Source organism: Trachurus trachurus (genome assembly GCF_905171665.1).
Source record: "Trachurus trachurus genome assembly, chromosome: 13".
Taxonomy (NCBI): domain Eukaryota; kingdom Metazoa; phylum Chordata; class Actinopteri; order Carangiformes; family Carangidae; genus Trachurus; species Trachurus trachurus.
Genome location: NC_139892.1, coordinates 14306299 through 14450477, shown reverse-complemented (window position 1 = coordinate 14450477; position 144179 = coordinate 14306299). Strand labels below are relative to the sequence as shown.

Below are 144179 nucleotides of genomic sequence, written 5' to 3'. Positions count from 1 at the left end.
AACTCATCTGTACATTATGACATATACAGTTTGTGTTGTGATCAGGTAATGATCAGTTAGTATTATTATCATTAACTTCTGTCTTAAATAAATAAAATAAAATAATAATACAATTAAAACAGGTGACTTGTTTTAAGGTCATGACTGTTTTTTTTGACTGAGTATAAACTCTTAAAACAGGACATACACCAATCAGCCACAACAATAAATATCTCAAATTTTGTTCACCTATCAAATAAGTAAACATCATATGCCTGTTGTTTAGTCTTTTGCCAATATGAGATTGTGTGTGTTTGTGTGTTTCAATGTGTTCACTGAGGCATCAGCAGACCATATGTGTTCACCCATTTGGTTTGAGAGCGGGGCATGGTAATAAGGAGGTTTCTCATTGCCCTGCTCCTTTGTGATCATGGGATGTGTGTGTTATTGTCTGTGCAATCGAAATGATTGAAAAAAGAACAGTAATGGATGATTGAATGAATGGCAGCAAGTTAACTTTGCACAAAGACTGAAAGTGAGTGGAAACCTCAGCCTGGCTCCTCAGTACAAAAAGAGAAGTGTAAATGATAACTGCTGGACCACAGTAACTTATTGAAGCCTCCGCCAACAATAGCAACAACAACAATCAGATTTTGTTACCTTTAGACAAAGTGTGGTTCCCTGCTTTCCACTGTTTCCAGTCTTTATGCTAAGCTAAGATAATCGTCTTCTGGCTATTTGACTGAGAGTGATATTGATCTACCTCTCAGCAAGGAAAGTAGATATTCATTTAATTTTAAGCCTCTACAACTTTCAGGCAGAATATATTAGCTTCACCCTCCTGCACATCAGTTCTCTCATCACTACTTCTACTTGAAAAAAATCTGCCTTCAAACAGCTTCAGTCCACAACTCAAGTCTGCAGCAAGTGTGAAGTGCAGCATTGTTCATTACAAAGAGAATCCCAGATGTTCATTTGAGTGTTTTTAATGGGCTTTGTCTGCTGCTGAAGAGACACAGACGGGATCTCTTCTTAAACTTCATACCTTCTGTTGCTGTGACTTCTGGCAGTTTCACAGCTGACAGCAAAGTCCGGCCCTCATCCAAAGTATAAAGAAGGGATGACTTTAAAAAATCTCAAATGTACTGTAACTGATCCGCTCTTTCATAGGAATAGCAGATTTTGTCATGTATACAAAGACAGTATAAGACTTGCAAGGTAGAGCTGTCAGCAAATGTGGAATTTAGAAAAAGAAAACAGTATGCATAGAGCTGCTCATTATCAGTGCACATCTCAAAGCTCTATCCTAAGATGCATTTTAAAGTGTTCTCACAGCTTGATCATTTTTTCATATACATTTGCCTTCAGGCCAACACAGCCAGCTAGATCCAGACAAGTGGCGCAGAAGCGCTGACACAGCTAACCTGGCTCCCTCATATCTCACTTTCCTCAATCTTCAAAGAGGTCAGTCTGTCCGGCCTTCTCCTCTCCTCTCTCCTCTCTCCTCTCCCAGAGCATCGTTCACTGCCCTGCTCCACATTCATTAGTCTAATGAGTTCAGATACCGTCCGCACAGCCAATGTCAGCCGGCAGTCACACTTATCAGCCCCCGCAGCCCTTATCCAAACAGCCACTCCCTCAAAATGTGATCTGCATCTCTGAACCAGATCGATACGGGCAAGAACAAATCCTCATCATCACTTTCAAGGTGAAAACTACAGCTAAAAAGCTGGAGCTCGCCGCTCCGCACCAGACACGCTGACACTCAAATCATTCACTCCGTCTGCGATGTTTTAAAAAACACAGGCTGCCGGTTGGTGTAACCTCCCTCTTAACACAACTTTCTCCATCTTTAATTTACCACTGAATTAAATGATGCGATTAGTGGGGAAACTAATTTTAGGCGTTAATTCCTTTTCCTGGTTCTCGCTGTGCTTTTCAAGGACTTTGGTGGTTGGATTTCAGCAGACAGCACAGTTTGGTTATGATCCGTCTGGGGAGGAGAGAGAGCTGATTGTGGGTCGCCTCTGTTGGGATTCTGCTTTCACAGATAAGATAGCCCTCAGAGACATGCTGCCTGCAAGCATATCATCTCCTATTTCCAAATCCAGTTGATCATATCTGGGTCAGAATATTTGGCTAATTAGAGGGTAAAGTAGTTTTTTCTTTTTTCTTTTTCTTTTTCATAATTCCACAACAGGGGGTTGTGCCGCAATGAGTACATTTTTCAAAGACAATAAGACTGTGACTGCAGATCCCTGATGGGCTTTTATACCTCCATTTATAACAACGTATCTCCTGCTCATCAGCAATATAATTTCCTGCAGAAATTGCGTTTAGACACTTGGTATTCAATAGAGGATGTTTATCAGATTTTATGAGTCTGTGCAGTCTAATTTGCATCCTTCGGAGGGGCTAGCGCCATGACTTCAGTGATTGCATTTGAAAGCAGGATAGAGCAGGACAATTTTGATTTTGTCTTGAGCTCTCAAAGCATCCCATTCAAAAAAAAAAAAAGAAGAAGAAGAAAGAAAGAAAGCCCAAGTTCAAGATGTTTAATTTCTGCACCCAGATATGCCCTCCAGTGCCAATGAGATTTACACACATCCCACAAAAAAGACATCTAGATAGCACTAATAGAGCTCGGCACTGCTACCCCCCCATCTCTTCCCCAACAGCTCATCTGTATTCTGTGAAAGAAAACATGAGAAACAAGCTTGAGGGCATTTTGTCTACTTTAGCAGAGCAGGTTGTTATATAATAAAATAATGAAATAGTTATAAAAAAGATATAATTTCAATTGCTCAAACATGCAGAATGTGAGGATACCGTATGAAAACAGGTCATGGGCGAAAGTGTCTTCTTGTGGAAAGACGTTGCCCACAGCCATCGTGTCCATCAATACACCAAGATGAGCTGCTCTTCAATCCCTTCTTTACACTATCACTATTACTGTTATCACCTTTCTTTTGTCTCTCTTCTTCACTGCAGCAGAGGTCATGAGTCAGAGCTTTAGCACATCATCCACCTGACAGAGCTGAAGGAAGGTGTGTTGTTGTCTAACCCCTCCTCTTTGTTTTTATTTCTGTTATTCGTTGCCTCTTTTTCCCCTCAGGTACATGAAGTGATGAGATAAAAAGAAAACTATTCCGGGGATTCATTGCTTCAAGGAGCTTTGCTTTTTGTGCTGATTGAACGATGGAGGGTATTACTTCTGTATGAGCATCCTGAGGATCCCCAGTGACCGGATACCTTCAGTTACAATAGAAAGCTCCCAACTGTGGAGGGCCGATTAAAGTAAGGACGACACAAACAAAAGCCTGATGGTAAGAGTGGCTTCCAGTCATTCTGCCATAGATTTAATTGAATGTATAGGGTCATTGTCATCAAGAAACTTTGACCTTACCTTACATTTTCCCACCATCCACACTGACACACGTTCCTCTCTTTTCCCAGTAGCACAGGATGCAAACTTCAGGTATTTATGTTTTTTATGTTTTGTTTTTCGGGGCTTCCTTTGTGGTATCCTGCCATGCCATGCATTAGCTGGAAGCCCACTATAGGGAGTTGCTGCCAAATAATTGTCTTTTTATAGACAGTGTTTTTAACTAGATGAATATCTAAAGTCTTTGAAATGACTTTGTTGCCCTCAGCTCTGTGTAAATCAACACTTGGTTTTAAGTCCACTGGATCTTTTATTTTTGAGGCACAGGCATTTCTTGTGAACAGCAAACTCAAAGTCACAAGTTCAACCTTTTTCATTTCTTGGACTCGGTTCAGACATGTTTCCTGGCCTACAGTGTGAATATTTTAATCATGTTTTCAATATGGAGGAGATCAACTGGACACTATTTTTTTTTATTGGTTAAGATATATTGGCTGTGTTCGAAACCACATACTCCATACTACATACTTCCATACTGCATACTTCCATACTCCATACTACATACTAATCGATCATACAGTATGCAGAGCGTTCACACTGCTGCGTACTATGATAACCCACAATGCATTTCGCTCCTGCCCGAGCCGAAATCAGCCGCCCTGAAGCTGATTTCACTTAAGCTCTAAACTCTGTAAATATATAACTTCATCAACATTTGAAACATTTTCAGGCGAGAAAGTACTACTTCGTATCCCCATGGTGTTGGAAAAAATGACAAAATAACACCTATTTACAATTTTAGTCGGACGAAGTCGGACTTCTCTGGCGTTAGTAAAACCAGCCGTAGTGAGCACTGTACTTCCGGTTTCTGTGTCAAAATAAAGCACCCGTTGCAATTGACCATAAAGAAAGCCGTTACAATGAAGCCAGTGCTCTTACTTTATAAACAGGAAGTGAACCTGTCCCCACTGTGGCTAGCTTGAAAACGCCGTTTGGACCGACCTCGTGCCTTTAACGGAATTTGCCCGTTCAAAATGCCTTACCGGAGAGTTTTGCCTGCTCTGAGACGAAGATCCGCCCGCCGTCTTCGCTACATCATACTTGCTCTGGACTGGGGATTATTTCAAAATTTATAGATTTGGACAGCTCCTGTGTTTTCTGTGGCCATACTGAAGAAACTTTAAATCATCTGTTTTTTGAATGTAATGTAACAATGAAATTTTGGTCAGACTTGTGTTCTTATATTTTCTCCCATGTAAACATGTCATACTGCTTCTCCCTTAAAGATGTTATATGTTATTATGAAAATAAGAAGAACAGGAGTCTTCAGTATTTAGTTAATTTTTTCATTTTATTTGGTAAATACTTTATTCATAAGCAAAAGTTTGCAACCTCCAAACCAACCTTTTCTCATTTTTTAATTGAATTAAATTATCTCTATAAATCCCTAGCCTTAGTTAAAAATAAGAAGAACACAACTTTTTTAGAAAACTATGAAAAGGTATTTATTGTACTTCCTGACATTTAATGGAATTTGTTAACAGTGATTATTACACACCTATGTATTGACATGACAATATTTATTTATTTTTGTTTTGTTTCTGTTTGTCTAATTTTCTTCATTTTCGACTTATTTGAATGAGATCCTTGCTGTATTTATTTATTTTATCCATTGTCTTTCTGAATATGAAACAGCTCTCGTGTTGTGTTATGTGTCAGTGTTTGACACTTTTTGTACACTTTGAACACTTAAATAAAGAAAAAAAAAAAAAAAAAAAAGCAAGGAAGAGGCGGTCCTTGACGTCACGTTGCATTGCATCTTGGGTAGTTTGAGTATGAGTAGTGACCTCATGATGTATACTCAACATTTCGGCCGAATCTAGTATGCATCCGGGAACTTCTCGCCTACTGCAAATCGCATACTGCGCAGTGTGAACATACTGCATACTCAAATCGTTAGTATGAGTAGTACGAGTAGTAGGAGAAGTATGCGGTTTCGAACACAGCCATTGTGTCTGTTCGTTGTAACTAATCATTTGTGAAGAGAAATTTATCCATGAATGAAATCCATTCCAAACAGTTCACAGTTTATCTTGCCAGTGTGAAGTCTTCCCACATATTCAACAATTCGACCTTGAGCAGCACATCATGAGAATGAAGCGCTGTATTTATTGCTTGGGGAGTGCAGGTTATTCCAACTCAAAGACGGATGACACAAATATCTTTGGTACTTCACTCTGCCCTTTCCATGACTTCGCTGCGCTCCTTGCGCTCGCCAGGTAATGGCCGGTGATGACTGACATTCCTTTGTGCGTGATGTTGAAGAAAAATCTGGCTCATTTGCTGCTCATACACCTCCTCACCCTGCGTCCGTGGGGAATGACCGTTCTCCAAGTTAATGCGGTCTTTTGGGATGGGAGTGCTGGAGGAGCTGAACTCTTCCATCAGAGGTTCAACACATGAGAAAGAGACAAGCAGACCCACCGTTGAGCAGCTCAAATGGTGAGATAGGATTTGCCAGTGTGACTGCTGTTTACAGTCACATCACTGGTGCTTGTTGAATGGAAAACCTTTGATGAATAGAGGCAGCCTGTCTCTGAGACTGGCAGCTGAGGTCTGCTCAAATTGTATTTATTATTATTTTTTTGTGTAGATTTTAATGAAAGCCAAGACCATGACACAGGCTCCTAACATACAAACCAGTGATTCACCTTTAAGCAATAAATGTGAACACGAATAGAATGACATAATAATGTAAAATAAATGTTGTGAATGACATTCTAAACAAAATCAGGAAAAGGGGAATGACAAAAAAATAAAGATGAATGAGACCAAAGATCTGGCAGGAAGAGAGTGGACAGACCTCTAGAACCTAATACTATCTGGCAGGGAATAAGTGTAGATGTGCTACTAGAAGCTGATAAGGGGTTTGGGAACAGGTGAGTAGGTGGATGAGGGGAAGTCAGGTGGCTGCACGACAGTCAAGGGGGAAGTAGAGAGGCCTGAGATGACAGGAGAGTTTGTGATATTGCAAGGGCAGGAAGATAATGAATGACAGAACGAATAAACCGTGACAGTCTCTGTTGGAAAAAAACACTAGACAGGGGATCTAGGAGAACTGGATGAATATTTAATCAGCTCTACCTCGTTGGCATCCGCGATATACCATCTTCTTGCAAAGTTGCAGGTTGGGATTTAATTTTTACAAGCGCAGCAGAAAGGTGAAAGCTGAGCGGTTTGTGTGGATTATAATGAACGTTGCTCGTCACTTTCAGAGTGTTGTGCAGAACAGGCTTCGACAAAAACAACATAAATCAGATGCATCAATATCAAGGCTGTAAAGGTAGAAAGATAATTCTTATATCATCTGTGCCAGGCCAATTGTCATCCAAAAAAACAAAAGAAAACACAAAAAATAAATAACAAAACATAAAAGAGCTTTAACATAATTTCATATGAAGGCATATTTTTATTTTTTTCTGCCTGTTTGATGAATGAAACTAAAACAATACGCATCATAATCACTCATAAAAGTGTTCACACTACCCGGAGACTCACCTGTTATTACTCTGAAGACCAGTTGTGCTTCAGACAAACATAATGGTTCTTTCACAGCTTTAATGTGTTCATATTGCTTCAGCACATAAAGGCCTAAAGCTATAATATAAATAAAGCTAATAGCTTTATATCTGAACACACTGTACCTCCTGACCCATGACGCTCTGCTACACACATCTCTTCATCCATAAAGAGGTAGGGAAATGTCCTCTATTTTCTGGCCCAGCAGACAGATGGTGAATGTCTTCTGGTGCATAATCTCTCAGCAAAGCTGAGATAAAACAAGTTTAATACTGTAAAATCCTGAGGTTTTATCCCTGCTCTGGTGATACCACACATATGGCTCAACATCTGGGGGGAGGGGTGTCCAGCGGCTGGCCAGAAATCCAGATGATGTGACAGTTTAAGCAGCTTCAATACAAATGCCTCGACAATAAACACTAACAAAAGGCAGACAAAGACAAGAGGAGTATACAGTATTTTATTTTATTTTTTTTAGAAAATCTAGACTAGCAGCATCATTGTGACAAATCAGCAGTGTATGATGCTCACACTTCATCAACACTCTGATACTCATCTGAATAAAATTGTGATAATAAAAATAAGTTAAATTTCTCAATCAGCATGATGCTATAATTTCCTATTAGGGATGCAAAATGGCTCTAAATTACATCTTGTGACAATGGAAGAATCGCAAACGTTCTCTATGTTTAATAAGACTTAATTTAATGGACAGGGTTGGACACTGAATATAATTTATGAATTATTCAGAGTTTTTAAAGTGGCTGAAAAAGAAATCATCTTTTAATTTGTAACTCTGATGATGTGAATGCTGGAATTAATCAAACAATTAAAGGTCCAGTGTGTAAAATCTGTGATATCTAGCGTTCAGATTCTAGATTGCAGCGTTCACTCGCTTGCTTGCACTCACCCCTCCTGTCGGCAAAGTGACGGTGGCCTCCGAGGACAAAAAAACTTGTTTACCACGACTGAGACTGGGAGTATTTCAGGAGCATGGAAGCATGAGGTGAATATCTAAACCATTTTATGATATGTCTGCTTTTTCCTATTCCTTCTTATTTTCTTTCGCCTTCTTCTTCATTGGTTTATTTATGAACGCGAAACATGCTCTCTGGCTAGCTGGATTTTCCGTTCGGGCTGCTATACTAACATGGCAGCACAAGATGGTGGCACTCTTTAAAGCAAGACCCTTGCTATACGTATAAAAGAATACATTTTATTTTTTTATTTTATTTTACAGCAATTATACAAATATATTCAGATTTTGCCAATAAACCTTGCCAATTATTACACACTGAACCTTTAAATCCACTAGTTGCTCTTTTATTAGTAACAGATGGTTATCAGTATTAGATAAACTGTTTATCAATTAATCACAATCAAATTAAAACGTGTCAGTCTGCAGCTTCTGAACTGTAGGAGTTCAGGTTTTCTCAGATTTATATCATTGCAAAATGAATTGACATTCATTGATTTCTAATGTTAAAGTAAAACAAGTTCATCAACATATCAAGAACATCTGACAAAAGTAATCAATAGATGAAATAATCATTATTTTCAATCAGCATTGTCATTCATGTTTGTAACATTATCCTACTGCAATTGGAGTAATAAAGTCTTATGGTGTGTTGGTGTATGAATTAATATATACATGTACATTGTTGCCAAACATCTCAATTAAGGCAGCTGAGATGCGTTTTAATTATAATACAACATCTCAATTTGGCTCAAATCAAGTATGTTAGTGTTGTAAATTCGGGTTACTTTCATAACATGAGCTCTGCGTCCTTGCAGGAAATCTTGAGGGATAATGGGCCCTTAAAAGTGTATGAAGTGCCTTCAGAGCATACAAATATTTTTCTCTCTCAGTGCTGTTGTGCAGCTGTGTATCTGTTTACCTTTTCACTCAAGTCTTATACCTTTTATGTATTTTCTTTTCTTATAGAGACGATGAATAAATATGGGATTACAAGACTATTATAACCCCAAGGGCTTCATAGGGCTGTGGTTGCCAACCTTGGGCCAGGGCCTAGTGGTGGGCTGCCAAGGTACTGCAACAAATTTAAAAAATATAATGATATATGTTCTTTTAAAATGAAAAAAAAAAAAAAAAACCTCTCACTGATTCAGATTTTTAAGACTTTTAAGTCGACCCTGAGTTGGGAAATCTTGGGAATCCCTGCAGTACTTTGTGTGACATTGTTTTCATTAAAAGTGTCATACAAATAAAGTTTGATGGATTGATTGACTAATTCATTGATTGATTAGTAATTCTTTTATCAGACCATTATTTTGATGCCAGGATTTGTTTGAGAATATGTCTTTGTGGATTTCAAAGGAGGTTAAATCGAAAGCAACTGGACTTAGTTATTTGTCTAGGAAGACGTTTCACCTCTCATCCAAGAGGCTTCATCAGTTCATGTACGCAACTGACCAGGCTGGGACTGGTCCAACTATCTGGTGTGGAGACTCACTATTTAACCTCTTCTTCTACCTCGTCTTTGTGGATGTTTATGTGACTATTTTATTTATTTATTTCAGCTTTTTTAATCAGAATATATCAGAGTACTTAGTAACAGTTTGTCTACATATACTGTTTGTATACAGCACAGCAGTATATGGTTTATGGTTCAGTTTCTCTGGGGGAAGTATCTCTACACTGCACTGTCCACATGGTGGCGTGGTGTGGTGGGGTTGCACATGAACATTTCCTGCTATAAAAGCACGTGCAGAGGGAGAATAAGAGTCAATATTCAGAGTCACAAAGCAGTGTGTTGCTGATGATTTTCATCCAAACTGACCCTGACATAGTTCATGTACAGTATGTACATATCGGAGGTGACAATTATGGGGAAGCATGTTTCTCACCAGCATACATCCCCTGATGAGAGATGAATTATAGGAAGGAGGCTCCAGAGCTGGAGTGGAGAAGACATTTATAGCTCTATCATGGAAATGGATTTCACTATTCATTACCCCGAGGACTGATGACATGACTTTTAATGCTGAATCATTGTACCATGACTTGTCCTATCCATCTTTCCTCTCAATACTGTACGGCAATGAGATGTTTTGCATTACAGCATCTTTGTCATACTTAGGGTGCACGTTAACACCATGATAACGCATTTGTACTGGCGGTTATTTGACAGCTTCACTTGCTTGAGTGAAATAAGAACCAGCAAATTAATTCTCTTCATGATCCCCCCCAGTTTTAGTCAGTGAGTTACATTTGTCATTTGCAAGCAAGTTTGTTCCAGCAATCAACCTGCCCCCTCTTTAACCTCCACAGCAACTCAGACCGTTGCTGAAAAGTGTTGAAATACCCAGAAAAGGACAAAAAAAAGAAAGAAAAAAAAAGCAGATACGGACCTGACAGTGACTCAGACTTGGTGGCGGGACTGATGTTGGCGGTGGTGGTGGTGATGGAGGGGAGGAGGGTGGATGCCAAATAACACAGGGGGGGTGGGGGCGGGGGGGGGGGCACAGAGAGGATGGGAAGGGGAAGAAAAGGGAGACATGAGAAACGGGAAAGGATAAGAAGGAGATACGAGGGCGTCAAGCTCTGTGACATGAGACAGACTGATTCACGCGGGAAAGGGCATGTTAAATGAAAGTCGGGTCTGTGACAGCACCAGGGGCATGGATTGCACTCTTATCAAACCCAGCTGCACCCATTTCTCCTCAAAGGCAACCCACAAACAAACGCGGACACACACACACACACACACATCCTTGTATAACGGTACAGTCCCCTCTCTGCTCTTTTTAAAACTTCATAGCTTGTTGACAAAGACTTTCTTCCTGTTTGTGGCTGTAAACTTTGTCTTCAGCCGAGGAGCTGAAATGTTTTGCCACTGTATTGTGAGTTGACTCTGCACTCAGTGCCTCCAAATAGCTCCTCAGGTAAACTTGCAGTGGCACAGCACAGTCATGCAGTTGTTTTTGTGTGTTTGTTTTATTTTTTTTTAATGTCATATACAGATGAATCACTGCATTTCTAGACTGATTTATTACTTTGCTGTTATCGCTGCCCTGTGTGAACTCCTTACAAGCACAGAGTCCCTGTTCAAACAAAAGGTGTAATGTTTCTGGAATGAATGCGGTATTAAACTCAAAGGTGTGCATTCAGAGTTCATGTTGTTCCAATAGGATAAGGCTGCTGTAATGTCAAACATCAAATCCACTTGACTCTCTCTCTGTCCATGGGTGGGATCTATACAGTATGAAGCTGCAGGGGAACAGTCAGTTTTTGAAGTTGATACGTTGGAAGCAAGAAAACTTAAGTGAATTTGACAAAAGCAAATCTGTGATGAGCAGCAGAAGAACGTGAAATGATGTGATGAACTCTGATTTCTCAATATTGTGTGGATGGACGGTTGCCCTGACTCTGGGGGAGGGATGACAGCAGGATGCACTATGGGAAAAAGCCAAACTGGTGTAGCCTATGCTCTACGACGCAATGCTTTGCTGAGGAATGTTGGCTCTTGTCATTTTTGTGGATGCTCCACCTACACATTGCAAATAAGTGCACCCTATGTTCTCCCTGACAGTGGCCTAGTATTTCTTTGGGGGGCTTTTACACCTTTATTGACAGGACAGGGAAGGACAGGAAATGTGGAGACAGATAGGGGGGAACGACATGCAGCAAAGGGCCGCCGGGGGAATCGAACCGGAGCCACTGCAGCAAGGTCTGTAGCCTCTGTATATGGGGCGCCTGCTCAACCCATTGAGCTATACGACGCCCCGACAGTGGCCTCTCAGTGCAGGACAATGTTCCTCGCCACACAGCACAGCAATTGTTCAGGATGACCATGCCCATCAAGGTCTGCCCACACAATACAATACACAACATTGCAAAAGTGCATTTAAGGTATATGTAGAGCTTTGCGGTTGCATATCGGAACGTATTCTTGATGTTGCATTCACGTGAAATCGGGCAGACATCAGACAGACAACAGACACTGCATGTAACAGGATAAACAAGCGTCTATGTAAACAAGTGATCCGCCAGCACGAGGCAAAACAATACAGGCGTGACAATATGTTGTCATGGTGATGTCGTATTGTTTACCTGACCCACGTTTTACCGTCTTTCTCTCGTCGAGTAAAATGACATCCGGTTGGTTTGCCGACGGACGTCTGCCTGACTGCACCTGAATGCAACATCAGTGCCTCCGTCCTTCCTCACATTACACAGTGGTGACAGTTTTAACAGGCGCTACCTGGAAAACTTTCTCCCCGAGCCGACAGCTCCGCTGAGTTTCCGTGGTTACCTTCGGTCACGCTGCCACTCAACGTAAAAAATGGCGATGCACCATGGCCGCCTCGGTTCGGTGCGTCGCCCACTTATATATTGATTGTATTTACTTGTAACAACTCATTCTAAGGTACAAGAAAGCTTTCATTTGTATGCGGGTGTGATTCGACTTATTTATGAAAGCAATATTTGATTTTTGCTAATAAAAAGCCAAATAAGTTACATACTGGGGCTTTAATGGTGCAGGTGCACATTTCATCATGACATACAGGATTACAGAGAGATGCAACTATATTGATGACAAAGGGACATATTATTCCGTTTTCATTTCTTGCGTGAGAAACATAATTCATCAAACTAAACATGCACCAGCTGGCAAATTATGCACCTATTACACTGTAAATCACAGATGACTCTGCAGCATGACAGTGACTACACACTGCTGTTAAACTCTTCCCCAATCGGTGCACCCAGGGGTGAGCGAGTCTCCTTTCTCACAAAGGCAGACTCCATTTAAACTTGAAACACACACGCCTCCATCTGCAAAGCCCCACTGCATGCAATAGTACCCCAGAGCCCAGGCGTCCCTATTCCCACATCTACGTTTTTCTCTGCTTGGCTGGGTTTTATTAATACAACTCTTCCACATTATCCATCATTTCTCTCTGGCAAAGTCCTGACAGTTAATTAGATGCCACATTTGCTAGAACTATATTAGGCATTAAACAATGAAAAAAAGGAAGAAAAAAACCCCAAAAACTTAAGGCCTTAAAATGATAAGCTGTGAAAGCAGCTAAACAGACACAAATAGAAGGAGAAAGTGAGATACTGCACAGCTAAATGTTTTAAACACTTTCATCTGAAAGGGGAGGAACAACAGACAGGCTCCATACATCACTGTGTCTGACTGTGTCCAGTCTGGCCGAGGTCAGACACTGATGAATGATTCACTGCTTCAAAATCCACAGTTTCAAGACAGTATATCGGTGCGTGAACCACACCGTACCGTACACAACACTACCACACTATTGCAGCCAAGAATAAAGGGTCGTTTCACCCAAATTACTCAGAAAAAAAGAAACATTCATCCAAAGTTGTGGATGTTTTTGTGTCCTTTCTCTGGTGCCCCCCCTCCCCCCTCCCCAGATGTGATAAGGGGGGCATTTTCTTGTAGCACTCAGTGTTCTCTGCCGCCAACATGTTTTCTTGCTGGGAGCGGGCGGTGGTGGCTGCTTGACAAGAGCTTCGGCCATGGTCGTGTTTACAAGACAAGAGGTTATAACACCCCCTCTGAGCAGTGCTGCGTTGTCAGGCTACTGTGAGTCACTACGGGAACTTAACATGGCATGATGGGCGGAGGCTAGCTGGTTAGCATGCTAATTTAGGCAGCAGACACAATGTAGTAGAGAGAAGAGTCAACATTGGCACCGCAGAGGTTTAAATTCAAAGTGTTTCTTCTAAATGGGTCAACTACTGTTAATATTAACACCGGCCTTGTAGCAATAACAAAACATTACAGCTAGCTATGTCTGCAGACGGTGTCACAGATTTTAAGTTATGTAACATGTTCCCAAAATTGAATTTATTAACAGTAGGTTATTAGGACCAGTGTGGTGCTGGGAAATATATAAATAATCTCAGATTTGGAGAATTAATATGTGGAAAAAAATGTCTATAAGTAAGAAATATAAAATATTTGTACTCGCACACCAATATTTTTCAGACCTCATTGTCCCTATAGTGTTCTGTAGAGAGGAAAGTCATGGAGGAGAGAAGGAAGCTGTGTAAATGGATCCAGTGGTAGAGAAGCCCCTGTGTGCTCACCAGACGTTCAGTCTGTAACATCCTTTGGGGAAAGAAGCCGTAGAGGAGACTGGCTTCTTGCGTGTGATAGATGAAGTGCTGAATGTGTCATCCATCCTACTTTTAACGTCTCACTTTGATATGAAAATATAAAAGCTATTGTACAGATATATGCTCGAGTTATACCACTGTTTGGTTATGTAAATGTATACCATAAGATACCAAATAGTCATTTTTCTTGGCGGCTGCCTGCCGAGGTAAGCACTAAAGCACTTCCCAGCAGTGATGCCCCCTTGAGAACATGACTGATGGCAGATTTTCTCAGAAAATGTATAAATAGCCTAGTAGCCCACATAGCATAGGATTATCATCTTGATTCACAGTATCAACAAAACAATCCACATGTTAAACCAAGGCGAAGACTCAACAGAAATCTTCTGGAGAGCTGTTTTCTTGGGCTTTTTCATCATGTATAATTTTAGTTCAATTTGCCAGTAAGTGATTCTGCATTAGTCTAAATGTTGAAAAATAGTGGTAAATATTATTCACCATAGTTTCCCAGAAGCAGTGACATCATCATGCAATTTGTTTTTTTTCCAACCAGTCATCAAAGCAGCATGTCACTTCTGAGATGTTGTACATTCTCATGGCATTTCTTTTTGAATTATAAGTGAATTTCCTTAAAGCTTGCACCTAATTATTAATCAGCATTAAAGCCCTCACAAAATCTAAAAGTTGCCAAGGTTTGTTTTTCCTCCCGTAGGAACCCTTCTGCTCCCACTCTTGTCAGCCATCATAAAACCACTCGCCCAACAGCACATTTACTGTATTATCAGTGCTGTTATACTTTTATGGTCTGCATAATATTTTACACCACATATTTTTCCTCTTATATACAATATGTGGAGGTAAATACATGCCCTTGAGAGGCTTTGCACAATTCCAAACAAAGAAATGTGGTATAATTACTTTCAGGGGTACAGTTGCATAAAAATGTACATTTTCATAAAAGCTGGATGATGGAAGGCCCCGGCTGCTCTGTGTGCTCTGTGCAGAGGTCTCCCAGCAAAGTGAAATAATTATAGCTGGAGAACGACCTCCTTTTAGTTAAGTTTGACACGGGGTGTAGCTGTTTGTCTCTCAAGACCACTCATTTCAACACATTGGATTTGATTTGTGTGCAACTTTATTCAACACTGCTTTTATAATGCCTCGAATTAACCTTGATACAGAATGAAGGCCGTCTCAGGCTCCCACTGCTGTCTGCGTTTCTGCAGCGCTCTTGTCAGAATGTGAATCTACAAGCTCAGCCAGCCCTGCATACGTGAATACGGACATGCACACACACACACACACACACACACACACACACACACACACACACACACACACACACACACACACACACACACACTGTTTATGTCATATAGCGTGTGATTTAGCTGCTCCTCGTGATGTGAGATGCAGCTTTATGAGCTGACATGAATAATTGGAAAATAGGCTGTGGCCTAAGCTGAGGTTTTAAAACCCAGTTGAACCTTGGCTTCCTCCAAAGTACAGACAGCAGTTTCATGGATCTCAAATTAACATCCCAAATTTACATATCTGCTTGCATATTCATGCTCACATTCGGAGTGATTTAAATTCCCATGCCAGCCATGCAGCCCACCTGAGATGACAATAAGCCTGAGCTTCCTGGCTCCTTCCTTTCGGCCTATTATAATTTCAAATGGTGTCCTGTAGGTGCTGACTTTTTATATTCCAGGAGATTTTTTTTTTCATCCACCTTTTTTTAAGTGAGAAATAAGACATACACTGAAGGGCTGAAGCCGCCTTTTTTAATCCACCTTCAGTGAAGTCTTCTCCTTAATCACCACAGGAAATGACGGTGGTTGTTACATTGTCTCCATGACTGATTTTTCAAATTTGTTTAAATTCTTAATGACGGAAATACATTTGATGATCTAAAAGCAGACGCAAGTTAAATATGCAGGCGGGTCTTCTCTCAGCAAGGAAACAGGAATAGTATATGTAAAGCTGGTGACGTTTCCAAGACTTAAGTTATGGCCATCTTTTTCTGCTATTTTCGGTATTTATTCTTTCATTGTTATGAAAATGTAATCACTTCAGTTTGGTGAGCCACACAGACGCACTCTGAAATGCAAATGCATATCGACTTAGCCTTAATCACAGTGAATAATTATCCACGGCCGTCATTGATCTGATTTCACCGTGCCCATATTTGCCCATATTTTTTGGCTGTGAAGTGATGCACATTGGAAATACGTTTTTTCTTCTTTATGGCAGCTACTCATTACACACACTGCACACTGTGAAGGGATGGTGTCTTGTGTTATATCCTGAAATATCTTTACTGGTGTGGGTCGTTTTAACTTGAAATATCAAGGCTGCTTTAAATAAATGTGTCAAATCAGCTTTCCTTCTTACAAAAAAATGAATTGGTTATCATACAAAAATATACAAAGTAAAACAAAAAAGATAGAAAATGGTACCATGCATTGCATTCAAAACATAAACACACTTACACTCACACATGCGCACACACACACAAATCTGTCTCTGGGGTGAAACTTCTATGTGTGTATCTGCCCCTACAGAAACATTCAATCTCTTAACATGCCTTTCATGTCTGTCATCAAATTGGAGAATGAGTTGCCATGGTAACGGTGTCTCAGAAACAGCCTCTGGTGACAGCCTCTAGACAGTCCTTGCACACACACACACACACACACACACACACACGCATGCACACAAACGCACGGCGAGCCGGAGCATGAGCAGGTGAAATATCTGCACATCAAAGGGAGCCACAGTGACCTGCCGGCTGCTATTTTAAAGCACCAATAAATTTCCCACTGATCTCTGTCTACAGGTGGGAGAGAGGGGAGTGACTTCAAATGCCTCCTCAAAGCAACAAAAGGTGAAAACATCCGAGGTCCAGCAATATAGCCATTTTACAGCAACAACAACACACAATGAATGATTGCAATGGCATTCTTGAAAGGTGCCATCTAAAGGTGGCAGCTTCCTGAGATGACTCACTTGGCATTTACACCACATTGTTATGCTTTACCTTAAGAGGGTGCAAAACAATACAGCACTCTGCCTTTGTGCTGCCTTTCTTTCCTATTTTATTTTTACCAAAGTAACTCCATCTCCTTGAAATTATGATCATACACAAACAACACATGTCCACCCGAGACTACTTTTTCCCCCTTTTTAAAAAAAATAAAAATAAAATCACAGTCTTGGTTAAATATTTAAAAAGGCTTTTGATGGCAGATTTTCATTCAGATGCAGATTTAAGACTTCCAAACATTTGCTATGACTAAAATAAGTTCAGAGGCTTGTGCAGCCCAGATGGAGGTACAGTATGTGCTCTCTTTGATTCCTCGTTTTTTTAAATTTCAAGGCACTCTGCTTTCTAGAGTAACTTCAACGACTGCAAATTGGCAACTTGCCATAAATAGAGAGGTCAACAGCGGGAACTACAGCAACAGTGTCTTAAACCTCTGCATTTACAGACTTCAGAAGGTCCCTGTTTTAATTATCTAACAGCATACTATCTTGAGCTGTACCGAGAAAAGCCATTTTTTTCCACTGGCGCATGCTGTGTAGCATAGGCTGTCGGGCAGTTAGAATAAACTCTTTAGTTGTTGGTGATTTAATCTTTTTTCCATTTATATGCTAAGTCTGCCACAAACAGGTTGGTGCCAACATCATCTTCATTGATCTTAATCTCTCTGACACAAAATGGAAATGCGGCGTGCATGGTCCTGAACTGCCCTCGCCACTAAGATACTGACCACGGCAAATCTGCGAGGGGTCACAACCTGTCAGCCTGGCACCCGGACCCTGACGCTCCATATGACTTGCTGGAAGGAAGTGCAGAATTTCAGTGGCCGGAGTGTAAAGCAGAGTCCATAACAGGATTGTTTCCGACAGGGACCACGAGGGCCTGAATATTTTTTACAGTCCAGAGGGTTGCAGAGAGAAATATAACTCACAACCAAGATGATGTGAATGCTCCAGAGCCTTGGGACAAAACGGAAGACAAGACCAAGTGTCTGAAGACAAACTCCGGCCCCATCACTTCCTGCAGAAAACAAAAGGGCCCAAGGCTGCAGAACTTGACAGATGGTGGCTGTTGTGTGAGGATTGTTCCCCTTTATTTCTTTTGCCCTTGTTTTAGGACAGAGAGAATATGTAGAGTATGAAACTTACCATTGCTTTTCGCCAGAAATGAATGAATTTCATGACTGATATTCTTGTGCAATTCAGAATTTTGAGCTATTCGCAATTTGCTCCATCAATCTGTCCAACAGTCTATCTGTAGTCACAAAGTAGTACGCTTTTTGTGATGGCTTATGCAACTTATTTTGTTTCAAAATCAATGTAATAGTGTGTCTGTGCAAATTCTCATGCAGGTCAAAGGCATCTCTAGGTAATTGAATCAAGTCTTTGCTTTTGTCTTTGAAGACATTTTGCCCCTTATCCAAGTGGCTTCCTCAGTACGTATAGACTAGACTGGCTAGAAAAAGTCTGGTCAAAACCAGACTCATGTGGCGCCCTATAACAACCATCGTCAGCATGAGATTCGGAGGTGTCACCCCTTCAAGGGTTGGGCCATCACACCAAACCTGGTTGTCACCCTCACAGGGCTTAAATAAAAATAATAATAAAGTTGTCTGCCATTTTTCTGACTAGCCAGTCTAGTCTTTATACGAACTGAGGAATCCACTTGGATAAGGGGCAAAACATCTTCCAAGACAAAAGCAAAGTCCAGTTGAGACCTGATTCAATTACCTAGAAATACAATATAATAATAGTAAAATCAACTCCACCTCTAATGATGCAACATCCAAGCATCCTGTTCTCTCAAGCCAGCAGCAATGGTTGATGGACCGGTACCACGAAACACTCTAGTGCTGCAGTTTGTTGATTTGTAATGAAGTTCCCTTATTATTCCCTGGACACCAAGAGAAACTAAAGTGAAAGTATATTTTTTTGGGGGGGATAGAGGAGTCTTGGCTCATCATTAGCTGATGCATGGTAACAGTGGAAACCCTAATAAAATATTCAGTGTTGTACTTAGATGTCTGAAGCTTTCTCCTGCTTCAACAAGATTACCTTCATTTATTAAGACACAACAATGGGTGAGGCAGAAGAAGTAAAAGCCCGTGCAAGCTCCCTAGGTATTTATGAGGACTCAAATCTATCAAAGTAGACATTTTTCTTAAGACAAAACACATGTACATGTGTCCTTTCTCGATTCATATTTCATGTGCTGCACTTGTGCACTGGCTATACAAGCTGTATATTCAGTCCAGTGAACTTCTTGTTCCATGTGGTGAAGATGGTTTTCATTATGCACCGATGAACATCACTAAAAGGAAAGTTTTCAGTTCATTTGGAGCAGGATTGAGGGGGTGCACGGGTGTGGAGAATTTTTTTTCTCCCACTCGAACACACTTGGCCTCTTTCATGATTGAATAATGTCTAAACAGCTCATTCAATATTCCTTATTTTGTGAGCTGATGGCCCATCTATTCATTGGAAATGGTCATGAAAGCGCTCACATCACTTAGCTCTTGATTGAGCATCTTGCCATGATGCTGTTGACCTCGCATCTCCGCGTTAGCAGACCATCAATGTGCACTTCACTGCATTTCATACCATAATAAAACATCAGTTTGTTGTTGCTTCAGCAGGCATTCACGGTACAAGACGATCATGTGCTTGATTTCTTCTGTTTCCAGAAACATCTTTGTTGTGTTGGAAAGCAGGGCAAGGGACGAAAACCAATGTTAAGATAATTTATTGTAGACTGCTTTACGGCTTCAGTGAACCCCCGAATGAAACAATTGTCCTGAAATACTCAATGAATATGTTTTTGACGATCTTCAAAAGGAAGTGAATGCAGGCACACTGCTGATATTATCCTCCTGGCACAGTGTCTCATATTCTTGATGGTATGGGTGAAAATGAGTCAGATTATATTAGCAGAGTCATTTGGTGTTTTTATTTATTTATTTATTTAAGGCTGCATACTCCAGTGTGGCCTGTACTGCAATGGGAGCCACGGCACTTTATAGTACACAACATCATGTTCTTATGAGGCCTCATAATGAAAGCAGATAGAGATGTGCAGGGGTGATTGGGAGTAATCATAACAGCAGTACACTCACAATGATGAAACTACAGGCTAAGACTAAGGCAGACACACAGACACATAGACTGACAGACACAGCCAGACACAAAGACAGTTCTTTTAATCAATTTTAGGTTTGTAGCAGTCGGTTTGAAAGTGACAAAAATATTCTTTGCCCTGCCCAAGGACTTCAGCTTCTCAGTCAGACCTTGTGAGTGTGATTAAGTGGCTGTGACTGAAAGGGCGATGAGGAATGATAAGAGCATAAATTAGGAAAAAAAGAAGAAAAAAAACTTGATTGCCAGAGAGAGAAAACGATGTGTGTTCCTTTGAGCGCCACTATATGCTGAGCCATTAAACCATTCTGACTCTGCCTCCAATAACCTTGACTGCAAAAAACTGCCTTTATCTTTGTATGTGCTGTAGGTGAAAGGCTGTTATAGGCGGTTAAATTATATACTGTGACTCAACACCTCCACTGACAAACTAACCAGTTTTATGTGGCTTTTACAAACCACCAGTCACAGTTTGAATCTGCATTATATATACATTAGAAAGATTATTGGCTAATAAGTTGTTCTGTGAATGATTTCCTTTAAAGTGAAAACATTATATTGATCAAAAAAGAACTCCTGATTCCTCTGTGAAGTCGGGCAACATGTTAACTTGAAAAGAAAGAAAATTAGAAATTAGTAGTGTTGTGGTACTTGAGACTGGTCTTCAGACCATATATATATATATATAAAAAACTTGTCTACCACAACTGGGACGACTGGAAGTATTTCAGCAGCATGGAGCGATGAGGTGAAGATCTAAACCATTTCACGATATGTCTGCTGTTTCCTACTCCTTCTTCTTTCCTTCAGCCTTCTTCTTCGTGGCTGGATTTTCCGTTCGGGCTGCAATTATACACTTATACAAATATATTCATGGGTAGTATATTCAGATTTTGCCAATAAACCTTGACAGTTATTGCACACTGGACCTTTAAATTATTGAAATTGTTCTACAAAAGCGTGCTTGTGTAACCATCTGAAAAACTTGGTTGCACCAGTGTCAAAAGTGTGAGACTTTAGCAGGTTCTGTGCTGTGCTATTCTGTATAAATCTTTGTAGCTGAGGAATAATGTAAATATCAAGCCACATGATATATGAGTACTGGTACTGAATACAGTAATGGTTTTGAAAATGGTCTTGCGTTGGTTTGGTCTCGGTCTTGGACTTGGTCTCGCCTCCTGAAAGTCTTGGTCTTGGTACTGTGCACTGGTCTTGGTCTTGATTGGTCTTGGGTTAGGTGATCTTGACCACAGCGCTAGAAATTAGTTCATGACAGCTGCTTGTTCAAGAAGTGTTGCCAGACATCTTGGGATTTCTCAGACAGTGCCCCAAAACTTTTTTAAACTTTTTTTTTTTCAATATTTGTTTTTCTTAACAGTTCCCAGTGAGAGACAAATTCACAGATAAAGAACAAAGGTTACAGTCTTGCCTCGAATCCAGCAGAGTCAGCAGGACATCTAAGAAAGTGCTTTTTGATAGAGCAGTGCCCCTGCTCCTCTCAGAGTCTGCAGTGGCGATCAATGTATCGAAAGGTTCAGGAAAAGATCATCTTCACAGCACTGTTCATTCAAACTCTGCTTGACTCATTTCTTTTAACATTGTACAAGTATTTAAAAAAAGACAACTACAACACCAGTGAATAAAACATTTTCCTCATTAAAGACTAATACGAAATATAAGCTGTCAGCCTGCATGTCCCCAAAACACCACCAGGCGCCTGCGGTGGCGCACGCAGAGGTTTTCTCTTGATTAGGACTACAGAAGGAAGAGTCTGGCAAAGCATCACACTAAGATAGCTCTGAAAGTGTGTATTCACCCTGCGCCAGTTGGCATCAGATATAGCTTTTCTATTTGACTAAACCTATTAATCTGCAGAATCACTACGTTCCTTTTATATTTCCCATCCAAACTTAATGTCAGATGTAGCAAACAGATTTTTATTGCTGTCTCAAAATTAAGAAATAACATACGCAGTCTGTTGATCCATATTGGGACTTGATTCGGGGGAAAATTGCACTCATATTGCAACTTGTGAAAAAACAAATGGAGCATGGACATCTGGTATGGAGCAACAAAAATCCTCAGTGACATATATGAAAGTAGAAACTGTACAATGTCTCTGTTGGCATCATTAAAAATAATCTATTATACAAAAAAAGTAATTTGTGTAAAGTAATAATACCCTTTTTTTGGAATCATTATCACTTTAATCTGATTAAGTATTGAGGTAATTTCATACATATAATTCACAATCAGTTCACTAAGAATCCATGTAATCTTTTGCTGTGATTGGTAAACATCAAACATCCCTCAGGTCAGGAGCCTGAAACTCCTTCCACAGCGTGTTTATGAAGCCAGCTGTGTTACTTTTCTCACTTGACTGCTTTGTCTTATTGGAATCAATGGGAGACCAAGGTGGTTCACTCACTCCATTAATTTGGCATCATGGAACCACCATTTTGTGCAAACCCTGAAGTAATATATATCAGACAGACCCCACACTTGTTTGGCTTTGGCCATAGGAGACTAAAATCTGGAGGTACTACTGTGCCGTCCCTTTAGTAGGGGGAAGGTATTGTATGTTCTGGTACTGATGAGACTAAAACTTTGTGGATCAATGGCCTTAACTCCTTCTCTCCTCTACCACAGCACCGTGGCCTCAAATGCATCATGGTTTAAATTCATGGTATGTGAGTCAATAAGGAATTTGAGATTAGATCTCTATCGTCATCCTCACAGGGTGAAAAGATGTGATGAGATGCAGTGTCAGTTCACTTGTGTTGCCGATTTTGTTTTGTTTTGAGCAAAAATGGTTTTAAAAAATCTATCTCCATCCACCAGCAGACCTTGTTTTTGACTATTACCGGAGGTAAATTGAAGACATTCAAACTCCCAGAATGATGTGAAGGAGAGTGCATGCAACAAATCACTGCACTCCTGTATTTGTTTATTTCTTATACAGGGCAGGTATAAATCTAAAAGCAGACTTGTTTATCTTACAATAAGCACAGTCTGACCTACTAACAAATGAAATATCATCCCAGTGTGATATCATGGTGATATAAGAGACTAATGAATGTATTTTTGCTAGAATATAATGAACTTTTCAGCAATGAGTCACTTAAACTGGCACCATTAAAGCTTGTGCACTTACCAGAAGGTAGGGTGCTTTAAAACATCAAAATTAAATAATGTGACTGATTTTTAAAATTTTGTTTATTCTGTAATTTAGCAAACGTGAAGGTTATATCTTTTTAAAATTCAAACTATGGTGACATTGCCAGAGGCTGTACAAGTGTTAGGATGATACCACCAGCCGCTTGTGTAGCCAAAAGGAGACGATTGTGACCGGAGTGACAAATAGCTTTAAGAGCAAACACAATTGTGTTTACAGGCCACAATTTGTCTTCCCTTGAGGTATCAATAACCAATAATTCTCGATCAAGGTCATCCATCTGCATTTCTGTCCCACTGGCCATCATTTTATTGACAAACACAGATGAATTGAATTTGCTTGTATTGCCACTGCAAAATGGATGAATATTATCCTGTCTTATTGTCAGTGAAACATGCGAGGAGCACAGGAGTGATCTAAGTAAAACAACAATTTTATCTCATTCACCAACTGAGGGTTGGGCTGAGAAAAGCTGTTGGTGTTGATTTGCTGTACTGTTGCATTAAACGCTGAACAAATCCAATACAAGTAAAAAAAGAGAGAGAGAGAAGAGAAATACAACTCAAAATACAATAAATATTTCCACCACTTTTGTACATTTTTTCTTGCTTTGTGAGATAGCACACATAATTTATCATATACTTTTTTTTTAAGTATTGCAAATGGTGGGCCACTGCTTGCAGAGGATTACTCTGACTTCAAAGCAGTTAAAGTCTGATTTTGGATTAAAACAAACCAACAGGATAAGAGTCTGGATTAAGTTAATATTTGCTTATTGGTACAAAACACAGACTACCACTAGTGCTAGTGGCTATTACAATGTATCCTGAGTGTATAATATGAGCGTGTGTAATGGGGGGAATGGGATTAGTTGCTGAGATATTTGTCACAAAACCACATATGAGCATCATGGTGGTGGAAGTAGGGGTGAGTGGATCACCAAAGCTGGTGGGAAACATCTTCTATAGGGACTATGAACACAAAATAATTGTTGTAAATGTTGTAAATGTTTGTTGTCCTTCCAGATGCACATGAAATCTCAGCCTTGTGATACAGAAGTATGCCATTATGGAAAAGCTCAGGGACAGGGTCTTTTTTTGGTTTGTTTTGTTAGAATTTTCTCTCTCTAACTGTCTCTTGTGTGTCAGTTAAGTGAACAAGGTTGAGCAAAGACCTTGGCTATGGCAATGAGTTGTATTTTAAGAAGTGTTGGAGGAAGACAATTAAAACATTTGGAAAAGATCTTCTGAGGACGGTCTCTCATAGTAGCACAGAAATAAAAATTTACGGTTGAAGGACTTGTTGGTCCACAGTAGCAGTACAGAGGCATGAGATGTGACAAAGCAAATTTCAGGTTAGGATGTATCACTGAAAAACAGGAAGGACTGACTGTGTGACTCAGACTTATCCCCATGCCCTTCACACACCGACAACCCCAATGTGTGTGTGGTTGTGTTTTATTCCAACACTCCTCATGCAGCATGTTGGCTGTAATCTCACAACACGTACAAATGTGCAAATCTACAGGACCAATTTGGCCAGTAAGTAGAGGCTGTAGTCCATTTGCTGGTTCCATCCCATTAGTTCTATCACCCACACTGAAAAAGCCTTTCTCGTGTCAGCCCTCCACATATAATTGAATCATTGTTGTTGTCATTTCATGCGTTTGTGTACTTTAATGTGAAATATAATTAGAGAATCATTGTTATCAGCTTTGCACGTGAAGGTAGGCCACCCGACAGCTGGCTCTTCGATGGCCTTTTCCTTCAGCTGCTGGTATAGTCAATTATATTTCAACAGTTTCTTTTCAAACAGGATCAATGTGGTCATGGTTAATAATCAAGATAAAGTCTAATGTTGCTCACTATGGCCACAGCCTTTGTATCATTTATTCATTGTGCTGGAGAGGCTGTTTGGTACTCTGGGCTCTGTCAGATGCCTTCTCACTTCATTCATTCTCAGCATACCCTCATGCTCCTTTGTGTATTTGGATAATTAGCTCTTGCATCCAATGTCACAGAATTAGGATTTTGAATAATAGCTCTTTGGTGAACCACAAACCCCTGTAAACAAAGGAAACTCATCTGGCAGGTTAAACAATAAATGAAACTGGAAGCACTGCTACATGTAGAGAGTGATCTCTGTCAACAAGGCAATCAAACCCCACGACCTTAACTATGCAAGATTGTTACCTTATATCCTACATTTTTACCTTAATAAAACAGCTTCGGAGTAATTGTGATGCTTAAAGAAATGACTTTTAACTTTTTACAGTGAGAAAGGAGGCTCTCTGCCTTCCACGTAGCGTCTCTTGGCTGAAAACCGTGACACATACTGTCACCCGTAATCTCTTGTTTATGACCAATAAGACTACACATCGTAATGTGTATGATACAGTATATACTGCTATCCACCGCTCCATGGATTGCTTTCTCGTCGGCTTTGTTGAACTTAAATGCACATGGTCAGGAGGAGGGTTAGCAAAACAGTGGAAAAGCGACCGGACTTGCATACAGTATCCATTTAACACAGGATTCACACACTGCACAGAAAGAGCTAATCACAGAGACAAATGATCGTCTCGCTCTCTGAGCACTGACATGAAGGAGCTTTCAACCTATGTGTGTGCATTTGTGTTAGTATGTATGTGTATGTGTTGGACTTTGACAGTAAAGTAGGTGATAAGCACCACAAACGTCCCAGATGTTACTAATAATCTCATTTAAAACGCCGGTTCCCTCAGAGGTTGCTGTGGTGATTTTACCTACTTAGTTTTTACAGAGTGAGATTCAGTTGAAGTGTACCTCTCAAACTCAGGGTTTACAACTTAAATATCCTAACTTTTATCACATTAAATTATGTGTGTGTGCATCTGTGTTGGTGTCCTTATGTGTGTGTCAGTGTGTGCGTGCCTAGTTGTGTTTCCACGAGACTTGATATAAATGTATGGGAAAAGGGGTCAGAAGTTGATTAACTGCAGAGATATCAGAGTAGTCCCTAATTAATGAATTGGCCTCAGCTGTGGCTCTGGACTGAGGCTCAGAGGTTGCCGCGGCAATTTGAGGGGGTTTCCACGACGAATGACAGATTACAGGCAGGTGCAGGCAAAAAAGCCAATGAAGAGGTTGATTTTCTGCCCCAGCGCTGGTCTCACATTTGGACTTATTGCGACAAAACGGTAGCTCCTTTCAGAGCAAGAGACAGACTGTGAGCAGACCTTTCTGAGCACGTTGATATTAGGGATGCACATTTTGATTTTTTTTTTCTGAACGATAACCGTCGCTCATTAACGGATTATTAACCGATAAGATTAAAATGTTAAAAAGTCTAATGGGTTTTTTGTGTTTTTGCACCATTATAAAAAAAACACACATGCACTGCAACAGCTGAGCAGTGCCACATGCAGCTAGATCATCCATTGTTGAACTGTTTTTATACAAAGTACAGCCAAACACCAGGCTAAAGAGAGAGGAACAGCAGAGCTCCTCTTGACAGCTTGGCTGCAGGTGAACAGCACGGCACCGTCCTTTTATGCACATGTATATCCGTGTAGGCTACATTTATTGTTTGACCTTCATTCACGGGGGCTGCGCTGCATAACAGGCACATACTGTAAATCCTCTTGTGTGACTTTTTGCTGCAAAATATGACTGAAAGCACGTGGAAGTCTGCACGTGTCGGCACACCCCCATGAGTTGATGACATGAGGAGCTAATGAAAAAAAAAAGATAGTATTAATCGGTTAAAGTTCTTGTTATCGGTTAAACAGTTAATCATGTGCATCCCTAGTTGATATGTTGGTGTTTCTAGAGTAAATACTGTATGTGGGAACCCTCATGAGCGAAAACAAAGAGTCACTTCTGCTTTTCTGGAGTTGAGTGAGAGGTTAGCTGGACAGAACTGGCCTCACTCAGAGGCTCATAATTCATATTCTGTAACTCTCTGCTTTGAGCACTTTGTGAGAAAGACAATAAGTTCATCTACAACTGTGGGAAAAAAAATCAAGTGTGTATAGAGTGTAATTTGTGGCCTGGGAGCAGCATGTGAAGTGAAAAGTTTCAGACAATTCACTGTCCATTTAAATGTCCTATGCAGACGTGCGCCTGTAAAGCATAACACCTCTTTCCCATTCACGTTATAAATATAATATTTTATTGGTTGAAGGGAAAAGTGCAGTTTTAAGTGGATACCATCGTGTGAGTGAATCATGTAGAAAAATAAAAACAAGCAAAACACATAAATAAAGCATTTTGGCATTTGCCTTGATATGTTAACCATGCATAGCAGTATACAAACAAATTACTAGGAGACATGGCTTAAACCACTTTATATACAGTGATTTATTGTTTCACACAGTAAAACAAAAAAAACAAAACAATTGTCTTGGTGGACTGAAACGCAAATGAAGATAAATATGACACAAATGCTCCCAGATGAAATCAAATGGATACATCCACACTAGGTGCACAATGGTAAAGAGGCACTGAAAACAAAACAATAACACATATTCATGGGGGAAATGAGAAGCTTAGATAGTTGGGGCCTTCGGAGCTTGATAGCCTGGCAGGGAAACTGTTGCTCATCCTGGCTGCGAATCCTCCGACCAGATGGCAGAGGAACAAAGAGGCAGAGGAAAGAGTGAGAGAGGTCTTTGATAATGCAAGGGACATCACAGATGCAGCATTGGTGAAAAATTGTCCTGAATGGAGGGCAGAGAGGTCTTGAATGATGCTTTTTGCTCTCCACATTTTATGCTGGAGGGACTTATGATCTGAGTCGTCGCAAGTCCTGTTCCAGTGACTCCATTTGTCTTGTATATGAGGAAACACAAGCCTTTCCTATAAACGACCTCAGGGAATTTTAGAGAAAAATAATATGCATACTTATAAATGATGGTTTTTAAATACAGGAAAAAAAAAGGTCTGTCATGCAGGGTACATTGTGCCCGTCTGGTCCTTATTCAGTTAAGTTTTACATTAGAATAGAACAGTTTAAATTAGACTCAAACTTTAAATTACTTCATTTGCGTCGTCATTTTGCATAATCCAATGCACCTAGGAAGAGAATTTAATACAATAGGACGTGAACTTTCATTCAGTGTGAACACAAATTGTACTCAGTGACACCTTGGTCTTTGTCAGGAGGTATGCGACAGTCGATTACTTTTTTAAACTTTATTTTAGAATGAACATTTCTTATTGAAACACATTATTATTATTATATAAACTAAGGGGGTTCACTGATATGTATTTAGTACTGTAGATGACAGGACTGCAGATCCAGTACAAATCAGAGCTGTTAACAGAGAAATCACATGAATTTCATATGGAACCACATTTTAATAAAAAACAAACAAATCTTTTTTACATTTTTGTGGAAATTTCTTATAAATGAAATCTTTGGGATCACATGTGAAACTCGTGTACATAGCTATATGAAACCATACCCCTACCCTACTCAATTTTTGTGCCACCATCAAGTTTATATTCACATGTTTAATGGAAAACATGTTGTCTTGCACATGTGAAGTGAATCAAACCTGTGCTATCTTTGTACAGTCCCTCAGAAGCTGTTATTCAGTACTTCCCCCTCAGAATTCCCCGGTAGGATGCAGGTGACTTGCATGACTGGATTCCCAGCATGGGAACAAACTGAAAAGGATCAATGAGCCTGGTAAACTAAACCTCCCTCTACCTGACGACTAGATTTCCATTCTGGAAACTACACAGTGGGCTTGAAAATTGGATGAGCAAAAAAATAAGCCCCCTAATGAAATTCAAGGGTTCACTGCAACACTTGACTCGCTTCCCTTGATGAAGAAACACACTCTGATGGGAAGGTGAAATAATGAGAACTCGGATGCCTGAGAGGTACGACGTAATTGGGATGGGCATATTCAATCAAAACACACTTCTATTCAATTTTCGCTCTTGCAGGCGCACCATGCCTGTAATTTCTTTTGATTGGCACCGGTCCAAACAGGCAGAGGGTGCAGACTATTTTCCCCCTCATCAGGGAGTGATGGTCAGTCGGTATCATGAATATGATTGGTGAGATCACTTCAGTGACCTTTGAAAGCATTTCATGTGTGGACAAAGAGGAAGTGACTGGCTGGAAATTACATGCACTATTATCCTGCACAGTGTGATGGGACATATTAGACCTCCTCGACTGATCGTCTTCTATCTTTCATAGCTGCTGGAAGTGGAAGAGATGAAGTGGTATTTTGCAAAGAAAAACACAATATGTGTGCGCTACTATGTGAAACACAAGATAAATCAGGAGAACTATGTCTTGACACTTGAAATAGTAAGTGTATGAACAGTTGAACACTTTGCTGCATTTCATTGCTGTCTCCATCCACTACAGCAAAGCTAAAAGAAGCCGTAAGTTGCTCTCTGCCCCATTGCTATACAATTCTCATAACAATGATTTTTCTTTCTCTCTGTCTAGACTGTTTCATCTGCCTTTGCCTTTTATACAGTGATGGCCAAAGTGTCTCAAGGTCATGCAATAGCCACATCTGCCATAAAAAATAGAAATGAATTCATGAATCCATTTTTTTTTATCAAACCAAAAACCTGTGGCTTTAATACAGATGAATCCTGTTATGGTTGAATGCAGGGCAGTGACTAAGGGAAGGATTTAGGGCTGGATAAAAGCACAAAGGGCCACTGCACCATTTTAGGGGATTTCAAGGGTATGGAAAGGTTGTGAATTGTGTGACTGTGCAGTAGCCACAGGGGTTGAACACAATAATATGCTATGTAAAAGGCGTGGAAACTCGAACCTGAAAACTGACCAAACTTCTCTCCAGTGTAATAAGCCGCTGTATCGATCATAAATTAATTACGACTATTGATTTCGGTGTGTCCATTTACTCTGAACCACAAGATAATGCTGGAGTAAAATCTTTATGCAACTTGAAAAGTATCACTTCAGAACCAGCATCACATTCAAAGTAGAGCAATCTGTGCTGGTATCAGAAGGATTTCACAGCGAATTGTAAAGGCAGCAAAATCTCCTCCTGATGTGGTGATAAAGATGGTGGAGAATACAACAGACTGAATACTGGGAGATACAGCAGCTTGAAAATCCCTTTCAACGTTTGTTTCTCATCCTGATTTCAATCTCTGTGTGAAATGATTAACATATCTATTAATGCTCAGATTCATGGCTGCGAGGCACAGACAGAGAAGCAGCTTAGCACAAGAACTGCAAACAGTGTGAAGGGGGGAAAAAGTGTTCATAGGAGACAAGGAAGGGGCAGATAGCATAGAAAACCCAATTACCTGGCTTTATGGATTAATTGATTATAAAATCTGATATGATCAAAGTCACAAGTGTAGACAAACACAGTGTGCTTAACCTACTTAAACAATAATTTCTATTTTTTTTTGTTTCTTGTTGAATACACCCATTTAACATTCACAGTGCTGGTGGGAAAAGTAAGTGAACCCCTGGATTAAGTTGGAATCAACAGAAATCTTAAGATCTTCCCTCATGGCCGTCTACACAGGCTTCGCCTGCAGCAGTAAGCTGTCAGAAATGGCAGTTAGATATTTACAGGACAATGAAGTAGGAACATCACCCTAGTACAGACCAAATAAAGAAGCTTTCTACTTTGAAAGGGATTGGTCTCCAGTTTGATCTCAGACCACTTGAAATACAATAGGCCTTTGCCAAGAGGCGATTATGAAATCTTTGAACATTGATCCCAGCTTGAGCCAGGGACAGTGTGGCCTTGGGCTTGGCTACATGCATTTGTTATTACAAAGACATAACATGGTAATTAAATAGGAATTGCCTAAAACATGATTTGCATTAGAGAGAATAAACCCAATGAATCCAAACAGTATCCAGTCAGTACAGGGCTTAGTGTGATGCTGAAAGAAAGGCTGCATATTTACAGAAGGACAGAGAGAATGAGAGAACAGCTCTATATGCATACTATATATACATAATGCACTGTATATGTGTGTTTGTGTGTTTTTAAACATGAGCGGAAGAATGCACAACAGAAAAGACTGCACAGAAAAGGATAAGCAGTCTCTCCTCTAGCTAAAGGACAGAAGACATTGGGGTTTGACAGCAGAGTAAAAGGTGGTCATCGATGTCAAACTGGAGCAACCGTCACTAAACTGAGGAGAGTGTAGAGCAGTGCATGGCCACTTACAATGTCATCCCTTCACAGCTTGAATCAATCATAGCATAGCAATCATAACTGGGCACCGAAGGCCTGTCAAGCTTTCGATGTAGCATGTAGAAGCAATGTCCATTGGACTGTAATAAGACCATTTTCCTGGCATGTTAAGAGTTTAGACTGTTTTTTCTTTTTTCCCTCTGCTTTCAGTCGTTACAGACCTATAAACACCTGAACAGATTTGAGTGTGAGTGTGAGTAATTGAAAACACAGTGCAGTGTGTCTTCTCTAATAGAGGCTGTGAATGTAAACAGCTACAGTAGAAACCATCTTACGACTATAACTATGATCCATGTTTACATCATGTATCATCAACTGCGGTATGTGAATTTCTACCTGTTACATTATCTTCGTAGCTCTTCAGAGTGATTATAGATATTATTATGTATCTATTTGAGACTCCTGTTATGGGGTTGTTATTTCAAAAATACTCAAGATGATTTCAGACAAGGGAACATTAAGGCTCTTAGGGTAATGTCGATGTTTATAAATGACAAATAAGAATTTCAAGGAACTGTGCAACAGGAAGCTTGACAGGCTTGTAGCAACAGCAGTCAAAGGAAAAACTAGCTCAGTTCCCTTTGACTTGGTATTTCTACATATCTGATGACATAAATTAATAAGAAGCCTTATTTCCATTTTAACCCTAACAAGCATTGGATAGCAACGCTACAGTAAGTACAGCTTTTTCAACACAAGTAGGTCTTCTTATTGTGAAGACTAAGTGAGATAAAGCTCCTCTGTTTCAGGAGGAGTGATTTAAGGGAAAGTGGGTAATTGTGTGCATGTACAATGCTATTTTCACACACTGATATATTCTTTTTCAGGACCAAATATTACTGAAGGTCTCTTGGGTATTAGTGTGCTGCACTGGTTACCATGGTAAAGACACTTAATCTTTTATTGTGTGTCTTACTGAAGTATTTAATTGAGCTTTTAAAAGCAATATTGGGTCACAGGAAATGGATTCTAGCAACGAGCAGCCATCTGTTAGCTTGCATAGTATGCACTGCATAGTAGTGCAATGTGCTTTCAGTGGGTAGTTGAGTACAAAGGTCACTGCTTGCACAAATGCAGACTCTGAAAAGGTTTTGGAAACCTTTATAAACGTATAAAAAAGAGCTGAAATTATAATCATTTTTATTAATAATAATATTTCTGAATAGTTCTGTAAGCATTGCTTAGAACATGTGTGGGAACTACATAAAGTGAAATAAACTGAGCACACAAGATCAATCCTCTTTTTTTTTTTTTTTAAAGAAGCATGTAGTATTTCAGTTTAGGTTTGAAACTCTAATTCTCTGGAGACTGAATACACACAAGTTTTCCACAGCACTGTTAATATTTGTGATGTCAAATGAAGACACATACTTTAACAGCCTGCAGGAAGTGAAATGTGATGATGACTGTAGCTGTTTGCTGTGGTTTCGGACAGCTTGAAAATTTACCGTATGGTTCAGGAAATTAAACCAACACTAAGAAACTTTTCAACCTTCATAAAATATTTTCATAACTTTTGTGATGATACATCGACTTACAACAAGTTGAATGACACCTCTGTCGTGGTCTGAGGGGGTCTGTATCTCTTTCTCTGGCACTAAGCAGCTTTGAGGAGCATGGTAGGAACCCGGCTCTCACTTTACTTTCACTTTCACTTTTGCGAGTCACAACAAGGAGGGAACAGGCAAAACGGCACTTTAGCAATGGATTATGTTTGTGTTTTCACTTTGAAATGATCCACTGGAAACAGAAACTTAGTTTTGATGTCTTCTGTTAATTTTAATGCAGGATATTTACAGGGCTTCACGCTAGTGTTCATGGGAAATGGAGTCTTCCTTCAGGCAAAAAAACTACCGCTTTGGTCCACAGGCGCCGCCAAACTCAACCAAAACTGAAAGTTCTTTAGTACTGCTTTAAATAATATATATAACAACGACAACAACAAAAATGCATGCTTCTGCTTTATGTTTACACCCTTTTATGAAATATATTGTACAACTGGAATGTAAAGGTGAATGAGTGAATGGAAAGCAGTCTGTTTTTACAGACCATGTCATTCTCTGGTTGAATTAATTATAGATCAGTGGTAAACACATTGTCCCTGAGGAGACTGATGATGCATTATTTCATTAGGGTTTGTGAATAGCCAATCAGGATGTTGTCTGTGAACCGCAATTAAACCAACTTTTGAAGTGACCCTTTTAGTCCAGTTGGTGTAATTCTTACAGGATCACAGGATCAAAGCAACAGCGAGGCAAACCTCTATTCATCCTGATACTGTATGTGATGGATGGATATTGACTCTGGCTGATCCAGAGTCTGTCCGACCGATTTAATCTTGGAAAGCCGAAGGAAAACACCAAGACGATGAATATTTTTGTCACGATTGCTGACAGCAGCATGGGGAGGGAGGACCCACATTCAGATACAAGCTGATACAGCAAAGTTGCTTCATGGTGAAACAAAAACATTTACACGTAGATGGGTATGGGAAACAGGATATAAACCGCAGGTAGCTGGCATATGCGAGAATACAACCAGATGACCCAACAAAGCAGCTGGTGACAACTGGCAGATTTAGATACAGGCAGGGGTAATGAGAAACTGGGAACAGGTGTGAGAGGGAGAAGGGAGGCTGAGGTGATTGAAGATAGAAAAGATGTGAGCAGATGGGTGTGTGGGTTCAGGAAGAAAGTTGATGGCAGCACTGGAGAGATGCAAGGGAAAACATGACCTGGGAAAAGTGGGGAGGGGCTGCAAGAAGGACTGAGGAGCAGTCTTGTTAGTGTGTTACCAGGGTGCAAAACATGTCATCCAACCTTGTTTACAGGCAAAAGGACTGAATGGCCACACGCAAAGGTTTTCCCCCTGGTTCCATCTCACTGCTTTCCTCCGTCTTTCTTCAATAATTCTGCTCGCTGCACAGCTCTGTGTATTTTCCATCGTACAAATGGAGAAAGCGGCGCACAGTGGGTGGCTCACATGAAAAGTGAACAGTTGTGTGAAGAATGCAAAAAAAAGCTCCTGAGCGAAGTTCAAACCCTACTTACTTTAACACCTCCGTGACACTTGGCCAGTTGCTGTGTAAAGTGGGTGTGAGTGTTGGCCGGCGTTTTTTGGAAAGTTACAGAAACGGTCCGGTTCATCTGGGTTTTTTTTTTTTTTTTTCACGCAGTCAAATGATCTGACAAGCAGCACTTCATGTTCTGTGTACTGTGGAGGTGGCACGTACTGTCGAGGCTTCATGTTCCCAATCTGAAGTATGAAAACAAGACAAGACAACGAAGAGAAACAAGAGGCAAGGCAAGGCAATTTTATTTGTATAACAAATTACAAACAGTTTGTCTCAAAGGGCTTTACATGGCATCACAACAACATCCTCTGCCCTTAGACCCTCACATCGACTGAGGAAAAACTCCATGGAAAACCCTTTTAACAGTGAAAAATTGGAGAAACCTCAGGGTGAGCAACAGAGGAGGGATCCCTCACCCAGGACAGGCAGACGTGCAATAGATGTTGTTACAGACAAGAAAACAGTTTATAGTTTATGACACAGAATGTGGGAAACATGGAAATGACAAGATAACAAGATTTTTTTTCATCTTATAGTAGCAGCAGTGCCATATGTGTGTGCATGCATTATTCTGTATTCTAAAAGAACAGATAAATGTTCACACCTGTTTGGGAAAATGAAGCGCTGGTAATCACTTAATTATCTATTGCACATTAATATGTTCTCACTGAACTGAAACTGCATCTGTTGGCGTTGCAGGTGTCCAGTCTGTGGCTGTTACATGTACATAATGAAGCGCTGGGATCCTTGGAAAACAGTGTATGGTAAATTAATGAGTTTTGCTGACCAGTCAGCACTTTGTGAATGTGCTATCACTGCACATTAGATTGATCCAAACAAGCACTTAATACATTGCTTTCTGGTCTGAGGCGCACAGAGGGGTCCAGAGGATGCGGACACAAAGAAATCAATTGGCCTGATAGAGAGCAGAGAGGGAGAAGGACCCGATCCAATCAGCCTAGATGATGACTGCCTGTGTAGTAGGCCCTAATCAAGTTTTTATATGAAGGACCACAGGAAATTGGTGAGCCAAGTCAATATCCAATCTAATCAATATCAACAAGCCCCACTCCACAGTTACAATTTCTTAAAAAGCTGCCAGCTGTTTGTGCCAGGCTTTATCAATAACATCAGCAAAGGAATACACCAAAACAGAAGATCCGAGAAGACAGGGAGCAATTCTGATAATATGCGCCGCTCACCTTTCTGTTGACGCACACACACATAGTACGCATAAACAACAGTGCAATGCTTCAGTTCAGTCTGTATAATGAGTTTTGAATTAGACACTGTTGTCAGTCTGTGAGTTTGTTTGTATGAGTGTTCTGCTCATAGTTTTCTCGCTCCGCGGTCGTACAAGTGAAACAAATGGATTCGACTCAGATAGGAAACAGTTTATCTAATTAAGTGATTACATATTAAACATTCATTTAAGTAACTGTTTATGGCATTGTTGGTGCAGTGTTGTTAATTCAAGTGCGGCTAATAAGTGTGCAAGTCTTTCAGAAGATACTGAAGCTGGAGTCAAATATTCTCTCCCACACACAATATTACCACTCAGCTGCTGTTTGTTTTTGTTTTTTTGTTTTTGTGGGTGTCAAGAAACAGCATCAGCAACACAATGAATGTTGAAAAATATAAGATAAAGCCAGATGTAGCTCCTATACTGTGGTGTGTAGTGTGGACTGACAAAGATGGACCTTTTCATTGTTTTCTTTTTTTTCAAATGTTACAGAACACAAAAGCTCTTCTGGATAATGTAAATATCCTATGGGCTTATGTTATGATTACCAGTATGAATTATATTAATTTTCTCTCTGGAAAGTCATGTTGTGTCCCTCATTTTGGCACGGCAGACGGGTCTAATTACTGAAATACCCATGAGCCTCAGATGCCATTGTTGTTGCTATGGAAAAGAAGACAGTCGTGCGTGGATCGGATGGCAGGGAATTCAAAACACTTCATCATACCGGTTGTTAAAAAAGAAATGCAGGGCCATCGCTGCAGACCTGTAGGAAAACTGACCCAGAACTTATAAATGTGAACTAGTTATAAGTGGTTTACTGGTTCATAGCTTAAAGTTTACTGTATAAGTAAATACAGCAGATGGCATGCAGTGGAGATTTAATTTTAAAGCATAAATCATACCTCTGTTGTGCTTACCCAAGTATGTCAACCAAAAGAAAACAAACAAAGGCTGTGTTGAAATGAAATATAAATCTGATCTGAGAGTATATTCAACCTGTGCACTACAATACAAAACTAATGCTGCTGCTCTTTCCATCCTTTTACATACTGAGGATACTATTTTTTTTTTCCTGGAACATCTTTTAGCACAGTTGCATGTAATCATGTGTGTACTCAGAAACAATGACACAGCATATCGGATGTAAAACAATTCAAATTAGTTTTTATGATGTAACTGATATTTCAAATGAACAGCCAAAAGGTGTCATCAATTTTATGTAAGACCAGAGAAGGGGTCAAAAGTATAAGCAAGCTCATGTAAGAGTGTTTAGCCTCATGGAGCGCTGCATGATCACAGGGTACAGTGGTGCGATGATGCCGGCAGATGTTTCACACACTTCAGACTCTAATGTTGTCCACTGGGAGAACACATGGTGAACACATGGGGGTCTGTGTACACGTGCCTACACATACATGCATGTTTTCTGTCCGCACAGTCACGCAAACCCACTGTTTCTATAAGTTCACTATTTTTTAACATGTATTTCAATGGGGACAACAGTGAAGAGTAGTAGGGCATATTGTGTGTGCATGTGCGTGTGTGTTGTAACATGCACGCTGCATGTCATTGAAAGTTTGTTGTCCTGACATCAGAAGCCTGCAAAGTGGAGCGTGCATAATCACATTTTCCTCCTGACTTTGTTCATAATTACTTATCAAAGGTTGATTAGAATGAGATGCTGTCACTGGAGCCATTGAAGGCAGCACAAAAGACAGCACATATTTTAATTAGTTTCGGGGTGTGGGAATTTTATGAATGTTTTGTCAGTTACCCTGTCAGAGAGGGTGCTGTACAAATTTTATGATGTTTTACAAATGAAAGACATGTTACACTTACAAAAGCTCTGGCCTCACGTAGGATCTTTTTGAAATGATGAGCGTTGTCGCACACTGTACACTACTTAACACTGACTGTGTGGGCTTCACTCAGCCTATCACTGGGGAGTTTTATAAAATGCTCACATTTTACAATAAATCCCTTTTTATCTTTACATCTTTCAGCTGCGCCAATTTTTATTTTTTTAAAGGGATAGTTCACCCAAAATTTAAATGTCACTCATTATCTACTCACCCTCATGTCGACTAAGGGTTGGGAGAAGTTTCAGAGTCCTCCGTGCCTTCTCTGAGTTACAGCGGGGCTCCGTGCAGCACTGCATGTCTATATGACGTTAGCAAACGGAGCTCACTTTTCTTTGTCCAAAAAGACACACCAAAAAACATCCAAATACCTCCACAGTGCTCGTCTGTAATGTCCCTCTTGTATTGAAGCCCCGACATGTGAAATTGTTCCGAAAAAAATTAAATAAGTATATGTTTTAAGCTTGTTTGTAGTGGAAGCTCCCAGTGTTGCTCTGCCAGAATCTCGTGCGATTTGCGGAGCAAGAGGGACATTACAGACGAGCACTGTGGAGGTATTTGGATGTTTTTTGGTGTGTCTTTTTGGACAAAGAAAAGTGAGCTCCGTTCTCAACCGTCATATGGACATGCAGTGCTGCACGGAGCCCCGCTGTAACTCAGAGAAGGCAGGGAGGACTCTGAAACTTCTCCCAGCCCTTAGTCGACATGAGGGTGAGTAGATAATGAAATAATGAAATTTGAATTTTGGGTGAACTGTCCCTTTAAGTTGTACAAATATAACAATTTATGACTCATGAAAGTATTTATATCTGGGTCATAAAACTAAACTCATGTAAATGTTCATCTCTCCCTGAGACATTCTCGAGCTTCGTTCGGTGTTGGCACTGACATGAAAATTAATTACTGACAATCTGTTTGAATATCCAAATTCAAATTAATGGTTTCAGTGGAATAATGAACCAGACAGCCTGAGCCACAGTGTGATGAGACATAAGCTTGAAATGTTAAATAGTGTATTTTACCACTCAAATCAAATTCAAATCTGCATGTCATTGATATACATATATGGATTATGGTGTTATAATACGTATGCGCACTCCTACTATTGCACATATGATGATACTGCATTGTTGGGCTACAGCCAAATTCATCTGACTAGAGACTTAATTTGTTAATTATAATTGCAATAACAACTTTATGATTTATTATTATCTTAAAATCATTCTCCCCTACGAGGCTCACCCTTGTTCAACCCAGTCACGTGACTCATCCCTCATCACTGTTGGTCATCCATGTGTAGAAGAAGGTCTATTATAGCAGGTCATCCACCTTTGGATTACTGTACACTGTGTGCCATTAGAGCAATTGTATTACATTACAGGAAAATATAAGGAAGGTTATGTAAAGGCTATACACACAGGATGGTTCAGAGTGGTGTACCCCCACCATGCAACACTTCAGCGCTTCACCCCCATAAAGCTTCCTGCCTCCATTTGTGTGTTTTGTGAAAACGAAGCAGCGAGCTAGAAAATAAAATCCTTTTCCCTATTAACCAGATGGGTGCACAGCCGGTCGTCAGAGCTCCGAATTAAACACTAAATTTTCAATTGTGTTTCAGAGCACACCCACTCAGGCTTCCATAGCTACAGTGGAAGTTGTGTGTGTTTTTTTTCCTTCCTTTTTTGTGTGTGTTTAATTTATAATAGTAGTGAAACCTCGTCACACAGTACACTAATACTCCCATTGGAGTTACTCACTTGTTCACTCCACGCTGCATTATGTTCTGATCACTGCAATATGTTCTCAGTGAAGGAAACAATTACGCTACAGTGTTGTTTTAGTAAAAAGCTAACTTTATTCCCTCAGGTAGAGTGCCTACAGACATTTTTCAACATTTAGTTGTATAATCTTTTTCCCGACTTGTGTTTAAATCACTCGCAATTTCTCCCTTCATCTTCTTTCTATTGCTGCTTTCTCATCTCAAGTGTAGTTGCACATCTGCTGAAATGCACCAGCACCACCAGCACCACCAGCAGCAGCAGCAGCAGCAGCAGTGTGCTATGAAGATATCAGTTTGTGTATTACAGAGAGTGCTAATCCAAAAATGGGTTTAATCTCTGTTGAAATTATCTGTGGCCAAATCCAGCTACTGAAGCGAGAGCAGGTGACCACTTCAACCCCTTTAGGCTCAGCGGCCTGTATTATGTTGCCACTGGGGATACGTAATCAGCTCTCACAGCATCTGTCTCCTCACATGGATTAGCAGAGTCAGTGTGGAAACCAGCAGCACTCTAATCAGGACCAGCCAACCTGGCAGGAGGCTCTAATATGAGACGTAATGGTGCTCTGCAACCGCTGCAAAGAGTCTGATATTTTTAGGAGGAGTGCAATTGTCCAATTTGGCTTACATTATGGCAACATAAGTTATATAAGGTATTAATTAAAGGTGACAAGCTACAAAAGGTTTGGTGAAGAGCGTGGATTGTAAACTGCTGTGGCTCTTGGATCCAGAGCTCAATTAGAAAAATGATCACAGTTTCATGGCATCATCTGATACTTATTGTTCTGCAAAGTGTGTGTGTGTGTGTGTGTGTGCGTGTTTGTCTAAAACTGTTCATATTATTGAATAGAATATTAAAACGCTGAAGCAAATTGAAATTTACTTTCATGAGAGCATCTTGAGTGCGCCTGATTAAAATGACGTGCAAAATTATAAACACTTTTGTAATCTACAGAAAATTAAAAAGATCAACAAATCATTTGCAGTTATTAATGTAGCTCAGTGGGAACGTTTCTGTTCCATTAAAGGAGAAAATCTACATAATTTCATTTTCAGTCTTCTCCTCTCAAATACACCCACAGCAGCTTTTCACCATTTGATTGTTTGATAACATACTTTATGTTGTATGAATGGCTATGCCCACATATAATCAGTATACCACACACACTACATGCAGCATCCAGGGAGACACTGCTGCAGAAGTCAGCATATGAATGAGACTGTGATCGGGGACCACTTTAAATGGTTTCCTGTTCTGTGCCTCTGTTTTCTTCAGACCCAAGGCAACAATTACAGTAAATTCATTACTCCATAAAAGCTATTATACTACCATTAAAAGTCCATTATGAGATGGTGTTGTTGGGAGATAGGAGGTGTTTGCTGGCCCTCTGGGTATCAGTCACAGATGCTTGCGAAGCAGACAATTAGAGGACTTTAACATGTTAAATAGCTTTTATCCCGTATAAATCAAATTAACACATGATTTATTAATTTATTGCTCAAGATAGCTGATCTGTCCCTCGTCTGGGCCCTTTGAGATGAAGAGGACGTGCTGACCAGCAGCATGACTGAAGCCCCGACCTTGTATGGATTTAAACAACCACACCTGCGGCTGCACACTGTATTTCTTCAAATCCTGCAAAGAGGCGAAAGAGAGAAAGAAAGGACAGGAAGCTACACGAGAGCTTGCAAAAAAAAAAAAATGTTCACAAATGTCCTGTGTCCAACCTCATTAAAGTGACAAATAAGCCCATCAACACATTACATTCAATGTCTCTGTCTGTACTAATTTTATCACGGTCAAGCCAAGGGACTGGTTAATGATGTGATTAGGTTTATGTCTGTGTCTGCACCACCTGGAAGCATGCTCTCTTTGTCAAAACCCTGTTTAGGGCCCAAAGCAAATGCAGTTTGTTTGGAGTCAATCACCTGATTGTGGCCTTCCCTCGAGTGCTGCACTGACAGAACAGGATGTGATTTATCTCTGGATCGCAGAGGAATTGTGGTTACACATCCTAAAAGATAGGACAGGAGTGATGCAAATTATGCAGCTTATGGTAAAAGTCCTCCCTCTGACTGGTGGTTTTGGACTATTTTTAATTTAGATTTAAGAGGAGGAGGCAGCGAGGATGGCGTCCAACGTGCTGGAGGATCCTCAAGGGACTCAGGCAACAAATTCAGTTTTGAGAAGCTATTATGTGTAACAGTGAAGACACTTTGTTTTTTTGCACAGGTGAAACGTTGTCAAGGCTGAAAACAGGTACAGGTGACACTGGGAGGTGATTGATTTTTCTGCCCCACTGTGTCGCCTGTAAATCTTGCATCTAAAAACAAACAGCAAAAAGACACTTCTCTTCTCCTGTCTGAGGTTACATTTAGCTGTGAGCATCCCATGCTCTCGCCCATGCGATAACACATTTATCTTTTGTTCTCTGGTTTTGTCTCCGCTCATTCCGAGGAATGTCACTTACCTCCAAAATTGCGACGCCCGAGGCAGAAGGTGGAGTATTTGTTTTCACTGTTTCACAAAGCTGGGCTCATTTGTCAAAAAGAGCGTGATCGGGGGGCCCTGCCCCGACGCCATTTGTCTTGTATTGATCGCCTCTTGTCACGGCCGCCTTTCTTGGAGGTGATGGGTGCTTTCTCTCTACTTTCATGCTTAATGGATTTGCTTTTTAAGAGCTCTTTGATGACACAGGAGTTAATAAGGCCGTGTTTCTGTATTTGGAGATGGTTTCTTAAGCTTACCAATTATAACCATGATCCAGTGACTATTAATCAACCCACATATATGGTTCACTAATTTTTTTTTTTTTTTATTAATTATGAATCTATTACATGCACTGAGGATTATAGGTGACTTGGAGAATCCAGTTATGCAGGCAATCAGAGAACCTGCACTGCAGTAACCTGCTTACTGTAAATCCATGTCCACACGGAGCAGGTAGGTAAACAGGTTTTCCCATACTCTCAACCGTATTATTTTTATTTACAAAGGCACTGTTAGTGATACAAGAAGCTGCCTTTTGTATTCTTTGTGTGTGTGTGTGTGTGTGTGTGTGTGTGTGTGTGTGTGTGTGTGTGTGTGTGTGTGTGTGTGTGTGTGTGTGTGTGTGTGTGTGTGTGTGTGTGTGTGTGTGTGTGTGTGTGTGTGTGTGTGTGTGTGTGTGTGTGTGTGTGTGTCACTGAGAGCAGACTCACAGTTCAAATGTGTCTGAATTTTAGTCGCTGAAAGAGGCTACGATTTGTTAGCTTTTGTTGGCCTTTGGGTGGGATTGAAGGATACAAAGACGCATGCTATGATCTCTCTCTTTTATCCTGCTCAACTGCAGTCACAGCTCTAATTTCCCTGTGTGAATTCTTGGCTGTGCTCACATGTGAAAAGGCAATTAGAAACCTGATTATGTCGACACAGCCAAAAAAAAAATTGTCTCCTTCCTGGAGAGATCTATCCAGGGAACCAGGTTTCTCTGACCCCCCACCCTGATTAAGGAAACCAAGTGATTGCACACTTGTTTTACAGCAGTAAACCGTGGAGCTGTTTGTCACAAAATAAAGATTTCAAAACACATTGTCGAATTCCAAAAGATGCACCAAATTAAAGTTTGTCATGTCTGTGAAATGGATATATTTGAAATACTGGTGGAAAACAAAACGCTCCTGTTCTGGTGGGTAAACAACACACAAATTGGCATTTTAGCCTGTGGGCTTTGGTAAGTAGAAAAATCTTTTACTATCTACATTAATAACAAAATAGAGTGAAAGCTGTGCTTAATAGCAGATCATTTATAATGGTTTATAATTGCCTGGTGCTCATATTTGCACAGATTGTTCAGGCTGTTGAAATCTACACCTGCTGGGCACTTTTGATTGATTGGTTGATTTATTTGTCCATTTGCCAAAACATAAAACATATACACAAACAAATCAGTAGTTCATTCACTTTGCATCTGAACGTTACGTTTCATGTAGTTTATTTATTGATATATTACTTTTGAATTGTATTTCATCCCTACTATGAGGTTATTTTAATAATAATAATAATAATACATTTTATTTGTAACGCACTTTATATTTAATCTGCCCACTATGACGTGCTATCTGTTGTTGTCCATCGTACAGTGTGTTTGAATGTCTCTGTGCGTCCATCTTCCTGGCTGCAAACCCATTTACCCTGTTTGGGACAATAAAGATACTTTGACAACACAATGTAAGCCCTCACATGATAAAAAAAAACAAACAAAAAAACATACAGGTACATCAAACATGTGGCCAAAAACATTGCAGCTGGTAGTTATGGGCTCAGATCAGGTTTTTTCACTGGTTGTGCTGTAACATGGACAGAAATGGAAAATGAGATAAGATAAGCTGTGAAGTAAATGTTAATGTAAGAATCACAGTTCAACAGACAAATTCAGACTAAGGTAACAATGAAAATTGTAGCACTGATATAGCAAAAGTGACAGCAATGTAATATCATTACACATATCATTAACATAGACTTTTTTTCATTTTGCATAATTAATGAATGAGTATGATTAATTTATCAGACACGTAGCTCTGCCTGCCTTTGAAAAGGGTTCATGCGTGGCTGTCAGATGTCCTCACTTCACTGCCTGTTATCCTTGGTTGTCTCCTGACCTTGAATCTCGATCTCTTTCCCCTGTCATTATGATTTGGCGTTAACAGCCTTGAAATGTTAACCACAATCAGGAGCACAGCAAACAGAGGAGTGACAGGAAAACCAGCAGAAAGGGAACGTTTTTGTTGTTGTTGTTGTAATTTTTCTAAGACCAGCTGAAAGGCATCAACTATCCCAGCATCATGAGGGTTATCAGCAAAAGTAAACACTTTTGTAAAATGCTCTTTAACGCAGGTGAATGTGTAGGTGCTCCCCAGCGATTGCAGACACAACAACACAAAGGCCATTAAAGGTTTATCGGAGGTTTGCAGTGGCTTGACCAGAGCCGCTCACAAACGGACACAGTTGTTTTCTCTCTCTTTGTGGCATTAACAGCATCTGCTTAAATGGCCGACCGGGCGCCTGCATGCCTTTCTCTCAGGATAATGGGAGGTGAGATTAAAGACAAATGCCCTCTTTACTGCAGTCCAGAGAAAAGCAGCTGAATGAATCCTGAACGGCAGCCTTCCCACTGGTGTTAGCGTCAAGATGACATCACCACAGTGACCTCTACATCACCCCCCTCCTCCCCATTAAAGGAGACATATCATGCCCCCTTTCCATAAATTAAAATAGGTCCCAGGTGTTTTAAGGCCATATCTGTGACATGCTTCGGTCAAAACACCCCAAGGATCAAACATCACAGCTCTTTTCATCCTCTCAAAACAGCCCTGTTCAGAACGGCTGGTTCCAGTGCCTGTCCCTTTAAATGCAAATCAGCCACTGCTTGCCCCGCCCCTTCTACCGGTCCCAGGTAGGGGTGGTATTACGCAAATTCAAAACCTAATTACATCACTGGAAGACAACTGAGGGAACAGCTTGCACAACCACATGGATTTCAAACTAAGGAGGCTGCACATTACAGATTTTTTGGCAATTATCACATTTTGGGTGCTGGTACGCAAGACAAACACCCAAATATATGTTAAAAAGCCTTCAAAAAGTGATATTTCCATAATACGTCCCCTTTAATTTCTTGCACCACATACGTGTAAGCAGCCAGCCTCCATTCACTCCCTCCCTCCCTCCCGACCGACATTCCCAGCCGCCAGCGTTCGTGCAGATGCTCCCCTCGCAGCAGCTTAACTCTCTCGCTGAAGAGGGCTTGGTTTGCAAATGACAGCACCAGCAGAGTTAAATCCCACTAAATGTCCTGAAATGACTCACACAGAGGGGTTTAATAGAAGTTATATCTGAAAAGGTCGACAGCCGCCAGACCCGACAGCTGTAATGACTGTCAACAAGACCTGGGTCAAGCTGGACCTGCAAGTAATCCCTTGTGTTTGTGTTATCCTGCCGGACTGAGGGGATCAAACGGGCGGCATTCAAACATGAGGAATAATCCACATATGCGTGCTCTTAGTTAAGGGAAAATTAAACCTCAGGCTGATGGGTTTCAAGTCTGTTGCACCAATGACCACAATAAAGTGTCATTACAAGCATGACTGTGGTTGTGTCTGGTCAGTAATGTGTGGTGGGTGGGTGCGCTGCAGGTGACACAGTGGCACTTGAACAATATACCACATGCATCATCACGACCACAAGTACTGCCACTGAATATAGTGAAAAACTGAAACGATAAACCAACAACAAGATTTTCAACTCAAGCACAAATTTGACAGATTCTTACTTTCAGCAAATTAAAATATTAGTTTAATTTGAAATACACAAAAGTTGATAACCCATGAAAGCAATTTAGATGGAGGAGGATTGTCTAATATGAAATGATGCTGGAAACTGATAGACTACAATTTGAATCAACACAGGTCCCTGAGTGTCAGGTTAATGCTGTGTGGACACAGCATGGCCATTCAGCCCTGATGTATAGCAGACTGTTAGACAAATACACATGTTTTGTTTTTAAGTCTCTGTACTGTACATTTATGCATTTATTTATTCAAATGAAAATAACATACAATACTCAGTCTCAGTCTGTGTGTGAGATATTGCTTCATCTTTTCCACTTTTCATTATTTTGACAGAGGTCCTGACTGACTAGCGGTTTGCATCTTTCTTGTGAATCCTCTGAGGTCTTCTCTTAATCGCTGTTAAAGGAACATGTAGGAGTACCAATCCTGGAGGTCTACCAGATCATTTGCCATTTTTGATTTTGATGTTTTACTTTTGATGTTTTACTTCTTATATTGACACAAAACTCTCCTTGAATCTGAGCTGTATGTTTGAGCTCTTTTCTGCATGAAACAACACACAGCTGCCTAAAAAAACAAACATTTAGCAGCCAAAATATCTGCGAGAAAGCACACTGGTGTCAAATTGACTGCATCAAAAAGAATCCAGTAGTGAAATCAGGTATGCTAATTGAGAAAGTGGGGTAGAAAAAGTCCTTAAGGCATCGTATTGATACTTATCATCAGTTTATGTGATGCAGTAATTTACAGTATGAACCACAATTATGAGTTATTAGGTTAAAGGGGCACTGCATCTGGCACTCCACACTCTGTTTCACACTCATTAGCAGCTCATTAGGAGAGTGATGATGGTTCGACTGAGCTAGCAGAAATATTATGAAAATATCCTTGTAACTGCTGCACAGAGATGATGTGCGTCTGATCAAAGCTCAAGTCTCTTCACAGTTTCACTACTTTTGTCATCTAGATTTTTTGAGTGTTTGCCAACTATTTGTACTCTGACAGATGAAATCTCAAAACTCCAATCACAGCCTTTTTTTGCTCTACAGAAACTAGGCTTTTACAGCAAATGCAATGATTTGTAACTGAAAATAAATGTTCAACAGTGATCTCTAGTGTTTTTAAGAAGCATTTGTGTTACAGAGGAACAGAAAATGTTTTTATTTTTATTTCAGATGACTTAAGTGTTTGAGCTTCTTTCTGTTTCTGAGGCTAAGTAGCAGCTGAACTGACCATTTGCTAAGCCCCTCCCATTAAAAGATTATCGTCCAATCATAAATAAGCAACTGATGGATCATTTTTAAGGGTTTTCAATTTTCCACACTTCCAAAACACAACACAATAGCATATGAATTCAATTTAATAATGCACTCACATGCACTTACAAACATTAACAGTTCAAGCTTAGCTTAAAGGAGAATTCCGTCCATTTTTGACCCCTAAATCATTTTCCTGATCGTCACCCGATGTTGGGGGGAGCAAAAAATGCGACGGAAAACAATCAAATATCTATGGTACATGACTGGAATCCTTACGAGACAACACTGAACCCATATAGTGTACAGTATAAACAGTATAAACTTTGTGTTTTTGCATGTAGTCACTCACCTCAGACAGCCTAACTCTGAAACATCCTAAAGACATTACTGATCGCAGAGCGCCTGCTCTCCCCACCACAGAAACAAACACTTTTTCCTTGTTGTGATGATTTCTTTACAAAAATAAACGGTCGAGCAGTGCAGTGGTAATGTCCATAATATCTCCGACCATAGATTTTTGTCTAAGTAGCCTGCAGTTACGCACTAAGTAGGGCCCAACAGCGTTCACTTCATAATCCAGCCCGGTTCCCCACTGTTACGCTGTACTTCCAGGGGAAGTAAACTGTAGTTACCCACTAAATACTACATACTACTAATAGCACTGCAAACTTCATAATCCAGCCCGGCTCAAATTACAGACTAATTACCTTACGGTTCTTAAGTATGAATGAGAGAATAGCACTTGCTGTGTGATTTCTGTGTAATTCAATAATAAAAACATTTTATAACTCTCTGAATGACTCATTATTGTGCATTTAAAGATGTATATTATCACATTACTGTAATGTTTGTGTTTCGCCTGGGATGACTTCCATAGATGTGCATCTACAGAAGTAAGTTTGGCTTGTAAAGCCTACCAGCCAGCCTGTCATCAGCCAATTTCCATAATATGTACCCATTTCTCATATTATTATTCCAAATCATACAATTATGTACAAGTCAAAAGTTACACCTTAAATTCCATGAATTACACAGTAAGTGGCCGCAAGTTATGTAAGTTGGTGGGAAATGACCAGGAGTTACACTGGAAGTCCGGGCAAAGTAGGACGTAAGTGAACGAGAGGTACGTACACTCTAAGACGCAGCCTAGTTATATTGTAAGACACGGGGAAAATACGTGAAGTGAGTGGGAGTTATACTGTATGTATGTGGAAGTTGGTGCTAAGTAGGTGGTAAGTGAGCGGTAATTATGCTCTAAGACGCAGGCCGTATTATGTAGTGTTACCCTTTTTTTCTCTTTACAATCACTTAACTCAACAATTTGTAGAGTTCATTTAATTGAAAGTCATTGATTAACTGTTTTCAGCTTTCGTAAGTAGAGACCTGCATTTTTCTACCTGCAGTATTTCTGAAATCAAGGGTTACTCACTTTGAACTTCAGGTTAATCAGGCATAATTTTTTGACATCATCATCACCCTTGTGAACGCCCACACAAGAGGTTAAATAGTGAGTCTCCACACCAGATAGTTGGACCAGTCCCAGCCTGGTCAGATGCGTACATGAACTGATGAAGCCTCTTGGATGAGAGGTGAAACGTCTTCCTAGACAAATAACTAAGTCCAGTTGCTTTCGATTTAACCTCCTTTGAAATACTATGACCTGGGCAAATGAGAATATGCACCGGCTTCATCGGGCATCATTGTTAATGCAAACTGTATATCTGCCAGGAGGGACTGACAGGCATAGCAACGGTAACTAAGAGTCGCAGGGCTTTTGCGAATGATCCAGTCTTACTGAAAGTTGAATGCGCTACAAAATCAACACCAGCATTTTAACACGTGGCTGTGGACAGGATCACTTTCTGGACTCTACCAAGGCGGCGGGGCCTGAAGCTGATCCAGAGACAAATGAAGTGTAGACTTTATTTTCTAACCTTGGACTGATAATCCTCTCCCTGGGGTGCGTTATGACATTCCATGTTTCACTGAAAGTGCATTTGGGTGAGTCAGTGTGCGGTTCGGCCGCTCTCCGCTGCTCTATTACCATAATGATGACTCAGTCCTGTTCTCTCCCACCCTGTCCTGTCCAATCCTGTCTCTGTCCTCCACTCTCGTAACCTCTCCTCTCCTCCCCTCTCCTCTGCTGCCTCTCCTTCCACCGTCCTGTCCTTTATCACCTTGCCCTGTCGCCTCCTATTCTTAGACTGCTCTGTCATCCCTTGACCACTCCTCTCCTCTTTCCAGAGCTCTGCTGTCCCCGCACTAACTCACTTTCTTGGTTTGCTGACACAACCTCCCATTGCTGTCTCGTATAGTTTTTCCATTACCGTCAGGTAAAAGGATTTGAATTGCTATGTTGTGTTAAGGGACCGCAGTGTCATCTCTCCTCATTAACTGGCACACTGATTAGTTAAACTGAGCTGATGGATTGTGGCCAAGTGTGTAACCAAGCTGTTCCACCTTTAGTCGGCTTTGTGTTTCCTCACCCCTCCCAGCAATCACAGCTCATGTGCCGAGGCTGAAAATAGAATCTGCTGCATCATATTCCCAGTGTTCCTGCTAAAGTACCTATGGGTTTTGCATACTGCTGTGGCTGCTGCTCTAGGTGAACCCGTCCTAGGCTTTGACTGAGGTTTCACCACAGAGACAGCACTTCAGATACACAGAGATAGATGGATTGATGAAATCTGCCATCGTAATTTCCTGAAAATGCTTCGTTCTTGTAAATTCTCCCCAAATGCAGAGGCATCCTCAAGGTAAAAGCAATTACATCTGTTTTCTGACTGAAACGGATGGTGTTAACGTGCCGCTGTGCTCCGTCTCTGATACTGAATTTGATAGTGCTTGTAATTTCCTCCACCTTCATCACAGTCTTGTGAGATATGATATACAATTCAAACACATTTCCTGGAAATGTGATGTCATGTAGTCACAAGAATGCAAATGATTTTTTTTTTTACATTGTTTACATACATAAGGCCTAAATAACTTTGGCCAGCTACACATGTTTCAGCCATAAACAGCCTTTGATGAACATCATTTTTTCAGACATTATTCTTAACACTAACATCGGGTGATTTTCACCCACACAACTATTGTTACATGATTTTCATTGTGTTGCTGCTGTCTGAGTGTTGGGTCCTTGGGTGGCTTCATCCTTCTCACTGACGTCATTGAAGGTAGGCAGGTCCTATGGCTGTTTTTTTTTTCAAAAGGCATGTGTTCGGGTGGATTTCACCCAACGTTAGTGTGTTAGTGTTTATGTTGTTATTGTTCTTGTGTTAGTATTGCAGAGAGGCTGTGCCTTCACCAAACAAAGCTCAAATGTCCCATGAATGGGTGGACTGAAGAACAAGTTCCCAGTTCCATTTTATTCATTCATTTATTTATTTGTCTTTAGGAATTTTGTCTAATTTTTCACAAATTTTGCAGCGTTTTATAGGGTCCCCCCCATGATACCTTTTTTCATTTTGTGAGACATTATATAGTGGAAAATAAAAGAGGAGTACTACAAATTGCCATGTATTGTTGTATTTTGATATAATTTGATGAGATGTATTTTTTATCGGTTATATTATATTGGGTAAAAAAATACCCAAACATTAGTGATGGTGTTACTAATTGTGACATTCTAGGATTAATATAATGAACTGAGAGAGAGAGAAAGAGATGATGTGTTACTGTCCATCCAGGCGATGTGAAAATGATTGCCAGGAGGTTCGCTGTGAGTGATTAAACAAATCAAATGGAGAATTTAATTTTGAGGTGTTTACTGGCAGGACTTGAAACTGTTAGATGGCAGCATCTGATACTCTGAACCTGCCATAATTAATAGAAAGACACAAAGACAGACTCAGAGGGCAATCTAGGTCACATCCAGTAGGCTACGGTGACTGGCAAGTGCAGCAGGCCTATAATATGTTTGACCTGTAGAATTTGATAGATGAATCAATTACATTTAACAATTCATGGCAAAAAAAAAAAGATTTTTGAAGCAATGACAAAGTAGCAGCTAACAGTGAAAAAGTGAAGCTCGTTGCCTAAAGTCATTGAAACTTTGGTTAATGAGCTGCAAAATGCTTGTACAATGACTACAAAAACCATGAATACTTTAAGAGCCCATCCAGGAAGGTCATGATGTTTTCAAAAGTTCAGCTTTACACAGGAGGAAAAGTTAATGTTTCATATATAAGGATAGTTTTCTGTGGTGTAACTAAAAGCTGCAAAATCCAAAGCAACAATTAAACAGGCGTTTGGCAAACGTACTGACAAATAATTTATCATAGATTAGTAAAACAAGAGTGTGTTACTCTGCAACAATTAAAAGTTCATAAATATCTCTGCAACAATTAGGCTACTTGTTAAAGATGAGGTCATAATTTAATAATTGTTGATGATACTGCAGTAAATGTCAATGATGCTCTCATGATAAAAAAAGAAGAAGAAAGAAATGATTTATTTGTCATGGATGTATTTTATAATGTTCCTATATGTAACATGTATTTGTGATAAAATAGTAATTATCAAATCTTCATTCATAATCGACTTACAGTTGTACACTTTCAGTATTTGTAGGACTTTACACTGAACAACTTCAATCGAATTGTCTGTTGTTCTGTCAGTGGTTCAGCTAATGTATGTGAGGTTTATACTGTAAACATACTCTCCTGTCATCATCAAAGACTCAGAGATTACATATGAATTATTCCACTTCATTAATGAATATAAATGTCATTAGAATTTCATATGATGAGTGGATTGATTATTTGAAGTCTCTACTAAAGTGCTTGATGTACATTACAATGGAGGTTAAATTTACATGAGCTCGTGTGCATCACTGTTAGCCAGAACATTCATAGTTAAATCGGTTTGACCATCGTCTTTATTTACATCATCTTTTCCGTAACATTAATCACTTGCTCACTTGCTCTTCTGTTGATGTTTTTGCATTGTAAACTGTTACGTGACTGCCGGGGCAGTTCATTTCCAAAAAGCTTATTTTTCATCCATCACAAAGGAAATTAATAGCAGAGAAAATATGTAATTTATCATACAGCGAGAAACCTAGGAGATGAAAAGTTCCATATTGAATGTGACTCAGTTGGTTATATAAATATTTATCAGACTAAGGTTTCATATTGGGGAGATTTTTAATGAATGCGAAGTTTGTGGCTTCAATTCAACTGTCAATCATAAACGCTGTTATTTCAGTAATGCTTTTAACAAAAATGCTGTCTGCTTTGTTCCTGACAGTGCCACCTCATGCTTTAACCTGTCTCTTAAATTATACTTTCAAAGTTAACTCCACATCACTGATGGACTCCCTTCAAGAAAAGGTTGTTATGATGCCAATCCCACTGAGAATCAACACCCAACTCTGCAGCTTAGTGTTTACAGCTGATGCCATTTATTACAAGTCCATGTTACCAAAACCAGCATCAACAAGTGGATTTTTCACACTGTTTGAGTGTGTTGGAAATTGCCTGATGCAGCTCTATGGAGACTGGTCCAGTGGTAGTTAACTGCTGCACAAGTGCCTTAAAAACGCAACACTATTACATCATTGTTGCACGGTGGTCAAACTTTCTCATCACTGGACTAACTTACTGATTTAATTAATTTAAGTGTGTGGTAGTAACTACAATGATATCTCTGCATACCGATCTTTGATCTCGTAGTCCAAAAGGATTACGAGTGTATCAAAGGGAATTTTTACTGAGTCGTTCATTAGCCAGAAATCCCAAATTCTAACCCAGCAACTGATGGTCTCATTCAAAATCAAACACCCTTGATATTTCCCATGCAGCCCAGCTCATAACCCCATGACTTTGAGGCTCTGGGTTACATACGATGTCGTATATAATTCACCTACAATCAAAGCTGCATGAGTGCTCACCTTCATCCTTACTAGGGTTATACGAGGGTCACCTTGCCAGACTTTCCACTTTTCTTTGACTCTAATTAAATTATCTTCATCTTGGACGTATGATTTGAAAGTGAAATTTTGAGGTGAAGCAAGACTCGACATTATTACAGAGATAATTTTATGTAAGGTTTTACAGTCAGGTATTCCAAAATGCAGATATTCCACTCAACACATTAAGCAAATGATGATCAGAATCAAATAAACCTCTCCACATCATTCATTACAACAGCCAGGTCCTTGTACTCCACAGTGGAAGACTAGAGGTGCTCTTGATGTGCCTCTGTAGTAATTGTCCACATTCATTTGATCTGGTGGGCAATTACTGTCCCAGCTGAGAGCAGTGTGCGTGTGTGTGAAAATGTGTGTCAGCGCATACATTTGCGGTGATACAGATGCTGGCAGACAGTGTTCATCATTCTCTGTGTCACCAGAGCATCTGCCTGCACACTCCTCCAGGCTCTGTGGTTCAATCAACAACAGCTGGTTATTACAGCAGAAGGAGAAGAGCTTCGTGGTTCACCTCTGTAGGCTCCAACAGGCTCCGGCTGCAGTGGTCCAAAGCCCACGGCATCACCGCTAAAGATCATATAATTTCTTTTGTTCATTTAAATTTTGCCTTTGAACAAAACTTTGGTGTTTGATGGTGTTGTGCCTAGCATGGAAGCACCTTTTATGTTGTGAATTCTGACACAGGGCACCATTTATGTTATGCTCTAGCTAGCACAACTATAAGCAAAAATATTACGATGCCTCACACGGAAGCACCATTTATGTATATGGGGGCTCCAATAATGTTGTGATTGTACGCTCCCTCCTACAGGCAGCGCCAACCAATGTTATGCCTGGTCGATATAAAGGGCGCTATTTACAGTGCACTTATGAGGGTTATTTGCTATTAAATTAGTAAGATATTAATATCAAAATATGAATAATTACTATTACAGTTTTTCTCAGTTGCTAAAACACTAAACCCTGTTGTCTGAACCAAATTCTCAGTTGCCTGAACCCACTGACTGAATCAGTCACTCTTTTGGCAAAACCATCAGCATTTTTCACCTGTTTAGACACATCTTACCAACACATTTTCATTGCGATGCACCTGTGTTGCATAATGCTGAGCACAGGTGGCAAAAGTCAAACACAAGTAAAGCACAAGTTTCACCGGTTGAACACAACAACTCAAAATTGATCACACTTGTGTCCAATGATGTGAGGGCACATATACTGTAAGCTAGTTCAGGATGAAGTCCTGTGGCCTGATTCAGTACAGAGAAATGATGCTGTGGCTGAGTTGCACTTCTCATTTCTATATTTTTGTACTTTATTTTTACACAGGCCTACTGCATACAAGTGCTAAATGCACAAGATTTCTGTTTGTCTTTGTACTGTACAAGTGCTACGTGTAAATGCACAGGATTTCTGGTTTTTGTACTTCTTTTTTTTTTTACTACTATGTACAAGTGCTAAATGCACAGGTTTTTTGTTTTGCAAGAGGAGAAGATGAGAGACGACAGGGTGAAGGAAGAAAGGATGAGGGAGGGAGGGATGAACTGGGAAGAAAAAAGAAGAAGGAAGGAAAAGGGGATGAAATGGATGTGGAGAGGGAAGGAGGAGGATGAAAGAAAGGGAAGGAGAGAAGTGCTACAGTTTAAATGCACAGGTTTTTTGTTTTGCAACATGCATTTAGCCTACAGTGAACAATAAACATTTATTTCTACAGCTTCATGTGCTGAGCGTTGTGTTTTCTATTTTTCTATGTAGTGTTTAGTGACTGCTCAGTAGTGTTTTTAATTTTGATTGACTCGGGGCACGATTTGACAACATAGTTCAGTTTTGGGCACAGATTGAACTGTTTTGAGGTGAAAGTTTGGTTTCGCAAGAAGAGTGAGGTTTTGTGAATGTAGCTTGAAAATTGGGGTTTGTGTTCACAGTTTAGAGAAAATGAGAGAAGCTTTCGAGAAATGTGTCTTAGCAATCGAGAAAAACTGTAAAAATGAGGAGAGTCCTTAGTCTCCGTGCAGAGTTGGTTGTTTGCTCCGTTACGTGTTACTGTAACTCAAATAGCAGACTTTGTGTCGTGCTAGTTGGTTTCCGTCCTTAAATCCTTTGGTAGGCACTCACGTCGGGGGGGCGACCGCCATTCCGAAGGACCGCCTTTCCGACGGTCTGCCAGTCCGAAAATTCCCGAAGGTCCGTCATTTCGAACTTCCCGAGGGGCCGCCGTTCCGAATGTGTTTTATTTTGAAAATTGACCGGATTCTCTCGTGGTTTGACTTCCTGCCCGGCTTGACACGACCAGTGTTGCCAACTCCTCAGTAAGCAAAGTCGCTATTGGCTGTCGCCAAGTTGGCAACACTGGACACGACGCGCCGCGGGGACAGCGCCCGACCGGCCCCTCCCCCTCCCCCTCCGCCTCCAAAGTTTCACCCAGGTGCGAGTCTGATGCATTACATCCATGGTCTGATGCAGCCGCGGCACTCCTGCTGAAAATAAATGTCCTTGCTCTGTGCTTTGGTTAGGTTTAGGCAATGTAGAAAGGAGTTGGTTAAGTTTAGTAAAAAAGGTTAGGTAGAGGCCAATAAAATCGCAGTTAATATGTATCTCCCCCGGGAGTCGAACCCTGATCCACCGCGTCAAAAGCAGATGCTCTGACCACTACGCTACCACCGCAATTAGACTTGTTAACTCCGTGCCGTAAACCATTCAAGATTTTTTCAGGTTCGGAATGGCACCCTTTCTTTCAGGTTCGTAATGGCACCCTTTTCCCATAAATAATTAAGGGTCGGCATTCCGACAAATTAAAGTAAACGTTCGGAGTGGCGGCCCTTCGGAATGGCACCCTGGAACCCTCACGTCGCTACCAAGGTTTGGTCAGTGGAGGCCTCTGCCTTGTGCAGGCCTCATGGAGGTTGGAGAGCTGCAGCAGTAGCTCCAGGTGAGGAGAGGGAAGAGAAGAGAAGAGAAGAGAAGAGAAGAGAAGAGAAGAGAAGAGAAGAGAAGAGAAGAGAAGAGAAGAGAAGAGAAGAGAAGAGAAGAGAAGAGAAGAGAAGAGAAGAGAAGAGCATTTCTATGGCTTGGTGACCTCAGAGGTCTTGGGCCATAAAGTGACCAATGGAGGTCAAGATTGGAGATTTCACACCTAGATGTGGAAAGGTGAAGGATGCTGGGAGGCTGAGTTCAATGGCTTTCCTTTGTCTGGGGAACAAAAGTAGCCATGCGGTCTTGTCCTCCACTTTGAATGGGCCGAGTCCCAACAATAGATTGCAACCAGCTGAATACCCACCTCCACCTCCACCTACAGTGTGTAGATAAGCTACGGTGTCCTTCAAATAACACCAACAATAACAACAAGACACAGAAGGTCCATCTCCAGAGCCAGTGTTTGGTTTTTTCTGTTCTGGCCTATTGTAGAAACATGGCAGTCATTGATGGGCTCAATGGAAGGAGACTTTCTTCCTAAGATACTGCAGAGATATGTTAATAAACATGCAACCAGACAACCAAGCTATGATTATAGTATCTATACTCAGTCCTAAACCTGTAACATACAGAGCCATTACAGCATGGAACTCATTGCCCAGTTACATCAAAAACATGAACTTGAAACACACTTTCAAAAAGGTAGTAAGCGAACATTATAAGGAGCACAACATATATGATGAGACTGATTTAGTGTTAGAGATTTGATTGGTTGACTCAACTGTACTGATAATGATGTATAATGTCTTTTATATTATTTTTATTCGGTTGAGACTTTTTCTGACTGGACTTTTATGCTGTTTTTGTACATGACAGTGATCTGTAGCATATTGGAATGTACGGGATTTGTCAGATTTGATCACATGATACATATAGAGGTCTTCTTGCACATGAAATCTCTCCTATTGGCATCATTTTACATAACACAATGGTTTGATACAAATGACCATAAACAACACTCACCATCTTGCAGATATTTGTCATTCTAATCTCGGCAAATGATGAAATGTGTTCAAAGTTACACAGTCTTTTATCACCTTGTATTATTATGAATAGACATTTTTGCTGGAGGCTTGGTTTTCAGAAATCCACATTAATCCATTTCTACACAAACATGCTCAGGGCAGAAAATGCCTTTTTTCCCCCCACACCCATTTCACACGATGGACAAGCAAATCATTTTTCTGACTTTTATTTTAAAAGTGATTAAATGAGCCACGCACGTTCCTCTCTGCATGGTGTAATTTGAATTTCCAACATCATAGACGGCTACGTATGTCAAACTGTCAAAATGTCAAACACATAACCTTCTGAGGAAATATACAAAATTAGACTGGCTGTGAGAGATTACAGAGCACTCAAGTGTGTCATCACTGGACATTAGTTTGAAGCTTAACTGTTTGATGGGTTTAATTTGTGATAGAAAAACATCAGCTAGAGGGTAATGGATAGGACTATTGTGAGACAAATCGATGGTTTCGCCACTGGCTACGTCAGAGAGTGCATGCATAGGTTGGTGAATTTTCAAAAGGTCACAGTCAAAGCTCATAATTTCTGCTGAACAACGCAAGCTTGAGGCAAATGAGATGCTGTGGAAAAAGCTGTTGATGACCCTTTGCCTGGTCATGCTCTACATGCAAAAGCAGACAAAGGAACAAGGATCAACACAGATGCAGAGGAGGGTTGTCATCCCAGAGAGATAACCTTTCTCTTGTGAAGATGGGACAGTCACAACAGGCATGTATTTGTGTTTTATTTCAGCGACTCAGATTGTGTTTAAATGTGCAAACAATGATAGTGTGTGACAGTAAGGATTAATATCTCCAACTCTGCCGGTGCAGGACAGGCAGTGAGAGATGGTAGAGTAAGAGCACTTTGTTCCGCATCATTTTTGTTTTTTCTTTTTCTTTTCTTTTTTTTAAAATCAGGGTGTTCACAAAGCTTTAAAACAAACTGCAGCTCTCGGCACGCCCTGTCTGTGATGTTCTTTAAGCTCTTGGTAAAAAGGCTTTTCTTCGAGATTTAGATGGCACAGCGGGAAATGCATTTGCACCCAGAAGATGTCTCCCTGTCAGATTTATTAAAAACTGAAGTTAATTTTATTTATCGTATTTCCCATTCATGTGTCACAACATATGAACGCTTGACTTTGAAGATCTCGTCAACAGCTCTGCGGCCAAGGCCACTTTTCATAATTCTAACCCCACGAGTTTGAGGCAGTGAAACGTTTCAAGGGTAATATTTGGAAACCACAAAATGAGGATGGAAAGAGCAAAATGATAGTTTCATCCCCATTTAGTTTGAGGCAAAGTTCTGTGGGGGAGATGCACTCAATTAAATCTTTACATACAGAGCAGCTAATATATGGTACTTGATGTCATAAAGAGGTTTACTAAACTAATATTTCACTGTACTCTGTCATTATTATAGCCATACAAAATTGTTACAAAAGCACATACAGTGTTATACTGTAGTAACACTGTATTGCTTCTTACCTTTTCAAATGTTTGTAACACAATTACAGTTAATGATATTGATAATGTTATAAACACACACTTCACTTTTGTTTACAGCAGATCACTGCAGTTGCAGGATAAGCCCACATAAGCAGCATGAGCAATGTGAGCCTTTTCTTCTTGTGAGGTAGCTACAGTACCTATGCTCCACATCAAAGAATAGAAACTCTTCTGAAACAACAGCTTCTACAAAGCCGATCGCAAAAGACTCAGAGTAAGCATCATCCAAACAGTCATGGTATGATTCTAGCCACAAATTCTTTCTGCACAGTCTGTAACCCAGGCTCAACTAAACCACACTCAGGTACATGCTGAGGACATGTAGCCTTTATCAGCAGTACAACAAACAGACCTATAAAACATGTCAGCTGTGTTTTACTGCTCCACTTCTAGGATTATGTTTTGTTGGGCCTGTTTTCCTTGTGTTCTCGTCCCTCTTGTGTTTGTTTGTCCCCAGTTTGCCCTCTGTGCCTGTATTTGGGTGTGGCTTGATACTCGATCAAAAAATATGAAAAACATAGGCTGGCATTAAAGTTATTGCCTTATAAATATCTGTCGACCTGATGCGTCTCTGTCTTTAACAGTCTGTGCACAAGCAGTTTTTCAAAGCGCATTTTGGACGCCCTCACTTTCCCCCGTTGTTTCCAATATATTATTTTAATTAACATGCCAAGATTGGGTGCACTTTAACAACCTCTGTTGTGATTTTTATCACTTGTTGCCCTACAAGATTCACAGTAGTCCACTTCGAAAGACTAAAAGAATCAGGATTGTAAGCTAAAGGGCTTTAATGACAAAATGGACACATGGGCAAAGACATAAATATGTTTAATTGTTGATCAATGGGAGGCAGCAGGCAATTAGAAAACCAAGAAAAGCTGCAACAAACACAACAACAAATCCCAGTCAAATGGTGTTGTTGTCCAGTTGCAAGCAACATGGCTTATTTTTCGCCTTTTTGGTTTATGTGTCTGCATTAACAGAAGTATAGAGAGCTTGTTCATCCACCGCTCTCATCTGCACGGACAGCCACAGTTAATCGTCTGGTTTGCCTTTCCACTGCCTTTTCCTGCACTTGCCCGAACTCTGTAAATTGATTTGGAACCTTTTGCTTCATAGCTGCTTTTCATTATCAGCGTCGGTGGTTCACACACGGCTAAGAGAAGCTGGCACATTATCTAAGCAAGCACCCACTTTCAGCATCTCCCACACTGCTACGCTAATCTGCTTATCAGCCCCTGATAGCATGAGCATGAATGGGCTCCACTAATGGCAGCTACTCAAATAATGGTCTTTTCTGAACAGTAAGGCGCAGCAATGTGTTGCATCAAATGGCCAATACACTGAAGCTGCACCTGCCTCAAGGATTCAGATAAAGAATAACACAAATGAAGAATTAATTTCATTCAAATAATTCTATATTTTTATATATGATTTATATGGTATCGGTTCAGTGTAAGAAACCTCGCTCTCTCTGTACTGGGAGTCAAAAACGTAAGATAGCAAATATCAGTGTGTGTGGGATGTCGCTCTTCTTTACTGATGCTGAACCAGCAGCCAGGAAAATTACTTGAACATCGTGAACGGCTCTAAATAGACTTATCTCACCATGTTGGTTATTATAATAATCAAATTAGGCACACTGTTTCAGCTGCTGTTGAGAAACAACAACATTGTTCTGTGACAGCATGATGATTTGATGATCCCTGTTGCATCAAATGAAAAGACTGCGTCAGGGACGACGTGTAAGATCGGATGAATTCCACTTGAATCAATAATTGTTTAAATGCTGTGTAAAAGTATAATATCTCTTACTTGAGAGATAATACTTCACAGCGAGGCCGCAAATCTGACTCGGCGACGACTACGAATGTCTGGCAGTAAATTGCCAGTGTCATGTATCTAATTGTTGGTGAGCACACAATGAAATATCTCCGTTTCAGTATAAATGTGGCAAGAATGACAGTGAAGCAGCCAAGTACCAGACAACACAGAGACAGTCTGCTTTGAAGATTTATACCATCCTTAAGACACGGTCGTAATTTTCCACAGATATGCATTCATAATCTGGTTTTCTTTTCCATTTGCCAATAAATTCTTGAAAAGTGCCAAATCATGGAATTAATTGATCAAATATTTTCTGTGTATCAAAGTGTGTTATCTTATACCATTGTGCCATAGAAACCTATTTTGTTCATTCAAGTTAGCCACACTGTTGCACTTGGTATCATGTCTTTTGACCTTATGGTGAAAAAAGGGGCTGTACTTAATTTTGTGCCAGTCCAACTTCCATCCTGCTGTTATAAATTCATAAGAACATGGGTATGGGTATCAGTCCACTACTGAAAACAGTCCCCAACAACTGCACTGTTTGAATAAAGTTTACTTAAACTTATAGTGCCAAGCTGTTTCAGGGAATACAAAAAATAAATAAATAAAAATTATATATATAAGTCTATAATTATATGACCCATTTTAAAGATTAATGTCTTTGAGAGAAAGCAATACCACAGGCCGGGGAAGTACTGCTGACTTTGGTCTTTTCATGGGATTTATTGGCAAAAACAAAAACTAGAATACGTCCAGTAGTCTCATTAATTAAGTGAAGGTGTACTGAAAATTAAAGTAAACAAATGTTTACTACAGGAAAGTTTCACCACACAAAGAGTAGAGGGTTGATTTTATGAGGTGATAACTCGTGTCCAATGTTTTTCTCATAACATTGTGTTAAGTGCAGATAATTGGATGAAATTATATGTTTACATCTATAATCCATATTTATCGGATGTATTATCTGATCGTTCCATGAGTTTTATTCACTGAAATGTGAGCTGTATATGTTTGTTATAGAAAGCTATAACAAAAGCAGAGCTCTTCTTGTCTATATTTGTGTCAAGTTTGTGCAATAAATTCCTTAGGTATCATGGTTTGGCTCCTGAGTCGGAAATGACTCATTTAACGGGCCTCAACCAGCTTATTCCCCCTCATTTGATTTACAATGGCCTATCTCTGTTTGTGGAATTTGCCTACATGATAGCACTGTCAGATCTAACCAAGACAAAGTGCTGGCACTGTTTCAAGCATTTCTACAGGGATTCTCAAAGTGTGATTACGGCTAAATCATGTTTCCTTATATACCCAGCCACTGGTTTTATCCTCCTTGCATCTCCTCTCTCTCTGGGTACGTAATGCAATTCGGATTAGATGAGGAACTAATGAGAGATATGAGAAAAGCTAAAACACATGAATTTATTTATTCAGGGCCAGGGTGACTTCAAATCTCCTGTGATCTCTGCAACTTTTTTGTTGTGAGACATCCTTAAGTGTGATATAATCTCTGCATATCAACTTCCCATGCAGGCTTGGTATCTCTCTTCAGTCAGGAAGCAACATCAACATAAACTTACCACAATGAGGTCACTGATGTAAACACAGTTGAGGCGAATATGGTTTTCAGATTAAATCCATCAAGAGTCGTCAATCTCTTGAAAAACACAAACAGTCTTTTTGTGATCTGATGCTCTTTTGAAAGGATGACAACTTTTGTTTGTTTGAGGCTTCGCAAAGTGTCACAAATCATTGTTGAAAAGAAATCTGTTTTTATGACATGACAATGTTAAAGTTTTGGTTATAGAGAAATTGTGATTTGGATGAAAGTTATTTCTTCTATAGGTTAGGGGACTGTTAGTATTCAGGTTACAGTGATACAGCACTTCCTGCATGGGCCCTTCACACTGACTTTGCATGTAGACAGTGGACAGATTTGTCCCATATTGACCATAGATTCTCTGTGAGTGTTGATACTAATCCTGGGCAACTATTAGACTAATAGAGCCTCTGGTTATACGTGTGTGACAATCCAGTTATTTCTCTTGTCCCTCAGACCTGCTTGGATTTATTCCTGCCTCATCTGCTCCGTATAAGACAGATAATGGTTTGCATCTGCATTTATGTTTATGCAAAAGCACAAGAATCATTCCATATATGTCCCCTGAGAAAACAGTGGCAAATTGTGGTCAAAATTGACTCTCATATATGATGTTTAAATTATGTCATTAACCATCCTATGTCTATCAAGTTGTGCTTTGTGGTAATTAGTGTATTTGTCCTTTGCAGATTTGACTTAGTATTTATGTGGTCCGTGGATGTAGGACACAAAAAGTTTGTCTTCAAAAGAACTCTGACTCTGCGTTAATAATGTGTTACTTTTATTTCTAATCTTTATTTCTATATCATGTTATTAATCCAGATTGAACTGAGTTGTATCAAATGGAAAAAGAGTTGAGTGCTAAACACAGCTCTCCGAGCCCTCAGAGGCGTGTGATGGAGGCTGTGTGTTTACCAGCACTGGGCTCTATTAGGGAAAGAGTGACACTTTCATTAAAGTAACAGGAGGTTGTCTTAAATGGAGTGTCACATCAGTATTTTGGATTCTGATGTTTCGGTATGTGTGTGTGTGTGTGTGTGTGTGTGTGTGTGTGTGTGTGTGTGTGTGTGTGTGTGTGTGTGTGTGTGTGTGTGTGTGTGTGTGTGTGTGTGTGTGTGTGTGTGTGTGTGTGTGTGTGTGTGTGTGCATGCACAGACAAACTGGTAACCGATACTAAGAACAAGACAACTTTCAACTTGTATGCAGATTCCACAAATGTGTTTTTTTGTAAATTGAAAAAATGGGCTATTGTTGTTGATGTTGTGGAATATGTCGTATACATTTCACCAGCTCGACCATATAACTTAAAATATATATAATAATGTCATTTTAACTTTCTCCTGTGAAAGGTTGGGCGATATATATTTTTAAAGCCACAAGCCCACATTTGATTCATTCATTCAAAAGCTTAGATTTTCTTTCAGTTTGATTTATGCATCCTTTTCAAATTGCAGGTGCATGTAAGTACGGTGACGTTCAGTTCCTCATTAGCTGCTCTTTGTTTTGTGAAGTTTGGAGAAAAAAAAAATCCCATGACCAAAAACCCAGGTTTAATTCCCATCTCTTTGGATTCTGGGTAAGGAGAGTAACAGAAAACAGCAAAACAGGTGTGCAGGCATGTCAAAAGATAAAGTAGTTTTAAGATGTTACCTCTCTACCATTTTGCTCTCACATGAGGCGTTTAAATGTTAAACACCAGTAATCCAGATCGCTCTGTGGATGCACTGCAGGGTTTCTGAATGCCATACTCAATTAAGCCCAAACCAGAGCCCATTTTTCCTCTGTCTTAACATACTCTAGAGCTATAAGGCATTTCACAACGTGCGGTTAAATTATAGTGAGTGATCTATCACTAGACTTACCTGTCATTTCTAATATCAGCCTTACAGTGATTTCACCTTGACAGATGAATTTCAAATGTTAGAATAAAAGTTTTTCTTGCCAGAGTCATGACGTGCTCCCGTCATCTCCATCATTTGTTTAAAGGGTCAACGAGGAGTTTTGGAAAAGCGAAGCGTTTTCACACTACATTTATGAGCCTCCGCGCGCACCGTGAAATTCTTTGACCGGCGCAAGATGGACTCATGTTTTCATCCATCAATAATTAAAGTCAGAGGTTCGACGAGATCACATACCGTCGTAGTTCCGACCATAAACGGCGATTCGGCGGCGTTATTCTCATGACTCGCCGCAAAACCTAAAGTAAAGAAACGCTGGTCGGCTCGACATTTCGGCATTTCCACCACCACTAATAATAACAAAATAACGATAGAGACAAAACGATATATTTATTGAAAATGGGCCCATTAACAAGTGTGGATATTCAGATTCAGATTCATCCACATTAACGTGAGACTTTTTTATAACCAAATAGAAACTCCTCGTTGTCCCTTTAAAGTCCCACTCCCGCGACCCTTTTTGGTCATTTTAAAACCAGCTCATTAGCAATGCACATTAGCAATGCACCTCTGGAGGGTGGGCGGAGACTGCGCTGCTCTGCACCCGCCCAGCCACCCCACCCCGCGCTTGCTGACAGCTGGACATTGTACAAGCGCAAAACTCGTTTAGCGTAAAACTCCACACTGGGATTCAATTCCAGACTGGAGCATAGTCCTTGCTCACGGTGCAAGCTGCTCTACCAGGTGAGCTACACCTGTTATACCTTGACAGCTACACCGAGCTGCCAAGCCTTTCACCTCTGAGCCAGATGCAGAGAGGTGCGGGAGCTTGTAGCACTAGTGCCCTCCCCTGGAGCTGTGACACGTCAGCTCCAGTCTCCCTGAAACTGCCAGTTTGCGTCTGCCATTGGTTCACAGCAATTTGAAGGCAGAAAAACTCAGAAATGCAATTTTGCACTTCCTTTTCTGCTGATATGTGCTCTAACACAAGAAAAATGCCACAGGAACATGTGAAAAGCACGAAAAACACGATATTCATGGGAGGGGGTCTTTAAGGTGTTAGGTAAAGTAGGAGGTCCTAGAAAAAAAGGTTTAAGCAAGCTTCATTACATTATGAAAATACACAATGAAAAGTCAAAGCCCCTTTCTTCAGACTTCACTCTGAAGCCACGACTCCAGAGCACAGGAACGCACAATGCTTGTTCGTGGCTGCAATTTTCTCATTGAATATAGCGAGCTAGCCTAAGCTGTGGCTCTGGCGTTGTCTTTTCCGTATCGTAAATCGTTGAAGAGACTCAGCACACTTCAATCAGCAATCGGAGCACGAAGAGGGGTATGTGCAGAGGGGGAAGGGAGGATGGTAGTTACATAGCCCATCATGATCCGATGAATTTGTTTGTGGCGTTCAAAATGTTCAGATGGTGTTTTACAGGATATCTATCTATCTATCTATCTATCTATCTATCTATCTATCTATCTATCTATCTATCTATCTATCTATCTATCTATCTATCTATCTATCTATCTATCTATCTATCTATCTGTAGTGTGAGACATGAAACTGTAACTTTTGACATGACTGATTTTATACGCGAGAAGATGTCAGTATTTCCAAAGTCGTGTGTGGAAGTGAACACACATTACTGTAAAGCAGAAGTAAGCGATCTCGTTTTGGCTAACGTCTTGTCAGCCGATGGAGTTAGCAGCCCCCGCCCTCGTCATGGATCTATTGGTCCTCGTCCCTACGTCACCACATTCACGTGCATCCCTTGGCTGCACACACAGCCCTTCATGCCGTTCTCTCTCCTCATTGGATAAAGGTTGTAGGATACAAGGAAAGTTTTCTCCTCGGCTTACAGCAGAGCAGAGTGACTGACAGACCCGTGTTTCAGTCCAAACACTCTATATAAGTGATTGCTGTCGGAAGATATAACTATTTAAGACTTATATTGTAACACAAATATTCTGCTTACTTCTGCTTTAGTAAGATGAGCAATCATGCTGTGAATGTTAAATAACACCCACAATCAACATGGGGTTGAAATATTTTTACTGTGAGGCTGAGGTGTGAGGTGTTTAAGCTGCTCTACCGAAGGTTGAAATACCACATATCAACTTATTGCCACAAGCTGCCTGTTTCCTGTTGCCAGCATGCAAACAGAAATGGTGGCCTCCCACCCATTTATGTGGAGTTTTATTTAAAAATCTAGGTGTCCTCACCTCGCTGACAAAATCAATTACAGAAAAAAACACTACAAGTGTGTGAGTGGTGAGGAGCCTTTTTCACAGGAGATGCACAGTTCAAAGCCAGTCTCTTAGATAAAACCATTAGCATCCCTGCTTCCTCCTTCTTTCTCTGCATCACACTCATCTCATCTCACCAGAAATAGGTATGCAGTAAAAAAAATGTGTGCGTGCAGGGAGTGAATCTTTCACTCTTAAAATTAAAGGAGACAGGTTTTCGCTACACTGCCTTAAAAATGTGCATCTCTCCATGCAGCATAGTATTACATTTGAATCACTTTAGAAAGCATTCATTCCTAGATGTATTTTTGCACTTCGTCATACTGATAGCATGCGAGGTTGACAGAGTTTGACTGGATTTTAAGGCGCGCATTTGTGTTCATAAAAGAACTACATATTCACTACATATTAATCTTCTGATGTGTGATTTGGGTACAAGAGGAGTAGGAGTGTATTTTTCTTCTTTTTTTTCCTTTCTGTTTGTTACCCTGTTAACACCTCATGCACGTTTTGATTGAATATGAAGAAAATTGCCCCAGTAGCCTCTTGAGCATTCAAGCGAGAGGAAACTGCAAAAGGGGGTGGGATTGTATATGACCCCGACTCTCAACAGAGGGAGTTTAGGTCTAAGGTAAAATTGGAAATACTCAGCTAATTTCATCCAGTGCATGACCTCTGCCACTGTGGGACTTTATTGCCTTTAATTCATCAAGAGTTCGAGTTAAAGGCAATTGTTCCTGCTGATCTCGCTAGTGGCAGCATGTTGGGAATCGTAGCATGATTATGTGTAATTATATTTTTATTTTGAGCTTTATTATTTCTTTTTAAAATGGCAATCACGTACATGCGACAGGTCGTAGGCAGAGAGACGTGATTACTGCTGATACTGCTGCAGAACTGCAACAGTTTCTCAATAATTCACCTGTGCAGAAAATGAACGAGATGAAAATTACAGATATTGTAATTGTCATTACACTGTGAGCTGGCTGTAATTTTTTATGATGCATGCAGGTGTGCTGAAACCGATTCTATCATCCTTCATATTCATACAAGCACAGAGACAATAATTGTAAGAGCTGCAGCAATAATTTTGTGATATATGAAGTCATTTACAAGGCAACCTCATAAACTCCAGCAAATAGTGAGTGTAAATGCATGAGTAAGGAGACAGGTTTATAATGGGTGTATATATTCATTAATAAACAAAAAAATTTATGAAATGCAACTTTTATGTAAAGATACAACATGTCAGTGTGACCTGTATAAGCATTGTCTTTTTTTTTCTTTTTTTTTTTTTGTATAGCACATTATGAATAAGGAACAGTTTGTTCCCAATGACAACGATTAGACATCATGCTGCTTCATTAAATGCTATTTATGTATTCATGTGAGAAGGTCAGCTGAAAGAAAGGAAAAGATAAAAGGATACTGTGTTTGTTGCAGAGTGCGTCAGTATCTTGGTTCATGCTGCCATATCAAATAATCATATTAAAGTGATTTCACACAGTTAGGCATGGGAGCTTACCTAGGCCATTAAATATAGTAATTACATGCATCTTAAACAAAGTGCTTGAGTGTCAAATGATATCTGCATATCAGTATGTGAAGTGAAAAAAAACAGCAGCAATCTCTCTCTGTTCGGTTGTTGTAGCTTATCTTTGAACCTATCTGTGCTTGTTATAATCCTGATGCCTGACTATGTCGTCTTTGAACAGCTCAACATAAACTAAAAGGCAAACACATCAGCTCCCGCGGTGAGCAACACTTCCTCCACCTAAATTCATCTTCAATCCTGTCGGAGCATGCACACAGCCTTTGCCTATAGTTTCCCGTCATAAGAGTGCCACCTGCTGATCTGAATCTCGAGCAGCGTCCAGTTGAATAAAACTCCATGTGTCTAAAAATGAAAACGCCATGCAGGCAGACTTTCATAGGCAAACAGCAGCTTCAGCATGGTTTCACAACTATTTATTATGCTAATGCTCCTGGTCTGCTTGCTGTTTATTTTAAAGCTCATTAATTATCAAGGGAAGGGGAATCTGTGATCTTAAAGGCGCAAGGTAGTGAATGCACCAAGTGTTTAATTGCCAGCGTCTTCAATGCAGCCTGTTAATGATGAAGGAGCTCATGAGATGTTCCATTTTTCCAAAGGAAAATAGATACAGAAGACATTAATGTAGGGCTAACATGAACTTTTAAGAGAAAGAGACCAGGAGGAGAGAAAACCCTCTCTTTCTCACACACATACACGCATGTAAACACTTGGTTTTCAATGAGAAACAAATTAATAATTTGGTTTTACTAATTAATAAACACATAAATACAAACTTTCTTAACAACAACAACCTCAACAAAACACTTACACTTTAACTTTACAGTAATGTGCATAATGTGTCTCTTTAAATTTCCCACTCGGCGCTCATTCTTATATTTTCCACCACAGAGTGTGGAACAGCAGGTATTTAAGATAAAATAATGATTTACACTAAATGCCAATGTGCCGCTAATTGCGTGCAGTATGGTTGAATAATTGTAGTTGTGTGTGCTGTCAGTCCCTGTGCGTGCTATTGTCTCGTCCTGCTGGACATATAAAAGAGCTGTAGTCTTTGTTAACTTCCCAGGCATGCTGTGTTGCTAAGCAACCACCAGCACCTCCTCCTCTTCCCATGAAAACAAACAAAAAGAAATAATTATTATCAAATAATAAGAATAAGAAACTTTTTTTTTCATTTCTTCCATCAAAAGCCGTCGAATTTCAACTTTCACAGGTGCTTGAAAAATAATTCTGCTGTATTGACTTGTCCTATTGATTTCAAAGCAAAGATCCAAAAAACTGATGAGCAGGATCCCATTTATTAAAGTGACACTCTGGCAGGATTGTTCCTCGCAGGCTTGTATCAATATGGACTCTGCGTTGTGATCTAATAGCTTGTCACTGAAATAGAAAAGGTCATTAATAACGATTTAGCATTTGCATTTTTTGCCTTGCTGTCATTTTCATATCATCCCTCTGGCTTATTCCCTCTATTTATGAAACTAGGCTACCTCTGTCTGTGTATACCTGTTTGTGATTTGATTAGAAATCATAACAAGAGGGTGGAGAGCTACTTTTTCCACTGTTATCTTATGGGGAAAGCGGCAGTGAAAGAATTACAGTCGGCGGCTCGCTGAAGTGTTTGTCACCTGCCTCTTGCTGTTCCTCATAAAGATGTATTGAATGCAAGACAAGAGCTATAGGTAATAGATCATTTCATGTTAAATACCTCACACCAGACACACCCGTGCTCTCCCACTCTGATCAGTAATACGTCTCATTTCCTCTGGCAGCAAAAGCATTATTATGCTTTCACACTTTTGCCCACTGTAAAGCTGCAGGAACCAATTTAGATCTGTGTAGGCTGAGAGTGGGAGTGGTGAGGCTCAATGTGACTGTGGATATTTGTTTTATCACTAATTAACTTCTGTGACATTTGTACAAGCTTGTGTAGTTATATAGGTACATTATGTAGGTAGTGCAGGGTTGGAACAGGAGATTGGGAAAATAAACCAAACTGAGGAGTTCTGTTATCCTCAATCGCTTAAATGTTTAAACCAGGAATTTGAACTGTGATCTGTGTTATAGCTTGGCCTATTTGGTATTTGGTTCCTGGAAACTGATGCGGCACATATGGCTCGTTGATGAACTGCTGTGGTTGGCCAACCAGTAGCAAACACCAGTAACAACGCTAAGCCTCTCTCTCTTGTCATGTTTATACTCCCCTCACATATTTTTGCTCAGTGAATCATTTAAATCAATAAAAACTTTATGAAGTGGGGAAGTAAATCTCTCTGAGACGATAAGCTTGCCAAAAAAGTCACAGCTCTTTAGCTTAGCTTGGTTACTAAGGAAGTTGTTGGAGCTTATTAGCAATTAACATTTTCTTTGACCTCCTGAGCTCCACAAAAGAGATTCTTGTTAATGCACTGTGTGAATTTGTTACCTGTATTTTTAGTAGGTTTCTGTTCCTTTATTCTTAAAAATGCAGACTGTCAAGAGGTCAAAGATGGTTTGCTCTTAGTCACCTGTGCAAATTTGCTGGTAAAATTTATTCACTTTGCCCGACTCATATGAATTGAATAAACACTCAATTCTGGTGCAGGCAGGTGTTTGGATAAAGAGTTTAATGCCATGCCTGCGCTAAGCTAGCCAGATGCTGCTCTTGCTCCATTTGTACAGACATAAGAGTGGCATTCATCTTCTAACACTTGAAAGCAAATAAGGGTATTTCTCAAAATTATTTATGCAATTATTATAAACCCCATAGTCTAAATTTCAATCACAAAATATTTAATGGTGAAATAAGTGTTTTGATGTGTGAAAAATCCTAAGCTATGGGCTAGCAGTATAGATTTTGTGTGAATCATGTTGAGGATGTATAGCTTGGAAACCCATTCATCCAGGTGTTAATGTGTTTTTCAGCAGGTTGTTTTCACGTGGTGCAAGGTAATCTCAAGTGTAAACTGATTTAGGGTGGTAGCAAGTGTGAAACGTGTAAAAGAGTGGTGCAGCTGCGCTACGGGAGATGGTGCTCAGGCTCCTCTCATGCACCTAATAGCTGCTGAGTGACTTTAAAGGCAGCCGCTAATTCGGGGGATTTATCAAATGATGGATGGGAGCAGATGTGGTAAGAGACCTATGAGGGCCCTATAGACAGCAGTGATAAATCTTAGTTCATGCATGAAACCACAAACATATTTGCATCTATCATTTCACCACATGAAATTAGCTGTAAGATGTGATGGAACAGACCAGAGCCCATTCCACGGATCACTATGGTAGGGATAGACATTTCATCCCAATTCCTGCAATCTAATTTGAGCAGCGGCCTGGACTCTGAAGTGGAGTGGTAATATTAAAGCATTACTCATACAGAAATGTACTGTCAGATCTTTTTTTGATACTGTCCAGGTCTGCATACAGAAACATGATAAGTAAAAAGCAGATCTGAAAGTGTTGATGATGACAAATAATTCAAATCTTTTTTTTTTTTTTCATTTCAGAGAGAACCTGAGAGCCACATGCACCTCTATTGATCTATGTTGTGTGTGTGTGTGTGTGTGTGTGCTGCCATAGTAGACAAAGTGCTTGGAAATATATTGTTCTGTCTACTGTAGAGATGCTATTTCTTGTATTTCTTATCGATTTGTCTTCTTAATGTATTATATTTCTTAGCAACTACATGAGGTGCAGCTGTTATTCCCATCTCACGGTCAGTATATCATCTGCAAGTTAGTATTTATATATAGTGTATAAGAGAGAAATGAAAAACGTTTCCCCTCCTTTCTGCTATTGAAAAGAAAAAAAAAATGCATATTGTGATATTACCACTCAAAACAACGGATAAGCCTCTCCATTGTCTGTCAAAACTTGTAATTTCATGCTTGCATTGTGTCTGTTAGGGCTGAATACTATAGGATGCATGATGATGTGAAGGTGCTGCATCCTATGGTATGGTATCCTAGGTATGCTGAGATAAGTAAACTGGGACTGGGAATACAAGGTTTCCAAAAGTTTTTTTTTATTCTCAATACTGTGCCCACTTTGTTGACAGAAATGTGCTATAGTTCAGTCAAAAATAATTTTTCTTAAAAATCTGAAAACAGCAGGCTGCATGGTCAGCTCAAACTGATTTAACCACTTTAGTTTATATTGTCTTTCTATTGGGAATTATTATCTCAGAGAGCTGTATGACCTCAGTGCATAAACTCCTATCAATGAATGCAGCTGTCAACATTTTGAGCAAAAGCAAACTACTGTATTGTCTTTTGGTCGAGGAAAAAAAAAGAAACACATCTGTAGGTTTGTAGCTCCAGTTTTCTGTTGGAATCCAGATAAAGCAAAGGAATATTAAATGTGACATGAATGGGTGTTTATAGATCACAGCAGCCAAGGTGCGTGTGGATCATAAATGTAATGAAAAGGTTTGATTTCCTAAAGTATTTGAAACCACAGAGCTACAGACCAGTGCATGATTCACACGTACTGTATCTCTCACATGGGCTCTCAGCCTTGAGAGATAATTTTCATTCTGCTTCCTTTTCATCATGTATCAACTGCCTCAGTGTCAGACGTTGTTTAACAGAAGCTCTAACAAGGCAGTAAGATTTGACAGGTCTGACAATTAGCACCTTAGCTGACAAGGGGAGATGGGTGGGTAAGACCAGGAAACTGCAATTAAAACAGAAACGTGTGTGGGGGAGAAAAAAAAAAGAACAAATAAGAAATCCACTACACCTGAGGTGCATCCACTGTGATAGTCAGGGTATGATTAGAGGGCAGCACACAGTGGCTGCTGGACGTATAGTCTGAACTGCGGGTTCAAATTAAGATAAATATGCAATTTCATATTTCAAATATTATCACAGGCCTTTGAAAATGTGTAAATGACACAGTGGGTGCACTTGAAAGGTGGCAGGGTCAAATTATCACTTTTTCACATGAACACAAATGGAAGTTTTTTTTTTTTTTTCTCATGTCGTCACATCTCACTATAAATACACAGTCTTATATACCTCACTTAACAGTTGGCTCATTACTGTATGATCTATCCAACAGCTTCCCCAGTTTCCAGCCTCCATCCATTAGTTATGTCTATGTATGTATGTAGTGTTGAAGCCTTAAATAACATGCCAAAAGAACGCAGCACATTCATTTGTCTTTACAGCCACAAGTGTAAAATGCTTTGGTAAATAAACACCTGGCTGGTAAACTGTTGTATAATTAATGTTACATCTGCTTTCATTTTTCATGCTGTTGCTTTTGCTCTATAGATGTTAATGACTTTGGCCTTCATGTGGAGTCACCTCATATTAGTGCTTTGAGAATCTGAGGCAGATTTGAAAAATGATGCAATTATGTTAACTAGTTTTTAAGTTTTACAAGCACTCGCACTTGCAGTTTGTTTGTTAACTAAGGTTTTAAAGGCAGAGGGTGGTATTGTATGCTGTACTTAGTATAAAGCCCTTGAATTTCATAAATAAAACTGACTTGATTGTTCTCCTGATTTTATTCTTGGTCCTCCTGAAGTTTGATTGATTATTAAAGTTGTCCAATATTTATTCATAACCATGTTCACGTTTGAGACAATAACTCACTCAGAAAATTAAAATGCAGACAAAAGAAAAGCTAAAAGCCACCACTTTTTTTGGGGGGGGGGGGGGGGGGTGAATAGATGTTGCCGCAGTACATCACTGTATTATAATCAGTGCATTATATTGTTCAATATACTTTTGGGTTTGAGGATAATTAAGCCAGAGACATAATGAACATACAAAACTATCTTCTATCTTCAACAAAATACATTAAAACGAACCAAACTGTGCCATCTAATAATACACATGCTCTGGGTCTAATGGGGAATGATATCAAGCCTATCGGGGTCTAGATCCATCTGTCATACCTATAAGAACATGTATTATAATTATATATTATTGCATATAGGCAAACCAATAGTTTTGTGTTAGTGATTTGTTTTATAACAGTCATTCCTCTAATTGTGTTTCAATTAATATAGTTTCCAGTCAATCATAATCCATCAACATTTCTATATTTCTATGAATGAGACATAAGTGGAAAACATTATTTTATTAGCCAAGATAAAATTAACAACAGTGACTTCTTTGTCAAACCCTGCAGGCAAAGACTGTTTTCAATATACTGTGTTTCATCACCTGCAGTAGTAGCCTAATCGATGAAGAGCAGATGCACCAAGTCCAGCAGTACAGTATCTGCAGCGTGCAGTGCCATCGCTGTGCTGAGTGTCTAACCAACGGCATCAAATAGTGGAACAGAGCACCCTCAGGACACACAATGAAAGCCAGGTGCCCAGTACAAAAAAAAAGTGTTTCTGAACATGATTACCAACCATAACTTTGTATGAAATTCCCACATAAAATCAGGCCTTTTATTTTTACCTTGAATCTGTATTAATTAATGTTTTAATATTAATATTAAAATGACTAAAGTGTCGCTCAGGTTAATGAACTCACAGATCATTACAAGTCTGCAAATGGAAGGAGGTTATAACAGCTAAAAAAAAAAGAAGAAGAAAAAGAGAGAATAAGCCACTGGACCTTTTCATCTAATTAACAAAAACATGACTTCAGAAAGATGCTAATGAGACTTTCTGTATGTCTGTCGCTGGGGAGGTTAGGGTTAGATTGTTTGGATATGATAAAAGGAGGAGTCTTTCTTTCTTTGCCATTAATGAATGCCACAATGTGATGACATATTTTGCCCATAGTGAGCAGGACTACAGAGAATCTGACCTTCCAAAATTACAACCTTTTTATTGCAAAATTAGCTTCACTAGACTCACTGCGGACTGTTTCCATCGCTGCAGCAGAGAAAATAGTAAAACAGAGAGATCATTTTGTGCTAAAAGGGCTGTGACATCAGAACATGATATGACCAATTTGCACTTCTCAGTTCAACCTTTTAGTCTATTTTTTGCACAAAGAGAGAACGGTGAATTTCTTCCTTCCATTGAAACAGAGACGTTCTATATTGTATTGTATTGCCTAGAAGGACTTTGATTGAAACCGCTTTGGGGAAAAAAATACTTACTACTAATACAGTAGGTTTTTAAATGGGCATCATTATATACTTTTAAAACAAACTTGAACAAATTAAAACCTGCAAGTTACATACAATATCATCAATACTACTAGCCTACTAATAATAATAATGATGAGGAGGAGGAGATAGCATATATATCATTTGGCCAAATGTGTTTTTTACAAACAGTAAAATGTAAAATGTTCAGTTTTGCTGTTTAATTACAATGAATTGACTCTGATGTTTCTATATTATTCTGCACTCCGTTTATTTAAATGCTGTGCTTTTATTTTGAAGGGCGTCGTTCAGCTACGCCGTGATGACGTTCCAGGAACAAAACAAACTCCTGACTTGGTCGGAAATGCGGGACAATTGTTGATGTTAGGAGTTTCGTGACTGGTAGGGTACACGGTCGGTCTGTGATATGACTGAGCATGTCAAATGACGGGCATGCGTCTGTCCGACAGAACCTCTCATCTTTTTATTAACATGAGTTGTCTGTTTGTCATGGCAATAACACTGTGGGCTGTTTTTGTACTTGTAGCTTCTGTTGACAGCTTTGGTGAGTAACACTGTGTAAGCATTTAACCGTGTGAAAGTAAAGCAGAACTGAAAGTTAATACAGCCTATCCTTCCTGTTTTTTATCATGTGATTTTTTTTTTTTTTTAATTCAAGTAGGCTGTAGTAAAGAGATGAATAGAGTTGTCTGTGTGTGCAGATGCGGGGCTGCGCTTTGCCTCCTACTATGGAGACCACATGGTGCTGCAGAAGTCTCCAGAGAGCGCTGTGTTGTGGGGCTACGGCCCTGAGGGGGCACAGGTCAACGTCACCTTGTCAGGACCGATAACACAGAAAACCTCACCAGTCACTGTGACAAAAGTTAAGTGCAGCCAGTTGCTGTCAGACCGGAAGTTGATCCTAACATCTGCAGGGTGCTGAGGGCAGCAGGTGCCGCATTAAGTGACCCTGACAGGGGCGGATGGGGGCAAAAAACCCCTCTTTTTTTGTTTTTTGAGGTTGTTTTATGCAACCGCTTCTATCAAGAGCATATTCCAGTAATCCAAATTATTAAATGCTGCTTTTTTTTCTTACCTGCACTTATTTTTCCTTCATTGACAGTTTGTGTAAATACTTAGGCTATATTTCATTTACAGGTGTCTGGCGAGTCACCCTTGACCCCGTTGAAGCTGGCGGTCCCTACACTGTGAAGGCAGTCACCGAAGGCAGCACGGCCACTCTATTAGATGTGCTGTTTGGAGATGTTTGGTTGTGTGGAGGACAGAGCAACATGTACTTCACAACATCAGAGGTAGGCGAGGCTATTGCACATAAAAAGCATAGGAGCAGTATGAATGGTTAGGACAGTATCACTGACAGAAAGATGACAACACATCCCTGGCATGGAGCAAAAACATGGCATGGAGTCATTCTAGACAAAGAGCAGTCTTTTCGAAATGTATTAATGCATTTATTCACATTTTATTGTTTAATGATGAACTCTCCCCGATAGATTTTCAATGCATCAGACGAGCTGGCCCTCGCAGCCAAATATCCTCATGTCAGGACTTTCATGGCAGCCTTGAACATGAGCGAAAGAGAAGTGACTGATCTGATTCAGGTGGAACATCCCTGGACTGTGCCCACAGCGGGTGAGCCACTGATTTATTTATTCATTCCCAGAATTGTTCGAAGAGTTGTTTTGTTTGCAGCTAAAGCTTTTGGGGTTTTGAACTACTGCATCTGAGCTCTGTGCTAAATTGAAGCTACTGTTTTGTTTCAGGTACAGCATACACTACCAGTCAAAATTTTGGACACACCTTCTCATTCAATGGTCTTTCTTTATTTGTATTACTTTCTACATTGTAGATTTATACTTAAACCAGCACTAAGTAACTTTTCAACCTTCATAAAATATTTTCGTAACTTTTGTGATGATACATCGACTTACAACAAGTTGAATGTCATGGCCTGAGGGGGTCTGTGTCACTTTCTCTGGCACTAAGCAGCTTTGAGGTGGATGGCAGTAACCCGGCTCTCACTTAAGTTTCACTTTCGCAAGTCACGACAAGGAGGGAGCAGGCAATGCGGCACGTTCCCGTCGGATTGTGTATGTGTGTTTACTGTGAAATGATCCGCTGGTAACAGAAACTTAGTTTGGACGTCTTCTGTTAATTTCCATGCACCAGGAGATCAGGATGTTTACGGCGCTACGCGCTGGTGCTCATGGGAGATGGAGTCTCCCTTCAGGCAAAACACTACCGCTTTGGTCCACTGGCGCCGCCAAACTCAACCAAAAATGAAAGTTCTTTAGTATTGCTTTAAGATATCAAAACTATGAAGGAACACTTATGGAATTACAATCCCTTGCAAAAGTATTCATACACCTTGATTTTTTTCCACATTACAAGTTACAAGTTACAAGTTGAACAACATGTATCATTTGCCTTCCACTTAACAATTATGTGCTACTTTGCGTTGGTCTATCACATAAAATCCCAATAAAATACATTTAAGTTTGTGGTTGTAACATGACAAAATGTGGAAAGGTTCCAGGTGTGTGAATACTTTTGCAAGACACTGTATAGGAGATGGTTTGGGATGAGTTGGACCGCAGAATGAAGGCAAAACAGCCAACAAGAGCGCAGCACCTCTGGGAACTCCTTCAAGACTGTTGGAATTGGAATAAAAATCTGTCATCAAAACATAAAGATGGCTGCTTCAAAAATCGAATATATATAAAACATATTCTGCTTCGTTTAACACTTTTTTGTTTACTACATAATTCCACATGTGTTCCTTCATAGTTTTGATGACTTCATTTTGAATCTTCACTGTAGAAAAGTAATGAAAATAAAGAAAAAACATTGAATGAGACGGTGTGTCCAAACTTTTGACTGGTAGTGTATATCAACCATGATGCTTTTTGTTTGTCTATGTATTTTCACCAACTTGCTCTCTGTGGATTGATGAATTAAACAAGCGAGTGTTGTTTGCAGGGAGCCTGGCTGACTTTTCCGCAGTGTGCTGGCTCTTTGGACGTTACATGAACAAGATTCTGAATTACCCCGTCGGACTGGTGGAGTCCTGCTGGGGAGGCACGCCCGTGGAGGTCTGGTCATCTTCCAGAGCGCTGCAGCAGTGTGGACTACAGGGAACCACAGACGGGTACAGATATGAAGACAACACAGCTCAGATAACCTGCAGCCTACGTAGTAATTCTGTTCACAGGCAAATGTGTGAATGTCTCTGATGTGTAACTAATAACCGAGGAGAGCTAACTTTAATGAACTGTATTGTTTCTACTTTATGCATCCTACAGCCCTAAAAACAATTCAATCTTGTGGAATGCAATGATCCACCCACTGCTTAACATGACCATCAAAGGAGCCATCTGGTACCAAGGTACGTCAGGACCATCTGCACATGTTTCATAGTCAATGTATATTTGATTTTTTTTTTAAAGAGCAAAGACAACACATGTATCTATCTATGAGGTTTTGACTCTTTCAGGTGAGGCAAATGCAGAATATCACCAGGACAAGTACAATTGTTCTTTCCCTGCTATGATTGATGACTGGAGGATGGCATTTCATCAGGGCTCAGGGGGACAGACAGCTATTGATTTCCCCTTTGGGTTTGTCCAGGTATGTAACCGTGTTACTCTGACTTCAGTGTAGTGGTAGCATCAAAAAAGACTTATTGCTTCACTGTCGCCATGTCAATAAAATAAAAAGACCTTGCTCATATTATTTGGATTATTATATCGGTCCAACTCGTGTTTCTTCTCTTCCCCCTATGTCCAGCTGTCCACCTACAAAAAAGACGCCACAGACGATGGCTTTCCCAACATCCGCTGGCACCAGACGGCAGACTTTGGCTTTGTCCCCAACTCAAGGATGAAGCGAACTTTCATGGCCGTGGCTTTGGATTTACCGGATACAACATCACCCTATGGCACGTAAGGATCCTGTTCATAGGTTTGCATAGGAAGTGAGATCTTTAAATTACCAAAAAGCATCGCAGAGTATGTGTGATTCACACTTAGTAGCATGCGGGTGTGATTAGCCTTTATCGAGCATTAATTAACACTGAAGTGTTCTTTTCAAGGTGGTAGACAGTGACACCGCATTAATTAATTCAAATCACTGCTGCAGAACTTCTTCACATGGGTTTGATGGATTCTTACATGTCTTTTAATGTATTCATTTAAACCCTAACTCTCAACTTTAGAGATGTGGTGCAGGAAGCCGTTTCAGGTTTGACCTAATGTCACTCCAGAGTATGCTGCAAGAGTTTTAATTGGAGCAAAGCGATTATCAGATCGCACCTGTTCAAACCATTCTGTTCTGGCTTCTTGTAAAGTCTCTGGGTAGATTTTAGGATCCTTATAAACAAAAGTTTCCTGGACTTGCTTATGATATGCAGCCAAGCCACTTTAAGCCTCTGGCATAACTCTTAACATCGACAGACTCTTCGATGCACAAAAAAAAACCTTCTCTCTGTTGATTTTCTTTATTTAAAGTCTACAAATGTGACCATGTGACCTGCTTTCGTATTTGACTTTTAAGCTGCCTGTCTGGTCTTACAGACTGGCATGTGACTTATTTATTTACTTTGTGTGTTCGTCAGAATCCATCCTCGGGACAAGCAGGACGTAGCCTACAGGCTGACATTAGGAGCGAGGGCAGTGGCTTATAATGAAAAGGACGTGTCCTTTCTTGGACCTTTCCCCGTCCAAATCCTGTCCTCACAAACGTTTGTCAACATAACCTACAACCAGTCTGTCTCTGTCACATATTCGAAGGACGTCTTTGAGGTAAAGTGGAGTCATTGTAGATGTACATTTTTCTCCCATATACACATACTAGGTTTGATAACAGTGTTAACACATTGTTTGCATGGATCACTAATAAACAAAAAGAATTGTGACTAATGTTTGGTCTAACTATGTCAGAGACAAACTCATTTCATGCTGCAAATAATTGAGCTCCCTTGTATCGACCCTTTTATGTTTAAATACAGGTCTGTTGTTCTGGGACTGTGGCTCCATGCGGGTCCAAGTCCCTCTGGGTTGCAGCTCCTATCTTACAACAGGGTCCAACCACCGTCCAGTTATCTGCCGGCTTGTGTCCAGCCACTGATAAAGTAGCTGCTGTTCGATATGCATGGAGAGATTGGCCCTGTGACTTTAAAGCCTGTCCAGTCTACAGCACCAGTGGGGTTTTACCTGCCCCTCCTTTCATTATCAACCGCTACTCTGATAAAGGAAACGTTTGGAAAAGCTACTGAAGCAGAAACTGCAAGAAGACAATGTGATAAAAAAAAAAAAAAAAAATACACATTCGGTCCTTGAGGTCAAATGAGCTGATTGGCCAGATAGTGAGTCTCCTACCCGACACACTATCATGTTATAGATTTATCGGCCGGACGAGTCTGGACACTGAAAGAGCTTGTAGAAGGTCAGAGACCTCTGGGGCAAACTGTTTTCTAAATATATGTATGATTTTGTATGATGTGCCAATGATTGCTGGACTGTATGAATTTAGGAAAATGAGACATATTTTTTTTATTTTGATTTAAACTGATTCAGATAAGTTCTGCTGACATACATAATTTGCACAAATAAATGACAAATCAACAAGGTTATGTGGATGTGATTACATTACATTCAAAGCCAAAGCTTTTACATGGGAAAAACAGACTTAAAGGTAATGGAATTATTGATTCATCCAAATATGAGATACATTTGTTTCAACCGGGAAAAACTTCAAATAGGGCACCAACATGCATCAGTGTGTACATGGGAAAGCATAATCGTCTTATTTTCAGTTTTTCTGGTGTGATCCCTAACTAGTTAAAATGGTATATTAGTATCATCCTAAACATGTCAGCTTGGACTCGGTCATACATACAGTAACAAATGTAATTTCCACTACAGAGGTGTTAGTTATCACATTAAGCACAAAGTCAATCTGCCACATCCAGCATATTATTATCATCCATGTCAGCACACAGCTTGCAGTAACGCTGTCTGGAGCTAGCTAGGAGGGCGACATATAATACATAGCATAAATCTGAGCCAATATGACGCCATTGCAAGAATAATTTAACCGGGAAAATGTACCGGTAGGCTTTGTCAGTAACAAAGAATGTGATCGGGTGAGACCTTATTTCAGCGGCGCCGTCAGAATCAGGAGCTGAAGTATGAGGTAGAGGGCTTCATGGTGGGGGATGTCAGGTGGTGCTGATGAGAGGAGCTAGGAGACTGTGGTGTCTGTCCTGAGGAAACAGAAAGAACAGAGGCCGTCAGTGTGATCATCCTGTCAGCATTAGAAATGTAGGAAATGACAAAAACAGAAGTACTGTTACAAATAATTGGGTTCACTTTTACTTTGAAAGTCTATTAAGAACATCCCGTGACTCCTATGAGGAAGTGTACTTTTGTTTTTCAGCCAAACGAGGCAGTTAGATTCGTGATATGTGATTTCTAGCAGAGGCCTGGTGAAGCAGTTGGTGGGATGAGTGTTATTGACACAGAGCAGAGCGACGTTGAGCTGAGAGACTCTACTGGAGCAGCTTCACTGCTTCACTCAGACATTTTGACAGCAGGCCCCAAAGAACAAGACACAGCTTCTTATTTGTTTTCCCACTAAGAGATTCTATTTATACAGTAATTCAAGCTGTTTAACCTCGAGGCTTCTAGTCTGTACATGTTGGATGGACATACCAGCTTTAATGTACACTAGAACCATGCTATAGAAATATAACTAACCTGTGATGTGCTCCGTTTTGATGTTCTCATCAAAGCCCTGGTGTCTCTGGTAGGCTTCAAAGTTAACGGAGGCATCGTCCTCTGATAGGCTGTGGGGAACCTGGCCATCACTGGGGCGACACACCTCAAATCGGATCCATCTGTAGCTAAAAGAACAAGGTAAAATGTAAGCACAAGATCATCTTGCTACGACATATCATAATTGACTGTTACTAAAAGTAACAAGTATGTAGGTTACTTCCTCCAGGGTTGTCAGTGTTTTCCAGTCTCTTGTTTTCGTGGGTTTTATATGATGCAACGGTTTGAGAGTTTCAGAAACATCATTATCTGAATCATCATAAACAGGGAACAACTGTTTTTTTGTAATACTTGCTGTGATTGGGAGACAAACTTTATTTAAGGTACTTTGTAGTCCATGAAACACTTTTCTACATTCCATGGGTTTCCCAAAATTGCACAACCAATGTAGATGTTGAAAATGGTGAGATCTGTCTTGTGTTATAATTAACAAATAAATTACAATTGTTTGTTAATTTCATGGATGAGTCGGGAAGTGCTGCAGTTTTGAGTCCCAGCAAGCCGAGGAAATTGGTCTGCCATGTTTTCGACTACTAATCCTTGACGGTAATATTAGACTAGACTGCTTTTGCTTTAGTAATTTAAACTCTCACTGGACACAGAACCCAGAACAGTCCAGACTTTACTACACAACACTCTTCAGCTTTTCTACTCTAAAATGTTATAAAAGCTTAGAAACAAATTTCATTCTTATTCTGAAATGATAATCTTTAAGTTACTCTTACTTGGTACATTTGCGTGCTCCTGGACAACTCTGGATGAGATTCTGGATGGTTGGGTGGGAGAAACCAAAGAAGTCTGCTCCTGATGGCACAATGGGCGTCACAGACTTGGAACTAGAAGAAGGACATGTTGAATGAGTACACAATTATATTACAAGTGATATTTAATTAAGTTGACATGGAGAAAAAAAAGTTTTTTTAACATTTGGTGGACATTTTCTATTCCTGTTCATGCCTACTATGTCATTCATGCAGAATAACCGCAAACTATTCAGTCCAAGCCTCTGTGGTGAATGTCTTTACCAGACAGATGCGATGGTCTTCAGGAGGTTGGAGTGGCACGTCAGGGCAGAGGAGGCCACGATGGCATTTTGAGGATCGTCTTCAGGCACGATCTCAAACTGGAGAGACAAAATGTTGTAAAAAAATATATATATACTGTATATGTATGTACATCTATATATGAATTGAAGGATGATTGCCAGTGCAGTAGTATTTTAATAGAGCAAATGTTTATTTACCAATTTCATAAAGTATCTGTGTGCAAGGTTTAAGAGAATGATGAGGGATATTTGGCAAAACTGCAGACAATCACAGCTGTGTGTGTGTTTACCTGTGGAAGTGTTCCCCCATCTTTGATTTGGCAGGTGTAGAGGCACTGCTGGTCAGGGTTTTTCATGCTGGCAAAGATCCGTGTGCTGCAGAAGCCCACTGGGTAGATGGCATACTCATCATGGAACAGCATTCTGTCTGTGATGATCTGGAGAGCAGTCAGATAATGTGGTTTTACTCTAACCACCAAGCTAAACTCAAGATGGCCTTTATGTGTCGTGGCAAGATGACATAGATTTACCTTAAGTTTACCACTGTGATAATAGCAAAGCTGTGACACTGACCTCCCCCAGACTGTAGACTGTTAAACCTCCCAGTACGATAGGAAAGACGGGACGACCAGATGAGTCCAGAGGGATGGGCTGCACCAGCTTCCGAGACCCGTCTGCTAGCTTTCTCTTCTTAGACATCTTCTTTGGCACTGAATAAAACATAAGGCGGTGAAATAATTGGCTAAAGGTGAAAGCAAAATATTCAAATTTCATCAATTATCAATATGCATTTGCATTAATGCTTGACCAAAGCACTCACAATCTTCTTTTCCATTCTCCCGTCCTCGCTCCTTCCTTTCTTTCTTGGGTTTCTTTAGAGGTCCCTCTTCCCCCGTTGACACAGATGACGTCAGGTTGTGCCCCCCCGACAGCCCTGAAGCCCCTGCAACTCCTGAGGTTAATGCCACAGGTGGCGCAGGAGGATGAGAGCTGGAAGGTGTAGGTAATATCTCGCCGTCTGACAAAGACTGGTACTGCAACAACGACTTCAGTAAAAACCTGCAAATTAAAATAAATGTTTAAATTCACATAAAGATCACATTAATTGGAAAATGCACAATAAATTGCCATCTTCACAATTTTAAAACTTCATCATATCCATGTATAAGAATAACAAAACATGACAAAGGGGAATGAATGGGTGGGTCCTTGCTGAACGAAGCAGAGGGCCAATATCGTATTTCAGAACTTTATGATAATCATAAGCAGAGCTGAAATCTGTCCACTCACCTTCTCTCCTCCTTTGCTCTCAAAAACTTCTCTTCTAAGTGGGCAACTTCATCACAGAGAGCTGCATTCTCCTGTAGGTGCAACAGTTTTACAACACTGATCAGTCAAGGGCTGCATATCCTGAAAGCAAGTTAAATTGTATAAAACTTTAGCTGTCACCGGTAAGAAATTACATTTTGTATTTGCATATATGCAGTATGTGGGGAAAAATAATACAGCAAGGGCTGTTACAATCGTGAAATTTTAGATAACATTTAATTGCAATACAAATAATTACTATTAACAATTCAATAGGCTTTTCCACTAAATAGTATACAAATAATACACATACACCTTATGAAGAAGAGAAGCCATTTATTGGCATTAAAGATTGGAACATATAAATTAAAAACTGCATTTCTGTTTGATCTAAATTCATGATAAATGCTCATCAAAATTAGGTCGTCGAATATTAGAAGAAAGATTTGTGGCTCTCCACTTGTGTCGTTGAACTATAGCAGAAGACGGGGGGGGCGCAATGTGATGGTGTCATTAAAAGAGCTCAATTCGAACCTCAAACGGAGGAAAACGACAAGAAAATAGTGATCGAAATGTGATGTTTCTGTTAGTTTCATCCAGCTGTTTTTATACAGATGAATGTATAGGATTTTAACGATTATGCAAAAGAAATAAATGTGGTCAGCTCAAAAAATTCAAAAATTCAGGCAATTATGTAATAGTTGTGACTGGCCTACCTACAGCTACGTATTAATTAAGTTCACTCACAAATATCATGGCCCGAGCAGCTTTGCGCAGCCTGAGGTACTTGAGTCGGTACTTTTCATTCTGGTTTTTTCGCGAACCCCTCTTCATCTTGGCCTTGTGTTCAGAGGAGCCAGTGGGGGACGGGAAGGCCGGCGCCGAGGTACCTGAGCCAGAACTGCTGATGGCGTTCCGCTGCGGAGAGCTGAGGAAAGACTGAGCAGTGAAGGCCTGCAGGGCCTGCTGCCGCTCCTCATCAGTCTGCAGTGAGACAGAGGGGAGAGAAAGACAGAGGTCTGTTCATTTTGTGCCAGTGAGTTCCTGAGGCTCAAGCTTGTGTTGCCTGCAGGAGAGACAGATGACAATACAGACTACCAGATAGACGGACAATTCACAATGATGTAGCTTCCACATAAACTGCTGTATGACAAACAATGAACATCACTGAAACCAAAATGTGCATGAGCTGATTAAAACTGAAGAAATTAAAATGAGAGTATCTCTTCCCTGATTAAGTTTGATAAGGAAATAAAACATCTATGACGTTACGCCAGATAATATTGTCACTCCACAGCAAAAACACTGCATCTGCCAATTTTTAATGACACTATAATGCAAAATTCAATATTGATAATTCTGTCTATGGTGGAATCGAACCAGGAAATGAGGTGTATCCATCTATAGCTCTGGACCACAAGTCCTGTGTGAACAGCAGCGCCTCAGTATTTATCCATGACAAATAGCCTGGCGTAAAAGGTCAAATGCCCTTTCAGTATCCCAGAATATATTCAGAGTTAGTGTGAAATAGCCATTAGTATCCCAGTTAACTCACCAGCAGTGCAAAGACTCCATTTCTGTTCTCAATCCTCTTGAATCTCCTGCTGCCTTTTTGTGTCTGAAACATATGTGAGACTGAGGCCAAATGCAAGGGGCTGGAAAAGCCCAAAATCTCACTCCCAATTTAGATTAATTCCATCATTATTAGAAAGCAGCTGCTTCAAGGCTCGTTCGTGTGTGTGTGAGCAGACGGCGCCATTTGTTGTGATTGCAGCAGCGCTTCTCATTAAAATAGTGAAATAAGGTCAAAGAAGCAGGATGGAAAAACATGGAGAAAGAAAAAAAAATAGGAAAAGAAATACAGACAATGGTTGTACAGTACTGACTGAACAAACACGGATGCTGAATGGAGATGCAAGTTATTATACTCAACAGCAGAGGTTGCTGTCTGGCTGAGTCTTAAACACCCTCCTTACCTCACGATACATGACAGCCTCCAGACTCGATTTTGCACTGCAAAGAAGAGAGCAATGAGATGAGCAATGTCTAAATGTAGATTAAACAACTAGTCTGTGGTCTAAAGCATCTAAGACAAACACTATGTATAATATATTGTGTGTTAAGTGTTTCATGATTTGACATTTGGACACACATGGCAAAAAAGATGGTGTAGTAAATTGAGAGTATTGCTGTACTTGGATTGAACAAGTCCTCTGTCAATGATTCTCTGTTTAATCTCCTTTATGTGCATGGGACGTCCTGCCTCCTCCAAGACAATCTACGTGAAAAAAAAAAAATAAGGAAAAAAAAAAAACTGAACAAAACAGAACTTGAAAACAAAAACTCGTACAGCAGTTGATCATAGTAAATAGTATTAATGACACCAAACTGAATAATGAGCAATTAATGACAGACACCTGTGCAGCATCAAGCCATGTGAGGTTTGGCTTCTCTGCAATTTCACTGGGTGGTTCACTGCAAATAGGAAAAACTCAGTATTATCCAGTGAAACATTGTCATTTGCTTTACTGGCACTTTAGCAAAATTATTAGCAAAAGAATATCAAAATCTTAGAGCACATACTCATCTACCATGTGTTTTAGCAAAAAGGAAATGTCAGGAAACTAAGCATGAGAGGTGTTGTGGTGATGTATGTTGAATTGCACAGCAAATGATGTGGCCAAAAAATATAACTAAAAGAAACTGAATGACTAAAAGCTCAGAGTCATCCAGGCAAATCCCTACTCTGCTGCTGTTTTTCTTTAGTTTTGATTCCTACCAACTTTTATTCGGGCACAGCTATACTGTTTGTGACAGGAAAACCATATTATTTTGAACAACCTCTCCAGAGTTTCTGCAGTCCCAGACAGACTTGCTATGCTGTCCAGAGCAGGAAACAGAGAGTAGTTCCCCTGTCCATCAGCCTCCATCTCGGATTCAAACGAGTTGAGAGACTCCATAGGAGACAGGGACGACCCTCTGTCCGGTGGAGAGAAGACACATTAATAAAACATTTACTATCCAGCATAGGCTATCTCTCTGTCAGAAACAGACACTTACACATACCTAGCTACTGCAAAAGGTACACAACAACACAGAGACCTGCATGCATATCTGTTACAGTGAAGCTAATACCTGCTAAGTTCTAGCAGCTGCTAGTAACATAAACAACAGGAACAAAGCGTATGCAGAGGCAAATATATACACACACACCTCAACTAAAATGCAGCAAAACCAACGAGTCCACTTCTTTGCAGTTCGTGCTCCCGGACTGTTTTGCCTCCGTGTGTAAACCGGAACCTTCGCTCGCTTTTATTGTTTACATAGCAGAGAGAAGCTAAAGGCTAACGTGAACTAGATAGCAGCCCGATCTGACGTCACCGCGGCGACGCTGAGAGGCTGAGCACAAAATAAATGTTTCAGTAATATGGATCAAAACTAAAGTATCGACTGTAAACACTGTCGATTACGAAGAAAGAGTGAGGGGAAATGAAAGCCGAAGTTTCCACCGGGTATGTTTACTGAGAGCACCTAAACCGGATATCCGGTTGAATCTGTTTTTCAAATGTAACTTTGTGACAGCATCAAAATTAGGCCAGAAGCATGATTTACAAACTTACATGACATAGGCTGCAGGCCAGGCACAGACCTCTTTTATATACAATCTATGGCACAGATACAGTGGGAAGATTTTTCCACTGTGGATTAGCGAGAAAAAATATATTAATATTAATATTGCTTGAATACTTATTGAAAAAGACTGTGGTTAAATATTTCAGAAAAATACTGAGAAATTCAAGTTTGTTGCAAAGAAGTTGCCTAGCCTTCAAATGTGTCCTTCCTGTATCTCACTCAGTGTGGAATTTCACTTTCTTATAGCTAATTTGTTCCCATTTCAATTGCAATGTAGCCTAAATTATGAGGCAATAACCCCTGCCCTTTTTTTTCTTTTTCTTTCTTTTTTTTTTTTTTTTTACCATATTGATTTAGTGAAAGCATAGGCTTTTTGATTTGAGGTTGGTAGAAACTGATTTTTCTGTCAAGGTGGTGTAGTTAGGCCTACTTATGGAGTTGTATGTAGCCAGATCTCCACACAAAATGCACAATTTTTCATCTTACTGTCACAATATTTTCTTTAGATTCTTTGTTATTATAAAATGACACTGTGATACACCTAGATAATTTGTGTGGTTGTTTTTATTGTACAAGAGCACCCAGATTAGAGGAACATGTTGCAGAGTAGCCATATGCCACGCCTACACTGAGGAAGGACTGCCCTGTCCTAAATGCATGAGTGAAGATCTGGGCCCATTTTCTGTGAACTGAGAAATCATCATCTCTGAACTAAATTACTCTCAAATTATTGCTTAGTCAGCCTGTCATGGTGGTAGGCAATGAAAGGGTTAGATTCCCCATAAATGTGCTTCAAGCAAAGGGCATGAAAAATCATTTTTGTGGTTTTTATTTAAAAAATCCCTTGTGTCATGCAACTATGTTGGAGGTATCTGCTCAAGTTTTGAGCCAATCTATCCATTTTTCTGTCTCTCCTTTATAATGCGGCTGACACAAATTTTCTTTGTGGTTTTGTAAAATTATACTTGCAAATTCGAACAGTGACATTTCTTTCCAGTGCCCTGACCTAAATAAAACACATGTGTCAATGTTGACTGTTTTCATCTTTCTATTGTCCAAATAACTCATGTTGACATCATGTTCTGTTATGGATTATCTGGAGTATGAGAACACATTGTTTTTGAAAGTAGTTTATTTTTTTGATAAAAATAACTCCAGTTTATTCACTCTAGTCAAGTGGCTTCAAAATTGCCACAGACAGACAGGCTATGTCACAACCTGGGAAAGTGAATCCAAAACTGTCTGCACAACTGAGTGTCACTACCGATAAGGGATAATACTATCTTGTTTTGGTGGTGGGGGGTGGGGGGACTCTTTAAAGCTCCACCATTCTCATTGACTGTATCTTCTGCACTCTATTGCCTCTCTTGCCAGCTTGTTGTTTGCCTAAACCTGTATTCTTCTGTCTGCACAACAAACCATAAAATCCTTCATTTATCCATGTTCATGAAACAGTAGTGATTCAGCTCTCTTTCTATATTGGGTCTCTTCTCATGTGGCTGAACAAAAACCCTGTGGCCCTAATTCCAAAATTGCTGCATCCAGGCCAGGGTAAAGACAGGTTTATTTCACAACATCACAGTTGAGTTATGATCAAGAGCGACTAATGACCTAAACTGTTTTCTTTTTTCTTTTTTACAGTGTAACCAAAGTACAGTGTTTTCAAATAAGAAAATCCTGCAAGCTGATCCCTATCATTACAAGAAGGGACAATGGAACTGCACGAGATCTTAACTCCATCTTAACATTTATTTGTAATACTGGGGTGTGCTAACAATTGTTTTACACCCAAAATTGTGCAAACATGTCTGAGCAAATATAATGACCATCGGTAGGCTATATGTCCCTTTACAAGTGCCATACATTGCAGAAAATTAACCAGAAGCATTTTGAAATAGGTCAGAGATTATTTACAGAATTGATCAAATGGTAAACATTCACAGACCTTTGCCTTCCCAACATCATAAAAAAAATGATAAACATGCAAACTGCAATTACATTAAGGGCATAGTCTCATTAACAGTCAAGCCAGCCGTAGTTGAGCAGTACACGCATCACCGTCTTGTATGGCAGGTTGTACTCAGTCTGTCTGGGACCATCTGAGAAGTTTCATTAGCTGAACTGACAGAGAGAATTAAAAACAGTAGAACAGTAACAGTAAAATGAGCTAAAAACATGCCATATTACAAGGTAATTGTGTGTGAAGAGGTATGGATTAATATGACCAATTGACAATTTAACTTAAAGGGATACTTCACCCAAAACCAATAATTCACCAATTGTCTACTCACTGTCAGGTACCTTGTACCCCTGGCCCTGAACCCAGGACCACTGGAGCCGGGATCCTACATGAACTGTCCATAGCCAGGACCATGGGGCCGGGACAGTGCCAGAACAGGGACCAGGCCCACCAGAACCAGGACCACCAGAACTGAAATCAGTACAAGGACCATACTGGAAACCGGATTCCACAACCGGGATCAGTCTCCCGACTCCTGCCTCTCAAACACTCAGAGTGTGAGGGGAGGGTGGGCCAGTCACATGACGCTTTGATGCGCTTTCATAATAAAAGCAAGTGAGTTGAAGATTTCAAAATCAAATATTTTTCTCCTCCACGGTATAATTTTTGGGTAGGACAAACGTGCCTATCTTCAATATAGATAGATAGGTCTGTTATGACATCTATATTGTCATCACAATGACATTGTGGCAAGGTGAAGAGGGCCCGGGCAGGGATTGAACCCACACCTCCCGGGTAAGAGTCATGCACGCTTGCCACTTGGCCAAAGGTACATCCCCTTGGCCAAGTAGCCAGGGCGCATGATCAATTGGGGGCATAGTGACAGGAACCTCAACTGTCACAACATCATCAGGCCAAGATGTCAAAATGGAACACTCAACTTCACAGTCAAAATGGAACACTCAACTTCACAGTCAAAATGGAACACTCAGCTTCAAAGTCAAAATGTCTTGTGACATCATCAGTGACATCATAAGGCAATACTTATAGGGCAGAACACAATAGCTCATTAGACACATTGCTGAAGCAGACGCCTGTTCAGAGTGCACAGTGTAATTTTTAGTCGTTTCATTTTCAAACTTTCTTAAAACAAACGCAATGGCGAATACTAGTTCTGAACCAAAAGGCAAGGTAACAGTTCGACAACTGAGGGACATGTTTGAGTCGAAGAATCCTGATGAACACGTGGAGTCTTGTGCTGCCAGGGAATCAGAAAATCAGTCCGTGGAGAAAATCCTAAGGGCTGAGATTGAAGCCCTCCAACACAGGATGGCCACCGAAAAGCTAGAGCGGCAGCAGCTGAAAACCCAGCTCAACACTCAGCACGAACTATACAGTGAACTGACTACGGAGCTTGAAGAGAAGAACAAAGCTCTCCAAGAAGCCACTCAGCAGGCCGAGAGTTTGCAGCAAGAGCTAGAGAAAGAAAGGAAGGCTCATGCTGCCAACGTGACAGAACGCCAGCACCTGGAGGAAAACCTGAGGGCTAAGATCGACACTTCCAGAAAAAAGATGACCCAAGATATCCGCGTAATTCAACAAATAGCATCGGACGAGAACCTGTCTCTGAGAAAAGTGCTGGAGGAGCTGAGAGCTCAGCACAACACTCTGCTCGAACTAAACAGTGAACTGACTATGGAGCTTGAAGAGAAGATAGAAAGGAACAAAGCTCTACAAGAAGCTTCATACCAAGACACCCAGAAGTATGAAGCTGAAGTACTCAGGGCCAGACAGCAGGTTGAGAATCTGCAGAAAGAGCTGGAGAAAGAAATGAAGGCTCATGATGTGACACAATACCAGCTCCTGGAGAAAAACTTGAGGGCTGAGATCGCCGCCATCAAACAGACGAACTTTCTTAAAACTAATGCAATGGTGAATACTTGTTCTGAACCGAAAGGAGAGCTAACAGTCCGACAACTGAGGGACATGTTTGAGGTCCAAACGATAGTATCGAGGGATCTCAACAAACACATGGAGGCTTCTGCTGCCACGGAATCAGAAAATAAGCCTGTGGAGAAAATCCTGAGGGCTGAGATTGAGGCCCTCCAACACATGATGACCACAGAAAACCAAAAAGCATCTGAGCAGGAGCTGGTTCTAAAGCTAGAGCTGCTGAAAACCCAGCTCAACACTCAGCTCGAACTAAACGGTGAACTGACTACGGAGCTTGAAGAGAAGAACAAAGAAGCCACTCAGCAGGCCGAGAGTTTGCAGCAAGAACTAGAGAAAGAAAGGAAGGCTCATGCTGCCAACGTGACAGAACGCCAGCGCCTGGAGGAAAACCTGAGGGCTAAGATCGACACTTCCAGAAAAAAGATGACCCAAGATATCCGCGCAATTCAAGAAATAGCATCGGACGAGAACCTGTCTCTGAGAAAAGTGCTGGAGGAGCTGAGAGCTCAGCACAACACTCAACTCGAACTTAACCATGAGTTGATTGCAACTCTTGAGGCAGAGAGGAGCAACAGCCAGCATCCTCCCCAAGAAGACATGGCCCCCCGACCAGAGAGGAGCAACAACCAGCCTCCCCAAGAAGACATGACCCCCACACCAGAGAGGAGCAACAACCAGCCGCCCCAAGAAAACATGGCCCACTCAGACAGGAGGTCAACATGGACGAGGATCCGCCATGCCTTGGGGCTGAGGAAACCAAGGAGGTGGAAGAGGAGAAGGGAGACCTCATCCAGCATCATCGGAACTGACTTTATTTCCCACCATTTTTCTTTTCTTTTTCTCTTCTTTCCTTAACTTTCTTTTCTCTTTGCTTAACTTTGCTTTTCTTTTTTGTCTTCTTCTCTTAACTATTCTTTTCTCTTTCTTTTTCTCATCTCTAATTGTATTCTTCTCTAAATGTCTTCTTTTTCTCTTCTCTTAACTATTATTTTCTTTTTTCTTTCTCTTACTGATCTGTAATTTTTCTAGACTTCTCTAAACTTCTGGTCTTCTTTTTCCCTTCTCTTAACTATTCTTTTTTCTCGCCTTTCTTTTTCTTTTCTTCCCTTAACTATTACTTTTGTTTTCTTTTACTCATCTTTCCTTTTTCTAGTCTTCTCTAAACACTTTATTTCTCTTCTTTCCTTAACTTTTCTTTCCTCTTTCTTCTTTGCTTAACTTAACTTTTCTCTTTTTTGTCTTCTCTTAACTATTTTTTCTCTCTTTTTCTTTTACTCACCTCTAATTTTATTCTTCTCTAAATCTCTAGTCTTCTTTTTCTTTTTTCTTTCTTTTACCGATCTTTAATTTGTCTAGTCTTCTCTAGTCTTCTTTTTCCTCTTCTCTTAACAGTTCTTTTTTCTCACCTTTCTTTTTCTGTTCTTTTACTCATCTTTTGTTTTTTAGTCTTCTCTAAACAATTTATTTATCTTCTTTCCTTAACTTTTCTTTTCTTTTTCTTCATTTCTTAACTTTACTTTTCTCTTTTTGTCTTCTTCTCTTAAAGGGATAGTTCACCCTAGAATGATATTTTGCTCATTATCTACTCACCCTCATGTTGACTAAGGGCTGGAAGAATTTTCAGAGTCCACCGTCCCTTCTCTGAGTTACAGGGGGTCTCGGCGTAGCAGTGCATTTCAATGCAACGGTTGCAAAGGGACACCAGAGCTCTTCGTAAAAAAACACACACAAAAAAACATCCAAATACCTCCATGATGCTCGTATGTAATGTCCGTCTTGTGCTGAAGCCCCAAATTGCGTAATTGTCCCGAAAAAAATTAAATAAGTCTATATTTTAAGCTTGTTTGTAGCGGAAGCTTCTCGAAGCTCCTCTTCCTGGTCCGTCCAAATCTCGCGTGATTTGCGCCGGCGTCAGTGCGGTTACTGCGAATCACGCGAGATTTGGACGGACCAGGAAGAGGAGCTTCGAGAAGCTTCCGCTACAAACAAGCTTAAAATATAGACTTATTTAATTTTTTTCGGGACAATTACGCAATTTGGGGCTTCAGCACAAGACGGACATTACATACGAGCATCATGGAGGTATTTGGATGTTTTTTTGTGTGTGTTTTTCTCTGGTGTCCCTTTGCAACCGTTGCATTGAAATGCACTGCTACGCCAAGACCCCCTGTAACTCAGAGAAGGGACGGTGGACTCTGAAAATTCTTCCAGCCCTTAGTCAACATGAGGGTGAGTAGATAATGAGCGAAATATCATTCTAGGGTGAACTATCCCTTTAACTATTATTCTCTCTTTCTTTTACTCATCTCTAATTTTCTTCTTCTCTAAATTTCTAGTCTTCTTTTTCTCTTCTCTTATTTTCTTTTTCTTTCTTTTACTGATCTTTATTTTTTCGAGTCTTCTTTTTCCTCTTCTCTTAACTATTCTTTTTTCTCGCCTTTCTTTTTATTTTCTTCCCTTTACTATTCTTTTTCTTTTCTTTTACTCATCTTTTCTTTTTCTAGTCTTCTCTAAACAATTTTTTTCTCTTTTCTTAACTTTTTTTCTCTTAACTCATTGAGTGCCGCGCTCCTTTCCAAAGTTTTAGTCAAGTGTACCGGCAATTTAGACCATTTTTGACTTTTTATGTAGAGCCACAGTGTATTCTATATTATTGCCACCAACACATACTGTGGCTCAATTGAAAGGTTTACCTTAATGCTTCAAGTGGCCACAAACCGTTTGTTTCTACGTGCCTCTGTTCCTGAGAAAAATCAAGCTAAACATGGCTGGGTTTCACCAAAATCCCTCCTTTTTTTCTAGAAAAGGAGATAGAGCGTCTTTTATGAAAGGTGCGCTGTTTGTGTCTGTCGCTCTTCTGACACACTACAAAGGGCTCGTATAAGATAAATATATACAACAGTTGTTGTTCTATTCACAAAACCACCATCGGGGGCGGGGGGGGCGCCACTAAACAACAATAACACAGAGCACCGTGCCGTGTCACAGCTTCTCGCCGCGGAGCGTGAGGGTCAGTCGGCCACCGCGGCTCGGGAAGACCGGTCCCGCCGGTGGTCGCGGTCCTTCTGTGGTACGGGTCGGTGATGCCGGTCTGCTTTGGCCCAGAGACCATCAGATTTTACCGCGGGAGGACTTTGGGGAGGACACGGTGTTGCTCCAGATGAAGACCGGGCGGACTGTCGGCTGAGAGCTTCCTGGTTCAGCTCCGAGCAGCTCGAGCAGCTCGAGCAGCAGCGCGGGTGAGAGCAGAGCAGCTGCGCTGCAGCAGCTGCTGCATCTGCATGCAGAACTCGTTTGCAGAAGCCGAGTTATGATAAAAACTTCCAGATCATGAGCTGTCATGTGACTTTGATCGTCATCTATTTCAGTTCTCCTCGTCGTAGAGTCCCCAAATTTACATATAATGTGTATTAAAGTGTCTATTTTCATAATTTAAAAAAAAAGCAAAAAACGAAAAATCTCGTTTTCGGCACTCAACGCATGGGAACGAAAAACGAGAAATTACGTGGTTGGCACTCAATGAGTTAATTATTTCTTTTAATTTTAAATCAACTTAAAGCAGAAGTGAGTGATCCGGTCGTTTTCGCTAATGCTGCGTTCCAGGCAGGCTTTTGAAATCGTAAATTACAGCTTCAAGTCACAACTTACGACTTTGTAGCGTTCCAGGCAACCCACTCGTGTTTTTCCGACCTGTTTTACCGGTGAAAGTCACTATAACGGCCACTCGTAACTTCCGACCGGTGAACTCGTACCAGATCGAACTGGTACCACTTCACGGTCGGAAAAATACGAGTTTCATTGAACGCACCATAACAGTCCTCGTCGCTACGTCACCACATTCACGGCGTTCCTTGGCTGCACACACAGCCCTGCATGCCGTTCTCTCTCCTCATTGGATAAAAACTGTAGGATACGATAAATGTTTTCTCTTCGGCTCAGAGCAGAGCAGAGGGACTGAGAGACCCGTGTTTCAGTCCAAACACTCTATAGCTGTGTCTCAATTCAGGGGCTGCAGCCTTCGGAGGACCCAGCCTACGTGGTCTCCGGAGGCAACGGCTTCGGAGGCTCCTCCGTCGGCCGCATCAACGGTCGGTAAATGAGACGGTCTAGCCTTCAGAGCCTTTCCTGATCCGAATGTAAACAACGGCCGAACGTAAACAACAGCGTAACGTTACAACGTAACATTTGAAAGTGGCGCCTGCAACGGCTCTACCGCTCCTCCGCCCCTCACTTTTTTTTTTTTTAATAAGTAGAATAAATACACGGGCAGTTATCATTAATATACTAATAAACAAACAATTGAACAGCAGCCAGGGGGTAGGCTTCAGGCTTGAGGCTTCAGGCTATTAAGTGAATAGAAAATAAAGAGCAGAGTGATATGTTTTCATAGCTTTATTTGAGTCAGATGCTTTGCCTCCGCTCCTCACCTGAGCAGCCAGAGCAGAGCTCAGCTCAGCGGGCAGCCACACCTCCGAACCGGCCGCTAAGCCGGGTTACCGTGGCTACAGCACAGAGCTGCTCCGTTCGATAGCTAGCGGCTAGGTTGCTAATAACAACAACGGTGCAGCAAAGCATCTTGGGATACGGGAGGCCGCGAAGGATAGTAGCGATGCATCCTCCGAATGCAGGGGAAAGGAGGACGCATTTGGAGGCTGCATTTGGAGGAGCCTTCGAATTTGGATGAATTGGGACAGCCTTCGCGCAGCGCTGTGACGTAATCGGCCTTCAAATGCACCCTTCGAAGGATGCAGCCCCTGAATTGAGACACAGCTTATGTAAGTGATTGCTGTCGGAAGATATAACTATTTAAAGGGATAGTTCACCCTAGAATGATATTTCGCTCATTATCTACTCACCCTCATGTTGACTAAGGGCTGGAAGAATTATCAGAGTCCACCGTCCCTTCTCTTAGTTACAGGGGGTCTCGGCGTAGCAGTGAATTTCAGTGCAACGGTTGCAAAGGGACACCGGAGCTCTTCGTAAAAAAACACACACAAAAAAACATCCAAATACCTCCATGATGCTCGTATGTAATGTCCGTCTTATGCTGAAGCCCCAAATTGCGTAATTGTCCCGAAAAAAAATTAAATAAGTCTATATTTTAAGCTTGTTTGTAGCGGAAGCTTCTCGTCTTCTTCTTCTTCTCCTCTTCCTGGTCCGTCCAAATATCGCGTGATTCGCAGTAACCGCACTGACGCCGGCGCAAATCACGCGATATTTGGACGGACCAGGAAGAGGAGAAGAAGAAGAAGACGAGAAGCTTCCGCTACAAACAAGCTTAAAATATAGACTTATTTAATTTTTTTCGGGACAATTACGCAATTTGGGGCTTCAGCACAAGACGGACATTACATACGAGCATCATGGAGGTATTTGGATGTTTTTTGTGTGTGTTTTTTTACGAAGAGCTCCGGTGTCCCTTTGCAACCGTTGCATTGAAATTCACTGCTACGCCGAGACCCCCTGTAACTAAGAGAAGGGACGGTGGACTCTGATAATTCTTCCAGCCCTTAGTCAACATGAGGGTGAGTAGATAATGAGCGAAATATCATTCTAGGGTGAACTATCCCTTTAAGACTTATATTAACACAAATATATCACTCACTTCTGCTTTAAAATAAACTATAACATAAAAATAAAAAGTTCAGTCTTTGAGATGTATTTCCTGGATATATTGTATTTAGTAGTTTTTAAGTAAGTATAGTCAAGTCTAAAAAGAGTTGTAGGGCAGAGAGGTCCATACATCAACAGGGACTTACAGAGCTAGGGGCGGTGTCCATGGAGCCATACGTTCACTAAAGTTGGGAATTAACTTTCCAAGGTAGTTAAGAAATCTTGGTAAAGCTGGAGGCCTTCACTGGAGAAAGCATGACTTAAGCCGCTTTTTTTAATAACAGAACGTTAGGAGACGGATTTGTGTTTGAAGTAAATTCATGCAAAACAGCTGATACGTGTTCCCGTCGGGGGCAGTTTTTCAGCAAGCAGTATCTGCATTTGCCTTGAAAACAATCTGATAGCGTCATGAATGTGCAGGTCACAACTTGTCCACGAGAGCGTTTTGGAGTTGTTGGATTGTGTATTTGATGAGGGAAACCAAGAAATCCCATGAAAACTGTTGCCGCACACTGACCTGTATTTTGTTCATTTCTTTTTTCACTTGTGTTTGTTTACATTGTTCTCTTTTGTTTTTGATAGCTATCTCATGTACACGGACCACAGCTCAGTTGGTGGTGTAACCCGGTTAAAAGTAGCAAATATGCTTGTAGTATCGTTTAGTAATCAAAGCATATAAATAGCATGAAATTCATTAAAAAAGTTATAAATTTATATAAATATTTAAAAAGCAGTTTAAAAATTATTATATGTTTTGTTTTATTTCTGAAAATGAGAAACTATGCATGCAGCTTTAGACAGCTTTAGAGTAATTGTGATGACTTGTAACTTGTTGCGAGGGACAATGGAGGCTCGCTACCTTCTACCAAATGTCTCTTGGCTGAAAACCAACCTTGCAACATCAGTGTAGTACTTGGCCTCTGACCCGGTGTCCCAGCTCTCGTCTCTGCGCACCGCGACAGAAAGGCACTCTGTAACCCATAATCTTTTGTTTATGACAGTTAAGACTACACAAATATACACGTTGGAACATTATATATGTTATATAACGTTATCCACCGCTCTGTCAATTGCTTTTTCGCAATTTCGGCTTCATTAAAAACAAACACGGCCAGGAGGAGGGTTAGCAAAACAGCGGAGAAGCAACCAGATTTGCATTGATCCCCTTTAACATTTATTTGTGATACTGGGATGTGCTAACACATCGTTTTACACCTAAAACTGTGCAGACATTATCAAATACAATGCCCATCCATACCTATGTCAGTTTACACGTTCCATTAAATTTAATTAAATTAACCAGAAGCATTTTGAAACAGGTCAAAGACTATTTACATAATTGATCAAATGGTAAACATTAACTGACCTCAGTTTGATTTATTTGCTGCAGGTTATTGATCAAACAGCCGGCTGCAAAACAACATCTTCCTCTTAAGAGCTGTTCCCAACATCATAAAAAAAATACAGTAAAATTTAGGGCATAGACAGTTGTGTCTCAGTAACAGTCAAGCCAGCCGTAGTTGAGCAGTACGCGCATCACTGTCTTGTATGGCAGGTTGTACTCCGTCTGTCTGGGACCATCTGAGAAGTAAATATACCCTGTGGGAGGGAAGACAGAGTTTATATGCAGCTGAACTTACAGACAAATTAACTAATGATTGGACACTTTGCATAGTAGAATAAGCCATAAACATGTCATTTGACAAAGAAATGATGTCCAACAGGTATGGATTAGCGTAGCCATTCAACAGTTTGTACAGCTTTAAATACCTTGTTTATTTTTTCTGTCATTCTAACCAAAGGTGATTTTTGAGCAGAATAAAGTGGGTTAAGTGGGGGTAAATATTTCTCACCATAATTCTCAAAGGCTGCATCTACTTTGGTGCCAATGCCGGGGAAATCCCAAGAGATATATCTAGGGTATCCATAGTCCATTTGGTTTCTCCTCGCATCATAGCTGCAAGAGAGAATATGCTCTTTGGTGCATCTCAGTGATCAGTTGTCATCACAGTTATTTTCATTTTTTATCCCGTAGCCTACACATCGTGTTGATAACCTAAAATAAAATTTGATCATGACCAACACTCACCTCCAGTACTGTCTGTTCACAAAAATTAATGTTTTCCCAGTTGTGGGCACATAAACAGCTGCATCAACCTTACGGACTGATGTGGGGAGGCCAAGGTTGGTGAGAGGCTTTGGGTATCCTGGCAATTTTGTCTTTCCAGAAGCCCTTATGCCCCAGTATTGACGACCTGCAGAGAAACATTTGCAGGTTATTATATCTCCTAGTTACCCGTAGAGCCTCATTATAGTATATACCGTAAGTTGAATTTCACCACAATCAACATGCAAATCAAACAAAACCCTACAAAAATTACCTTCAAATAGAAACACAGCATCACTGCTTGGGACTTCAAAGGCAGCATCCACATAGTTAATCCCAGGCCATTTTGTGTTCACTTTAGTGAACCGAATTCCTTGGACGGTTGTACTCTTTCTCCAGTAATATCTAGCAATGCATTTGAATTTACATGTAAAAATATGCAACATTCTTATTCAAGATGAATACACTGGTCGCTATATATTCAGAATATACCCGTTCTTGAAGAAGAACAGATCTCCCCTCATGGAGGTAGCAGCGTCAAATACCAGCCCGCGGTCGCATTGCTCATTTCGGGGGTTTGGTTTTTCGGTTGGGTCCTCTGGCTCTGGTTCAGGCTCTGGACGTGGTTCTGGTCTTGGAGCTGTTGTGGGCACTGGTGTACGGCTTCCTGGGAAATTGAGTGGTAAAATAAAGAGCGACTAAACTATTATCTTCAACAACATGAAAGCAAACAACCATCGACATCGACACAAATAGAGAAAATTGTGCTTGGATCTTAAGCTCATATTTAAAATCAGACTGGCTGTCAAGTAAACAAACCACAACAGATTTAAAATGGGTCCAATTCCTTTGCAATTTCATGTGGTGCACACAAAGCTGTGTTTTCAGTTGAAAAAAGTGCAGCATCTTATTTTTCATACCATAAAGGGCTTGAACCCCTCGCCTGTCATCGTCTGGCAGCCTGTATCCATTTGTATTGACATATTTATAGGTGGGATACATCAGGGCACGTCTGTCCCGGGAGTGATCCAGGCCTAGAGCATGGCCAAACTCATGGGCCGCCACCAACAGTAGATTCACACCTGAAGACAGGAATAACAATGAAATAATTCTGACACTCATTATTGCACATATGGAATCTGTACTGCTTCACCTTTGGACTATGTGGCTTCAGGTTCACTAAAATAACACGGTGGAGTGTGTTTACCTCTTTGGGTAAGAGTCCAGGTTTCATCATCGTCAAAGTGTGTGTCCCCTCCCTGATTACGTCCAGGGGAGTTTGCATGAGCCAAGACTCCACCTGCTCCGTCAAAAGGGTAAAAGTCCCCGTGGTCTGCAATAACAATAGCACAACCATATTTGATCATTTTAGAGGTTTTAGAGTGTCTAAGCGTCTAACTGAAGACCTCTTATTTTTATCCAAACTCACATCCACCCTTGAAGAGGATCATGATGTCGGCAGTGCCGCTGTTGATCTGTTTGAAGTTCAGTGGGATGACATCACTGTAGAGCTGGAAAGCCTTGGCAATGGTTTGATCAATCTGACTCTGGGACAGATCACGAGTGTACTGAGTGATCCTGTTCAAATCATACATATTTATCAGCAGCAGCAGTTGCATTTATTTACTCAACCACCTGAATCACAATTTTGTCACGACTGACAATATCATAACTTCCCCCACTTGCCTGTAGGTAATCAGCCTTTTCTCCCATTTGGGTTTCCCATGAAAGTGTCCATAACGGCTGATGTCTGAAACACCACACCTGGGGGCTTTCATCACCTCCACAGTCTCTGTATTCAGGACGCCGGTGACCTGGTGGTCAGATGATGACATTTTGTCTTCTGCTTAATGATTCCTGGTATGATATCTTTATTAGTGGTGAGAGTATTGGCAGACATATCAGTGGTAAATACAAGACAGCAACATTTAATATGGCTGCCTAATGTGTAAGATTTTCCATTTTAATAATAAAACTATAAAAAATGCATTCAACCATGTAGGAGCCAATATTGTGTTAAAGATAGTTAAGATTTTAGTTGTTGATTATGGTGTGTTTTTATACTTTGGTTTTCTGTACTGCCTTTTCAGCCTAGTTTCCAATTGTTCTATAGCACCAGAACTAGGCACTGCACATGCGCTCTGCAACATAATGGAGGGCAGTTAAGGTCAGACCGTGGATTAGCAGCAGTGTTAGGTACAGAGCAAAAAGGGTTTTTGACCGTTACTCTACATTATGTTGTGTCATGTTGTGTTGTGTTGTGTTGTGTTGTGTTGTGTTGTGTTGTGTTGTGTTGTGTTGTGTTGTGTTGTGTTGTGTTGTGTTGTGTTGTGTTGTGTTGTGTTGTGTTGTGTTGTGTTGTGTTGTGTTAGATCTGTGGACCTTTGTGTAATATCTTCATGTGTGAGGAATCACTAAGAGAAGCTTGGATGTATATTGATGAGGATATTATACCTAGATGTACAACAAAGTGAAGTAAAACTGTACAATGACAACCTCAATGACTTGTGAGTAAACGAGTCAAGTCAGTTGAACCTTATACTGCTAATAACTTGAGTGGCTTTGGAAGTACGTTTAATGTTTCCCACTACAAACCTCTTGTAATTTCCACAGAGATCAGTGCTGTTTTTTCCTCGTACATGCTCACAGTGGGTGAAATATTCAATTCACTGTTAATACCTCCAGCCCAAAGAAAGCCTGCATGGCCTCCAGATCGGCGGTGAAGTTGGTGATGCTTCGCACTGTGGAGTTTGTCAACCCAACATCGCCAAAGTACTGAGAAAGATATCCCTGATACAGACAGAAAGAAATGACAAATCATAATCCTTGTTACCTAAAACAATCTAAAATATATTGCACTATGTCTTACTGATTAATGATCACTCCTCACCCCTAATATAAATGCAAACTGAATAATCCATTACCTGAGCCAGGTCTTCGTCCTCTGGTGAAATTGTTGGAGCGATGGTAGGCGCTGCTCGACAAAGTGCCAAACAGCTCAGCAGCACCATCCAAAATCCAGCGACAGACATCTTGTTCAGATGTTTTTCTCCTCCACCATCCACTCTCCTCTTATAAAGGCAGCTGCTGTGACGGTCTGGTGTGTGTGTTTGTGTGCATCGCGCTGATAAACGCTGAAGAGGAGCTGCCTACTCAATGCTAAGACAAGCCTCTGTGCCAGAGGGGGCAGGGGAGCAGAGAGGGGGCTCTGTGATAACACAGCAGGAGATACAATCAAGTTGACTTCACCTTTGTAATGTTTGTGGAACAGTTTGATTGTGTTTGCCTTTTTTCTTTCCGTGAAATGCTTTTATTTTTTCTACATTTTTTTTTAATTTCTTTGTTGTGCGATATTTTATTTTATCATTTGTCACATTTGAGTGGCTTTATCATTTTTGAGTACATAAACTGTCACTAACTTAAAACTTGGCAAAATGCAAAAGTGTCCCCTGCAAGCTGTAACCCAGAGAAATACTGACCAGTTAAGTATGTACTGGAACATTTCTTTGTGTTTGTTTACATTGTTCTATTTTGCATTTGATAACCTTTGCATGTACACAGACCACAGTCCAGTTTGGTGGTAAACATGAACAGAGTTACCCAACTTTTCTATATCTTTGAGAGCTGATGAGTCATTACTTATGGAGGCCAAAACTCTCCAGTGCTGGGTATTAGCTACTAAAGGCAAGTATTCTGTCATGAAGCCTGCTTAGGCCTACGTACATGTTTGTTAAAAAAAGGGAACAAACTTCCTTGCATTAGTGTTAAAGGTCCCAGGTAACACTTTACAATAAGGGTCCCTTAATTAACGTTAGTTAGTACATTATTAAGCATTAATTAACTGTTTACAGATATATTAACAATCATTATTGTGTATTACTTAGGAATAGGAAACACATTAATTAATGTAGCCTATTAGTAAGCAGTTAATTAATGTTTACTACTCAAAGTTAGTTAATAAATGATTAAGTAATAATACAAGTTGAATAATGTAATTAGTTATCATTATGTATGCATTACTCAGCATTAATTAACACATTAGTTTATATATTAAAGGTACATTGTTTAGGAATTACTCCCATCTAGCGTTGCGGTTGTGTAAGCAACTCAATCGTATTTTTCATGCTGCATTCACATGAAATTGGACAACTGCCGCTGCACGTAACGGCGTAAACAAGCCTCTATGTAAACAAGTGGTCCGTCAGCACGAGGCAAAACAATACACGTGACAATATATTGTCATGGCGATGTCGTATTGTTACCTGACCCACGTTTTACCGGCTTTCTTTCGACTTCTGTGACTAAAATGACATCTGATTTGTTACTGACGGTGACGGCCGTCTGCCCGACTGCACGTGAATGCAACATCAGTGTAACGCTCCATTCCTCCTCAATGTATATGTAATGCAAAAATAATAATGTACTAACTAACGTTAATTAAGGGCCCTTATTGTAAAGTGTTACCAAGGCCCCATATTGTATAAATTGAGAACTGTCTTTTGTCAAAAACCAGGCTGCATTTTTTTGATTCTGTTGAAGTATCAAAACCCTCAGAGAAATGCACACAGCCTGTACTCACGAGGACAAGTAACTTTGTGATGTCATATCAGAACAACCCCACTCACATTCATCCTTGCATGATTTGGTTTCTCCAAGTGTTTACCTGAAATCTGCCACATATTTTTTGGACTTTCTTGCTGGTTTTACTTAAGTACTGGTTTTACCGAACATCTTTCAGCTCATTACAGCTCAGAGTTTGAAAGCTTTTTATTTTTTACACATATTCAGACTTACAGCTTGGCCAAATAATGATGTAAGTCAAACAACCATGAGTGTTTCTCATTTTATTATTCCATTATAATTTAAACTGCTAAACCATTAGCATCCCAGTCAAGAATTCACTGCTACAATATTCACCACTCGGTTTTGTCTGACGTCAAATTGGTAGAGTTGTGGCCCACTGAGGAGGAAGGTGTTTGTCCACAGAAGATCACAAGAGTTAAAATAAAAACGGCAATATTTTCATGACATATGTTAATTGTGTGTTCATAACAACTGTGTTATCCCAACAAAGTTCAGCTGTGAATAGAAAATTTCAACTTCAGTTAACACATTGTTCTAAAACTGGTGAAAAGTGGTGTTTTCAGTATAAATGTGTGTCCAGTGTGGTAAGCCACCACCCGTCCGCCACCTAAACCCAGTAAAAAAAAAAACAAGAAATTACAACTTCTATTTCAGTTGTCCTCTGTTTGTATCCTGTTGCTCAGGTCCGCGTTAAAAAGAGTTCATGACCATAAACTGTGTTTCACTGTTTACGTTACCATGCCACTTAAAGGCAGCGTTGACCCTCCTTGGGATTCCAGGACCGTCTGTCTGGATGAGTGTGGGGAAGCCCGGGTCCATCCGTCTCCTACGCTCATCATACCTGAGGTTGAATTCTTCACATTCATTTATTCCGTTCACCGAATTTATTTGTTGTTTGGGTACGGACGGTGTTCACTTAGAGAGCATAATAGTTGTAGTTTATTTTATCCAATATGAATGAATTAAATGCACTGTATAAGTGTAGATGATGACAATGTATTTAGAGTTAATAGTAGATGATAAATAAATTATTTTTGATACTCCAATCAATCAGCAAAATGAATTTGTTCACTATATGCATTTAATATACAATATACATATACTGTATAGAGGGAGCCCGCGTACCAGTTTGAGAATCACTGCTGTATATTATATATAGTACTGTCATGTGAAATTGTGTATGTGGTACTGAGGTTCATTAACATGCATTGTTTCTATCAAATAAACAAATAAATTATGAATAAATAAAGAGAATAATTGAGAGATTCATTGATTCTGAAAAGAATCAATGGTTGCCAGCCCATTCGGAAAGCTGCATATGGAAGGGTTACAACATATCATTAGGTTGTTGGTTAATACTGGGCTATTCACTCACTTCATGTGTTAAATGTGTTTACCGGTATATCAGATGTCACTGTGTGTGTTTTTTTCTTTTCTTTTCTTTTTTTAGGTTACCTGTAATAAAACTGTCCTGTGAAGAAGACTGTTTTGCCATTTTCACTGACATGTACGGCAGCGTCGACCTGCCTGATTCTGGCGGAGAAGCCAAACTCGTAGATGGAGCCGACGTGACTCTTCATCTTAAGCTGTTGCACCACCCAGTACTTACGACCTGGAAAAACACAGCCGTGTCACTGCATTTTGGGACACAATGAAAAACAGCAACATACCACAGCTGCTGCCAAACTCAATGAGCCTCTTGCATGAAGTGCAACACTTAGGTTGCACAAGGCTGTAATTTGGGCTCAACGTTGTGCTCTCCTACTGGAAATCCAGCCTTGTCATGCTGACAGGGCCTAAGTGATGCTTTGCAGACTGCCCATTACTCTACCAGTGAATATGTACGCCACGCCTTTGGCAGGGATGTCATAAGCGGCATCAACAGGAGAACTGATGCTGGGTAAATATGTGCCGCTGTGACCCTCTCTCAGGTGACTCCGATACCTCCCTGTTGTTCTCATCCACATGCACCTGGATTAAAACAACATGTACATTTGATTGCAGCTAAATTATACTTTAAGTCTGCTTGCAATCAATTAAATCATGACTTGATCATGAATTACAGCTGCTGCATCAAAAGAGAAGTTGGGGTCACACTTTTCAGGTGCAGGTTGGGGTTCCAGTTTTCCAGTCAGCTTACCTAAAAACACATTATATATTATAAATTCATTTTAAACTAATTTTTTATATTAGTTTTTGAATGAGTAATATAATAATTTGGAAGACCACATAGTGCATTATGAGTGCATTCATAGTGAATTATAATGCTCATCATAATCAATCGTAATGCATTATGACTACACATAGTGCTTTATGATACACTATATCAACAGTTAGGAATAAGCTAATGACTTATAAATCCAATGGTCTTATGAGTTCTCTTGACTGGTTATAAACTACAGGCTGACTGATGGGGCTTATAATAAATTATGACTACATATACCCCTATATACACACAATCAACTATTGTAAGGACTCCACGAAGGATCATAAGTTATCAATGTAGCCTACCTATGCTTTAAGTAAAGTGAAGTTCGCTTCACTTAGCATGACAAGGCTGGATTTATAGTTTTTCATAACTGTTGATATAGTGCATCATAAAGCATTATGTGTGTTTATGAGTGTAGTCATAATGCATTATGATTGATAATGATGAGCATTTTAATTCACTATGAATCAGCTCATAATGCACAATAGATGTGGTAGAAAGTGTCGCCAATAATTTTGCATTTTCGTTTTGTTCCTCACCGTAGAGTGCTTGGCGACCGAGCTCATCATCTTTGGACAGAGATTACCGTGTGCTGCTGTGAGGCCTGTGCAGAGGCGTCCTCTGAGTGAGACAAACCCAGAGAATGGCCGAGCTCATGAGCTGCAACTGCAAACAGGCTGAAACCTGAGCAACAAATTAGTCAAATTAGTCATTTCAAGAGGTAAATTAGCACAGAATTACACAGAGAACTGTTGCCACACTCTTTGCCTGTTTGAAAGCGTCACTTTTGGCCACACCTTCACACAGAGGGCTGCAGCACCTGTGGCATCTGTTACACCTGGTGTGACATCACTGGTTTGGGGCGTGGCCAAAGAGCCTCAAACCATTTTGTGGTTCAGGATTTATTTATATTTTTACAAATACTGCACCAAGATTGCACTGTTTTAACAATTTTCAATGACATTGAACAGATACCTTTATCCCAAGCAACTCACAGTGAGTGTAATCAATGCACTATTTGAGTGTATTGATTTTAAACAAATAGAGGCAAATAACCACATAGAAGAACAGGGCAACAGTGCATGTTCTTCAAGGTTTTTATTCAGACAAATGAGACAAGTAAGTGGCTGTTCGCAAAGGTTGAGATAAAGTCCGACACCGTGGTTTTTAGCCCGTTGGATTCATGACTTTGAGTCTTGGGTTTTATTCTCTGTGTAAATTATGTCACTTCTCACAGAATTACAAACTCCCTTTGACTGACAAACCTTGCCTCCCCGCAGTCCATGTTTCATCCTCATCAAAGTGAACGTCTCCTCCCATCCCCTCTCCAGGCTGAAAGGCATGAGCCAGCACACCCCGGGTCCATCAAACGGAAAGAAATCTCCATGAGCTTCAACAGAACGAGTGAATAAATCAGGGTTTATGGGGAAAATGTGAAAATCTGATTTACACTGTTTCAAAAAAAATATTGTAGCTTCTCTTTCATTTTTTGGCATGATTAACCATAATTAGTGTTGAGTGTATTTTAAGCAGCATAATAACTCCTCATAAGTGGTTTGCAGATTCACTTCTGCGGGCGAAGGAGATGACTATATCAGTTTTGCCATGGTTGACTTTGATGAACCTCAGTGGTGCTGCTGCGCTCCACATCTTCAGGGCTGAACGAAAGGACTTTTCCACATCCTCTCTCTTCATGTCAGGAGTGTGTTTGGTATAGTCCTGTATACCCATGATGGATGGACCGACAAAAAATAATCAATATTAATCAAGATGAATTGAACAATAGAAGAAATGTGAGTGCTGCCCTGGGTGAAGGTGGATGAACCGCTCAGGTGCTCTTCAAGGACACAGGATGAAAAAACTGATGATGAACACAGCAAGCAGACTGTTAACAGTTCAAATAAAGGATTAAAATAAAGGATTTTTAACAACACCTCAGAGTGCCTCGGACCCATCAGTTTTGGACTGCCTTTTACTTTTTACCACTACTTGCACCAGGACAGTCTGCTTGCTGTGTTTTTTATCTTCATTAATCAAGATTAATTGGTGGAAAATGAATATGGGTTAGTCAACACAAAACATAGACGTAATATTGTGGTTCCTCCAACTTTTTCACATCTGGAACACCACACCTCGGCTCCCTTATCACATCCAGGGAGGGAGGGTCCAGATGTCCCTTCTCTGTCAGACCAAATAAGTTTTGCATTTCTATGATCTGAAACTGACCTGACCTGTCTGGATGGTGCTCTGTCTCTGCTTACGGGATCCAGGTTATACACTGCAAAAACTCAAAATCTTACCAAGAGTATTTGTCTTATAGTCAAAATGTCATTTCTAGTCAAAACAAGTATAGGTAAAATAAGACTCATCACATTAAAAGTGTGATGAGTCTTACTTTTTAATGTATGAGTCTATACCTATACTTGTTTTGACTAGAAATGACATTTTGACTATAAGACAAATACTCTTGGTAAGATTTTGAGTTTTTGCAGTGTATAACCTGGATCCAGTAAGCAGAGACAGAGCACCATCCAGACAGGTCAGGTCAGTTTCAGATCATAGAAATGCAAAACTTATTTGGTCTGACAGAGAAGGGACATCTGGACCCTCCCTCCCTGGATGTGATAAGGGAGCCGAGGTGTGGTGTTCCAGATGTGAAAAAGTTGGAGGAACCACAATATTACGTCTATGTTTTGTGTTGACTAACCCATATTCATTTTCCACCAATTAATCTTGATTAATGAAGATAAAAAACACAGCAAGCAGACTGTCCTGGTGCAAGTAGTGGTAAAAAGTAAAAGGCAGTCCAAAACTGATGGGTCCGAGGCACTCTGAGGTGTTGTTAAAAATCCTTTATTTTAATCCTTTATTTGAACTGTTAACAGTCTGCTTGCTGTGTTCATCATCAGTTTTTTCATCCTGTGTCCTTGAAGAGCACCTGAGCGGTTCATCCACCTTCACCCAGGGCAGCACTCACATTTCTTCTATTGTTCAATTCATCTTGATTAATATTGATTATTTTTGTCGGTCCATCCATCATGGGTATACAGGACTATACCAAACACACTCCTGACATGAAGAGAGGATGTGGAAAAGTCCTTTCGTTCAGCCCTGAAGATGTGGAGCGCAGCAGCACCACTGAGGTTCATCAAAGTCAACCATGGCAAAACTGATATAGTCATCTCCTTCGCCCGCAGAAGTGAATCTGCAAACCACTTATGAGGAGTTATTATGCTGCTTAAAATACACTCAACACTAATTATGGTTAATCATGCCAAAAAATGAAAGAGAAGCTACAATATTTTTTTTGAAACAGTGTAAATCAGATTTTCACATTTTCCCCATAAACCCTGATTTATTCACTCGTTCTGTTGAAGCTCATGGAGATTTCTTTCCGTTTGATGGACCCGGGGTGTGCTGGCTCATGCCTTTCAGCCTGGAGAGGGGATGGGAGGAGACGTTCACTTTGATGAGGATGAAACATGGACTGCGGGGAGGCAAGGTTTGTCAGTCAAAGGGAGTTTGTAATTCTGTGAGAAGTGACATAATTTACACAGAGAATAAAACCCAAGACTCAAAGTCATGAATCCAACGGGCTAAAAACCACGGTGTCGGACTTTATCTCAACCTTTGCGAACAGCCACTTACTTGTCTCATTTGTCTGAATAAAAACCTTGAAGAACATGCACTGTTGCCCTGTTCTTCTATGTGGTTATTTGCCTCTATTTGTTTAAAATCAATACACTCAAATAGTGCATTGATTACACTCACTGTGAGTTGCTTGGGATAAAGGTATCTGTTCAATGTCATTGAAAATTGTTAAAACAGTGCAATCTTGGTGCAGTATTTGTAAAAATATAAATAAATCCTGAACCACAAAATGGTTTGAGGCTCTTTGGCCACGCCCCAAACCAGTGATGTCACACCAGGTGTAACAGATGCCACAGGTGCTGCAGCCCTCTGTGTGAAGGTGTGGCCAAAAGTGACGCTTTCAAACAGGCAAAGAGTGTGGCAACAGTTCTCTGTGTAATTCTGTGCTAATTTACCTCTTGAAATGACTAATTTGACTAATTTGTTGCTCAGGTTTCAGCCTGTTTGCAGTTGCAGCTCATGAGCTCGGCCATTCTCTGGTTTGTCTCACTCAGAGGACGCCTCTGCACAGGCCTCACAGCAGCACACGGTAATCTCTGTCCAAAGATGATGAGCTCGGTCGCCAAGCACTCTACGGTGAGGAACAAAACGAAAATGCAAAATTATTGGCGACACTTTCTACCACATCTATTGTGCATTATGAGCTGATTCATAGTGAATTAAAATGCTCATCATTATCAATCATAATGCATTATGACTACACTCATAAACACACATAATGCTTTATGATGCACTATATCAACAGTTATGAAAAACTATAAATCCAGCCTTGTCATGCTAAGTGAAGCGAACTTCACTTTACTTAAAGCATAGGTAGGCTACATTGATAACTTATGATCCTTCGTGGAGTCCTTACAATAGTTGATTGTGTGTATATAGGGGTATATGTAGTCATAATTTATTATAAGCCCCATCAGTCAGCCTGTAGTTTATAACCAGTCAAGAGAACTCATAAGACCATTGGATTTATAAGTCATTAGCTTATTCCTAACTGTTGATATAGTGTATCATAAAGCACTATGTGTAGTCATAATGCATTACGATTGATTATGATGAGCATTATAATTCACTATGAATGCACTCATAATGCACTATGTGGTCTTCCAAATTATTATTATTACTCATTCAAAAACTAATATAAAAAATTAGTTTAAAATGAATTTATAATATATAATGTGTTTTTAGGTAAGCTGACTGGAAAACTGGAACCCCAACCTGCACCTGAAAAGTGTGACCCCAACTTCTCTTTTGATGCAGCAGCTGTAATTCATGATCAAGTCATGATTTAATTGATTGCAAGCAGACTTAAAGTATAATTTAGCTGCAATCAAATGTACATGTTGTTTTAATCCAGGTGCATGTGGATGAGAACAACAGGGAGGTATCGGAGTCACCTGAGAGAGGGTCACAGCGGCACATATTTACCCAGCATCAGTTCTCCTGTTGATGCCGCTTATGACATCCCTGCCAAAGGCGTGGCGTACATATTCACTGGTAGAGTAATGGGCAGTCTGCAAAGCATCACTTAGGCCCTGTCAGCATGACAAGGCTGGATTTCCAGTAGGAGAGCACAACGTTGAGCCCAAATTACAGCCTTGTGCAACCTAAGTGTTGCACTTCATGCAAGAGGCTCATTGAGTTTGGCAGCAGCTGTGGTATGTTGCTGTTTTTCATTGTGTCCCAAAATGCAGTGACACGGCTGTGTTTTTCCAGGTCGTAAGTACTGGGTGGTGCAACAGCTTAAGATGAAGAGTCACGTCGGCTCCATCTACGAGTTTGGCTTCTCCGCCAGAATCAGGCAGGTCGACGCTGCCGTACATGTCAGTGAAAATGGCAAAACAGTCTTCTTCACAGGACAGTTTTATTACAGGTAACCTAAAAAAAGAAAAGAAAAGAAAAAAACACACACAGTGACATCTGATATACCGGTAAACACATTTAACACATGAAGTGAGTGAATAGCCCAGTATTAACCAACAACCTAATGATATGTTGTAACCCTTCCATATGCAGCTTTCCGAATGGGCTGGCAACCATTGATTCTTTTCAGAATCAATGAATCTCTCAATTATTCTCTTTATTTATTCATAATTTATTTGTTTATTTGATAGAAACAATGCATGTTAATGAACCTCAGTACCACATACACAATTTCACATGACAGTACTATATATAAATACAGCAGTGATTCTCAAACTGGTACGCGGGCTCCCTCTATACAGTATATGTATATTGTATATTAAATGCATATAGTGAACAAATTCATTTTGCTGATTGATTGGAGTATCAAAAATAATTTATTTATCATCTACTATTAACTCTAAATACATTGTCATCATCTACACTTATACAGTGCATTTAATTCATTCATATTGGATAAAATAAACTACAACTATTATGCTCTCTAAGTGAACACCGTCCGTACCCAAACAACAAATAAATTCGGTGAACGGAATAAATGAATGTGAAGAATTCAACCTCAGGTATGATGAGCGTAGGAGACGGATGGACCCGGGCTTCCCCACACTCATCCAGACAGACGGTCCTGGAATCCCAAGGAGGGTCAACGCTGCCTTTAAGTGGCATGGTAACGTAAACAGTGAAACACAGTTTATGGTCATGAACTCTTTTTAACGCGGACCTGAGCAACAGGATACAAACAGAGGACAACTGAAATAGAAGTTGTAATTTCTTGTTTTTTTTTTTACTGGGTTTAGGTGGCGGACGGGTGGTGGCTTACCACACTGGACACACATTTATACTGAAAACACCACTTTTCACCAGTTTTAGAACAATGTGTTAACTGAAGTTGAAATTTTCTATTCACAGCTGAACTTTGTTGGGATAACACAGTTGTTATGAACACACACATTACATATGTCATGAAAATATTGCCGTTTTTATTTTAACTCTTGTGATCTTCTGTGGACAAACACCTTCCTCCTCAGTGGGCCACAACTCTACCAATTTGACGTCAGACAAAACCGAGTGGTGAATATTGTAGCAGTGAATTCTTGACTGGGATGCTAATGGTTTAGCAGTTTAAATTATAATGGAATAATAAAATGAGAAACACTCATGGTTGTTTGACTTACATCATTATTTGGCCAAGCTGTAAGTCTGAATATGTGTAAAAAATAAAAAGCTTTCAAACTCTGAGCTGTAATGAGCTGAAAGATGTTCGGTAAAACCAGTACTTAAGTAAAACCAGCAAGAAAGTCCAAAAAATATGTGGCAGATTTCAGGTAAACACTTGGAGAAACCAAATCATGCAAGGATGAATGTGAGTGGGGTTGTTCTGATATGACATCACAAAGTTACTTGTCCTCGTGAGTACAGGCTGTGTGCATTTCTCTGAGGGTTTTGATACTTCAACAGAATCAAAAAAATGCAGCCTGGTTTTTGACAAAAGACAGTTCTCAATTTATACAATATGGGGCCTTGGTAACACTTTACAATAAGGGCCCTTAATTAACGTTAGTTAGTACATTATTATTTTTGCATTACATATACATTGAGGAGGAATGGAGCGTTACACTGATGTTGCATTCACGTGCAGTCGGGCAGACGGCCGTCACCGTCAGTAACAAATCAGATGTCATTTTAGTCACAGAAGTCGAAAGAAAGCCGGTAAAACGTGGGTCAGGTAACAATACGACATCGCCATGACAATATATTGTCACGTGTATTGTTTTGCCTCGTGCTGACGGACCACTTGTTTACATAGAGGCTTGTTTACGCCGTTACGTGCAGCGGCAGTTGTCCAATTTCATGTGAATGCAGCATGAAAAATACGATTGAGTTGCTTACACAACCGCAACGCTAGATGGGAGTAATTCCTAAACAATGTACCTTTAATATATAAACTAATGTGTTAATTAATGCTGAGTAATGCATACATAATGATAACTAATTACATTATTCAACTTGTATTATTACTTAATCATTTATTAACTAACTTTGAGTAGTAAACATTAATTAACTGCTTACTAATAGGCTACATTAATTAATGTGTTTCCTATTCCTAAGTAATACACAATAATGATTGTTAATATATCTGTAAACAGTTAATTAATGCTTAATAATGTACTAACTAACGTTAATTAAGGGACCCTTATTGTAAAGTGTTACCTGGGACCTTTAACACTAATGCAAGGAAGTTTGTTCCCTTTTTTTAACAAACATGTACGTAGGCCTAAGCAGGCTTCATGACAGAATACTTGCCTTTAGTAGCTAATACCCAGCACTGGAGAGTTTTGGCCTCCATAAGTAATGACTCATCAGCTCTCAAAGATATAGAAAAGTTGGGTAACTCTGTTCATGTTTACCACCAAACTGGACTGTGGTCTGTGTACATGCAAAGGTTATCAAATGCAAAATAGAACAATGTAAACAAACACAAAGAAATGTTCCAGTACATACTTAACTGGTCAGTATTTCTCTGGGTTACAGCTTGCAGGGGACACTTTTGCATTTTGCCAAGTTTTAAGTTAGTGACAGTTTATGTACTCAAAAATGATAAAGCCACTCAAATGTGACAAATGATAAAATAAAATATCGCACAACAAAGAAATTAAAAAAAAATGTAGAAAAAATAAAAGCATTTCACGGAAAGAAAAAAGGCAAACACAATCAAACTGTTCCACAAACATTACAAAGGTGAAGTCAACTTGATTGTATCTCCTGCTGTGTTATCACAGAGCCCCCTCTCTGCTCCCCTGCCCCCTCTGGCACAGAGGCTTGTCTTAGCATTGAGTAGGCAGCTCCTCTTCAGCGTTTATCAGCGCGATGCACACAAACACACACACCAGACCGTCACAGCAGCTGCCTTTATAAGAGGAGAGTGGATGGTGGAGGAGAAAAACATCTGAACAAGATGTCTGTCGCTGGATTTTGGATGGTGCTGCTGAGCTGTTTGGCACTTTGTCGAGCAGCGCCTACCATCGCTCCAACAATTTCACCAGAGGACGAAGACCTGGCTCAGGTAATGGATTATTCAGTTTGCATTTATATTAGGGGTGAGGAGTGATCATTAATCAGTAAGACATAGTGCAATATATTTTAGATTGTTTTAGGTAACAAGGATTATGATTTGTCATTTCTTTCTGTCTGTATCAGGGATATCTTTCTCAGTACTTTGGCGATGTTGGGTTGACAAACTCCACAGTGCGAAGCATCACCAACTTCACCGCCGATCTGGAGGCCATGCAGGCTTTCTTTGGGCTGGAGGTATTAACAGTGAATTGAATATTTCACCCACTGTGAGCATGTACGAGGAAAAAACAGCACTGATCTCTGTGGAAATTACAAGAGGTTTGTAGTGGGAAACATTAAACGTACTTCCAAAGCCACTCAAGTTATTAGCAGTATAAGGTTCAACTGACTTGACTCGTTTACTCACAAGTCATTGAGGTTGTCATTGTACAGTTTTACTTCACTTTGTTGTACATCTAGGTATAATATCCTCATCAATATACATCCAAGCTTCTCTTAGTGATTCCTCACACATGAAGATATTACACAAAGGTCCACAGATCTAACACAACACAACACAACACAACACAACACAACACAACACAACAAAACACAACACAACACAACACAACACAACACAACACAACACAACACAACACAACACAACACAACACAACACAACACAACATGACACGACACAACGTAGAGTAACGGTCAAAAACCCTTTTTGCTCTGTACCTAACACTGCTGCTAATCCACGGTCTGACCTTAACTGCCCTCCATTATGTTGCAGAGCGCATGTGCAGTGCCTAGTTCTGGTGCTATAGAACAATTGGAAACTAGGCTGAAAAGGCAGTACAGAAAACCAAAGTATAAAAACACACCATAATCAACAACTAAAATCTTAACTATCTTTAACACAATATTGGCTCCTACATGGTTGAATGCATTTTTTATAGTTTTATTATTAAAATGGAAAATCTTACACATTAGGCAGCCATATTAAATGTTGCTGTCTTGTATTTACCACTGATATGTCTGCCAATACTCTCACCACTAATAAAGATATCATACCAGGAATCATTAAGCAGAAGACAAAATGTCATCATCTGACCACCAGGTCACCGGCGTCCTGAATACAGAGACTGTGGAGGTGATGAAAGCCCCCAGGTGTGGTGTTTCAGACATCAGCCGTTATGGACACTTTCATGGGAAACCCAAATGGGAGAAAAGGCTGATTACCTACAGGCAAGTGGGGGAAGTTATGATATTGTCAGTCGTGACAAAATTGTGATTCAGGTGGTTGAGTAAATAAATGCAACTGCTGCTGCTGATAAATATGTATGATTTGAACAGGATCACTCAGTACACTCGTGATCTGTCCCAGAGTCAGATTGATCAAACCATTGCCAAGGCTTTCCAGCTCTACAGTGATGTCATCCCACTGAACTTCAAACAGATCAACAGCGGCACTGCCGACATCATGATCCTCTTCAAGGGTGGATGTGAGTTTGGATAAAAATAAGAGGTCTTCAGTTAGACGCTTAGACACTCTAAAACCTCTAAAATGATCAAATATGGTTGTGCTATTGTTATTGCAGACCACGGGGACTTTTACCCTTTTGACGGAGCAGGTGGAGTCTTGGCTCATGCAAACTCCCCTGGACGTAATCAGGGAGGGGACACACACTTTGACGATGATGAAACCTGGACTCTTACCCAAAGAGGTAAACACACTCCACCGTGTTATTTTAGTGAACCTGAAGCCACATAGTCCAAAGGTGAAGCAGTACAGATTCCATATGTGCAATAATGAGTGTCAGAATTATTTCATTGTTATTCCTGTCTTCAGGTGTGAATCTACTGTTGGTGGCGGCCCATGAGTTTGGCCATGCTCTAGGCCTGGATCACTCCCGGGACAGACGTGCCCTGATGTATCCCACCTATAAATATGTCAATACAAATGGATACAGGCTGCCAGACGATGACAGGCGAGGGGTTCAAGCCCTTTATGGTATGAAAAATAAGATGCTGCACTTTTTTCAACTGAAAACACAGCTTTGTGTGCACCACATGAAATTGCAAAGGAATTGGACCCATTTTAAATCTGTTGTGGTTTGTTTACTTGACAGCCAGTCTGATTTTAAATATGAGCTTAAGATCCAAGCACAATTTTCTCTATTTGTGTCGATGTCGATGGTTGTTTGCTTTCATGTTGTTGAAGATAATAGTTTAGTCGCTCTTTATTTTACCACTCAATTTCCCAGGAAGCCGTACACCAGTGCCCACAACAGCTCCAAGACCAGAACCACGTCCAGAGCCTGAACCAGAGCCAGAGGACCCAACCGAAAAACCAAACCCCGAAATGAGCAATGCGACCGCGGGCTGGTATTTGACGCTGCTACCTCCATGAGGGGAGATCTGTTCTTCTTCAAGAACGGGTATATTCTGAATATATAGCGACCAGTGTATTCATCTTGAATAAGAATGTTGCATATTTTTACATGTAAATTCAAATGCATTGCTAGATATTACTGGAGAAAGAGTACAACCGTCCAAGGAATTCGGTTCACTAAAGTGAACACAAAATGGCCTGGGATTAACTATGTGGATGCTGCCTTTGAAGTCCCAAGCAGTGATGCTGTGTTTCTATTTGAAGGTAATTTTTGTAGGGTTTTGTTTGATTTGCATGTTGATTGTGGTGAAATTCAACTTACGGTATATACTATAATGAGGCTCTACGGGTAACTAGGAGATATAATAACCTGCAAATGTTTCTCTGCAGGTCGTCAATACTGGGGCATAAGGGCTTCTGGAAAGACAAAATTGCCAGGATACCCAAAGCCTCTCACCAACCTTGGCCTCCCCACATCAGTCCGTAAGGTTGATGCAGCTGTTTATGTGCCCACAACTGGGAAAACATTAATTTTTGTGAACAGACAGTACTGGAGGTGAGTGTTGGTCATGATCAAATTTTATTTTAGGTTATCAACACGATGTGTAGGCTACGGGATAAAAAATGAAAATAACTGTGATGACAACTGATCACTGAGATGCACCAAAGAGCATATTCTCTCTTGCAGCTATGATGCGAGGAGAAACCAAATGGACTATGGATACCCTAGATATATCTCTTGGGATTTCCCCGGCATTGGCACCAAAGTAGATGCAGCCTTTGAGAATTATGGTGAGAAATATTTACCCCCACTTAACCCACTTTATTCTGCTCAAAAATCACCTTTGGTTAGAATGACAGAAAAAATAAACAAGGTATTTAAAGCTGTACAAACTGTTGAATGGCTACGCTAATCCATACCTGTTGGACATCATTTCTTTGTCAAATGACATGTTTATGGCTTATTCTACTATGCAAAGTGTCCAATCATTAGTTAATTTGTCTGTAAGTTCAGCTGCATATAAACTCTGTCTTCCCTCCCACAGGGTATATTTACTTCTCAGATGGTCCCAGACAGACGGAGTACAACCTGCCATACAAGACAGTGATGCGCGTACTGCTCAACTACGGCTGGCTTGACTGTTACTGAGACACAACTGTCTATGCCCTAAATTTTACTGTATTTTTTTTATGATGTTGGGAACAGCTCTTAAGAGGAAGATGTTGTTTTGCAGCCGGCTGTTTGATCAATAACCTGCAGCAAATAAATCAAACTGAGGTCAGTTAATGTTTACCATTTGATCAATTATGTAAATAGTCTTTGACCTGTTTCAAAATGCTTCTGGTTAATTTAATTAAATTTAATGGAACGTGTAAACTGACATAGGTATGGATGGGCATTGTATTTGATAATGTCTGCACAGTTTTAGGTGTAAAACGATGTGTTAGCACATCCCAGTATCACAAATAAATGTTAAAGGGGATCAATGCAAATCTGGTTGCTTCTCCGCTGTTTTGCTAACCCTCCTCCTGGCCGTGTTTGTTTTTAATGAAGCCGAAATTGCGAAAAAGCAATTGACAGAGCGGTGGATAACGTTATATAACATATATAATGTTCCAACGTGTATATTTGTGTAGTCTTAACTGTCATAAACAAAAGATTATGGGTTACAGAGTGCCTTTCTGTCGCGGTGCGCAGAGACGAGAGCTGGGACACCGGGTCAGAGGCCAAGTACTACACTGATGTTGCAAGGTTGGTTTTCAGCCAAGAGACATTTGGTAGAAGGTAGCGAGCCTCCATTGTCCCTCGCAACAAGTTACAAGTCATCACAATTACTCTAAAGCTGTCTAAAGCTGCATGCATAGTTTCTCATTTTCAGAAATAAAACAAAACATATAATAATTTTTAAACTGCTTTTTAAATATTTATATAAATTTATAACTTTTTTAATGAATTTCATGCTATTTATATGCTTTGATTACTAAACGATACTACAAGCATATTTGCTACTTTTAACCGGGTTACACCACCAACTGAGCTGTGGTCCGTGTACATGAGATAGCTATCAAAAACAAAAGAGAACAATGTAAACAAACACAAGTGAAAAAAGAAATGAACAAAATACAGGTCAGTGTGCGGCAACAGTTTTCATGGGATTTCTTGGTTTCCCTCATCAAATACACAATCCAACAACTCCAAAACGCTCTCGTGGACAAGTTGTGACCTGCACATTCATGACGCTATCAGATTGTTTTCAAGGCAAATGCAGATACTGCTTGCTGAAAAACTGCCCCCGACGGGAACACGTATCAGCTGTTTTGCATGAATTTACTTCAAACACAAATCCGTCTCCTAACGTTCTGTTATTAAAAAAAGCGGCTTAAGTCATGCTTTCTCCAGTGAAGGCCTCCAGCTTTACCAAGATTTCTTAACTACCTTGGAAAGTTAATTCCCAACTTTAGTGAACGTATGGCTCCATGGACACCGCCCCTAGCTCTGTAAGTCCCTGTTGATGTATGGACCTCTCTGCCCTACAACTCTTTTTAGACTTGACTATACTTACTTAAAAACTACTAAATACAATATATCCAGGAAATACATCTCAAAGACTGAACTTTTTATTTTTATGTTATAGTTTATTTTAAAGCAGAAGTGAGTGATATATTTGTGTTAATATAAGTCTTAAAGGGATAGTTCACCCTAGAATGATATTTCGCTCATTATCTACTCACCCTCATGTTGACTAAGGGCTGGAAGAATTATCAGAGTCCACCGTCCCTTCTCTTAGTTACAGGGGGTCTCGGCGTAGCAGTGAATTTCAATGCAACGGTTGCAAAGGGACACCGGAGCTCTTCGTAAAAAAACACACACAAAAAACATCCAAATACCTCCATGATGCTCGTATGTAATGTCCGTCTTGTGCTGAAGCCCCAAATTGCGTAATTGTCCCGAAAAAAATTAAATAAGTCTATATTTTAAGCTTGTTTGTAGCGGAAGCTTCTCGTCTTCTTCTTCTTCTCCTCTTCCTGGTCCGTCCAAATATCGCGTGATTTGCGCCGGCGTCAGTGCGGTTACTGCGAATCACGCGATATTTGGACGGACCAGGAAGAGGAGAAGAAGAAGAAGACGAGAAGCTTCCGCTACAAACAAGCTTAAAATATAGACTTATTTAATTTTTTTTCGGGACAATTACGCAATTTGGGGCTTCAGCATAAGACGGACATTACATACGAGCATCATGGAGGTATTTGGATGTTTTTTTGTGTGTGTTTTTTTACGAAGAGCTCCGGTGTCCCTTTGCAACCGTTGCACTGAAATTCACTGCTACGCCGAGACCCCTGTAACTAAGAGAAGGGACGGTGGACTCTGATAATTCTTCCAGCCCTTAGTCAACATGAGGGTGAGTAGATAATGAGCGAAATATCATTCTAGGGTGAACTATCCCTTTAAATAGTTATATCTTCCGACAGCAATCACTTACATAAGCTGTGTCTCAATTCAGGGGCTGCATCCTTCGAAGGGTGCATTTGAAGGCCGATTACGTCACAGCGCTGCGCGAAGGCTGTCCCAATTCATCCAAATTCGAAGGCTCCTCCAAATGCAGCCTCCAAATGCGTCCTCCTTTCCCCTGCATTCGGAGGATGCATCGCTACTATCCTTCGCGGCCTCCCGTATCCCAAGATGCTTTGCTGCACCGTTGTTGTTATTAGCAACCTAGCCGCTAGCTATCGAACGGAGCAGCTCTGTGCTGTAGCCACGGTAACCCGGCTTAGCGGCCGGTTCGGAGGTGTGGCTGCCCGCTGAGCTGAGCTCTGCTCTGGCTGCTCAGGTGAGGAGCGGAGGCAAAGCATCTGACTCAAATAAAGCTATGAAAACATATCACTCTGCTCTTTATTTTCTATTCACTTAATAGCCTGAAGCCTCAAGCCTGAAGCCTACCCCCTGGCTGCTGTTCAATTGTTTGTTTATTAGTATATTAATGATAACTGCCCGTGTATTTATTCTACTTATTAAAAAAAAAAAAAGTGAGGGGCGGAGGAGCGGTAGAGCCGTTGCAGGCGCCACTTTCAAATGTTACGTTGTAACGTTACGCTGTTGTTTACGTTCGGCCGTTGTTTACATTCGGATCAGGAAAGGCTCTGAAGGCTAGACCGTCTCATTTACCGACCGTTGATGCGGCCGACGGAGGAGCCTCCGAAGCCGTTGCCTCCGGAGACCACGTAGGCTGGGTCCTCCGAAGGCTGCAGCCCCTGAATTGAGACACAGCTATAGAGTGTTTGGACTGAAACACGGGTCTCTCAGTCCCTCTGCTCTGCTCTGAGCCGAAGAGAAAACATTTATCGTATCCTACAGTTTTTATCCAATGAGGAGAGAGAACGGCATGCAGGGCTGTGTGTGCAGCCAAGGAACGCCGTGAATGTGGTGACGTAGCGACGAGGACTGTTATTGTGCGTTCAATGAAACTCGTATTTTTCCGACCGTGAAGTGGTACCAGTTCGATCTGGTACGAGTTCACCGGTCGGAAGTTACGAGTGGCCGTTATAGTGACTTTCACCGGTAAAACAGGTCGGAAAAACACGAGTGGGTTGCCTGGAACGCTACAAAGTCGTAAGTTGTGACTTGAAGCTGTAATTTACGATTTCAAAAGCCTGCCTGGAACGCAGCATTAGCGAAAACGACCGGATCACTCACTTCTGCTTTAAGTTGATTTAAAATTAAAAGAAATAATTAACTCATTGAGTGCCAACCACGTAATTTCTCGTTTTTCGTTCCCATGCGTTGAGTGCCGAAAACGAGATTTTTCGTTTTTTGCTTTTTTTTTAAATTATGAAAATAGACACTTTAATACACATTATATGTAAATTTGGGGACTCTACGACGAGGAGAACTGAAATAGATGACGATCAAAGTCACATGACAGCTCATGATCTGGAAGTTTTTATCATAACTCGGCTTCTGCAAACGAGTTCTGCATGCAGATGCAGCAGCTGCTGCAGCGCAGCTGCTCTGCTCTCACCCGCGCTGCTGCTCGAGCTGCTCGAGCTGCTCGGAGCTGAACCAGGAAGCTCTCAGCCGACAGTCCGCCCGGTCTTCATCTGGAGCAACACCGTGTCCTCCCCAAAGTCCTCCCGCGGTAAAATCTGATGGTCTCTGGGCCAAAGCAGACCGGCATCACCGACCCGTACCACACAGAAGGACCGCGACCACCGGCGGGACCGGTCTTCCCGAGCCGCGGTGGCCGACTGACCCTCACGCTCCGCGGCGAGAAGCTGTGACACGGCACGGTGCTCTGTGTTATTGTTGTTTAGTGGCGCCCCCCCCGCCCCCGATGGTGGTTTTGTGAATAGAACAACAACTGTTGTATATATTTATCTTATACGAGCCCTTTGTAGTGTGTCAGAAGAGCGACAGACACAAACAGCGCACCTTTCATAAAAGACGCTCTATCTCCTTTTCTAGAAAAAAAGGAGGGATTTTGGTGAAACCCAGCCATGTTTAGCTTGATTTTTCTCAGGAACAGAGGCACGTAGAAACAAACGGTTTGTGGCCACTTGAAGCATTAAGGTAAACCTTTCAATTGAGCCACAGTATGTGTTGGTGGCAATAATATAGAATACACTGTGGCTCTACATAAAAAGTCAAAAATGGTCTAAATTGCCGGTACACTTGACTAAAACTTTGGAAAGGAGCGCGGCACTCAATGAGTTAAGAGAAAAAAAGTTAAGAAAAGAGAAAAAAATTGTTTAGAGAAGACTAGAAAAAGAAAAGATGAGTAAAAGAAAGAAAAAGAATAGTTAAGGGAAGAAAATAAAAAGAAAGGCGAGAAAAAAGAATAGTTAAGAGAAGAGGAAAAAGAAGACTCGAAAAAATAAAGATCAGTAAAAGAAAGAAAAAGAAATAAGAGAAGAGAAAAAGAAGACTAGAAATTTAGAGAAGAAGAAAATTAGAGATGAGTAAAAGAAAGAGAGAATAATAGTTAAAGGGATAGTTCACCCTAGAATGATATTTCGCTCATTATCTACTCACCCTCATGTTGACTAAGGGCTGGAAGAATTTTCAGAGTCCACCGTCCCTTCTCTGAGTTACAGGGGGTCTTGGCGTAGCAGTGCATTTCAATGCAACGGTTGCAAAGGGACACCAGAGAAAAACACACACAAAAAAACATCCAAATACCTCCATGATGCTCGTATGTAATGTCCGTCTTGTGCTGAAGCCCCAAATTGCGTAATTGTCCCGAAAAAAATTAAATAAGTCTATATTTTAAGCTTGTTTGTAGCGGAAGCTTCTCGAAGCTCCTCTTCCTGGTCCGTCCAAATCTCGCGTGATTCGCAGTAACCGCACTGACGCCGGCGCAAATCACGCGAGATTTGGACGGACCAGGAAGAGGAGCTTCGAGAAGCTTCCGCTACAAACAAGCTTAAAATATAGACTTATTTAATTTTTTTCGGGACAATTACGCAATTTGGGGCTTCAGCACAAGACGGACATTACATACGAGCATCATGGAGGTATTTGGATGTTTTTTTGTGTGTGTTTTTTTACGAAGAGCTCTGGTGTCCCTTTGCAACCGTTGCATTGAAATGCACTGCTACGCCGAGACCCCCTGTAACTCAGAGAAGGGACGGTGGACTCTGAAAATTCTTCCAGCCCTTAGTCAACATGAGGGTGAGTAGATAATGAGCAAAATATCATTCTAGGGTGAACTATCCCTTTAAGAGAAGAAGACAAAAAGAGAAAAGTAAAGTTAAGAAATGAAGAAAAAGAAAAGAAAAGTTAAGGAAAGAAGATAAATAAATTGTTTAGAGAAGACTAAAAAACAAAAGATGAGTAAAAGAACAGAAAAAGAAAGGTGAGAAAAAAGAACTGTTAAGAGAAGAGAAAAAGAAGACTAGAGAAGACTAGACAAATTAAGATCGTAAAAGAAAGAAAAAAGAAAAAGAAGACTAGAGATTTAGAGAAGAATAAAATTAGAGGTGAGTAAAAGAAAAAGAGAGAAAAAAAATAGTAAGAGAAGACAAAAAGAGAAAAGTTAAGTTAAGCAAAGAAGAAAGAGGAAAGAAAAGTTAAGGAAAGAAGAGAAATAAAGTGTTTAGAGAGACTAGAAAAAAGAAAGATGAGTAAAAGAAAACAAAAGTAATAGTTAAGGGAAGAAAAGAAAAGAAAGGCGAGAAAAAAGAATAGTTAAGAGAAGGGAAAAAGAAGACCAGAAGTTTAGAGAAGTCTAGAAAAATTACAGATCAGTAAGAGAAGAAAAAAGAAAATATAGTTAAGAGAAGAAAAAAGAAGACATTTAGAGAAGAAGACAATAAGATGGAAAAAGAAAGAGAAAAGAATAGTTAAGAGAAGAAGACAAAAAAGAAAAGCAAAGTTAAGCAAAGAGAAAAGAAAGTTAAGGAAAGAAGAGAAAAAGAAAAGAAAAATGGTGGGAAATAAAGTCAGTTCCGATGATGCTGGATGAGGTCTCCCTTCTCCTCTTCCACCTCCTTGGTTTCCTCAGCCCCAAGGCATGGCGGATCCTCGTCCATGTTGACCTCCTGTCTGAGTGGGCCATGTTTTCTTGGGGCGGCTGGTTGTTGCTCCTCTCTGGTGTGGGGGTCATGTCTTCTTGGGGAGGCTGGTTGTTGCTCCTCTCTGGTCGGGGGGCCATGTCTTCTTGGGGAGGATGCTGGCTGTTGCTCCTCTCTGCCTCAAGAGTTGCAATCAACTCATGGTTAAGTTCGAGTTGAGTGTTGTGCTGAGCTCTCAGCTCCTCCAGCACTTTTCTCAGAGACAGGTTCTCGTCCGATGCTATTTCTTGAATTGCGCGGATATCTTGGGTCATCTTTTTTCTGGAAGTGTCGATCTTAGCCCTCAGGTTTTCCTCCAGGCGCTGGCGTTCTGTCACGTTGGCAGCATGAGCCTTCCTTTCTTTCTCTAGTTCTTGCTGCAAACTCTCGGCCTGCTGAGTGGCTTCTTTGTTCTTCTCTTCAAGCTCCGTAGTCAGTTCACCGTTTAGTTCGAGCTGAGTGTTGAGCTGGGTTTTCAGCAGCTCTAGCTTTAGAACCAGCTCCTGCTCAGATGCTTTTTGGTTTTCTGTGGTCATCATGTGTTGGAGGGCCTCAATCTCAGCCCTCAGGATTTTCTCCACAGGCTTATTTTCTGATTCCGTGGCAGCAGAAGCCTCCATGTGTTTGTTGAGATCCCTCGATACTATCGTTTGGACCTCAAACATGTCCCTCAGTTGTCGGACTGTTAGCTCTCCTTTCGGTTCAGAACAAGTATTCACCATTGCATTAGTTTTAAGAAAGTTCGTCTGTTTGATGGCGGCGATCTCAGCCCTCAAGTTTTTCTCCAGGAGCTGGTATTGTGTCACATCATGAGCCCTTCATTTCTTTTCTCAGCTCTTTCTGCAGATTATCACCTGCTGTCTGGCCCCTGAGTACATCAGCTTCATACTTCTGGGTGTCTTGGTAGGAAGCTTCTTGTAGAGCTTTGTTCCTTTCTACTCTCTCAAGCTCCAGTAGTCAGTTCACTGTTTAGTTCGAGCAGAGTGTTGTGCTGAGCTCTCAGCTCCACCAGCACTTTTCTCAGAGCCAGGTTCTCGTCCGATGCTATTTGTTGAATACGCGGATATCTTGGGTCATTCTTTTTTCTGGAAGTGTCGATCTTAGCCCTCAGGTTTTCCTCCAGGTGCTGGCGTTCTGTCCACGTTGGCAGCATGAGCCTTCCTTTCTTTCTCTAGCTCTTGCTGCAAACTCTCGGCTGCTGAGTGGCTTCTTGGAGAGCTTGTTCTTCTCTTCAAGCTCCGTAGTCAGTTCACTGTATAGTTCGTGCTGAGTGTTGAGCTGGGTTTTCAGCTGCTGCCGCTCTAGCTTTTCGGTGGCCATCCTGTGTTGGAGGGCTTCAATCTCAGCCCTTAGGATTTTCTCCACGGACTGATTTTCTGATTCCCTGGCAGCACAAGACTCCACGCTGTTCATCAGGATTCTTCGACTCAAACATGTCCCTCAGTTGTCGAACTGTTACCTTGCCTTTTGGTTCAGAACTAGCATTCGCCATTGCGTTTGTTTAAGAAAGTTTGAAAATGAAACGACTAAAAATTACACTGTGCACTCTGAACAGGCGTCTGCTTCAGCAATGTGTCTAATGAGCTATTGTGTTCTGCCCTATATGCTGCGTTCATAACAACTCGGAGGTCGGGATTCCCAACTCGGAAATTTCCGACTTCCGACATCATTGCGTTCACGCTGCAGGAACTCGGGAGAAAAAACATGGATACCTGAAGGAAGTTTGGCATATTGTGGCTCATAGCTGAATACGAAAAATAAATGCAGCAGTAAATTGTGTTTATTTTGGAGGAGAGGAGACGCCGCAGATGAGTGCACATATAATGTTACAGCCTTGATAACAGTTCAACGTTATTTCCGTCACATACGAGGGCCGCAATTTCACACCATACAACAATCACAGCTTAATATAAACGTATTTCATATAGGCTACTGCAATAATACACAAAAGATATGCATTAAAACCTCAACAAATACTTAAAATGTCTAAATTCTAACCATTTAAGACGAGGGCTGCCATGTTTTGATGTTGTCGTGACGTCCAAGTCGGAAACTCGGAGCTCTGATATGATACCCGAGTTCCCGACCTGTAATTTCCGAGTTTGACGCCGTTCAATTCATTTTTTACAACTCGGAGCTCGTTTTTTTTCCGACTTCCGAGTTGTCTTGAAGGCAGCATAAGTATTGCCTTATGATGTCACTGATGATGTCACAAGACATTTTGACTTTGAAGCTGAGTGTTCCATTTTGACTTTGAAGCTGAGTGTTCCATTTTGACTTTGAAGCTGAGTGTTCCATTTTGACTGTGAAGTTGAGTGTTCCATTTTGACTGTGAAGTTGAGTGTTCCATTTTGACTGTGAAGTTGAGTGTTCCATTTTGACTGTGAAGTTGAGTGTTCCATTTTGACTGTGAAGTTGAGTGTTCCATTTTGACATCTTGGCCTGATGATGTTGTGACAGTTGAGGTTCCTGTCACTATGCCCCCAATTGATCATGCGCCCTGGCTACTTGGCCAAGGGGATATACCTTTGGCCAAGTGGCAAGCGCGCATGACTCTTACCCGGGAGGTGTGGGTTCAATCCCTGCCCGGGCCCTCTTCACCTTGCCACAATGTCATTGTGATGACAATATAGATAGATGTCATAACAGACCTATCTATCTATATTGAAGATAGGCACGTTTGTCCTACCCAAAAATTATACCGTGGAGGAGAAAAATATTTGATTTTGAAATCTTCAACTCACTTGCTTTTATTATGAAAGCGCATCAAAGCGTCATGTGACTGGCCCACCCTCCCCTCACACTCTGAGTGTTTGAGAGGCAGGAGTCGGGAGACTGATCCCGGTTGTGGAATCCGGTTTCCAGTATGGTCCTTGTACTGATTTCAGTTCTGGTGGTCCTGGTTCTGGTGGGCCTGGTCCCTGTTCTGGCACTGTCCCGGCCCCATGGTCCTGGCTATGGTCTTTGTCCCAGTTCATGTAGGATCCCGGCTCCAGTGGTCCTGGGTTCAGGGCCAGGGGTACAAGGTACCTGACAGTGAGTAGACAATTGGTGAATTATTGGTTTTGGGTGAAGTATCCCTTTAAGTTAAATTGTCAATTGGTCATATTAATCCATACCTCTTCACACACAATTACCTTGTAATATGGCATGTTTTTAGTTCATTTTACTGTTACTGTTCTACTGTTTTTAATTCTCTCTGTCAGTTCAGCTAATGAAACTTCTCAGATGGTCCCAGACAGACTGAGTACAACCTGCCATACAAGACGGTGATGCGTGTACTGCTCAACTACGGCTGGCTTGACTGTTAATGAGACTATGCCCTTAATGTAATTGCAGTTTGCATGTTTATCATTTTGTTTATGATGTTGGGAAGGCAAAGGTCTGTGAATGTTTACCATTTGATCAATTCTGTAAATAATCTCTGACCTATTTCAAAATGCTTCTGGTTAATTTTCTGCAATGTATGGCACTTGTAAAGGGACATATAGCCTACCGATGGTCATTATATTTGCTCAGACATGTTTGCACAATTTTGGGTGTAAAACAATTGTTAGTAGCACACCCCAGTATTACAAATAAATGTTAAGATGGAGTTAAGATCTCGTGCAGTTCCATTGTCCCTTCTTGTAATGATAGGGATCAGCTTGCAGGATTTTCTTATTTGAAAACACTGTAAAAAATAAAAAATAAAACAGTTTAGGTCATTAGTCGCTCTTGATCATAACTCAACTGTGATGTTGTGAAATAAACCTGTCTTTACCCTGGCCTGGATGCAGCAATTTTGGAATTAGGGCCACAGGGTTTTTGTTCAGCCACATGAGAAGAGACCCAATATAGAAAGAGAGCTGAATCATGAACATGGATAAATGAAGGATTTTATGGTTTGTTGTGCAGACAGAAGAATACAGGTTTAGGCAAACAACAAGCTGGCAAGAGAGGCAATAGAGTGCAGAAGATACAGTCAATGAGAATGGTGGAGCTTTAAAGAGTCCCCCCACCCCCCACCACCAAAACAAGATAGTATTATCCCTTATCGGTAGTGACACTCAGTTGTGCAGACAGTTTTGGATTCATTTTCCCAGGTTGTGACATAGCCTGTCTGTCTGTGGCAATTTTGAAGCCACTTGACTGGAGTGAATAAACTGGAGTTATTTTTATCAAAAAAATAAACTACTTTCAAAAACAATGTGTTCTCATACTCCAGATAATCCATAACAGAACATGATGTCAACATGAGTTATTTGGACAATAGAAAGATGAAAACAGTCAACATTGACACATGTGTTTTATTTAGGTCAGGGCACTGGAAAGAAATGTCACTGTTCGAATTTGCAAGTATAATTTTACAAAACCACAAAGAAAATTTGTGTCAGCCGCATTATAAAGGAGAGACAGAAAAATGGATAGATTGGCTCAAAACTTGAGCAGATACCTCCAACATAGTTGCATGACACAAGGGATTTTTTAAATAAAAACCACAAAAATGATTTTTCATGCCCTTTGCTTGAAGCACATTTATGGGGAATCTAACCCTTTCATTGCCTACCACCATGACAGGCTGACTAAGCAATAATTTGAGAGTAATTTAGTTCAGAGATGATGATTTCTCAGTTCACAGAAAATGGGCCCAGATCTTCACTCATGCATTTAGGACAGGGCAGTCCTTCCTCAGTGTAGGCGTGGCATATGGCTACTCTGCAACATGTTCATCTAATCTGGGTGTTCTTGTACAATAAAAACAACCACACAAATTATCTAGGTGTATCACAGTGTCATTTTATAATAACAAAGAATCTAAAGAAAATATTGTGACAGTAAGATGAAAAATTGTGCATTTTGTGTGGAGATCTGGCTACATACAACTCCATGTAGGCCTAACTACACCACCTTGACAGAAAAATCAGTTTCTACCAACCTCAAATCAAAAAGCCTATGCTTTCACTAAATCAACAGTTGCATGGTAAAAAAAAAAAAAGAAAGAAAAAGAAAAAAAGGGCAGGGGTTATTGCCTCATAATTTAGGCAACATTGCAATTGAAATGGGAACAAATTAGCTATAAGAAAGTGAAATTCCACACTGAGTGAGATACAGGAAGGACACATTTGAAGGCTACTTCTTTGCAACAAACTTGAATTTCTCAGTATTTTTCTGAAATATTTAACCACAGTCTTTTTCAATAAGTATTCAAGCAATATTAATATTAATTTTTTTTTCTCGCTAATCCACAGTGGAAAAATCTTCCCACTGTATCTGTGCCATAGATTGTATATAAAAGAGGTCTGTGCCTGGCCTATCATGTAAGTTTGTAAATAATGCTTCTGGCCTAATTTTGATGCTGTCACAAAGTTACATTTGAAAAACAGATTCAACCGGATATCCGGTTTAGGTGCTCTCAGTAAACATACCCGGTGGAAACTTCGGCTTTCATTTCCCCTCACTCTTTCTTCGTAATCGACAGTGTTTACAGTCGATACTTTAGTTTTGATCCATATTACTGAAACATTTATTTTGTGCTCAGCCTCTCAGCGTCGCCGCGGTGACGTCAGATCGGGCTGCTGTCTAGTTCACGTTAGCCTTTAGCTTCTCTCTGCTATGTAAACAATAAAAGCGAGCGAAGGTTCCGGTTTACACACGGAGGCAAAACAGTCCGGGAGCACGAACTGCAAAGAAGTGGACTCGTTGGTTTTGCTGCATTTTAGTTGAGGTGTGTGTGTATATATTTGCCTCTGCATACGCTTTGTTCCTGTTGTTTATGTTACTAGCAGCTGCTAGAACTTAGCAGGTATTAGCTTCACTGTAACAGATATGCATGCAGGTCTCTGTGTTGTTGTGTACCTTTTGCAGTAGCTAGGTATGTGTAAGTGTCTGTTTCTGACAGAGAGATAGCCTATGCTGGATAGTAAATGTTTTATTAATGTGTCTTCTCTCCACCGGACAGAGGGTCGTCCCTGTCTCCTATGGAGTCTCTCAACTCGTTTGAATCCGAGATGGAGGCTGATGGACAGGGGAACTACTCTCTGTTTCCTGCTCTGGACAGCATAGCAAGTCTGTCTGGGACTGCAGAAACTCTGGAGAGGTTGTTCAAAATAATATGGTTTTCCTGTCACAGACAGTATAGCTGTGCCCGAATAAAAGTTGGTAGGAATCAAAACTAAAGAAAAACAGCAGCAGAGTAGGGATTTGCCTGGATGACTCTGAGCTTTTAGTCATTCAGTTTCTTTTAGTTATATTTTTTGGCCACATCATTTGCTGTGCAATTCAACATACATCACCACAACACCTCTCATGCTTAGTTTCCTGACATTTCCTTTTTGCTAAAACACATGGTAGATGAGTATGTGCTCTAAGATTTTGATATTCTTTTGCTAATAATTTTGCTAAAGTGCCAGTAAAGCAAATGACAATGTTTCACTGGATAATACTGAGTTTTTCCTATTTGCAGTGAACCACCCAGTGAAATTGCAGAGAAGCCAAACCTCACATGGCTTGATGCTGCACAGGTGTCTGTCATTAATTGCTCATTATTCAGTTTGGTGTCATTAATACTATTTACTATGATCAACTGCTGTACGAGTTTTTGTTTTCAAGTTCTGTTTTGTTCAGTTTTTTTTTTTTTCCTTATTTTTTTTTTTTTCACGTAGATTGTCTTGGAGGAGGCAGGACGTCCCATGCACATAAAGGAGATTAAACAGAGAATCATTGACAGAGGACTTGTTCAATCCAAGTACAGCAATACTCTCAATTTACTACACCATCTTTTTTGCCATGTGTGTCCAAATGTCAAATCATGAAACACTTAACACACAATATATTATACATAGTGTTTGTCTTAGATGCTTTAGACCACAGACTAGTTGTTTAATCTACAGTTAGACATTGCTCATCTCATTTCTCTCTTCTTTGCAGTGCAAAATCGAGTCTGGAGGCTGTCATGTATCGTGAGGTAAGGAGGGTGTTTAAGACTCAGCCAGACAGCAACCTCTGCTGTTGAGTATAATAACTTGCATCTCCATCCGTGTTTGTTCAGTCAGTACTGTACAAGCATTGTCTGTATTTCTTTTCCTATTTTTTTTTCTTTCTCCATGTTTTTCCATCCTGCTTCTTTGACCTTATTTCACTATTTTAATGAGAAGCGCTGCTGCAATCACAACAAATGGCGCCGTCTGCTCACACACACGAACAAGCCTTGAAGCAGCTGCTTTCTAATAATGATGGAATTAATCTAAATTGGGAGTGAGATTTTGGGCTTTTCCAGCCCCTTGCATTTGGCCTCAGTCTCACATATGTTTCAGACACAAAAAGGCAGCAGGAGATTCAAGAGGATTGAGAACAGAAATGGAGTCTTTGCACTGCTGGTGAGTTAACTGGGATACTAATGGCTATTTCACACTAACTCTGAATATATTCTGGGATACTGAAAGGGCATTTGACCTTTTACGCCAGGCTATTTGTCATGGATAAATACTTAGGCGCTGCTGTTCATACAGGACTTGTGGTCCAGAGCTATAGATGGATACACCTCATTTCCTGGTTCGATTGCACCATAGACAGAATTATCAATATTGAATTTTGCATTATAGTGTCATTAAAAATTGGCAGATGCAGTGTTTTTGCTGTGGAGTGACAATATTATCTGGCTGTGATAATGTGATGTAACGTCATAGATGTTTTATTTCCTTCTCAAACCTAATCAGGGAAGACATACTCTCATTTTAATTTCTTCAGTTTTAATCAGCTCATGCACGTTTTGGTTTCAGTTCATTGTTTGTCATACAGCAGTTTATGTGGAAGCTACATCAGTGTGAATTGTCCGTCTATCTGGTAGTCTGTATTGTCATCTGTCTCTCCTGCAGGCAACACAAGCTTGAGCCTCAGGAACTCACTGGCACAAAATGAACAGACCTCTGTCTTTCTCTCCCCTCTGTCTCACTGCAGACTGATGAGGAGCGGCAGCAGGCCCTGCAGGCCTTCACTGCTCAGTCTTTCCTCAGCTCTCCGCAGCGGAACGCCATCAGCAGTTCTGGCTCGGGTACCTCGGCGCCGGCCTTCCCGTCCCCCACTGGCTCCTCTGAACACAAGGCCAAGATGAAGAGGGGTTCGCGAAAAAACCAGAATGAAAAGTACCGACTCAAGTACCTCAGGCTGCGCAAAGCTGCTCGGGCCATGATATTTGTGAGTGAACTTAATTAATACATAGCTGTAGGTAGGCCAGTCACAACTATTACATAATTGCCTGAATTTTTGAATTTTTTGAGCTGACCACATTTATTTCTTTTGCATAATCGTTAAAATCCTATACATTCATCTGTATAAAAACAGCTGGATGAAACTAACAGAAACATCACATTTCGATCACTATTTTCTTGTCGTTTTCCTCCGTTTGAGGTTCGAATTGAGCTCTTTTAATGACACCATCACATTGCGCCCCCCCGTCTTCTGCTATAGTTCAACGACACAAGTGGAGAGCCACAAATCTTTCTTCTAATATTCGACGACCGAATTTTGATGAGCATTTATCATGAATTTAGATCAAACAGAAATGCAGTTTTTAATTTATATGTTCCAATCTTTAATGCCAATAAATGGCTTCTCTTCTTCATAAGGTGTAGTGTATTATTTGTATACTATTTAGTGAAAAAGCCTATTGTTATTGTTAATAGTAATTATTTGTATTGCAATTAAATGTCATCTAAAATTTCACGATTGTAACAGCCCTTGCTGTATTATTTTTCCCCACATACTGCATATATGCAAATACAAAATTTAATTTCTTACCGGTGACAGCTAAAGTTGTATACAATTTAACTTGCTTTCAGGATATGCAGCCCTTGACTGATCAGTGTTGTAAAACTGTTGCACCTACAGGAGAATGCAGCTCTCTGTGATGAAGTTGCCCACTTAGAAGAGAAGTTTTTGAGAGCAAAGGAGGAGAGAAGGTGAGTGGACAGATTTCAGCTCTGCTTATGATTATCATAAAGTTCTGAAATACGATATTGGCCCTCTGCTTCGTTCAGCAAGGACCCACCCATTCATTCCCTTTTGTCATGTTTTGTTATTCTTATACATGGATATGATGAAGTTTTAAAATTGTGAAGATGGCAATTTATTGTGCATTTTCCAATTAATGTGATCTTTATGTGAATTTAAACATTTATTTTAATTTGCAGGTTTTTACTGAAGTCGTTGTTGCAGTACCAGTCTTTGTCAGACGGCGAGATATTACCTACACCTTCCAGCTCTCATCCTCCTGTGCCACCTGTGGCATTAACCTCAGGAGTTGCAGGGGCTTCAGGGCTGTCGGGGGGGCACAACCTGACGTCATCTGTGTCAACGGGGGAAGAGGGACCTCTAAAGAAACCCAAGAAAGAAAGGAAGGAGCGAGGACGGGAGAATGGAAAAGAAGATTGTGAGTGCTTTGGTCAAGCATTAATGCAAATGCATATTGATAATTGATGAAATTTGAATATTTTGCTTTCACCTTTAGCCAATTATTTCACCGCCTTATGTTTTATTCAGTGCCAAAGAAGATGTCTAAGAAGAGAAAGCTAGCAGACGGGTCTCGGAAGCTGGTGCAGCCCATCCCTCTGGACTCATCTGGTCGTCCCGTCTTTCCTATCGTACTGGGAGGTTTAACAGTCTACAGTCTGGGGGAGGTCAGTGTCACAGCTTTGCTATTATCACAGTGGTAAACTTAAGGTAAATCTATGTCATCTTGCCACGACACATAAAGGCCATCTTGAGTTTAGCTTGGTGGTTAGAGTAAAACCACATTATCTGACTGCTCTCCAGATCATCACAGACAGAATGCTGTTCCATGATGAGTATGCCATCTACCCAGTGGGCTTCTGCAGCACACGGATCTTTGCCAGCATGAAAAACCCTGACCAGCAGTGCCTCTACACCTGCCAAATCAAAGATGGGGGAACACTTCCACAGGTAAACACACACACAGCTGTGATTGTCTGCAGTTTTGCCAAATATCCCTCATCATTCTCTTAAACCTTGCACACAGATACTTTATGAAATTGGTAAATAAACATTTGCTCTATTAAAATACTACTGCACTGGCAATCATCCTTCAATTCATATATAGATATACATACATATACAGTATATATTTTTTTTTACAACATTTTGTCTCTCCAGTTTGAGATCGTGCCTGAAGACGATCCTCAAAATGCCATCGTGGCCTCCTCTGCCCTGACGTGCCACTCCAACCTCCTGAAGACCATCGCATCTGTCAGGTAAAGACATTCACCACAGAGGCTTGGACTGAATAGTTTGCGGTTATTCTGCATGAATGACATAGTAGGCATGAACAGGAATAGAAAATGTCCACCAAATGTTAAAAAAACTTTTTTTTCTCCATGTCAACTTAATTAAATATCACTTGTAATATAATTGTGTACTCATTCAACATGTCCTTCTTCTAGTTCCAAGTCTGTGACGCCCATTGTGCCATCAGGAGCAGACTTCTTTGGTTTCTCCCACCCAACCATCCAGAATCTCATCCAGAGTTGTCCAGGAGCACGCAAATGTACCAAGTAAGAGTAACTTAAAGATTATCATTTCAGAATAAGAATGAAATTTGTTTCTATGCTTTTATAACATTTTAGAGTAGAAAAGCTGAAGAGTGTTGTGTAGTAAAGTCTGGACTGTTCTGGGTTCTGTGTCCAGTGAGAGTTTAAATTACTAAAGCAAAAGCAGTCTAGTCTAATATTACCGTCAAGGATTAGTAGTCGAAAACATGGCAGACCAATTTCCTCGGCTTGCTGGGACCCAAAACTGCAGCACTTCCCGACTCATCCATGAAATTAACAAACAATTGTAATTTATTTGTTAATTATAACACAAGACAGATCTCACCATTTTCAACATCTACATTGGTTGTGCAATTTTGGGAAACCCATGGAATGTAGAAAAGTGTTTCATGGACTACAAAGTACCATAAATAAAGTTTGTCTCCCAATCACAGCAAGTATTACAAAAAAACTGTTGTTCCCTGTTTATGATGATTCAGATAATGATGTTTCTGAAACTCTCAAACCGTTGCATCATATAAAACCCACGAAAACAAGAGACTGGAAAACACTGACAACCCTGGAGGAAGTAACCTACATACTTGTTACTTTTAGTAACAGTCAATTATGATATGTCGTAGCAAGATGATCTTGTGCTTAAATTTTACCTTGTTCTTTTAGCTACAGATGGATCCGATTTGAGGTGTGTCGCCCCAGTGACGGCCAGGTTCCCCACAGCCTATCAGAGGACGATGCCTCCGTTAACTTTGAAGCCTACCAGAGACACCAGGGCTTTGATGAGAACATCAAAACGGAGCACATCACAGGTTAGTTATATTTCTATAGCATGGTTCTAGTGTACATTAAAGCTGGTATGTCCATCCAACATGTACAGACTAGAAGCCTCGAGGTTAAACAGCTTGAATTACTGTATAAATAGAATCTCTTAGTGGGAAAACAAATAAGAAGCTGTGTCTTGTTCTTTGGGGCCTGCTGTCAAAATGTCTGAGTGAAGCAGTGAAGCTGCTCCAGTAGAGTCTCTCAGCTCAACGTCGCTCTGCTCTGTGTCAATAACACTCATCCCACCAACTGCTTCACCAGGCCTCTGCTAGAAATCACATATCACGAATCTAACTGCCTCGTTTGGCTGGAAAACAAAAGTACACTTCCTCATAGGAGTCACGGGATGTTCTTAATAGACTTTCAAAGTAAAAGTGAACCCAATTATTTGTAACAGTACTTCTGTTTTTGTCATTTCCTACATTTCTAATGCTGACAGGATGATCACACCGACGGCCTCTGTTCTTTCTGTTTCCTCAGGACAGACACCACAGTCTCCTAGCTCCTCTCATCAGCACCACCTGACATCCCCCACCATGAAGCCCTCTACCTCATACTTCAGCTCCTGATTCTGACGGCGCCGCTGAAATAAGGTCTCACCCGATCACATTCTTTGTTACTGACAAAGCCTACCGGTACATTTTCCCGGTTAAATTATTCTTGCAATGGCGTCATATTGGCTCAGATTTATGCTATGTATTATATGTCGCCCTCCTAGCTAGCTCCAGACAGCGTTACTGCAAGCTGTGTGCTGACATGGATGATAATAATATGCTGGATGTGGCAGATTGACTTTGTGCTTAATGTGATAACTAACACCTCTGTAGTGGAAATTACATTTGTTACTGTATGTATGACCGAGTCCTAGCTGACATGTTTAGGATGATACTAATATACCATTTTAACTAGTTAGGGATCACACCGGAAAAACTGAAAATAAGACGATTATGCTTTCCCACGTACACACTGATGCATGTTGGTGCCCTATTTGAAGTTTTTCCCGGTTGAAACAAATGTATCTCATATTTGGATGAATCAATAATTCCATTACCTTTAAGTCTGTTTTTCCCATGTAAAAGCTTTGGCTTTGAATGTAATGTAATCACATCCACATAACCTTGTTGATTTGTTTGTTTGATTTATTTGTGCAAATTATGTATGTCAGCAGAACTTATCTGAATCAGTTTAAATCAAAATAAAAAAAATATGTCTCATTTTCCTAAATTCATACAGTCCAGCAATTATTGGCACATCATACAAAATCATACATATATTTAGAAAACAGTTTGCCCCAGAGGTCTCTGACCTTCTACAAGCTCTTTCAGTGTCCAGACTCGTCCGGCCGATAAATCTATAACATGATAGTGTGTCGGGTAGGAGACTCACTATCTGTCCAATCAGCTCATTTGACCTCAAGGACCGAATGTGTATTTTTTTTTTTTTTTTATCACATTGTCTTCTTGCAGTTTCTGCTTCAGTAGCTTTTCCAAACGTTTCCTTTATCAGAGTAGCGGTTGATAATGAAAGGAGGGGCAGGTAAAACCCCACTGGTGCTGTAAACTGGACAGGCTTTAAAGTCACAGGGCCAATCTCTCCATGCATATCGAACAGCAGCTACTTTATCAGTGGCTGGACACAAGCCGGCAGATAACTGGACGGTGGTTGGACCCTGTTGTAAGATAGGAGCTGCAACCCAGAGGGACTTGGACCCGCATGGAGCCACAGTCCCAGAACAACAGACCTGTATTTAAACATAAAAGGATCGATACAAGGGAGCTCAATTACTTGCAGCATGAAATGAGTTTGTCTCCGACATAGTTAGACCAAACATTAGTCACAATTCTTTTTGTTTATTAGTGATCCATGCAAACAATGTGTTAACACTGTTATCAAACCTAGTATGTGTATATGGGAGAAAAATGTACATCTACAATGACTCCACTTTACCTCAAAGACGTCCTTCGAATATGTGACAGAGACAGACTGGTCGTAGGTTATGTTGACAAACGTTTGTGAGGACAGGATTTGGACGGGGAAAGGTCCAAGAAAGGACACGTCCTTTTCATTATAAGCCACTGCCCTCGCTCCTAATGTCAGCCTGTAGGCTACGTCCTGCTTGTCCCGAGGATGGATTCTGACGAACACACAAAGTAAATAAATAAGTCACATGCCAGTCTGTAAGACCAGACAGGCAGCTTAAAAGTCAAATACGAAAGCAGGTCACATGGTCACATTTGTACACTTTAAATAAAGAAAATCAACAGAGAGAAGGTTTTTTTAGTGCATCGAAGAGTCTGTCGATGTTAAGAGTTATGCCAGAGGCTTAAAGTGGCTTGGCTGCATATCATAAGCAAGTCCAGGAAACTTTTGTTTATAAGGATCCTAAAATCTACCCAGAGACTTTACAAGAAGCCAGAACAGAATGGTTTGAACAGGTGCGATCTGATAATCGCTTTGCTCCAATTAAAACTCTTGCAGCATACTCTGGAGTGACATTAGGTCAAACCTGAAACGGCTTCCTGCACCACATCTCTTAAGTTGAGAGTTAGGGTTTAAATTAATACATTAAAAGACATGTAAGAATCCATCAAACCCATGTGAAGAAGTTCTGCAGCAGTGATTTGAATTAATTAATGCGGTGTCACTGTCTACCACCTTGAAAAGAACACTTCAGTGTTAATTAATGCTCGATAAAGGCTAATCACACCCCCATGCTACTAAGTGTGAATCACACATACTCTGCGATGCTTTTTGGTAATTTAAGGATCTCACTTCCTATGCAAACCTATGAACAGGATCCTTACGTGCCATAGGGCGATGTTGTATCCGGTAAATCCAAAGCCACGGCCATGAAAGTTCGCTTCATCCTTGAGTTGGGGACAAAGCCAAAGTCTGCCGTCTGGTGCCAGCGGATGTTGGGAAAGCCATCGTCTGTGGCGTCTTTTTTGTAGGTGGACAGCTGGACATAGGGGGAAGAGAAGAAACACGAGTTGGACCGATATAATAATCCAAATAATATGAGCAAGGTCTTTTTATTTTATTGACATGGCGACAGTGAAGCAATAAGTCTTTTTTGATGCTACCACTACCACTACACTGAAGTCAGAGTAACACGGTTACATACCTGGACAAACCCAAAGGGGAAATCAATAGCTGTCTGTCCCCCTGAGCCCTGATGAAATGCCATCCTCCAGTCATCAATCATAGCAGGGAAAGAACAATTGTACTTGTCCTGGTGATATTCTGCATTTGCCTCACCTGAAAGAGTCAAAACCTCATAGATAGATACATGTGTTGTCTTTGCTCTTTAAAAAAAAAAAAATCAAATATACATTGACTATGAAACATGTGCAGATGGTCCTGACGTACCTTGATACCAGATGGCTCCTTTGATGGTCATGTTAAGCAGTGGGTGGATCATTGCATTCCACAAGATTGAATTGTTTTTAGGGCTGTAGGATGCATAAAGTAGAAACAATACAGTTCATTAAAGTTAGCTCTCCTCGGTTATTAGTTACACATCAGAGACATTCACACATTTGCCTGTGAACAGAATTACTACGTAGGCTGCAGGTTATCTGAGCTGTGCTGTCTTCATATCTGTACCCGTCTGTGGTTCCCTGTAGTCCACACTGCTGCAGCGCTCTGGAAGATGACCAGACCTCCACGGGCGTGCCTCCCCAGCAGGACTCCACCAGTCCGACGGGGTAATTCAGAATCTTGTTCATGTAACGTCCAAAGAGCCAGCACACTGCGGAAAAGTCAGCCAGGCTCCCTGCAAACAACACTCGCTTGTTTAATTCATCAATCCACAGAGAGCAAGTTGGTGAAAATACATAGACAAACAAAAAGCATCATGGTTGATATACACTACCAGTCAAAAGTTTGGACACACCGTCTCATTCAATGTTTTTTCTTTATTTCCATTACTTTTCTACAGTGAAGATTCAAAATGAAGTCATCAAAACTATGAAGGAACACATGTGGAATTATGTAGTAAACAAAAAAGTGTTAAACAAAGCAGAATATGTTTTATATATTAGATTTTTCGAAGTGGCCATCTTTATGTTTTGATGACAGATGTTTGCACCAATCCAATTCCAACAGTCTTGAAGGAGTTCCCAGAGGTGCTGAGCTCTTGTTGGCTGTTTTGCCTTCATTCTGCGGTCCAACTCATACCAAACCATCTCCTATACAGCGTCTTGCAAAAGTATTCACACACCTGGAACCTTTCCACATTTTGTCATGTTACAACCACAAACTTGAATGTATTTTATTGGGATTTTATGTGATAGACCAACGCAAAGTAGCACATAATTGTTAAGTGGAAGGCAAATGATACATGTTGTTCAACTTGTAATGTGCCAAAATATGGAAAAAATCAAGGGGTATGAATACTTTTGCAAGGCATTGTAATTCCATAAGTGTTCCTTCATAGTTTTGATATCTTAAAGCAATACTAAAGAACTTTCATTTTTGGTTGAGTTTGGCGGCGCCAGTGGACCAAAGCAGTAGTGTTTTGCCTGAAGGGAGACTCCATCTCCCATGAGCACCAGCGCATAGCGCCGTAAACATCCTGATCTCCTGGTGCATGGAAATTAACAGAAGACGTCCAAACTAAGTTTTTGTTTCCAGCGGATCATTTCACAGTAAACACACATACACAATCCGGCGGGAACGTGCCGCATTGCCTGCTCCCTCCTTGTCGTGACTTGCGAAAGTGAAACTTAAGTGAGAGCCGGGTTACTGCCATCCACCTCAAAGTTGCTTAGTGCCAGAGAAAGTGATACAGACCCCCTCAGGCCATGACATTCAACTTGTTGTAAGTCGATGTATCATCACAAAAGTTATGAAAATATTTTATGAAGGTTGAAAAGTTACTTAGTGCTGGTTTAAGTATAAATCTACAATGTAGAAAGTAATAAAAATAAAGAAAGACCATTGAATGAGAAGGTGTGTCCAAAATTTTGACTGGTAGTGTATGCTGTACCTGAAACAAAACAGTAGCTTCAATTTAGCAACACAGAGCTCAGATGCAGTAGTTCAAAACCCCCAAAAGCTTTAGCTGCAAACAAAACAACTCTTCGAACAATTCTGGGAATTAATAAATAAATCAGTGGCTCACCCGCTGTGGGCACAGTCCAGGGATGTTCCACCTGAATCAGATCAGTCACTTCTCTTTCGCTCATGTTCAAGGCTGCCATGAAAGTCCTGACATGAGGATACTTGGCTGCGAGGGCCAGCTCGTCTGATGCATTGAAAATCTATCGGGGAGAGTTCATCATTAAACAATAAAATGTGAATAAATGCATTAATACATTTCAAATAGACTGCTCTTTGTCTAGAATGTCATGTTTTTGCTCCATGCCAGGTCAGTGATACTGTCCTAAACCATTCATACTGCTCCTATGCTTTTTTATGTGCAATAGCCTCGCCTACCTCTGATGTTGTGAAGTACATGTTGCTCTGTCCTCCACACAACCAAACATCTCCAAACAGCACATCTAATAGAGTGGCCGTGCTGCCTTCGGTGACTGCCTTCACAGTGTAGGGACCGCCAGCTTCAACGGGGTCGAGGGTGACTCGCCAGACACCTGTAAATGAAATATAAGTATTTACACAAACTGTCAATGAAGGAAAAATAAGTGCAGGTAAGAAAAAAAAGCAGCATTTAATCATTTGGATTACTGGAATATGCTTTTGATAGAAGCGGTTGCATAAAACAACCTCAAAAAACAAAAAAGAGGGGTTTTTGCCCCCATCCGTCCCTGTCAGGGTCACTTAATGTGGCACCTGCTGCCCTCAGCACCCTGCAGATGTTAGGATCAACTTCCTGTCTGACAGCAACTGGCTGCACTTAACTTTTGTCACAGTGACTGGTGAGGTTTTCTGTGTTATCGGTCCTGACAAGGTGACGTTGACCTGTGCCCCCTCAGGGCCGTAGCCCCACAACACAGCGCTCTCTGGAGACTTCTGCAGCACCATGTGGTCTCCATAGTAGGAGGCAAAGCGCAGCCCCGCATCTGCACACACAGACAACTCTATTCATCTCTTTACTACAGCCTACTTGAATTAAAAAAAAAAATCACATGATAAAAAACAGGAAGGATAGGCTGTATTAACTTTCAGTTCTGCTTTACTTTCACACGGTTAAATGCTTACACAGTGTTACTCACCAAAGCTGTCAACAGAAGCTACAAGAACAAAAACAGCCCACAGTGTTATTGCCATGACAAACAGACAACTCATGTTAATAAAAAGATGAGAGGTTCTGTCGGACAGACGCATGCCCGTCATTTGACATGCTCAGTCATATCACAGACCGACCGTGTACCCTACCAGTCACGGAACTCCTAACATCAACAATTGAAGAGTTCTTTTCCAAAACGCTATAAATCCATTTTAATAGTTTTCCAGAAAATGACATTTTTTACCTAGACCCACCCATTTTGTTAATATTCAATTTATCCTGTTAAAATGATTGTTGGCTCAGTCTGAACATGTTGAACAATGATTATTAAATCAAACAACAATATTGTTGATTAAAAACTCAAAGTTTATTTTATTTTTTCTCAAAACGCTATAAATCCACATTTAAAAAAACAAAAATTGATGGTTTCTGTCTTAAAAAACCAACCAACATGACATGAGAACATCACTGAGGTGCGTGCGTGTCTCTCTCTCTCTCTCTCTCTCTCTCTCTCTGTGTGTGTGTGTGTGTGTGCGTGCGTGCGTGTGTGTGTGTGTGTGTGTGTGTGTGTGTACGCGCGCACGTCGGGGGGAGGGAGGGGGCGTTGACGGTAATGATGTCTGTCTCTTTACATGTTAAACAAAGAGAACTATGGACTATGGAAGTTTTAATAGTCAAAATACAGAAGCTATCATGATGTGAGCACATGTTGCTGTAAACAAAACTACGTCTTTGCTGTAAAAAAAAAAAAAAAAAAAATCGATCGTTGATACGGAGGATACCCGGCGTTACAGGCGGGGGCGGGGCTCGTACGGTATGCGGGGGCTGTGGGGGTATACTTAACGGCACAGTGTCCACCACATAAACAGATACAGTAATTAACACAGAACCCAGAAACTACTGAATGAATGACTGAAAACAAACCTGGGTTCAGAGCACCGCCATGTTGGACTGCATGGAGCCCTCATAGAATTCTGAGGAGAGGGAGGAGATGTCGCGTTTTGGCTAAAAATAGACTTGGCGCTTATCGCGGTTTGGAGGAGAACGGCATCTTGCGGTGCCTTTTAAACAGGGAAATGTAGCGATTTGACGTGATACGTTGATGGAGCAGTTAATAGGCTTAGTACACAGCAAAATGGCGTGACAAACTCATTTTTTTTAAATTTGGCGTTTATCGCGTTTTGGAAAAGAGCTCCTCAATTGTCCCGCATTTCCGACCAAGTCAGGAGTTTGTTTTGTTCCTGGAACGTCATCACGGCGTAGCTGAACGACGCCCTTCAAAATAAAAGCACAGCATTTAAATAAACGGAGTGCAGAATAATATAGAAACATCAGAGTCAATTCATTGTAATTAAACAGCAAAACTGAACATTTTACATTTTACTGTTTGTAAAAAACACATTTGGCCAAATGATATATATATGCTATCTTCTCCTCCTCCTCCTCCTCATTATTATTATTAGTAGGCTAGGCTAGTAGTATTGATGATATTGTATGTAACTTGCAGGTTTTAATTTGTTCAAGTTTGTTTTAAAAGTATATAATGATGCCCATTTAAAAACCTACTGTATTAGTGAAGTATTTTTTTCCCCAAAGCGGTTTCAATCAAAGTCCTTCTAGGCAATACAATACAATATAGAACGTCTTTGTTTCAATGGAAGGAAGAAATTCACCGTTCTCTCTTTGTGCAAAAAATAGAACTGAGAAGTGCAAATTGGTCATATCATGTTCTGATGTCACAGCCCTTTTAGCACAAAATGATCTCTCTGTTTTACTATTTTCTCTGCTGCAGCGATGGAAACAGTCCGCAGTGAATCTAGTGAAGCTAATTTTGCAATAAAAAGGTTGTAATTTTGGAAGGTCAGATTCTCTGTAGTCCTGCTCACTATGGGCAAAATATGTCATCACATTGTGGCATTCATTAATGGCAAAGAAAGAAAGACTCCTCCTTTTATCATATCCAAACAATCTAACCCTAACCTCCCCAGCGACAGACATACAGAAAGTCTCATTAGCATCTTTCTGAAGTCATGTTTTTGTTAATTAGATG

General features: G+C 40.4%; 8 protein-coding genes, 1 long non-coding RNA gene and 1 pseudogene across 13 annotated transcripts; 5 read left to right on the top strand and 5 right to left on the bottom strand.

Annotated features, from left to right (window-relative positions):
• Positions 1-75091: 75091 nt before the first annotated feature.
• LOC310996155 (sialate O-acetylesterase-like) lies at positions 75092-80389 on the top strand. The gene is made up of 10 exons (XM_083985509.1): positions 75092-75307; positions 75465-75626; positions 75901-76055; positions 76257-76395; positions 77743-77911; positions 78066-78148; positions 78257-78390; positions 78550-78704; positions 79376-79562; positions 79769-80389. Exons 1-10 carry the CDS (start codon positions 75187-75189, stop codon positions 80033-80035), a joined length of 1572 nt encoding a protein of 523 aa, XP_083841635.1. The 5' UTR covers positions 75092-75186; the 3' UTR covers positions 80036-80389.
• Positions 80390-80640: 251 nt separating this feature from the next.
• Positions 80641-87442, bottom strand: LOC310996153 (transforming growth factor beta regulator 1-like). Of its 2 annotated transcripts, XM_083985505.1 has the most exons (15): positions 87163-87442; positions 86791-86928; positions 86367-86424; positions 86145-86227; positions 85926-85962; positions 85505-85567; positions 84697-84933; positions 83932-84002; positions 83462-83700; positions 83215-83351; positions 82932-83078; positions 82622-82719; positions 82322-82432; positions 81519-81664; positions 80641-81025 (listed from the first exon to the last, which is right to left on the bottom strand). In XM_083985505.1, exons 2-15 carry the CDS (start codon positions 86907-86909, stop codon positions 80937-80939), a joined length of 1635 nt encoding a protein of 544 aa, XP_083841631.1. In that variant the 5' UTR covers positions 86910-86928; positions 87163-87442; the 3' UTR covers positions 80641-80936. The 2 variants fall into 2 exon arrangements, with proteins under 2 accessions (XP_083841631.1, XP_083841632.1); XM_083985506.1 differs by lacking the exon at positions 86367-86424 and having other exon boundaries at positions 87163-87440.
• A 1687-nt stretch (positions 87443-89129) lies between these two features.
• On the bottom strand, positions 89130-128120 carry LOC310996458. The gene is made up of 2 exons (XR_014595897.1): positions 127714-128120; positions 89130-89883 (listed from the first exon to the last, which is right to left on the bottom strand). It is a non-coding gene; the product is annotated as an uncharacterized lncRNA (long non-coding RNA).
• Positions 90701-94041, top strand: LOC310995708 (uncharacterized protein; the record flags this gene model as incomplete). The annotated part of the gene is made up of 2 exons (XM_083984832.1): positions 90701-93024; positions 93757-94041. One exon carries the CDS (start codon positions 90701-90703, stop codon positions 92348-92350), a length of 1650 nt encoding a protein of 549 aa, XP_083840958.1. The 3' UTR covers positions 92351-93024; positions 93757-94041.
• LOC310996199 (collagenase 3-like) lies at positions 98232-102399 on the bottom strand. The gene is made up of 11 exons (XM_083985581.1): positions 102140-102399; positions 101895-102005; positions 100902-101029; positions 100645-100793; positions 100423-100548; positions 100136-100297; positions 99708-99882; positions 99490-99620; positions 99198-99363; positions 98962-99065; positions 98232-98707 (listed from the first exon to the last, which is right to left on the bottom strand). The coding sequence occupies exons 1-11, from the start codon at positions 102245-102247 to the stop codon at positions 98604-98606; spliced, it is 1464 nt and encodes a 487-aa protein (XP_083841707.1). The 5' UTR covers positions 102248-102399; the 3' UTR covers positions 98232-98603.
• LOC310995703 (matrix metalloproteinase-20-like) lies at positions 102365-107739 on the bottom strand (the record flags this gene model as incomplete). The annotated part of the gene is made up of 7 exons (XM_083984824.1): positions 102365-102423; positions 104537-104640; positions 105255-105411; positions 105631-105770; positions 106595-106692; positions 107274-107398; positions 107577-107739. 7 exons carry the CDS (start codon positions 107737-107739, stop codon positions 102365-102367), a joined length of 846 nt encoding a protein of 281 aa, XP_083840950.1.
• Positions 108573-112293, top strand: LOC310995702 (collagenase 3-like; the record flags this gene model as incomplete). The annotated part of the gene is given in 11 exon segments (XM_083984823.1): positions 108573-108662; positions 109059-109084; positions 109086-109207; positions 109386-109415; positions 109418-109510; positions 110092-110133; positions 110136-110188; positions 110917-110921; positions 111014-111153; positions 111373-111529; positions 112143-112293. Coding segments are annotated over 11 exon segments (909 nt in total).
• LOC310996457 (collagenase 3-like) lies at positions 114375-118550 on the top strand (annotated as a pseudogene). Its single transcript, XR_014596499.1, has 11 exons — positions 114375-114643; positions 114778-114888; positions 115754-115881; positions 115990-116138; positions 116235-116360; positions 116486-116647; positions 116901-117074; positions 117162-117292; positions 117419-117584; positions 117717-117820; positions 118075-118550. The product of XR_014596499.1 is annotated as a collagenase 3-like (transcript).
• Positions 128121-130064: 1944 nt separating the features above from the next.
• On the top strand, positions 130065-137046 carry LOC310995555 (transforming growth factor beta regulator 1-like). 3 transcript variants are annotated; one of them, XM_083984642.1, is made up of 15 exons: positions 130065-130283; positions 130518-130655; positions 131022-131079; positions 131221-131303; positions 131486-131522; positions 131872-131934; positions 132515-132751; positions 133445-133515; positions 133747-133985; positions 134096-134232; positions 134369-134515; positions 134726-134823; positions 135013-135123; positions 135781-135926; positions 136420-137046. In XM_083984642.1, the coding sequence occupies exons 2-15, from the start codon at positions 130537-130539 to the stop codon at positions 136506-136508; spliced, it is 1635 nt and encodes a 544-aa protein (XP_083840768.1). In that variant the 5' UTR covers positions 130065-130283; positions 130518-130536; the 3' UTR covers positions 136509-137046. The 3 variants fall into 3 exon arrangements, with proteins under 3 accessions (XP_083840768.1, XP_083840769.1, XP_083840770.1); XM_083984643.1 differs by lacking the exon at positions 130065-130283 and adding an exon at positions 130288-130361 and having other exon boundaries at positions 130395-130655; XM_083984644.1 differs by lacking the exons at positions 130065-130283; positions 131022-131079 and having other exon boundaries at positions 130551-130655.
• A 46-nt stretch (positions 137047-137092) lies between these two features.
• LOC310995320 (sialate O-acetylesterase-like) lies at positions 137093-142289 on the bottom strand. The gene is made up of 10 exons (XM_083984335.1): positions 142116-142289; positions 141803-141962; positions 141379-141535; positions 141065-141203; positions 139546-139714; positions 139309-139391; positions 139064-139197; positions 138744-138898; positions 137887-138073; positions 137093-137680 (listed from the first exon to the last, which is right to left on the bottom strand). The coding sequence occupies exons 1-10, from the start codon at positions 142234-142236 to the stop codon at positions 137414-137416; spliced, it is 1572 nt and encodes a 523-aa protein (XP_083840461.1). The 5' UTR covers positions 142237-142289; the 3' UTR covers positions 137093-137413.
• Between the last annotated feature and the right edge of the window lie 1890 nt (positions 142290-144179).

Excerpts from the sequence above, each read along its gene's own strand:
- LOC310995320 (XM_083984335.1), bottom strand. The coding sequence starts at position 142,236 with ATGACGGGCATGCGTCTGTCCGACAGAACCTCTCATCTTTTTATTAAC. Across the intron at positions 141,963-142,115 it reads AGCTTCTGTTGACAGCTTTG|ATGCGGGGCTGCGCTTTGCC; the intron begins GTGAGTAACACT and ends CTGTGTGTGCAG. Across the intron at positions 139,198-139,308 it reads AGGAGCCATCTGGTATCAAG|GTGAGGCAAATGCAGAATAT; the intron begins GTACGTCAGGAC and ends TGACTCTTTCAG.
- LOC310996155 (XM_083985509.1), top strand. The coding sequence starts at position 75,187 with ATGACGGGCATGCGTCTGTCCGACAGAACCTCTCATCTTTTTATTAAC. Across the intron at positions 75,627-75,900 it reads ACCAGTCACTGTGACAAAAG|GTGTCTGGCGAGTCACCCTT; the intron begins TTAAGTGCAGCC and ends TTTCATTTACAG. Across the intron at positions 76,396-77,742 it reads CTGGACTGTGCCCACAGCGG|GGAGCCTGGCTGACTTTTCC; the intron begins GTGAGCCACTGA and ends TGTTGTTTGCAG.
- LOC310995555 (XM_083984642.1), top strand. The coding sequence starts at position 130,537 with ATGGAGTCTCTCAACTCGTTTGAATCCGAGATGGAGGCTGATGGACAG. Across the intron at positions 135,124-135,780 it reads GGAGCACGCAAATGTACCAA|CTACAGATGGATCCGATTTG; the intron begins GTAAGAGTAACT and ends TTGTTCTTTTAG. Across the intron at positions 135,927-136,419 it reads CAAAACGGAGCACATCACAG|GACAGACACCACAGTCTCCT; the intron begins GTTAGTTATATT and ends CTGTTTCCTCAG.
- LOC310996199 (XM_083985581.1), bottom strand. The coding sequence starts at position 102,247 with ATGTCTGTCGCTGGATTTTGGATGGTGCTGCTGAGCTGTTTGGCACTT. Across the intron at positions 101,030-101,894 it reads AGGCTTTCTTTGGGCTGGAG|GTCACCGGCGTCCTGAATAC; the intron begins GTATTAACAGTG and ends TCTGACCACCAG. Across the intron at positions 99,066-99,197 it reads GTGAACAGACAGTACTGGAG|CTATGATGCGAGGAGAAACC; the intron begins GTGAGTGTTGGT and ends TCTCTCTTGCAG.
- LOC310996153 (XM_083985505.1), bottom strand. The coding sequence starts at position 86,909 with ATGGAGTCTCTCAACTCGTTTGAATCCGAGATGGAGGCTGATGGACAG. Across the intron at positions 86,228-86,366 it reads CATGGCTTGATGCTGCACAG|ATTGTCTTGGAGGAGGCAGG; the intron begins GTGTCTGTCATT and ends TTTTTCACGTAG. Across the intron at positions 81,665-82,321 it reads GGAGCACGCAAATGTACCAA|CTACAGATGGATCCGATTTG; the intron begins GTAAGAGTAACT and ends TTGTTCTTTTAG.